Source organism: Coregonus clupeaformis, chromosome 16 (assembly GCF_020615455.1).
Source record: "Coregonus clupeaformis isolate EN_2021a chromosome 16, ASM2061545v1, whole genome shotgun sequence".
Lineage (NCBI taxonomy): Eukaryota > Metazoa > Chordata > Actinopteri > Salmoniformes > Salmonidae > Coregonus > Coregonus clupeaformis.
In genome coordinates, this window is record NC_059207.1 from 22,360,501 (window position 1) to 22,503,911 (window position 143,411).

At 46.9% G+C, this 143,411-nt stretch overlaps 2 protein-coding genes across 2 annotated transcripts; both read right to left on the minus strand.

The window, feature by feature from the left end:
- Positions 1-54,192: 54,192 nt before the first annotated feature.
- LOC121584486 (sorting nexin-18) lies at positions 54,193-98,119 on the minus strand. Its single transcript, XM_045225640.1, has 3 exons — positions 96,791-98,119; positions 81,940-82,409; positions 54,193-54,934 (listed from the first exon to the last, which is right to left on the minus strand). The coding sequence occupies exons 1-3, from the start codon at positions 97,846-97,848 to the stop codon at positions 54,681-54,683; spliced, it is 1,782 nt and encodes a 593-aa protein (XP_045081575.1). The 5' UTR covers positions 97,849-98,119; the 3' UTR covers positions 54,193-54,680.
- Positions 98,120-98,419: 300 nt separating this feature from the next.
- On the minus strand, positions 98,420-99,928 carry hspb3 (heat shock protein, alpha-crystallin-related, b3). Its single transcript, XM_041899883.1, is given in 3 exon segments — positions 98,420-99,503; positions 99,505-99,695; positions 99,894-99,928. Coding segments are annotated over 2 exon segments (492 nt in total). The 5' UTR covers positions 99,649-99,695; positions 99,894-99,928; the 3' UTR covers positions 98,420-99,155.
- Positions 99,929-143,411: the final 43,483 nt, after the last annotated feature.

A 143,411-nucleotide genomic window follows, 5' to 3' on the forward strand; every position in this document is an offset into this window, starting at 1 on the left:
GCAATACTAATTCATATGAAACTAGAGGTGGGGAAAAATTCAATCCATTTATAGTAACTGTCAACCATTACCAACACATCTTTCCTGTTTTATTGGCAGGCATGTGAACAAAATCAATTTGCTTATTTACCAAAGGGCCCCAGGGAACTGGTAATTCCTCCTTTGGACTTCATGACTCACATCGTGATTCATGCATCCCAAAAAAAACAAAAAACAACACTGCCTGTTAAATCAAAAATAAACAGAATAACAAATCAGATTAGAATGACCACTCTTGATAACTCCATAAGCAAATAATTGTATCCCATAAGGTAATGGTAAAATAGACTAGAGGCAGGGGCAGTGCTCTCTCTCTGTCCTTCTCGTGGTCCGAATCACACATGGGACTATTGTTAAATTAGAAACTTATTCTATTAATTAGTGTTTACATAGGCCATTTAAATCTCACCCGATGTCTCCAGTCGTTCTAGTGAGGGTGATCAGGCCTCACCAGGAAGTCAGAACAGAGGTCAGAGGTCAGTCAGCCCTATTAAGTGAGTGTTTGTTTTCCTGTACCTCAGACATTATTTAAAGATATTTCAACAATTTCAAACATTTTGTGTATCAGGTTTACATTTGGTTTTCCCAGTACATTTCTTCTAATCATGATAATTTACATGTGTGCAACCAAACCTCAGACAATAGAAACGTTCATTTGTGTACAGCATCCTTTCTAACCCTTGAAAAATCCACTAAAACCCAAAAATTAAAAGACTCCACACTTCTAAATCAAACAGAGTATTAACCACTAACAGATATTCATGAACAGGTGGGTTGTGTGTGTGTGTGTGCTGGCGTGTTTGTGTCAAAAATCGTAGGGTAAACACAAACAAAATGGCCTTGCTTAGATTGGGAGGTCCATTAACAGCTTTTGACTGCTCTCCTAAGGCACCTGCCTCGGGAAGCCTTTCAAAGGGAGAGATACAGAATCATTGATAAACATGTAAAAAAAACTTGGTAGTGGACATTCATCAGTCCTGGAAGAAAGAAAATAAACATAATTTAGTTTACTGCATCTTGTGTATACAGAATTATACTTTAGACACATTTATACTTCAGACACATCAGATGATACGGTGTCCCTTAAAACTGAATTAGGCACCTTCAAAAGTAAACAATCCTTGAGCCCCTCTTAAATCCCTGGTGCTACCCAAACTATAGAATTGAGAAATAAATTAAACACGAGAGCAGTGGACCAGGCCTGGAAGAGTGAGCGGCCTCTAATTTAAGTCGCAATGCTCAATCCCTCTGTCTTACTTCTTCAAATTACTAAGATATTGCATTATTGGATTGCTATCTGAAAGCCAATTACCATTCACTTTGTTACTTTCACTAGTCTCCATATCTGTTTCCCTCAACTTGGACGTCCTTCCATATAGGAAGACCTCAATCACTACTGCTTAAATACACGGATCACTCTCAAACAACATTCTGCTTTTCCCCCTATTTCATGGTTTAAAACAAAACCAAACAAACATGATAACTTTCTCCATATTGGAAGGCATTGTTTTCATTTTAGTATACCTTCAAAAAGTTACTCTATATTTGTATTACCAATCTCTGTTGGATATTCACTTTCTGCTTCTATATTTATCAAACGTCTATTATTTTAAGATTCATATGTAATGCTTTGGAGGGATCAATAAGTATTAATTGGGTTGCACTATCTATCAGTCCCCTGTAGATTGCATGCTCTGTCCATAATAAGTCTCTACCTAGCACGTTAAACGGTTGAGTAGGTGAATACAGAAAATCATTGGTTCTATTTAACAGGGTATGGGCTTATTTCAAAATGTATTACCATGGTGGAGGAAAACGCGTTTATAGTTTTATAGGTTAGGGGTCAAGTCCCATACAATGCTTTAACCTCACCTTTATCAAATGATCCATAAAGGGACCACGTCTGAATTTCTCAGATCTGTTTTCACCACTTACAGTGAGGGGGAAAAAAGTATTTGATCCCCTGCTGATTTTGTACGTTTGACCACTGACAAAGACATGATCAGTCTATAATTTTAATGGTAGGTTTATTTGAACAGTGAGAGACAGAATAACAACAAAAAAAATCCAGAAAAACCCATGTCAAAAATGTTGAAATTGATTTGAATTTTAATGAGGGAAATAAGTATTTGACCCCCTCTCAATCAGAAAGATTTCTGGCTCCCAGGTGTCTTTTATACAGGTAACGAGCTGAGATTAGGAGCACACTCTTAAAGGGAGTGCTCCTAATCTCAGCTTGTTACCTGTATAAAAGACACCTGTCCACAGAAGCAATCAATCAATCAGATTCCAAACTCTCCACCATGGCCAAGACCAAAGAGCTCTCCAAGGATGTCAGGGACAAGATTGTAGACCTACACAAGGCTGGAATGGGCTACAAGACCATCGCCAAGCAGCTTGGTGAGAAGGTGACAACAGTTGGTGCGATTATTCGCAAATGGAAGAAACACAAAAATAACTGTCAATCTCTCTCGGCCTGGGGCTCCATGCAAGATCTCACCTCGTGGAGTTGCAATGATCATGAGAACGGTGAGGAATCAGCCCAGAACTACATGGGAGGATCTTGTCAATTATCTCAAGGCAGCTGGGACCATAGTCACCAAGAAAACAATTGGTAACACACTATGCCATGAAGGACTGAAATCCTGCAGCGCCCGCAAGGTCCCCCTGCTCAAGAAAGCACATATTCAGGCCCGTCTGAAGTTTGCCAATGAACATCTGAATGATTCAGAGGAGAACTGGGTGAAAGTGTTGTGGTCAGATGAGACCAAAATGGAGCTCTTTGGCATCAACTCAACTCGCCGTGTTTGGAGGAGGAGGAATGCTGCCTATGACCCCAAGAACACCATCCCCACCGTCAAACATGGAGGTGGAAACATTATGCTTTGGGGGTGTTTTTCTGCTAAGGGGACAGGACAACTTCACTGCATCAAAGGGACGATGGACGGGGCCAAGTACCGTCAAATCTTGGGTGAGAACCTCCTTCCCTCAGCCAGGGCATTGAAAATGGGTCGTGGATGGGTATTCCAGCATGACAATGACCCAAAACACACGGCCAAGGCAACAAAGGAGTGGCTCAAGAAGAAGCACATTAAGGTCCTGGAGTGGCCTAGCCAGTCTCCAGACCTTAATCCCATAGAAAATCTGTGGAGGGAGCTGAAGGTTCGAGTTGCCAAACGTCAGCCTCGAAACCTTAATGACTTGGAGAAGATCTGCAAAGAGGAGTGGGACAAAATCCCTCCTGAGATGTGTGCAAACCTGGTGGCCAACTACAAGAAACGTCTGACCTCTGTGATTGCCAACAAGGGTTTTGCCACCAAGTACTAAGTCATGTTTTGCAGCGGGGTCAAATACTTATTTCCCTCATTAAAATGCAAATCAATTTATAACATTTTTGACATGCGTCTTTCTGGATTTTTGTTGTTGTTATTCTGTCTCTCACTGTTCAAATAAACCTACCATTAAAATTATAGACTGATCATGTCTTTGTCAGTGGGCAAACGTACAAAACCAGCAGGGGATCAAATACTTTTTTCCCCTCACTGTACGTACGTCTACGTGTAGGTGTGCAAGTTATATATTATTATAATTTTTCTGTTGTTACTTCCATCAGATCATCATAATAACCCATTATACAAATATTATGTTACTTTATCTCTAGTAACCCATTATACATTTGTGTTACATCACAGATTCCTCATCTACATACAGGGTTTACTTATTCCCTTGTGTTCTATTTAACGTGTATTTAACAGCATATTCGGAAATATTACTCTCTTCTTTCATATCTCCATACAGAATCCCTATATAACGTTATAAATCTTTTGGTTTTCACCTCCACACCCGCAGCAACAATCACAGCGCAGCAGCCCGAGAGGTACACATATCTTTCAATGGATTCTCCTGTCAGTGCTCACTACCTGTAGATCGACGGCCGGTGGTGGACAGAACCCCTAGATAACGTTATAGATCTAAAAACACAGCTCACAGAACTGGCTGGGGGGATCCAGTCTTTCACGCACTCAGTAATCCTCTTTCCCACTGGAGCTAGTCCCCTTGACAGCTCTCATTCACTCAGTATTTTATAGTTACATTTCTCAATCAATCTTAATATCATAAAATTCCAATCTTAATAGTAATAATTTCAATCCATTTATTCTCCAAATTTCAATCAGCCAAATCTCAATCTTAATAGTAATAATTTCCAAATTTCAATCATTCTTATTATCCAATCAGTTTAATATCCAAATTTCAATCAATCAGCTCTTGTTTATGCAAGAGAACGTGACAACAACAGTAATTAATGAGTATACATACTTTACACAGAGCAGGTGAGTGCAGGTAGGCCTAGACAGAGCAGGTGAGTGTGGGTAGGTCTAGACCAGGGGTGTCAAACGTCCGGCCCGCGGGCCGGATCAGGCCCGCAAACGGGTTTATTCCGGCCCGCGAGATGATTTTGAACAAAAAATAATAATAAAACAAACAAACAAACAAAAAAAAATTGTAAAGTATAAAAATGCGCTGCAATTTTTCAATAAAATAAACTGCTGTTCCAATTGCGTCCACTGGATGGCGCAATAGCAATTGTGTTAAGCAAGTAAACTGTTTATACCGGGGCAGAGCAAGTAGGTCAAGCACGTGCAGCCAATGAGCTACTTTGTTTTGCCCGCGATATTTATTACGGCTTCTACTTTTAACATTATGTGCTATGGCACCCTCATTGCCCCAATATGTCTCTGTCAAAAAAGAGAAAAGTGGACGCAGAGTGCAGAGTGTTCCAAGAAAAATGGTCATCCTATTTATTCACGGAATTGAATGGGAAAGCTGTATGTTTGGTGTGTTCAGAGCATGTTGCAGTGCTGAAAGAATATAACCTTCGTCGCCACTATGTGAGTCTTCATGCCGACAAATATGACAACTTTCAAGGACAGCGGAGATGAGAGAAGGTGAATGAACTGTTGGCGGGTCTGAAGAAACAGCAGTCTGTGTTTACTCACAGCCGAGACATCAGTGACGCTGCAGTGAAAGCTAGCTACCTCATTGCTAATGAAATCGCAGTGGCTTCAAAACCGATTAGTGAGGGTGAATTTGTAAAAACATGCATGATGAAGGCAGCAGAGATTGTGTGCCCTGAAAAGCGGCAGGCTTTTGCAAATATCAGGCTGACAAGAAACACAGTTGCAGACAGGATTTCCGATCTGGACAGCCAGTTGAAGCAAAAAGTAAAGTCATTTATTGCGTTTTCGGTTGCAATTGATGAAAGCACGGACATTACAGATGTTGCACAACTGGCCATTTTCATCCGCGGAGTTGATGACACATTGACCGTCACCGAGGAGTTCGTGGAGTTGGTGCCGATGACAGATACAACGACAGCAGCTGATATTTTTACCGCACTCGTCGGCGCGCTGGACAGGGTCGGAGTGGACTGGTCCCGCGCTGTCAGCCTGGCTACAGATGGTGCGCCCTCAATTATCGGGAAAAAAGCAGGCGTTGTGACAAAGTTCAGAGAGAAAGTGCAATCTGCAAATGGAGGACGTGATTTTTTGACTTTTCACTATATTTTGCACCAGGAGGCTTTGTGTTGCAAGTCATTAAAGATGGATAACGTCATGAAGGTGGTCATCCAAACTGTTAATTTCATCCGATCCAGAAGCCTGAATCACCGTCAGTTTGACAGCCTTCTCAGAGAGAAAGACCACATCTATGGCCTGCCATACCACACTGAGGTAAGATGGTTAAGCCGAGGTGCTGTGCTGAGGCGTTTCTTTGATTTACGAGAAGAAATTGAACAGTTCATGGAAGAAAAGGGCAAACCAGTGTTAGAATTTCATTCCGCAGAATGGATGCAGGACCTTGCATTTATGGTGGATGTTACAGAGCACCTGAATAACTTGAACAAACAGCTGCAAGGGCGCAACAAAGTTGTCACGCAGTATTATGACAGCATACGTTCTTTCAAGTTGAAGCTGTCATTGTGGGAGACGCAACTTGCCGGTGGTGATGCAGCTCACTTCCCCTGTCTGAAAAATGTGTGCGCGACCCAACATGTGGCAGACATGAAGCGGTTCAAATATAAAATAACGGGACTGTTACGGGAGTTTGAGCAACGCTTTCAGATTTATGTTTATATGTTTTTATGTTGATGTGCTATTGTTTTTAATTGTTTTTATTTTATTTGTATATTTAACCTATTCTTGACTCTGTGGTTCTTGCACTTGTTTGGGGAACAGGATTTCATTATTTTTATCTACATTTCTGTCTGAGAAATGACACCCTGATATAGTTATGTGATCTGTGAAACAGTTCTGTTAATCACTGAGGCATTGTGTGTTTGTGTGTTCTTTTTCTTTAGAATTTTCAAATAAACTTGACGTGTTTTATGATTAATAGTGATGTTGTGCTTGTACTATTTTGGACACACTGTCCTCAGGCTCCAGCTTTATGTTGTATGTTGATCGTATTAAAACAAAGAAAACAATCTGAAGTTGTTGTTTTTAAGTTATATATACCATGATTTTTCCGGTCCGGCCCACTTGGGAATAGATTTTCCTCCATGTGGCCCCTGAGCTAAAATGAGTTTGACACCCCTGGCCTAGACAGAGCAGGTGAGTGCAGGTAGGCCTAGACAGAGCAGGTGAGTGTAGGTAGGTCTAGATAGAGCAGGTGAGTGTAGGTAGGCCTAGACAGAGCAGGTGAGTGTAGGTAGACCTAGACAGAGCAGGTGAGTGTAGGTAGGTCTAGACAGAGCAGGTGAGTGTAGGTAGGTCTAGACAGAGCAGGTGAGTGTAGGTAGGTCTAGACAGAGCAGGTGAGTGTAGGTAGGTCTAGACAGAGCAAGTTTTTGGTGGTTGCAGCCCTGTTCCATCCTTTTTTTAAAACCTTTAAGAACTTTGATGACCGTTGCCAATGCCACTTCGTAATCTGCAATGGCCCTGTGCATGTATCATCTTCAGACAGCAGAATTAAAGGCTCTGCTAATCTACAGGCTCATCCCTCTTCTGTTTTTGTTCTGTTCAGCCCAACTCTCTGTCACATCACAACGCTGCAGACACAGATGGGAAGTTAAATTGTAATCGCCAGAGAGTTGAGAGCCGTGCTATTGACATGACATCACCTACGTTGTTCACATTATTGATTGGCCAATTTATAGCAGAAGGAAGATGTCAATATGGCCATCCACGGGGGGACCAGTCTGACTGCTCTGTCCATGTATATCTAAAACATCAACATACATCAATAGATTCATATCTGCTGTGTGTGATTGTGTGTGATTGTGTGTGATTGTGTGTGATTTTGTGTGTGTGTGTGATTGTGTGTGTGTGTGTAGTACATGACTGAAGAGCATTATTGTGTATTGATGCATGTCAGCTGACAGGAGAGCTGTCGACTGTGGGGTCAGTGTTGGACACTGAGGTCACTGGTCATCAGGCTGTGTGTGTGTGTGTGTGTGTGAGTGTGTGTTTGTGTGTGTTTGCCTGTGTGCGTGCGTGCATCTCTGTGTGTGTGTCATGGCAGAAAGCACTGAGGAAGCAGTTCTCTTCTGATAGGCTGAGCACATAGAGACCACACACACACACACACACACACACACACACACACACACACACACACACACACACACACACACACACACACACACACACACACACACACACAGAGACTACACACACTACACAGCCACTGGCTGACACTTTTGCACTTTGACAGAAGAGCACATACAATTCATATACTATATTGGCAAACCCTGTTCTTCTGTGGAAAGTAGTACTGTATTGATTTAAAGTAGTACTGTGTTGAGTTAAAGTAGTATTGTGTTGAGTTAAATAATTACTGTGTTGAGTTAAAGTAGTACTGTGTTGAGTTCAAGTAGTACTGTGTTCAGTTTAAGTAGTACTGTGTTGAGTTAAAGTAGTACTGTGTTGAGTTAAAGTTGTATTATGTTGAGTTAAAGTAGTACTGTGTTGAGTTAAAGTAGTACTGTGTTGAGTTAAAGTTGTATTATGTTGAGTTAAAGTAGTACTGTGTTGAGTTAAATTAGTATTATGTTGAGTTAAAGTAGTACTGTGTTGAGTTAAAGTAATACTGTGTTGAGTTAAAGTAGTACTGTGTTGAGTTAAAGTTGTATTATGTTGACTTAAAGTAGTACTGTGTTGAGTTAAAGTAGTACTGTGTTGAGTTAAAGTTGTATTATGTTGAGTTAAAGTAGTACTGTGTTGAGTTAAAGTTGTATTATGTTGAGTTAAAGTAGTACTGTGTTGAGTTAAAGTAGTATTGTGTTGAGTTAAAGTAGTACTGTGTTGAGTTAAAGTTGTATTATGTTGAGTTAAAGTAGCACTGTGTTGAGTTAAAGTAGTACTGTGTTGAGTTAAAGTTGTATTATGTTGAGTTAAAGTAGTACTGTGTTGAGTTAAAGTAGTATTGTGTTGAGTTAAAGTAGTACTGTGTTGAGTTAAAGTAGTACTGTGTTGAGTTAAAGTAGCACTGTGTTGAGTTAAAGTAGTACTGCGTTGAGTTAAAGTAGTACTGTGTTGAGTTAAAGTAGTATTGTGTTGAGTTAAAGTAGTACTGTGTTGAGTTAAAGTAAATTAATTTGCCTGCCTGTCAGAAGAAATACACTTTCAGTCAGCAAAAAGCAGAATTCAAACAACTTTACTTTATCGTAATCAGTCCTATGCAGTTTGAACCACAAACTACTCTTCTGCTTCTTGGAAACTGGTGATGAATAGATTCACAGTGAACTATGCGCAAACTGACTCTCAGCTAAACAGAGAGAGGGAAGATGTGTGTTCCCAAGTCACTTCTTGTTGTTTAATGTAAATTCAACTCTCTGAATGCTCAGGGGGGAGGGGGGAGAGTTTACACACACGACACAAAGACGAAAGAAGACGAGTGTGTGTGTGTGTGTGTGTGTGTGTGTGTGTGTGTGTGTGTGTGTGTGTGTGTGTGTGTGTGTGTGTGTGTGTGTGTGTGTGTGTGTGTGTGTGTGTGTCTCTTGGAGAGCAGCCAGCCAGCCAGAGGGAGAGGTTAGAGGGGTGAAGCAGTCAGCGTTTTTTCAGCAGGCAACATGAATGAGGCCCCACCACTGGACTATAAAAACCAAACCAAATGGTCAGGCTGAACTGAAGAACGCCTACTGCTCTGCCTCCCGCATTCCAGAACCTTCATTCTGCCAGGTACAGATGTTTGTTCAGCCCTCTGGATGCGTCCCAAATGGTAACCCTATTCTCTATAGTGCACTACTTTTGACTCAGAGTCCTATGGGCCCTGGTCAAAAGTAGTGCACTGTGTAGGGAATAGGGTGTCATTTGGGACGCATGTTTCCTCCTGCCATAGACTGGGATTGGGGCCTAAAGAAAGCAACAACCCCAGCTAGGCTACTGATGGTTTAATTTACACTGTATTATGACAAGTACAAAGTCCTCCTGGCTTAATAAAAAGTTGGATCAAATAAAATAAAAACATGAGAACATGTAGATGTCTCTATAAAGACAGCCACAAATAAATAGTTCATTTTAGGGATTTATACTGAACAAAAATATAAACGCAACATGCAACAATTTCAAAGTTTTTACAGTTCATATTAGGAAATCAGTCAATTGAAATAAATTCATTAGGTCCTAATCTAATTTTATGTATTTCACACAACTGGGAAGGAGCGCAGCCATGGGTGGGCTTGAGAAGGCATAGGCCCACCCACTTGGGAGCCAGGCCCACCCACTGGCGAGCCAGGCCCAGGCAATCAGAATTAGTTTTCCCCCACAAAAAGGCTTTATTACAGACATAAATACTCCTCAGATTCATCAGCTGTCTGGGTGGCTGGTCTCAGACGATCCCACAGGTGAGGAAGCCGGATGTGGAGGTCCTGGGCTGGCGTGGTTACACGTGGTCTGTGGTTGTGAGGCTGGTTGTACATACAGCCAAATTCTCTAAAATGAAGTTGGAGATGGCTTATGGTAGAGAAATGAACATTCAATTCTCTAGCAACAGCTCTGGTGGACATTCCTGCAGGCAGCATGTCAATTGCACGTTCCCTCAAAACTTGAGACATCTGTGGCATTGTGTTGTTTGACAAAACTGCACATTTTAGATTGGCCTTTAATTGTCCCCAGCACAAGGTGCACCTGTGTAATGATCATGCTGTTTAATCAGCTTCTTGATATGCCACACCTGTCAAATGGATGGATTATCTTGGCAAAGGAGAAATGCCCACTAACAGAGATTTAAACAAATATGTGCTCAACATTTGAGAGAAATAAGCTTTTTGTGTGTATGGAAAATGAATGGGATCTTTTATTTCAGCTCATAAAACATGGGACCAACACTTTACGTTGCGTTTATATTTTTGTTCAGGTGACTACCTCATGAAGCTGGTTGAGAGAATGCCAAGAGTGCGCAAAGCTGTCATCAAGGCAAAGGGTGGCTACTTTGAAGCATCTCAAATATAAAATATATTTTGATTTGTTTAACACTTTTTTGGTTACTACATGATTCCATATGTGTTATTTCATAGTTTTGATGTCTTCACTATTATTCTACAATGTAGAAAATAGTTTTAAAAAATAACAAAAATTGAAGAGTAGGTGTGTCCAAACTTATGACTGGTACTGTATATAAGCCCGTTGTGATCCTAATAATGGGTGTATGTTGATGTTTTTGGGCAGGGTTTGTTGGGCTTCTCTTGTTTGAACCCTGGGCTTTAGTGTTTAGGCTACACTCTTAAAAAAAAGTGTTCGAAAATGATTCTTCAGCTATCCCCATAGGAGAACCGCTTTTGGTCCTAGGTAGAAACCCTTTTCTGGGTTCCATTTAGAAACCAAAGGGTTCTACCTGCAACCAAAAGGGTTCTTCAAAGGGTTCTTCTATGGAGACAGCAGAAGCACCCTTTAAGGTCCTTGATATAACCTTTTTTTCTATGGGAGTAGTTCCATCAGTTTCACCAATAGAGCGTAGTTCCACCAGTTTCACCAATAGAGGGTAGTTCCACCAGTTTCACCAATAGAGGGTAGTTCCACCAGTTTCACCAATAGAGGGTAGTTCCACCAGTTTCACCAATAGAGGGTAGTTCCACCAGTTTCACCAATAGAGGGTAGTTCCTACCAGTTTCACCAATAGAGGGTAGTTCCACCAGTTTCACCAATAGAGGGTAGTTCCTACCAGTTTCACCAATAGAGCGTAGTTCCACCAGTTTCACCAATAGAGGGTAGTTCCTACCAGTTTCACCAATAGAGGGTAGTTCCACCAGTTTCACCAATAGAGGGTAGTGCCACCAGTTTCACCAATAGAGGGTAGTTCCTACCAGTTTCACCAATAGAGGGTAGTTCCTACCAGTTTCACCAATAGAGGGTAGTTCCACCAGTTTCACCAATAGAGGGTAGTTCCTACCAGTTTCACCAATAGAGGGTAGTTCCTACCAGTTTCACCAATAGAGGGTAGTTCCACCAGTTTCACCAATAGAGGGTAGTTCCTACCAGTTTCACCAATAGAGGGTAGTTCCACCAGTTTCACCAATAGAGGGTAGTTCCTACCAGTTTCACCAATAGAGGGTAGTTCCATCAGTTTCACCAATAGAGGGTAGTTCCTACCAGTTTCACCAATAGAGCGTAGTGCCACCAGTTTCACCAATAGAGGGTAGTTCCTACCAGTTTCACCAATAGAGCGTAGTGCCACCAGTTTCACCAATAGAGGGTAGTTCCTACCAGTTTCACCAATAGAGGGTAGTGCCACCAGTTTCACCAATAGAGGGTAGTTCCACCAGTTTCACCAATAGAGGGTAGTTCCTACCAGTTTCACCAATAGAGGGTAGTTCCTACCAGTTTCACCAATAGAGGGTAGTTCCTACCAGTTTCACCAATAGAGCGTAGTTCCACCAGTTTCACCAATAGAGGGTAGTTCCACCAGTTTCACCAATAGAGGGTAGTTCCTACCAGTTTCACCAATAGAGGGTAGTTCCTACCAGTTTCACCAATAGAGGGTAGTTCCACCAGTTTCACCAATAGAGGGTAGTTCCTACCAGTTTCACCAATAGAGGGTAGTTCCTACCAGTTTCACCAATAGAGGGTAGTTCCTACCAGTTTCACCAATAGAGGGTAGTTCCTACCAGTTTCACCAATAGAGGGTAGTTCCTACCAGTTTCACCAATAGAGGGTAGTTCCTACCAGTTTCACCAATAGAGGGTAGTTCCTACCAGTTTCACCAATAGAGGGTAGTTCCATCAGTTTCACCAATAGAGGGTAGTTCCTACCAGTTTCACCAATAGAGGGTAGTTCCTACCAGTTTCACCAATAGAGGGTAGTTCCTACCAGTTTCACCAATAGAGGGTAGTTCCTACCAGTTTCACCAATAGAGGGTAGTTCCTACCAGTTTCACCAATAGAGGGTAGTTCCACCAGTTTCACCAATAGAGGGTAGTGCCACCAGTTTCACCAATAGAGCGTAGTTCCACCAGTTTCACCAATAGAGGGTAGTTCCATCAGTTTCACCAATAGAGGGTAGTTCCATCAGTTTCACCAATAGAGGGTAGTTCCACCAGTTTCACCAATAGAGGGTAGTTCCATCAGTTTCACCAATAGAGGGTAGTTCCTACCAGTTTCACCAATAGAGGGTAGTTCCACCAGTTTCACCAATAGAGGGTAGTTCCACCAGTTTCACCAATAGAGGGTAGTTCCTACCAGTTTCACCAATAGAGGGTAGTTCCACCAGTTTCACCAATAGAGGGTAGTTCCTACCAGTTTCACCAATAGAGGGTAGTTCCACCAGTTTCACCAATAGAGGGTAGTGCCACCAGTTTCACCAATAGAGGGTAGTTCCATCAGTTTCACCAATAGAGGGGTAGTTCCACCAGTTTCACCAATAGAGGGTAGTTCCTACCAGTTTCACCAATAGAGGGTAGTTCCACCAGTTTCACCAATAGAGGGTAGTGCCACCAGTTTCACCAATAGAGGGTAGTTCCATCAGTTTCACCAATAGAGGGTAGTTCCATCAGTTTCACCAATAGAGGGTAGTTCCTACCAGTTTCACCAATAGAGGGTAGTTCCACCAGTTTCACCAATAGAGGGTAGTTCCACCAGTTTCACCAATAGAGGGTAGTTCCTACCAGTTTCACCAATAGAGTGTCACGATCGTCGGATATAGAGGACCAAGGCGCAGCGTGGAAGGTGAACATACTTATTTATTAAATGATACACAAACAAAACAACAAATCGATACGTAACGTCCACAGGTGCAAAACACAAACCAACACGGAACAAGATCCCACAAACACTGTGGGAAAAACCACCTGACTAAATATGGTTCCCAATCAGAGACAACCAGCAACAGCTGATACCCGTTGCCTCTGATTGAGAACCACTCTGGCCAACATAGATATACAAACACTAGACTAGACACAACGAGCACAAAACATAAACTCTACACACCCTGGCTCAACTTAAAAGAGTCCCTAGAGCCAGGGCGTGACAGTACCCCCTAAAGGCGCGGACTGCGACCGCGCCTAAACATCACCGAACAGGGGAGGGCTGGGTGGGCATTCCTCCTCGGAGGCGGTTCCGGCTCCGGGCTTGACCACCACCCTCTACTAACCCCCCGTAGTGCCCCTGGTCTGGTCTAGCCCCACTGGCTGGAGCTGGACTGGACTTCGGTGGAGCGGATTGCTCAGGCTCCGGTGTGGAGCAGCTGACCGGTACCTGACCAGGCACCGGTGAAACGGGCACGGGCTGGCGATGCGCACCACAGGTTTGGTGCGGGGAGCAGGAACAGGCCGGACCAGGCTGGCGACGCGCACCATTGGCTTGGTGCGGGGAGCAGGAACAGGCCGGGCCGGGCTGGCGACGCGCACCACTAGCTTGGTGCGGGGAGCAGGAACAGGCCGGGCTGGCGATGCGCACCACAGGTTTGGTGCGGGGAGCAGGAACGGGCCGGGCCGGGCTGGCGACGCGCACCATTGGCTTGGTGCGGGGAGCAGGAACAGGCCGGGCCGGGCTGGCGACGCGCACCATTGGCTTGGTGCGAGGGGCAGGAACAGGCCGGGCCGGGCTGGCGACGCGCACCATAGGCTTGGCGCGATGGACAGGAACAGGCCGGACCTTACTGGGAACACACACCACTGGCCTTACACGGGAATCAGGAATGGGCCGGACCGGACTGGCAACACACTTCAGTACCTCTCGCCGTGCCTCTACATTTTCCTTCCCTCTATACACCAATGGCTCCCGTAACCCGGTGGCCTTCTCTCCTCGTCCACCAACTCGCTCCTTATCTGCCTCCAGTGGCCCCGTCGTCCCTGCCATGTGCCCCCCCCCCCTAAAAATGTCTTGGGGGTGCCCCTCGCCTGTCCGACGACTTCCCGGTTGGCGCCGCTTCTCCTCTCCTGCCTGGGCACGCTGCTTGGTCCTGTATTGGTGGGATCTTCTGTCACGATCGTCGGATATAGAGGACCAAGGCGCAGCGTGGAAGGTGAACATACTTATTTATTAAATGATACACGAACAAAACAACAAATCGATACGTGACATCCACAGGTGCAAAACACAAACCAACACGGAACAAGATCCCACAAACACTGTGGAAAAACCACCTGACTAAATATGGTTCCCAATCAGAGACAACCAGCAACAGCTGATACTCATTGCCTCTGATTGAGAACCACTCTGGCCAACATAGATATACAAAAACTAGGCTAGACACAACGAGCACAAAACATAAACTCTACACACCCTGGCTCAACTTAAAAGAGTCCCTAGAGCCAGGGCGTGACATAGAGGGTAGTTCCATCAGTTTCACCAATAGAGGGTAGTTCCTACCAGTTTCACCAATAGAGGGTAGTTCCTACCAGTTTCACCAATAGAGGGTAGTTCCTACCAGTTTCACCAATAGAGGGTAGTTCCACCAGTTTCACCAATAGAGGGTAGTTCCTACCAGTTTCACCAATAGAGGGTAGTTCCTACCAGTTTCACCAATAGAGGGTAGTTCCACCAGTTTCACCAATAGAGGGTAGTTCCATCAGTTTCACCAATAGAGGGTAGTTCCATCAGTTTCACCAATAGAGGGTAGTTCCATCAGTTTCACCAATAGAGGGTAGTTCCACCAGTTTCACCAATAGAGGGTAGTTCCTACCAGTTTCACCAATAGAGGGTAGTTCCTACCAGTTTCACCAATAGAGGGTAGTTCCTACCAGTTTCACCAATAGAGGGTAGTTCCTACCAGTTTCACCAATAGAGGGTAGTTCCACCAGTTTCACCAATAGAGGGTAGTTCCATCAGTTTCACCAATAGAGGGTAGTTCCATCAGTTTCACCAATAGAGGGTAGTTCCTACCAGTTTCACCAATAGAGCGTAGTGCCATCAGTTTCACCAATAGAGGGTAGTGCCACCAGTTTCACCAATAGAGGGTAGTTCCTACCAGTTTCACCAATAGAGCGTAGTTCCATCAGTTTCACCAATAGAGGGTAGTTCCTACCAGTTTCACCAATAGAGGGTAGTTCCTACCAGTTTCACCAATAGAGCGTAGTTCCATCAGTTTCACCAATAGAGGGTAGTTCCTACCAGTTTCACCAATAGAGGGTAGTTCCTACCAGTTTCACCAATAGAGCGTAGTGCCACCAGTTTCACCAATAGAGGGTAGTTCCTACCAGTTTCACCAATAGAGCGTAGTTCCATCAGTTTCACCAATAGAGGGTAGTTCCTACCAGTTTCACCAATAGAGGGTAGTTCCACCAGTTTCACCAATAGAGGGTAGTTCCTACCAGTTTCACCAATAGAGCGTAGTTCCATCAGTTTCACCAATAGAGGGTAGTTCCTACCAGTTTCACCAATAGAGGGTAGTTCCTACCAGTTTCACCAATAGAGCGTAGTGCCACCAGTTTCACCAATAGAGGGTAGTTCCTACCAGTTTCACCAATAGAGGGTAGTTCCATCAGTTTCACCAATAGAGGGTAGTTCCATCAGTTTCACCAATAGAGGGTAGTTCCTACCAGTTTCACCAATAGAGGGTAGTTCCTACCAGTTTCACCAATAGAGCGTAGTTCCATCAGTTTCACCAATAGAGGGTAGTTCCTACCAGTTTCACCAATAGAGCGTAGTGCCACCAGTTTCACCAATAGAGGGTAGTTCCATCAGTTTCACCAATAGAGGGTAGTTCCATCAGTTTCACCAATAGAGGGTAGTTCCATCAGTTTCACCAATAGAGGGTAGTTCCTACCAGTTTCACCAATAGAGGGTAGTTCCACCAGTTTCACCAATAGAGGGTAGTTCCTACCAGTTTCACCAATAGAGCGTAGTTCCTACCAGTTTCACCAATAGAGGGTAGTTCCACCAGTTTCACCAATAGAGGGTAGTTCCACCAGTTTCACCAATAGAGGGTAGTTCCACCAGTTTCACCAATAGAGCGTAGTTCCACCAGTTTCACCAATAGAGGGTAGTTCCACCAGTTTCACCAATAGAGGGTAGTTCCACCAGTTTCACCAATAGAGGGTAGTTCCACCAGTTTCACCAATAGAGCGTAGTTCCACCAGTTTCACCAATAGAGGGTAGTTCCACCAGTTTCACCAATAGAGCGTAGTTCCACCAGTTTCACCAATAGAGGGTAGTTCCACCAGTTTCACCAATAGAGGGTAGTTCCTACCAGTTTCACCAATAGAGGGTAGTTCCACCAGTTTCACCAATAGAGCGTAGTTCCACCAGTTTCACCAATAGAGGGTAGTTCCACCAGTTTCACCAATAGAGGGTAGTTCCTACCAGTTTCACCAATAGAGCGTAGTTCCACCAGTTTCACCAATAGAGGGTAGTTCCACCCGTTTCACCAATAGAGGGTAGTTCCTACCAGTTTCACCAATAGAGGGTAGTTCCACCAGTTTCACCAATAGAGGGTAGTTCCACCAGTTTCACCAATAGAGGGTAGTTCCTACCAGTTTCACCAATAGAGCGTAGTGCCACCAGTTTCACCAATAGAGGGTAGTTCCTACCAGTTTCACCAATAGAGGGTAGTTCCTACCAGTTTCACCAATAGAGGGTAGTGCCTACCAGTTTCACCAATAGAGGGTAGTTCCACCAGTTTCACCAATAGAGGGTAGTTCCTACTAGTTTCACCAATAGAGGGTAGTTCCTACTAGTTTCACCAATAGAGGGTAGTTCCTACCAGTTTCACCAATAGAGGGTAGTTCCTACCAGTTTCACCAATAGAGGGTAGTTCCACCAGTTTCACCAATAGAGGGTAGTTCCTACCAGTTTCACCAATAGAGTGTAGTTCCTACCAGTTTCACCAATAGAGGGTAGTTCCACCAGTTTCACCAATAGAGGGTAGTTCCATCAGTTTCACCAATAGAGGGTAGTTCCTACCAGTTTCACCAATAGAGGGTAGTTCCATCAGTTTCACCAATAGAGGGTAGTTCCACCAGTTTCACCAATAGAGGGTAGTTCCTACCAGTTTCACCAATAGAGGGTAGTTCCTACCAGTTTCACCAATAGAGGGTAGTTCCTACCAGTTTCACCAATAGAGGGTAGTTCCTACCAGTTTCACCAATAGAGGGTAGTTCCTACCAGTTTCACCAATAGAGGGTAGTTCCTACCAGTTTCACCAATAGAGGGTAGTTCCATCAGTTTCACCAATAGAGGGTAGTTCCTACCAGTTTCACCAATAGAGGGTAGTTCCATCAGTTTCACCAATAGAGGGTAGTTCCTACCAGTTTCACCAATAGAGGGTAGTTCCTACCAGTTTCACCAATAGAGGGTAGTTCCATCAGTTTCACCAATAGAGGGTAGTTCCATCAGTTTCACCAATAGAGGGTAGTTCCTACCAGTTTCACCAATAGAGGGTAGTTCCTACCAGTTTCACCAATAGAGGGTAGTTCCACCAGTTTCACCAATAGAGGGTAGTTCCACCAGTTTCACCAATAGAGGGTAGTTCCTACCAGTTTCACCAATAGAGGGTAGTTCCTACCAGTTTCACCAATAGAGCGTAGTGCCACCAGTTTCACCAATAGAGCGTAGTGCCACCAATTCGGTGCATTTTAAGAAGTGCAACTTGGTAAAAAAATATGTTTAATTTTAACATTCTGTCATAAGAACACACGTTCAACTTCATAAAAAACAAGTTTTCCCGTCTCATAGGTTAAATAAAAAATGTACTAACGGGGCGGACTGGGACAACAATACGGCCCTGACATTTTATCCACACGTGCCGCCAGTTCAAGAAAATAAGTTTATTCATCTAACACGTCCAAGCAGGAATGCATGATTCAAGATATTTTGCAACCTAATCCAATGATTGTCATGAATTTTGGGTTGACAATTAGACTATAGTTTCTAGTTTACTGTCAAAACAGGACAACAAAATGTCCTGATTGTTTTTTTGTTCAATAGAGATGAATTACATACATCTTTATGTGCACTAGCTATTACACTATACAGTGCCTTCAGAAAGTATTCAGACCCCTTGACTTTTTCCACATTTTGTTACGTTACAGCCTTATTCTAAAATTGATTAAATTGTTTTTTTCCCTCATCAATCTACACACATTACCCCATAATGACAAAGCGAAAACAGGTTTTTGGAAAGGTTTGCAAATGTATAAAAAAAAAAATTGAGTTCAGTTACATCCTGTTTCCATTGACCATCCTTGAGATGTTTCTACAACTTGATTGGAGTCCATCTGTGGTAAACTCAATTGATTGGACATGATTTGGAAAGGCACACACCTGTCTATATAAGGTCCCACAGTTGACAGTGCATGTCAGAGCAAAAACCAAGCCATGAGGTCTAAGGAATTCTCTGTAGAGCTCCGAGACAGGATTGTGTCGAGGCACAGTGTCAGTAGCTGAGTGTAGATGTGGTGAGGAAATCAAGCGTAGGAAACACGGGCGTACGTCAACAGACTTTAGTGAACAAAAGGCAGCACCAAACAGGCGAACAGCCAACCCAACCGGGAGGCAAAATACAAAATACGCACAACACACACAGTGCGTAAAATGAAGATAGCGCACACAGTGCGGACTCTCGGAAAAACAACACACGAGAGTAAATACAACAAGAGCAACAGCTAGACAATAAACAATACCACATAACACCTGCCCCCACACACGAAAACTAAATAGGCAACCAAATCAAACACTAACAAGGGACAGGTGTACAAACAGACAAAACCAAACAAACATGAAACATCGAACGGTGGTAGCTAGTACTCCGGGGACGACGACCGCCGAAGCCTGCCCGAACAAGGAGGAGGAGCAGCCTCGGCCGAAACCGTGACACACAGATCTGGGGAAGGGTACCAAAACATTTCTGCTGCATTGAAGGTCCCCAAGAACTCAGTGGCCTCCATAATTTTTTAATGGAAGAAGTTTGGAACCACCAAGACTCTTCCTAGAGCTGGCCGCCCGGCCAAACTGAGCAATTCGGGGAGAAGGGCCTTGGTCAGGGAGGTGACCAAGAACCCGATGGTTACTCTGATAGAGCTCCAGAGTTCCTCTGTGGAGATGGGAGAACCTTCCAGAAGGACAACCATCTCTGCAGCGCTCCACCAATCAGGCCTTTATGGTAAAGTGGCCAGACGGAAGCCACTCCTCAGTAAAAGGCACATGACAGCCCGCTTGGAGTTTGTCAAAAGGCACCTAAAGACTCTCAGACCATGAGAAACAAGATTCTCTTATCTGATGAAACCAAGATTAAACTCTTTGGCCTGAATGCCAAGCGTCACGTCTGGAGGAAACCTGGCACCACCCCTACGGTGAAGCATGGTGGTGGCACCATCATGCTGCGGGGATGTTTTTCAGCAGCAGGGACTGGGGCAAAGTACAGAGATATCCTTGATGAAAACCTGCTCCAGAGCACTCAGGACCTCAGACTGGGGCGAAGATTCACCTTCCAACAGGACAACGACCCTAAGCACACAGCCAAGACAATGCAGGAGTGGCTTCGGGAGAAGTCTCTGAATGTCCTTGAGTGGCCCAGCCAGAGCCCAGACTTGAACCCGATCGAACATCTCTGGAGAGACCTGAAAATAGCTGTGCAGCAACGCTCCCCATCCAACCTGACAGAGCTTGAGAGGATCTGCAGAGAAGAATGGGAGAAACTCCCCAAATACAGGTGTGCCAAGCTTGTAGCGTCATACCCAGGAAGACTTGAGGCTGTAATCTCTGCCAAATGTGCTTCAACAAAGTATTGATTAAAGGGTCTGAATACTTATGTAAAATGTGATATTTCAGTTTTTTTATTTCTTATAAATTTGCAACAATTTCTAAAAACCTGTTTTTGCTGTGACATATTGGGGTATTGTGTGTAGATTGATGAGGGGAAAAAAACAATTTTATACATTTTAGAATAAGGCTGTAACGTAACAAAATGTGGGAAAAATCACGGGGTCTGAATACTTTCCGAATGCACTGTATATGCAAAAGTATGTGGACACCCCTTCAAAGAAGAGGATTTAGCTATTTCAGCTGACAGGTGTATAAAATCGAGTACACAGCCATGCGATCTCCATTGACAAACATTGGCAGTAGAATGGCCAGTACTGAAGAGCTCAGTGACTTTTAACTTGGCACTGTCATAGGATGTCACCTTTCCAACAAGTCAGTTCGATCCATGATCTCGGCTGTCTAACATGATCTCGGCTGTCTAACATGATCTTGGCTGTCTAACATGATCTTGGCTGTCTAACATGATCTTGGCTGTCTAACTGATGAGTTGGAGCAGGTCTCTTTTTGCTGATGATGCGTTTGACTTTCAATGTGAGTTTGCGTGACCTCAGCCCAGCCTGAGAAAACCAGGCCAGCCGTTGCCCACTGATCACCCGAAGATTAGTGTAACAACGAAATTGCACAAAAATCTTTTAAAACTATTTTGTAGGTGAATTAATGGAAAAGAACATGACGAAGATGATAAGGGTGGAAATGTTGTTCTAACGTTGTTCTGACGTTGTTCTGTGCTGCGTTTTCCTTTCTGTTTTCCAATCCGCCCGAGTGCCAAATAAAGTAACAGGATTGACCGTAACAGGATTGACGATTTCTTAAATCAGCCATAAATCTCCTTGTGACAGGGGGAAAGGAAGTTTGTTGTATGCAACAGAGAGGGGCAATTGAATACAAGCTTCACAATAAAAATAAATAAATAAAAACATTTCTAGTCTATCTATCTATAGGCAACAGGTTTGACCTGTTTTGCTCGACCCTCTCAGTTTTCCAACACAAAACACCAGAAAATATTAGATGTTCAGTGTTTCTTTTGAAACAAATATTTAAAAAGGAATAGTTTTCACCATGTTAAAACGAGAGTTCAGTTCAAGTAACAGGGTTGACCTTAAAATGAGGGACAGATGTAAATGAATCATTAATCACAGTAAATAAATCATCTTCAGAAATGACTTTGTCTAAGCAACAAAATAACTAGGGCTTTACAATGATGGTGAAACTTGGAGATTATTTTTTTATTATTTTTTTATATTTAAAATCTGATTTTTGGCACTTTAGCAAGCCTTTATTCATATACAGTTGAAGTATAATTAATGTATTATTATATATTATAATTTCATATAATTATCAGATGTATTGACTTCTCCATGTGGTCTTAATTAAAGGGGACTCCATTTAATATAACAGCCTTTTAAAATACTATATTGGTGCACAATTTCTACTGAATATATCAAAGGCACTCTTTTCGTGGAACGACCCTGTCGTTTTTTTGGGAAGGAGTGGGCAGTGCTGCTCCGTCGTTTGACCCGGTCGGTTAAGGTCTGCCAGGGTAAATGCATTACCTCATGGGTGCCAAAAAACCCTGGAATGTGTCCCTATTACGTTTACATTTTAGTCATTTAGCAGACGCTCTTATCCAGAGCGACTTACAGTTAATGAGTGCATACATTTTTCATACTGGCCCCCCCGTGGGAATCGAACCCACAACCCTGGCGTTGCAAGCGCCACGCTCTACCAACTGAGCTACAGGAGGTTCGATAATCAAAAGTACCACACATCATCATCCGTTCATTTATTCAGATGCACGGTATCCACCTCATCAAGGAGCCCTGTTCAGATGCACGGTAACCACCTCATCAAGGAGCCCTGTTCAGATGCACGGTAACCACCTCATCAAGGAGCCCTGTTCAGATGCACGGTAACCACCTCATCAAGGAGCCCTGTTCAGATGCACGGTAACCACCTCATCAAGGAGCCCTGTTCAGATGCATGGTAACCACCTCATCAAGGAGCCCTGTTCAGCTGCATGGTAACCACCTCATCAAGGAGCCCTGTTCAGCTGCACGATAACCACCTCATCAAGGAGCCCTGTTCAGCTGCACGATAACCACCTCATCAAGGAGCCCTGTTCAGCTGCACGATAACCACCTCATCAAGGAGCCCTGTTCAGCTGCATGGTAACCAACTCATCAAGGAGCCCTGTTCAGCTGCATGGTAACCACCTCATCAAGGAGCCCTGTTCAGCTGCACGATAACCACCTCATCAAGGAGCCCTGTTCAGCTGCATGGTAACCACCTCATCAAGGAGCCCTGTTCAGCTGCACGATAACCACCTCATCAAGGAGCCCTGTGGCTGCGTTGATCACAATGTGCTCGTGGGGCATTTAAGGCCTGAACGATGCCTGACAGGCAGCACTGTCTCCACTGTGGCTGTGGTCTTGGGGGGAGTGTTCGCCTGTCAGGCATCGTTCAGGCCTTAAATGCCCCACGAGGGCTTAGGTCAAGGTAAGGGATATTTAGCTTGCTTACATTCTAACTTATAAACTGACTATGAGCTCCAAACACAAATGAAAGCATGATGTTAGCATGTTAGCATGAAATGTACCATCCCTTAGTGTAGCAGTCAATAAAAACGTACGCGCTGATCCATCGTGGGCTCTGATGCCTCAGCCATACTGTGAATCTATCATCAATACGTCCACACTCCTATTTATAGAGTTTATCTCGTGATCTCGACAAAACAACTTTTGTTAGGTAGTGATCATGAGTAGACGTTACAATAAATCTCTGAGCAATTGTATTAGTATAAAAATATAGAATTTTCACACAAAGAATTACATAAAATATAGCTCAGTATTATTTCTTTATTTTATACAGTCTTTTTTTGCTCATGTTTATCAAGGCCAATAATTATGGACCTGACTGCAGGTACAATGTATGAACAAATACAAAAGGCATGTGTGTTGAGCTCCATATAGTTCATAATAGACGTGATACAGACCAAGTAGCCAATTAGCAAGCACATACATAGATAGATCCATGAAAAGCAAATCAAATGTTATTTGTCAAATGCGCCGAATACAGCAGACTTTACCGTGAAATGTTTACTTACGAGCCCTTTCCCAACAATGCAGAGGTAAAAAGTAAGAATCATTTGCTAAAAATAAAATAGTAACACAATAAAATAACAATAACGAGACTATATACAGGGAGTACCGGTACCAAGTCAATATGCAGGGGTACGGGTTAGTCAAGGTAATTGAGGTAATATGTACACTACCGGTCAAACATTTGGACACACCTACTCATTCAATAGTTTTTCTTTATTAACACATATGGAATCATGTAGTAACCAAAAAAGAGTTAAACAAATCAAAATATATTTTATATTTGAGATTCTTCAAATGGCCACCCTTTGCCTTGATGAAAGCTTTGCACACTCTTGGCATTCTCTCAACCAGCTTCATGAGGTAGTCACCTGGAATGCATTTCAATTAACAGGTGTGCCTGTTGTGGAATTTCTTTCCTTCTTAATGCGTTTGAGCCAATCAGTTGTGTTGTGACAAGGTAGGGGGGGTATACAGAAAATAGCCCTATTTGGTAAAATACCAAGTCCATATTATGGCAAGAACAGCTCAAATAAGCAAAGAGAAACTTTAATTAAAACATGCCTAATTAGCATAACTGGGACTAGATACAAAACAATGCCAGAACATTTAGTAAGACAGTGAAACTTGGTTCCACAAAACAAATGTTCTCTCTCGCTCGGCATGGGAAACATATGTTTACATTGCCAAAGCAAGTGAAATAGATAATAAACAAAAGTGAAATAATAAATCAAAAATGAACAGTAAACATTACACTCACAAGTTTCAAAGGAATAGACACATTTCAAATGTCATATTATGGCTATGTACAGTGTTATAATGATGTGCAAATAATGAAAGTAAAAAAAATAAAAATAAATATGCCATTTAGCAGACGCTTTTATCCAAAGCGACTTACAGTCATGTGCGCATACATTTTTACGTATGGGTGGTCCCGGGGATCGAACCCACTACCCTGGCGTTACAAGTGCCATGCTCTACCAATTTAGCTACAGAGGACCAAAAGTACAAAAGGGAAAATCTCTCTCTCTCTCTCTCTCTTTCGTTGCTGTAAGCACAGAGATAAATTAAACTATCCAGTGTGTTTCGGCAATGCCACAGGATACACAGTACCAGTCAAAAGTTTGGATACTTACTCATTCAAGGGTTTTTCTTTATTTTTGCTATTTTCTACATTGTGGAATAATAATGAAGACATCAAAACTATGAAATAACACATATGGAATCATGTAGTAACCAAAAAAAGTGTTAAACAAATCAAAATACACTGCTCAAAAAAAGAAAGGGAACACTTAAACAACACAATGTAACTCCAAGTCAATCACACTTCTGTGAAATCAAACTGTCCACTTAGGAAGCAACACTGATTGACAATACATTTCACATGCTGTTGTGCAAATGGAATAGACAACAGGTGGAAATTATAGGCAATTAGCAAGACACCCCCAATAAAGGACTGGTTTTGCAGGTTCCTCAGTTCCTATGCTTCCTGGCTGATGTTTTGGTCACTTTTGAATGCTGGCGGTGCTTTCACTCTAGTGGTAGCATGAGACGGAGTCTACAACCCACAAAAGTGGCTCAGGTAGTGCAGCTCATCCAGGATGGCACATCAATGCGAGCTGTGGCAAGAAGGTTTGCTGTGTCTGTCAGCGTAGTGTCCAGAGCATGGAGGCGCTACCAGGAGACAGGCCAGTACATCAGGAGACGGGGAGGAGGCCGTAGGAGGGCAACAACCCAGCAGCAGGACTGCTACCTCCGCCTTTGTGCAAGGAGGAGCAGGAGGAGCACTGCCAGTGCCCTGCAAAATGACCTCCAGCAGGCCACAAATGTGCATGTGTCTGCTCAAACAGTCAGAAACAGACTCCATGAGGGTGGTATGAGGGCCCGACGTCCACAGGTGGGGGTTGTGCTTACAGCCCAACACTGTGCAGGACATTTGGCATTTGCCAGAGAACACCAAGATTGGCAAATTCGCCACTGGCGCCATGTGCTCTTCACAGATGAAAGCAGGTTCACACTGAGCACATGTGACAGACGTGACAGAGTCTGGAGACGCCGTGGAGAACGTTCTGCTGCCTGCAACATCCTCCAGCATGACCGGTTTGGCGGCGGGTCAGTCATGGTGTGGGGTGGCATTTCTTTGGGGGGCCGCACAGCCCTCCATGTGCTCGCCAGAGGTAGCCTGACTGCCATTAGGTACCGAGATGAGATCCTCAGACCCCATTCACCAACGCCACGTTGCACCACAGACTGTCCAGGAGTTGGCGGATGCTTTAGTCCAGGTCTGGGAGGAGATCCCTCAGGAGACCATCCGCCACCTCATCAGGAGCATGCCCAGGCGTTGTAGGGAGGTCATACAGGCACGTGGAGGCCACACACACTACTGAGCCTCATTTTGACTTGTTTTAAGGACATTACATCAAAGTTGGATCAGCCTGTAGTGGTTTTCCACTTTAATTTTGAGGGTGACTCCAAATCCAGACCTCCATGGGTTGATACATTTGATTTCCATTGATAATTTTTGTGTGATTTTGTTGTCAGCACATTCAACTATGTAAAGAAAAAAGTATTTAATAAGATTATTTCATTCATTCAGATCTAGAATGTGTTATTTTAATGTTCACTTTATTTTTTTGAGCAGTGTATATTCTTCAAAGTAGCCACAGCTTCATTTAACTAGGCAAGTCAGTTAAGATCAAATTCTTGTTTACAATGATGGCCTACTTAGGCCAAACCCGGATGACGCTGGGCCAATTGTGTGCCACCCTATGGGACTCCCAATAACAGCTGGATTCAAACCAGGGTCTGTAGTGACACCTCTAGCACTGAGTTGCAGTGCCTTAGACCACTGCACCACTCGGGAGGACCACAGGAGGTAGTCACCTGGAATGCATTTCAATTAACAGGTGTGCCTTGTTTAAAAGTTAATTTGTGGAATTACTTTCCTTCTTAATGCGTTTGAGCCAATCAGTTGTGTTGTGACTGATGTGGATTTTTACATTAATATGGATCTTTATCTCTGTTGCGAGGCAAGAATTGAATTGATTCCTCTCACTGGGTTTGTGTGTGTGTGAAATGGGGATCTGACCTCGGGTCGAAGCTCCTCCCTAATCCAAGGGTGAAACCAGACTGTTGCCTTTTGCCTCTCTCCTCAGACAAAGTCCTGAAGATGGAGCCGGAGTTGAACAGAGTTCAGACTAAACATGGATTAATTACAGCATGGCGGGAGGGGAGAGAAGGGGTTGGGCTTGGGGTATGTTTGAGAGATTGATTGTGGACCTGTCATGTCCAACAATCAATCTCCAGGTCAAGCCAGGGTGAGCCGGGGTTGAACAGAGTTCAAACTGAACATGAGTATTTTTTTTGCATGACAAGGGCTTGATTGATTGTACCACCATTGTTTCCAAGCTGAATAAAGAGAGGAGAGGTCAGATTTCGCCACTATCATAGACTAAGGAAGTGGGCGGAGCGGTCAAGAGGTGAAAACAGGAGACAGTGGTGGTGGAACCCAAGAGGGAGGGGTTTTAAGCTAAAATGTATGTAAATAAAACTATATAAACTAAGAGCTGAGAGGTAGAAGGGAGATGTTTTGCAAACCACCTCGGCACTATTGCTAATGTAATAAAGTCTATCTTAATTCTACAAAAACTCTGAAATACTTTGGTTCTTTGATTAGTATAAGGACGAATTAGCCACAACATAATAAGATAGGGGTGGTATACAGAATATAGCCCTATTTGGTAAAAGACCAAGTCCATATTATGGCAAGAACAGCTCAAATAAGCAAAGAGAAACGACAGTCCATCATTACTTTAAGACATGAAGGTCAGTCAATACGGAACATTTCAAGAACTTTGAAAGTTTCTTCAAGTGTAATCGTAAAAACCATCAGGTGCTATGATGAAACTGGCTCTCATGAGGACCGCCACAGGAATGGAAGACCCAGAGTTCATTGGAGTTACCAGCCTCAGATTTCAGCCCAAATAAATGCTTCACAGAGTTCAAGTAACAGACACATCTCAACATCAACTGTTCAGAGTAGACTGCGTGAATCAGGCCTTCATGGTCGAATTGCTGCAAAGAAACCACTACTAAAGGACACCAATAAGAAGAAGAGATTTGATTGGGCCAAGAAACACGAGCAATGGACATTAGACCGGTGGAAATCTGTCCTTTGGTCTGATGAGTCCAAATTGGAGAATTTTGGTTCCAACCGCCGTGTCTTTGTGAGACGCAGAGTAGGTGAACGGATGATCTCCGCATGTGTGGTTCCCACCGTGAAGAATGGAGGAGGAGGTGTAATGGTGTGGGGGTGCTTTGCTGGTGACACTGTCAGTGATTAATTTAGAATTCAAGGCACACATTTAACCAGCATGGCTACCACAGCATTCTGCAGTGATACGCCATCCCATCTGGTTTGCGCTTAGTGGGACTATAATTGGTTTTTCAACAGGACAATGACTCAAATCACACCTCCAGGCTGTGTAAGGGCTATTTGACCAAGAAGAGTGATGGAGTGCTGCATCAGATGACCTGGCCTTCACAATCACCCGACCTCAACCCAATTGAGATGGTTTGGGATGAGTTGGACCGCAGAGTGAAGGAAAAGCAGCCAACAAGTGCTCAGCATATGTGGGAACTCCTTCAAGATTGTTGGAAAAGCATTCCAGGTGAAGCTGGTTGAGAGAATGCCAAGAGTGTGCAAAGCTGTCATCAAGGCAAAGGGTGGCTACTTTGAAGAATCTCAAATATAAAATATATTCGATTTTTTGGTTACTACATCATTCCATGTGTTAATTCATAGTTTTGATGTCTTCACTATTATTCTACAATGTAGAAAATAGTAAAAAAATAAAGAAAAACCCTTGAATGATTAGGTGTGTCCAAACTTTTGACTGGCACTGTAGGTGCTCCCATTTTGACATCGCTGCTTTGTTTTCTTGGATCTGTCGCCTCATCAGTGTAGTGGTGGCTAGAGAAGAGGGTATACTAGAATTTTGCCAAACATTTCCCAAACGCCCGGAGAAGGAAAGGTGCCCTGCGTTTAAAAATGCAATGAAAAACAGTGACATACACTCAGAATGACCTAAAATGATCAATCCCATGTTGATCTTTCGTAGTCAGGCCAACCCAAGCTGTACTGTACAAGTAGGCTATTACATTTACATTTACATTTTAGTCATTTAGCAGACGCTCTTATCCAGAGCGACTTACAGTTAGTGCATACATTATGTTTTATACCCCCCCAGTGGGAATCGAACCCACAACCTATTAGTAGGTCTACTATTGAAATACATAAATGAGGCTGTCAACTGAGTCAGAAATTCACTGTTTTAGTTTATTTATTTATTTTTTATCCGGTTTTCGCTCTTGAAGTCACACTTTTTAATAGCAAATATACATATATTATGTTCTAAGGCCACAACAATGCTTAAACCACATCAGGAGACCACTTTTGAGGTCTGGGAAAAAAAACCTTTAATTCAACTGCACAGGCACCTAGCAGTGTTTGGTTACCGGTGTTTCTATAACACACATGAGATGGAGTTTGCAAAACAAAAATTAATGATATCATTCTGCCAGGTAAGCATAGGCTACTTAGTAGCTAGTTAGCATTTAATTGAGAAGTTTTTTGGGCAAGCATTTTCATTTTCATCTAGTCTACCAGACATTAGCGTTGCTATATTTTTCCAGTCCTTACTTGTTTGAAACTTTGACTTTATACTTCATATTATGAGACATGTCTTACCTTCTTCAAAGTAGCCAAAATCCCACCATAGAAACGTGGAGGTAATTATTTTTATAAAGACTTCCTCATATTCTCTCTCCTGTTCTAATTGGTTTTCAAATTAACTTTATTTCGTTGTCTAGCAACCAATGACATATTGCATCTTTAGATCTTCCTCGTTCAACATTTCTAAAGGTTATTTCCATCTCTGTCCATGAAACCGGCTCGCATTTTATAACGGTGTTTCCCGCAAATCGCATTTTTGGAAACCTTTGCGTGTAGGCCTACTGCCGTCTGCACATTACTGCGCTTAAAACGTGAAGAAATAATAGTTTATCAACATTTTTAGCTAAACATTCTGATCTGTTCCATTCAGCCTTATTAATTGGCGTATACCTTCACCACACTAGCCTACTTTTATACACATCGTGGGGATTAAGAAATGAGTATACGCAATGCCTTCAAAAAAAAGTGGGCATATACCTGCGTACAGTGCATTCGGAAAGTATTCAGACCCCTTGACTTTTTCCACATTTTGTTACGTTACAGCCTTATTCTAAAATGAATTAACATGCCCCCCCATCAATCTACACACAATACCCCATAATGAAATAACAAAAACATGTTTTTAGAAATGTTAGCAAATGTATTAAAAAGAAAAAAACAGTATTCAGACAGTTACTCAGTACTTTGTTGAAGCACCTTTGGCAGCGATTACAGCTTCCAGTCTTCTTGGGTATGATGCTTTCTCCCATTATTCTCTGCAGATCCTCTCAAGCTCTGTCAGGTTGGATGGGGAGCGTCGCTGCACAGCTATTTTCAAGTCTCTCCAGAGATGTTCGATCGGGTTCAAGTCCGGGCTCTGGCTGGGCCACTCAAGGACATTCAGAGACTTGTCCCGAAGCCACTCCTGCGTGGTCATGGCTGTGTGCTCAGGGTCGTTATCCTGTTGGAAGGTCAACCTTCGCCCCACTCTCAGGTCCTGAGCGCTCTGGAGCAGGCATTTACCGCAGCATAACTCTCATAATGATCAGAGTCTCGAGATCCTTCCTTAGACTACTCTGAATTCCCCACTCTCCTATTCAGTGGTATTGCTGTGAGCCAGAGGAGAGGGGAAATAAGCTGAAAACAGGAGCTTAACTTTTCTCCTGGCTGTAACTTGGGTAACTGGCCTCTGTTTTTACTGAATTTAGACTATTGCATATGTCTGTATATCATCAGCACAGGAAATAACTAATAACAATGATGAACAGAAAAACAGAAATATTTAAATACTAAACTGACATAATAACTCTGATTAACCTGTTTTCATTTCCTAATAATTCAAATGATTGTTCAGAAAATCAGATGTTTTAATCGGTGTACGCTTACTACGATTATGACCTTATGCCGATTTAAGCTAAGTAGAGGAATGTGTTTACATGACTAATGCCATACTTGGCCAACTGCCATAATCAGTTTAATATCAAATTACCAGTGTGCATGTAAACATACTAATTCACTTATCACTCTCTCAGCCAGCCACCCAGGCCAATGACCTCCCTTCACTCTCCCTTCCTCATCAAATCAAATCAAGCTTTATTTATACAGCACATTTCAGACATGGAATGCAACGCTATGTGCTTCACAGGAAAAAACAAATAAAAATGTTTTATTTAAATACTCAACAAACATGAGGATAGAAAAACTAAAGAATAACAATAGAATCTGGATGATTAAAAAGCACCCTGAGGAAAAGCAACGCTAAGAAGGTTTGTTTTAAGATCTCATTTAAATATGTCCAGTTTCCCCACATCAGGGTCTCTGGTTATTTCAAAGGCTGGGGGCATAGTAACTAAAGGCTGGCTCTCCATGCCTCAGAGGCTGGGGGCATAGTAACTAAAGGCTGCCTCTCCATCCCCCAGAGGCTGGGGGCATAGTAACTAAAGGCTGCCTCTCCATGCCTCAGAGGCTGGGGGCATAGTAACTAAAGGCTGCCTCTCCATGTCTCAGAGGCTGGGGGCATAGTAACTAAAGGCTGCCTCTCCATGCCTCAGAGGCTGGGGGCATAGTAACTAAAGGCTGCCTCTCCATCCCCCAGAGGCTGGGGGCATAGTAACTAAAGGCTGGCCTCTCCATGCCTCAGAGGCTGGGGGCATAGTAACTAAAGGCTGCCTCTCCATGCCTCAGAGGCTGGGGGCATAGTAACTAAAGGCTGGCTCTCCATGCCTCTTGGTCCTAGACTTTGGGATAGTTAAAAGGCCAGTGCCAGAGGACCTGAGGGACCTACTGGGTACATAACTTAAAAGCATGTCTGACATGTATTGGGGTGCACAATCGTGGATTGATTTGAAAACCAATAGAAGAATCTTTAAATGAATTCTAAAACTCACAGGCAGCCGGTGCAGAGACCTTAAAACCGGTGTAATGTGTGCTCTCCATTAAAATTATAGACTGATCATGTATTTGTCAGTGGGCAAACGTACAAAATCAGCAGGGGATCAAATAATTTTTTCCCTCACTGTATATTGTAACATCCATCAATGTAATTGTCTGCATCACTTCCAATCCCCAAAGTTTTTATATATATACAGTGGGGGAAAAAAGTATTTAGTCAGCCACCAATTGTGCAAGTTCTCCCACTTAAAAAGATGAGAGAGGCCTGTCATTTTCATCATAGGTACATGTCAAAAAAAAAAAAAAAAAAAAATGCTTGTGTTCTTTTTACATTGCAAAACCTTTTGCTATGGTGTGCCCAAATGAATACAACCCTGGGTCTGCTAGCTCTGCGTCCTGGCAGGGTCCATCTCTGAGGCTGACGTTAGCTCCCAGACTGATCCCAGATCTGCTATCTCCATGATCGCATCAAAGGGCAGCAGAGCCAACAGTGCAGACTGTAATTGAAAACAGACCCAGAGCCTGGAATCTACTGAGTGCAGGCAAACTCCTCACATTCCTGCTGCATGAACTCCACAGAAAAAAAAAAATATATATATAAACTGCACTTGCAAGTCTAGGATGTCTTCTTTAATAAGGAGAGTGGTAAACTGTGATGTTTTTTGTGCTGATCTGGTAGTCATTGGCATTGTAAGATGTTATCAGTAAACAGAGGCCTGTATAGTCACACTGTACCGTATAACATGGTGTCCGTTTCCTGTGAAACACACAGTAAAAAGATCTGCACTACTACTCCTGAGATTGTTTTTGTGATTTTTTTTATTTTGCAATGGAAAATGAACACAAGCATTTGTTATTGGACAAGTTAAGGTAGTCAGTCCGTTTCCTTACGTCTGGTGCCTTAACATTACTGCTTACTTAGTCTTGCTATTGTTACATCAATGACATGTCCTCTCTGAGATGCTGTAGATATGGCCCCGGTCTGTCCTGAGTGCAGAAGACCTGGGTTTAAATAGTATTTGAAATCTTTCAAACACTGAGCGTTTAATGTAGCCTGCCTGATCGCGCCAGACGGGCGGGGTTTGCACTTTTTAGAGTATCCGATTTGGTTCCCATGTGCCAGGCAAGCTCAATCAAGAGCAGCTAAAGTATTTGAAATAAAAATCAATACTGTTTGAACCCAGGTCTGGAGTGCATAGGATGTAGGAGCATACCATTCTGCAGCTGTCTGCTGGCTCCGACACTGCAGTGACTCCCAAATAGCAACCTACGCACTACTTTTCACCATGACCTAAAGGGCTCTGGTCAACACTAGTGTACTATATAGGGTGCCATTTGGGACGCAGACTACAGCTCTACTCCACTCCAGCTGGTGGCCTATCATATGCTTGTACAGTAACACCTTCACTGACAATATACGCATGCTACACCACTTCAATAAAAACCACGGAGGACTTCCTTTACAATTTTAAAACCCCTGTGTTTTAGTTACACTGCTTCCTCCCTTTTCAATAAAGCAGGAAGAAATATGAGGGTGAGGATGGTGAAATCCTCTGTCGGCTTCCCAAAATGGGCCCCGGTTAAAAGTAGTTTAGTGTAGTAGTAGTTTAGTATAGTAGTAGTTTAGTATAGTAGTAGTTTAGTATAGTAGTAGTTTAGTATAGTAGTAGTTTAGTATAGTAGTAGTTTAGTGTAGTAGTAGTTTAGTGTAGTAGTAGTTTAGTGTAGTAGTAGTTTAGTGTAGTGGTAGTTTAGTGTAGTAGTAGTTTAGTATAGTAGTAGTTTAGTATAGTAGTAGTTTAGTATAGTAGTAGTTTAGTGTAGTAGTAGTTTAGTATAGTCGTAGTTTAGTGTAGTAGTAGTTTAGTGTAGTAGTAGTTTAGTATAGTAGTAGTTTAGTATAGTAGTAGTTTAGTGTAGTAGTAGTTTAGTATAGTAGTAGTTTAGTATAGTAGTAGTTTAGTATAGTAGTAGTTTAGTGTAGTAGTAGTTTAGTATAGTAGTAGTTTAGTATAGTAGTAGTTTAGTATAGTAGTAGTTTAGTATAGTAGTAGTTTAGTATAGTAGTAGTTTAGTATAGTAGTCGTTTAGGGAATTGGGACGCATCCTCTGTCTTCTTCGTCTTGCTACTTCCTTTCCTGACGCTAAGTTGAGTTTTGGGAGGCCTTCATCAAGTCCGGCAATAGCAGGGAAAAGGCTGTGCTGGCGATTTCTGAGGGCATTCACAGTGAGGGTGTATGGGCCAATTGTTTGAGAGCTGCAGAGACAGATGTTAAAGTATTTTCCTATGCAGGTGTTCTGGTGAGAAAAGTGAGTGTGAGAAAAAAAAATCTACCACAGGTGATGAGGAAAAATGGTTTTATGCAAAGAGACAAAATGGGCTTCTGTGATAACAGGAGTTTGCACACAAACACACAAACACACAAACACACACACACACACACACACACACAAACACACAAACACACACACACCAATGCTAAGCTTCAATCTAAGAGGTAATGTTTGTACACCCAATAGTTACTCCCAGGATTTCTGGTGTAGAGCACGGCGCTTGTAACGCCAGGGTAGTGGGTTCGATCCCCGGGACCACCCATACGTAAAAATTTATGCACGCATAACTGTAGGTCGCTTTGGATAAAAGCGTCTGCTAAATGGCATATTATTATTATTATTATTTCAGCTACACAGATAAATGATTAGACCATATTAGCGATTTAAATACTTAGATGGCTCATAACCGAGGTACTTATTGTAGAGAGAGAATCTGGCCGCACATTTTAATTCACGGGCAATAAAGATAAAACACCAGACAAAAAAATCGAATCACACATTAGGAATGTGATGACCAAAATAAACTACATGGTCGAACATCTAATTCCAAAATCATGGGCATTAATATGGAGTGTGTTCCCCCTTTGCTGCTATAACAGCCTCCACTCTTCTGGGAAGGCTTTCCACTAGATGTTGGAACATTGCTGCGGGGGCTTGCTTCCATTCAACCACAAGCATTAGTGAGGTCGGGCATTGATGTTGGGCGATTAGGCCTGGCTCTTAGTCGGTGTTCCAATTCATCCCAAACGTGTTTGATGGGGTTGAGGTTAGGGCTCTGTGCAGGCCAGTCAAGTTCTTCCACACCGATCTCGACAAACCATTTCTTTATGGACCTCGCTTTGTGCACGGGGGCATTGTCATCATGCTGAAACAGGAAAGGGACTTCCCCAAACTGTTGGCACAATTTTGGAAGCACAGAATCGTCTAGAATGTCATTGTATACTGTAGCGTTAAGATTTCCCTTCACTGGAACTAAGAGGCCTAGCCAGAACCATGAAAAACAACCCCAGACTATTATTCCTCCTCCATCAAACTTTACATTGGCACTATGCATAGTGGAGTAAAGTACTTAAGTAGTACTTTAAAGTATTTCTACTTAAGTAGTTTTTTGGTGTATCTGTACTTTACTTTACTATTTATATTTTTGACAACTTTTACTTTTACTTCACTACATTCCTAAAGAAAATAATGTACTTTTTACTCCCTACATTTTCCTTGACACCCAAAAGTACTCGTTACATTTTAAATGCTTAGCAGGACAAGAACATGGTCCAATTCACACACTTATCAAGAGAATACGTGGTCATCCCTACTGCCTCTGATCTGGTGGACTGTCACGTCCGTCTATGAAATAGGACCAAAGCGCAGCGTTGGGAGTGAACATGATGATTTTAATTAAATGCTCACAAAAACAATAAACAACGAAAGCGTGACGTCTAGTGTACAACACGCACACACACGAACAAAATCCCACAACCCGAAAGGAAAACAGATAGATTAAATATGGCTCCCAATCAGAGACAAACAGCCGACAGCTGACACTCGTTTGCCTCTGATTGGGAGTCACACCGGCAAACATAGAAAATAAACCACCTAGAACACCCACCAGAGAAACCGAAAACATAGAATGAACACACCCTGGTTCAACATAATGAGTCCCCGAACCAGGGTGTGACAGTACCCTCTAAAGGCGCGGACTGTGACCGCGCCTAAATACGAGCAAAACAGGGGAGGGCTGGGTGGGCATTCTTCCTCGGCGGCGGCTCCGGCTCCGGGCTTGATCCCCACTCCTCTCCAACCCCCAAAGTACTCCTGGTCCTGTCTAGCCCCGCTGGCCGGAGCCGGACTGACGACACGCGCCCCTGGCGGTGCGTGGAGCAGGAATGGACCGGAATGGGCTGGCGACGCACACCACTGACTTGGTGCGGAGAGCAGGGACGAGCCGGACAGGGCTGACGAGACGCACCACAGACTTGGTGCGGGAAGCTTGGATGGGCCGGACTGGGCTGGCGACGCGCACCGTATCCCTGGTGCGAGTGGCCGGAACAGGCCGGGTCGGGCTGGCGACGCGCACCGTATCCTTGGTGCGAGTGGCCGAACAGGCCGGGTCGGGCTGGCGACGCGCACCGTATCCCTGGTGCGAGTGGCCGGAACAGGCCGAGTCGGGCTGGCGACGCGCACCGTATCCCTGGTGCGAGTGGCCGGAACAGGCCGGGTCGGGCTGGCGACGCGCACCGTATCCCTGGTGCGAGTGGCCGGAACAGGCCGGGTCGGGCTGGCGACGCGCACCGTATCCCTGGTGCGAGTGGCCGGAACAGGCCGGACCGGGCTGGCGACGCGCACCACCGGCACGATGCGAGGAACAGGAACAGGCCGGCCCGTACTGGAGACACACACCACTGGCCCTACGCAGAGATCAGGAACGGGCCGGACCGGACTGGACACACACCCAGTACCTCTCGCCGTGCCTCCACACTATCCCTCTCCTCTGTGACCAGTGGCCCCCTTAACCTGGCGGCCTCCTCTTCACACCCGCTGCACCGCTCCATCGCGGCCTCCTGCTGCCCCGTCGTCCACGTCGTGAGCCCCCCCCTAAAAATTTTCTGGGGGTCTTCCCAGGCCTCCAACATTCTCTCCCATCTCTCGCTCCTCTGTCTCCAACCCTCTTCACTCAGCTCCTCCATGGGCTTGACCCAATCGAAGCTGCCACGGAGATTTATTCGCGATGGCTCTTCGACACGCTGCTTGGTCTGGTCTTGGTGGGATTTTCTGTCACGTCCGTCTATGAAATAGGACCAAAGCGCAGCGTTGGGAGTGAACATGATGATTTTAATTAAATGCTCACAAAAACAATAAACAACGAAAGCGTGACGTCTAGTGTACAACACGCACACACACGAACAAAATCCCACAACCCGAAAGGAAAACAGATAGATTAAATATGGCTCCCAATCAGAGACAAACAGCCGACAGCTGACACTCGTTTGCCTCTGATTGGGAGTCACACCGGCAAACATAGAAAATAAACCACCTAGAACACCCACCAGAGAAACCGAAAACATAGAATGAACACACCCTGGTTCAACATAATGAGTCCCCGAACCAGGGTGTGACATGGACTCACTAAACACAAATGCATCATTTGCAAATGATGTCTGAGTGTTGGAGCGTGCCCCTGGCTATCCGTAAATTAAATAAAAAAAAAAAATGGTGCCGTCTGGTTTGCTTAATATAAGGAATTTGAAATGATTTATACTTTTACTTTTGATACTTAAGTATATTTTATCAATTACATTTACTTTTGATACTTAAGTATATTTAGAGCCAAATACTTTTAGACTTTTATTCAAGTAGTATTTTACTCGGTAACTTTTACTTTTACTTGAGTAACTTTCTATTAAGGTATCTATACTTTTACTCAAGTATGACATTTGAGTACTTTTTCCACCACTGACTATGCATTGGGACAGGTATTGTTCTCCTGGCATCCGTCAAACCCAGATGTGTCCGTCGGACTGCCAGAAGGTGAAGCGTGATTCATCACTTCAGAGAACGCGTTTCCACTGCTCCAGAGTCCAATGGCGGCGAGCTTTACACCACGCCAGCCGACGATTGGCATTGTGCATGGTGATCTTATGGCTGCTCAGCCATTGGAAACCCATTTCATGAAGCTCCCAATGAACAATTATTGTGCTGACGTTGCTTCCAGAGGCAGTTTGGAACTCGATAGTGAGTGTTGCAACCGAGGACAGACGATTTTTACGCGCTACGCGCTTCAGCACTCGGCGGTCCCGTTCTGTGAGCTTGTGTGGCACTTCGCAGCTGAGCCGTTTAGACGTTTCCACTTCACAATAACGGCAGTTGGCCGGGGCATCTCTAGCAAGGCAGAAATTTGACAAACTGACTGGTTGGAAAGGTGGCCTCCTATGACGGTGCCATGTTGAAAGTCACTGAGCTCTTCAGTCCCCGCCAATCTACTGCCAATATTTGTCAATGTTGTGGCTGAAGTAGCTGAATCCATACATTTGAAGGGGTGTCCACATACTGGCCCCAAAGGGGAAAAAAGTATTTAGTCAGCCACCAATTGTGCAAGTTCTCCCACTTAAAAAGATGAGAGAGGCCTGTAATTTTCATCATAGGTACACGTCAACTATGACAGACAAAATGAGAGAAAAAAAATCCTGAAAATCACATTGTAGGATTTTTAATGAATTTATTTGCAAATTATGGTGGAAAATAAGTATTTGGTCAATAACAAAAGTTTCTCAATACTTTGTTATATACCCTTTGTTGGCAATGACACAGGTCAAACGTTTTCTGTAAGTCTTCACAAAGTTTTCACACACTGTTGCTGGTATTTTGGCCCATTCCTTCATGCAGATCTCCTCTAGAGCAGTGATGTTTGGGGCTGTCGCTGGGCAACACGGACTTTCAACTCCCTCCAAAGATTTTCTATGGGGTTGAGATCTGGAGACTGGCTAGGCCACTCCAGGACCTTGAAATGCTTCTTACGAAGCCACTCCTTCGTTGCCCGGGCAGTGTGTTTGGGATCATTGTCATGCTGAAAGACCCAGCCACGTTTCATCTTCAATGCCCTTGCTGATGGAAGGAGGTTTTCACTCAAAATCTCACGATACATGGCCCCATTCATTCTTTCCTTTACACGGATCAGTCGTCCTGGTCCCTTTGCAGAAAAACAGCCCCAAAGCATGATGTTTCCACCTCCATGCTTCACAGTAGGTATGGTGTTCTTTGGATTCAACTCAGCATTCTTTGTCCTCCAAACACGACGAGTTGAGTTTTTACCAAAAAATGCTATTTTGGTTTCATCTGACCATATGACATTCTCCCAATCCTCTTCTGGATCATCCAAATGCACTCTAGCAAACTTCAGACGGGCCTGGACATGTACTGGCTTAAGCAGGGGGACACGTCTGGCACTGCAGGATTTGAGTCCCTGGCGGCGTAGTGTGTTACTGATGGTGGGCTTTGTTACTTTGGTCCCAGCTCTCTGCAGGTCATTCACTAGGTCCCCCGTGTGGTTCTGGGATTTTTGCTCACCGTTCTTGTGATCATTTTGACCCTACGGGGTGAGATCTTGCGTGGAGCCCCAGATCGAGGGAGATTATCAGTGGTCTTGTATGTCTTCCATTTCCTAATAATTGCTCCCACAGTTGATTTCTTCAAACCAAGCTGCTTACCTATTGCAGATTCAGTCTTCCCAGCCTGGTGCAGGTCTACAATTTTGTTTCTGGTGTCCTTTGACAGCTCTTTGGTCTTGGCCATAGTGGAGTTTGGAGTGTGACTGTTTGAGGTTGTGGACAGGTGTATTTTATACTGATAACAAGTTCAAACAGGTGCCATTAATACAGGTAACGAGTGGAGGACAGGGGAGCCTCTTAAAGAAGAAGTTACAGGTCTGTGAGAGCCAGAAATCTTGTTTGTTTGTAGGTGACCAAATACTTATTTTCCACCATAATTTGCAAATAAATTCATTACAAATCCTACAATGTGATTTTCTGGATTTTTTCTCTCTCAATTTGTCTGTCATAGTTGACGTGTACCTATGATGAAAATTACAGGCCTCTCTCATCTTTTTAAGTGGGAGAACTTGCACAATTGGTGGCTGACTAAATACTTTTTTCCCCCACTGTAGTTTACCAATAAAATGGTCTGATGGTGATGTGGATATACTCGGAATACATATCCCAAAGGAAATAAATGATCTCACTTCAATACATTTTAATAGAAAGTTGGCAAAAATAGATAAGAACTTGCTACCATGGAAAGGTAAATACCTGTCAATTTGTGGAAAAATCACCCTGATTAACTCTTTAATATTATCCCAGTTTACCTACAGTGGGGAAAAAAAGTATTTAGTCAGCCACCAATTGTGCAAGTTCTCCCACTTAAAAAGATGAGAGAGGCCTGTAATTTTCATCAGTCCGTGTTGCCCAGCGACAGCCCCAAAACATCACTGCTCTAGAGGAGATCTGCATGGAGGAATGGGCCAAAATATCAGTAACAGTGTGTGAAAACCTTGTGAAGACTTACAGAAAACGTTTGACCTGTGTCATTGCCAACAAAGGGTATATAACAAAGTATTGAGAAACTTTTGTCATTGACCAAATACTTATTTTCCACCATAATTTGCAAATAAATTCATTAAAAATCCTACAATGTGATTTTCAGGTCATAGTTGACGTGTACCTATGATGAAAATTACAGGCCTCTCTCATCTTTTTAAGTGGGAGAACTTGCACAATTGGTGGCTGACTAAATACTTTTTTTCCCCACTGTACATGGTAATGTAAAAATTGTATTTTTTAGTGATCCAATGCGTAATATAGTACATTTGTCATAATTTGGTTGTAATCCAGAGAGGTTAGAAAATGTATCTAGATCCTCTATGAGGCTGTGGAGAGATTCTAGTTGTGGATTTAAAAGAAAACATTAATCATCAGCATACAATGACACCTTTGTTTTTAAGCCCTGGCTTTCTAATCCTCTGATATTATTATTGGATCTGATTTGAATAGCTAACATCTTGATGGCCACAATAAATAGATATGCCGATAGTGGACATCCTTGTTTCCCTCCTCTTGACAGTTTAAAACTTTCGGAGAAATAGCCATTATTTACTATTTTACAACTAGGGTTACAATACATGATTTTGATCCATTTTACAAGAGATCCTCTAAAATTGAAATGCTCCAGGCATTTATATATAAACCCCAGTCGTACTTTATCAAAAGCCTTTTCAAAGTCAGCTATGAATAGCAGGCCTGGTTTCCCAGATTTTCCATAGTGTTCTATTGTTTCCAATACTTGCCTTATATTATCTCCAATGTTTCTTCCATGTAAAAAACCTGTCTGATTAGAATGAATAATATCCGACAATACCTTTTTAATTCTATGCGCTATACATTTTGCTAGAATTTTTGTATCACAACACTGAAGTGTAAGGGGCCTCCAATTTTTTTAATGGACTGGATCTTTATATTTCCACTTGTATCCTGTTTCAGTAATAATGAGATCAGACCTTCTTCTTGAGTGTGAGATAATCTACCATTTACATAGGAGTGGTTAAAACATGCTAATAACGGTCCTCTTAGTATATCAAAAAAGGTTTGGTATACCTCGACTGGTATGCCATCCAACCCTGGAGTTTTCCCGGACTTAAAGTCTTTAATTGCATCCAGAAGTTCCTCCTCTTTAATTTCACCTTCACATGAGTCTTTCTGTATGGCTGTTAATTTTACATTATCAATAGAAAAGAAAATCTCTACAATTAGCTTCAGTTAGAGGAGATGGAGGCGACTGAAATGAAAACATATGCTTAAAGTACTTTGTTTCCTCCTTCAAAATATCATTTGGTGAATCAATTGTAACCAGTTTCATTAAAGAACACAGGCATTTCTTATTGGACAGGTTCAGGTAGTCAGTCCGTTTGGTGTGAATATGACCCTGCAGATCGGACTAGCCTCAGGCTGAATCCTCATTCTAAGGGCGAAAACCCAGGATGAGCCATTCCCTCAGACATTCATGTTACAATCCAAACGGTAGGCCACAGTATCGGTGCAGGCCCTTCTTTGACCCCATTCTGTATTATGGAAATTACATCCAAACAGACCTACAAGAGCTGAACAAATGGCCACTTTAGCTGTCAAGTCTTGACTGGCAGATAAACTTTACAGGATGTCAGTGAAGCTGCAGAGTTCAAAAACCACAAATCCACAGTCTGTTGTGACTTATCTGCAACTCGATGAATGTAAACATGTAATTAAGTGATAATGCCCGAGAAGCCGGTGTTTGGAGGATATATTGGCACCGGCTTCGAGGGCATTATCACTTTTATACAACGGGTTACCAACATATTCAAATAATGATACATATCTTCATTAAAAACGTTATTTTGATGAATTTATTCATACTATTTCATCCTTCCACAAGATATAGTCCCGACACAAATCTAGGGTTGCTACCCAAGCCGGCTGGTTGTTCGTTCTATCGGTTCGGTTGCCAGAGACGCGACCCAGTCGTTCAGTCTTTTTGTTCTATATCTATGGACGCGACCCAGTCGTTCGTTCTAAATGTCCCATTGCCATACTGGCTGGCAACGTTCTTATCCCTTGCTTGCTAGCTAGCCAACTACGGCTAACTTACAGTCACGAAAAACAGTGCAGCCAGAATAACTACAGTAGCTGCATTTGTTTAAGCTGTTTTCTAGTGACATTTGGACACATCCATAGCAATAAGCTAATGAGGTGTGATTTTGCCTGGCATAGAAAATGTGCTCTCTCGTCAGGACACTGTTGTTCAGAGGAGCTAGCCAACAACACAGCTAACACAATAACTTCAAACTGAAGCTGGAAAGACAGCAAACTAGCTGCATTTCGTTTCGTTTGACCTTTTTTCAATTGACATTTCTTTGCATACACTACCGGTCAAAAGTTTTAGAACACCTACTCATTCAAGGGTTTTTCTTTATTTTGACTATTTTCTACATTGTAGAATAATAGTGAAGACATCAAAACTATGAAATAAAACATATGGAATCCTGTCGTAACCAAAAAAGTGTTAAACAAATCCAAATATATTTTATATTTATGATTCTTCAAATAGCCACCCTTTGCCTTGATGACAGCTTTGTACACTCTTGGCATTCTCTCAACCAGCTTCATGAGGTAGTCACCTGGAATGCATTTCAAATTAACAGGTGTGCCTGTTGTGGAATTTCTTTTCCTTCTTAATGAGTTTGAGCCAATCAGTTGTGTTGTGACAAGGTCAGGGTGGTATACAGAAGATAGCTTTATTTGGTAAAAGACCAGGTCCATATTATGGCAAGAACAGCTCAAATAAGCAAAGAGAAACTTTAATTCAAATATGCCTAATTAGCATAACTGGGACTAGATACAAAAACAATGCCAGAACAGTTAGCAAGATCTGCAGAGAAGAATGGGAGAAACTCCCCAAATACAGGTGTGCCAAGCTTGTAGTGTCATACCCAAGAAGACTCGAGACTGTAATCGCTGCCAAAGGTGCTTCAACAAAGTACTGAGTAAAGGGTCTGAATACTAATGTAAATGTGATATTTCGGTACTTTATTTTTAATACATTTGCAAACATTTCTCAAAACCTGTGTTTACTTTGTCATTATGGGATGTTGTGTGTAGATTGATGAGGGGAAAAAACAATTTAATCCATTTTAGAATAAGGCTGTAATGTAACAAAACCTGGAAAAACTCAAGGGGTCTGAATACTTTCCGATAGCACTGTAAATGTAAACAGGGCATGAAAAAGTGACTGGTAGCACTAATATACAAATACTTATGGTAATATAGGAATGGTAGTAGATTGATGGGGGGGAATGGTAGTATATACACGTAAACAGGAGTAATAGTGACCAGTAGCAGGATATATAAATAGATACTAAATGGTAATAAAAATGTACAAATCAATGAACAGCAGCGTAATGGCAGTAATAAATCAAATCAATCAGCATTATAGCAGCAGCGTAGGTGTGAAGGGGTGCGGGCGGGTGGGTGGCATCGGTAATGTGTGAGTGAGAGTACCAGTGAGCCTGAGTGGGTAGAGACCTGTGGGCAGAGAGTCAGTGTGGAGAGGGAGAGTGTCACACCCTGGCTCTGGGACTCTATTTGTTGAGCCAGGGTGTGTTTATTCTATGTGTTTATTTCTATGTTGGGGGTTCTAGTTTGTCATTTTCTATGTTGGCCTGAGTGACTCCCAATCAGAGGCAACGAGTGTCAGCTGTTTGCTGGTTGTCTCTGATTGGGAGCCATATTTAAACTGTCGGTTTTCCTTTGTGTTTTGTGGGTTCTTGTTTCTAGTTGGTTGTGTTTAACCGTGTACTGTCACGTTACCGTCTTTTGTTGTTGTTTTCGCGTTTCGCTAAATAAATGAGTATGTTAGCCTGCAACGCTGCGCCTTGGTCTACTCCTTACCCTGACGTTCGTGACAGAGAGCAGTAGTTGTTAGCTATTTAACAGTCTGATGGCCAGGGGATAGAAGCTGTTTAGGAATCTGTTGGTTTGAGCGTTGATTGCGCCGGTACCGCCTGCCGGACGGAAGCTTGGAGAACAGTCCATGATCATACCAGAGGGTGATGCAACCAGTCAGGATGCTCTCGATGGTGCAGCTGTAAAAGTTCCTGAGGATCTGAGGGGCCATGCCAAATTGTTTCAGCCTCCTGAGGGAGAAGAGGCGTTGCCGTGCATACTGTTCTGGTGTGAGGAGACCATGTTAAGGTGTGGATGGGAGCGGATATATTCCCGGCACCACACTGCCAGGACTCTGACCTCCTCCCTATAGGCTGTCTAATAGCCGTCGGTGGTCAGGCCTACCACTGTACCAACTTCGTGTCGTCAGCAAACGTGATGATGGAGTCGGAGTCGTGCCTTGCCACGCAGTCGTGGGTGAACAGGGAGTACAGGAGGAGTATAAGCACACACCCCTGGTGGGCCCCCCGTGTTGAGGGCCAGCGTGGCGGAGGTGTTGTTGCCTGACTCTCACCACCTAGGGTCGCCCGTCAGGAAGTCCAGAATCCAATTGCAGAGGGAGGTGTTCAGTCCCAGGGTCCCGAGCTTGGTGAATAGCTTGGAGGGCACCATGGTGTTGAACGCTGAGCTGTAGTCAATGAACAGCATTCTCACCTGTCCAGGTGGGAAAGGGCAGTGTGCAGTGCTATTGAGATTGCATCATCTGTGGATCTGTTGGGGCGGTATGCGAATTGGAGTGGGTCTAGGATATCAGGGATGATGGAGTTGATGTGTGCCATGACCAGCCTTTCAATATTACAGATGTGAGTACTACAGGGGTGGTAGTCATTGTGGCAGGTAGCCTAAGAGTTCTTGGGAACTGGAATGACGGTCAGCTTGAGACATATGGGGATTTCAGACTGGGGACGAGGAGACGTTGAACATTATCACGAAGCCAGCTGGCCTGCCTATGCTCCGAGGAACGTGCCTTGGAATACCGTTCCGACCCCGTGGCCTTGCGAGTGTTGACCTGATTAAAAAGCATTACCCACGTCGGCCTTGGAGAGCGATATCGCCCAGTCCTCTGGGACGGCAGGGGCCCGTCATGCATGGGCTCAGTGTTGTTTATGTCGAAGCCTGCATAAAATGAGTTTGTCTGGTAGAGCGACATCGTTGGGCCGATTATGGTCTTCCTTTTGTAATCCTTAACGGGCTGTAGCCCCTGTCACTGGAGCCGGTGTAATATGATTCCACCTTGTTTCTGTATGATCCTTTTGGCTGTTTGATATCGCGGGACTTCTTGTACGCGTCTGTGTCCTCAGGCGTAGCCTCCCTGGTTGGCTGCGATAGCCCTGTGTGTGTGTGCGGTAGCTCTGTCCTTTAGCTTAGCGCGTACCTTAGTGTTAACAGAGGGCGTTTGATTGGGGAAGCAGCGAACCTTCACTGTGGGGACAACGTCGGGCGATGCATTTCCCGATGAAGCGCCCTGTGCTGGCTCTAGCTGCCGCCCAATCAGTTTGCTGCCTGCTCCTAGCGAACTGAAGGAGAGGATTGTGTTTGACCAAATACAATGCTATTTTTCAGAGAACACGTTAACTACTGACTTTCAGCAGACACATAAATAAGGGCACTCAACTTGTACTGCACTGACTCAGATGATGATTGGTTAAAAGAAAATGGATAATAAGATGATAGTTGGAGCTGTATTGTTAGATTTCAGTGCAGCCTTTTGACGTTATTGATCATAAATTGTTATTGAAGAAACTCACTTCCTATAGCTTCACATCAACCGCCATCACATGGTTGGGGAGTTATTTATCCAATAGAACACAGAGTCACATGGTTGGGGAGTTATTTATCCAATAGAACCCAGAGAGTCACATGGTTGGGGAGTTATTTATCCAATAGAACCCAGAGAGTCACATGGTTGGGGAGTTATTTATCCAATAGAACACAGAGAGTGTTCTTCAATGGAAGCTTCTCTGACATCAGATATGCCGTTACTCTTCTCTCATTTTACAAATGATTTGCCACTAGTCGTACACGAAGCTAGAATGACTACGTACGCAGATGATTCCACACTGTACATGTCAGCAGCCAAAGCCAGTGAGCTCACTGAAATTCTAACTAAGGAGTTACAGTCAGTATCAGAACGGGGTGGTTAATAATAAACGGGTCTTAAATACACCTAAAACTAAAAGCATTGAATTTGGTTCAAAACATTGTCCAAGACCTAAACCGCAACTGTAGTTGTGTATAATGGGTGTGAACATTGAGCAAAGTTGAGGAAGCTTAACTCCTAGGTATAACATTGGATGGTCAATTATCATGGTCAAGTCACACTGACAAAGTTGTTGTGAAGATGGGGGAGGGGTATGTCTGTTATAAAAAGATGTTCTGCGTTTTTGACACAAAGATCAACTGTACTAGTTGTTCAGGTTCTGATCTTGTCCCGTCATGATTCCTGTCCGGTGATATGGTCATGGTCAGGTGCAGCAAAGAAAGACCTAGGAAAGCCTATTTATTGCCTTACCTCCATAACTTGCTACATTTGCACACACTGTATATATATTTTCTGTTGTATTTTTGACTTAATGTTTTGTTTTACCCCATATGTAACTCTGTGTTGTTGTTTTTATCGCACTGCTTTGCTTTATCTTGGACAGGTCGCAGTTGTAAATGAGAACTTGTTCTCAACTGGCTTACCTGGTTAAATAAAGGTGAAATAAATAAATAAAAGCTGCAGCTGGCTCAAAACAGAGCAGCACGCCTTGCCCTTAACTGCTAACATCAAAAACATCTGCCCGGTACAGTTGAAACTGGGATTCATCCATGAAAAGCACACTTCTCCAGCGTGCCAGTGGCCATCGAAGGTGAGCATTTGACCACTGAAGTCGGTTACGAAGCCGATGTGGAGGTCCTGGGCAGGCGTGGTTACACGTGGTCTGCGGTTGTGAGGCCGGCTGGACGTACTGCCAAATTCTCTAAAACGACGTTGGAGGTGGCCTATGATAGAGAAATGAACATTACATTCTCTGGCAACAGCTCTGCAGTCAGCATGCCAATTGCACGCTCCCTCAAAACTTGAGGCATCTGTGGCATTGTGTTGTGTGACAAAACTGCACATGTTAGTGGCCTTTTATTGTCCCCAGCACAAGGTGCACCTGTGAAATGATCATGCTGTTTAATCAGCTTCTTGATATGCCACACCTGTCAGGTGGATGGATTATCTTGGCAATTTAGAAGTGCTCACTAACAGGGATGTAAACACATTTGTGCACAAAATTTGAGCGAAATGTTTTTGTGCTTATGGAACATTTCTGGGCTCTTTAATTTCAGCTCATGAAACATGAGACCAACACTTGACATGTTGCGTTTATAATTAATTTTGTTCAGTATATATCGTTGTATTTTAATAATAATAATAATAATAATAATATAATTTAACTTAGCTGAATAAAATAGAAAGGATATTTTTTCCCATTCCGGAGCGAGTGCGCATATGAAGTGGCTATGTTGTGCGTAAAAGTGATCATTTGAAACAGGTCCTATACGCTAGATTTAGAGTTATTTTGCAACTTTACTTGTGAATGATACAAACCTTGTAATATCTTAGAAATCAAAACATATTATGGGCTGCATGATGCGACTACAGGCTATTGATGATTTGAGAAAGGCGAAAGGAAAAAAAAAGCTTGCGCTCTGTTCCTTGCCTCAGGCTGTTTCTTCATCAAGTGGTCATATTTTCACCCATCAGGTAAATTCTCAATTTAATTATTATCTTTACTAATATGTAAAATTATTTCCGATTTAGAATGGCCCATTATCAAATGGGCAGGACCAGGGGGAGGGGAATAAAGACTTGTCATCCGTATGAACTAACATAACTAGGAGGTATCATCTGATGAGGAGGAGGAATCATACTGTGGAGGTATCATCTGATCCAGAACATCTGTCTGAGAGACACGAGGAACCTGGTTCAACGCACACGTACACACAGATTACGGTTATCAGATGCAGTCACACACACACCAAGGAATTCAGTGGCGAATGGAGGCTGCTTTCCCGCCGGGGTAGGCCACTCTAGTTATTTCACTCCACTCATCAACCACAGTTAGAGGAGCAGGCAGCATCTCGTTGCCCGATTGGTGATATTCCGCACAAACTCTGCACGCCATGGGCTCTCCAACCCTGTTCCTGCAGCTACCCAGTGCTCCATGTGGGAAACCAAGTGAAATCTGTTCGGGAACATCGATAGTAACATGTTTTCACAACGAAACATATTTAATTAAACTGTTGAAAGGCCCTCTCTCTGTGCGCTGGAGAAAGGAATGAAGGCGAGAGAGGAGATGGAAATGCAGGGTGGTGAGATATTCTGTACAGCTAAAAGGTCATGTGTCAGCCTATTAATTATGAAAATATATTTTTAAAAATGCCCTATTACTAGGCTATTCAAAATCCAATACAAATGCACTATAATTGTATGCTAACTGTAAGCCGGCGCTGCACAATCAATGAACCAACAGCGTCGCCGAGGCCTCTATGTTCTCTCCCGAGACTCACGGATAGAACGTTTGGAACGTAGCATGACGTAACCAGTCCATCCAATATGCATAAAAACAGTCCACACGGACAGGCGATTACTAGAATTTGTTTAATTTTGGAGTATAGGCTAGACGAATTATGTACAAAAGACATCTTAAATGGTTTTATTTTTTATTTTTATGTTTTTCTGCCGTGCATAATATGCAGTGTATTGTATAACGGCACAATCATTTTTTATTTATTTTTTCGAACTTGGGCTCATATATAGGCCTATGCATATTCATAAGCTCTAATCTGCATATAGGTGTTTTGAAATAATCACTGCCTTAGAAAGTGCTGTCCATTTAGTTGTGTTATGCTTTGTAACAACATCCACAAGGACCATGTTTTCCACTCAGTTCCAACCTGTTGTTGAACTTCTTTCTTCAAACTTGATCAATCACAGTGAGGTGAGTTTTAAAAGCGCAATACCTGTTTTGATCAATCAAATCAATTAAAATGTTATTGGTCCCATACACGTGTTTAGCGGATGTTATTGCGGGTGTAGTGAAATGCTTGTGTTTCTAGCTCCGACAGTGCAGTATATCTAACAAGTAATATCTAAAAATTTCACAACATATACCCAATACACACAAATCTAAGTAAAGCAATGGAATTAAGAATATATAAATAAATATATGGACGAGCAATGTCAGAGCGGCATGGACTAAGATACAGTAGAATATTATAGAATAGAATACAGTATATACATATGAGATGAGTAGTGCAAGATATGTAAACATTATTAAAGTGACTAGTGTTCCATTTCTTAAAGTGGCCAGTGATTTCTAATCTATGTATATAGGCAGCAGCCTCTAATGTGCTAGTGATGGCTATTTAACAGTATGATGGCCTTGAGATAGAAGCTGTTTTTCATTCTCTCGGTCCCAGCTTTGATGCACCTGTATTGACCTCGCCTTCTGGATGATAGCGGGGTGAACAGGCAGTGGCTTGGGTGGTTGACGTCCTTGATGATCTTTTTGGCCTTCCTGTGACATCGGTAATAAGGTCACGTGACCGTTTAGTCATGGTAATTAGGCTTCTCCAAGCTCTGATGCTGCTGATGGTCATTAGTAGCCTACCCAACTTGCTGACTGCCTGGTACTCAGCACTCTATTGCAATTCCGTGTTAAAAACAGGTATTTCATGGCCTCTCTTAAAAATAGGATCCCATCAGCTTTCTATACGCTGGGCCTACTATATTTATTTCTCAACTTTCCTAATATAAACCACATTTATTCGCTTTACAACAGGAGTATAAGCTACCTGGCTGGCATGAAAATAAACCATGGGAAAAGCATCTGTAGCTCAGCTGGTAGAGCACAGCGATTGTAACGCCAAGGTAGTGGGTTCGATCCCCGGGACCACCCGTACACAAAAAAATTTATGCACGCATGACTGTAAGTCGCTTTGGATAAAAGCGTCTGCTAAATGGCATATTATTATATATCTACATTCGCTATTTAAGTGCATAGATGACATGCAATTTTTCTCCTTGCACCTGTTCTGAGACAGGTGCACGATAATGGTCCATTCTAAATCAAAACTAATTTCACACATATTATTTAGAATATGTAAAGACAAGATTAAATAAAAAATAGTCTGATGGGTGACAATATTAGCCTTCCACTTGTGAATGATGCCCAACGTGTGCCGTAAGGCAAGAAACAGCGCGTGCCTTTTTTTTGTGACTTTTCCAAATCATAGTCTAGCCCATAGGCCTATATGTTGATAAGGTTTCTATCACAACTAAAACTAAAGTGGCCAAATAACTTCTGAAAATTAAGCACATTAATCCGCTTTACAACCGGTGTAGAGCCTAACTGGCATACATAGGTGGCGTGTGAGTTTCAAGTTTGGGGAAGATAATTGCGGTCACTTTTGAGAACGGTGTTTTCCGCTAACTGATTGCATTTAGGAACATTTGCGCTTATAGCCTACTGCCGTGTGCGCATTGCTGCGCTTATAGCCTACTGCCGTGTGCGCATTGCTGCGCTTATAGCCTACTGCCGTGTGCGCATTGCTGCGCTTATAGCCTACTGCCGTGTGCGCATTGCTGCGCTTATAGCCTACTGCCGTGTGCGCATTGCTGCGCTTATAGCCTACTGCCGTGTGCGCATTGCTGCGCTTATAGCCTACTACCGTGTGCGCATTGCTGCGCTTATAGCCTACTGCCGTGTGCGCATTGCTGCGCTTATAGCCTACTGCCGTGTGCGCATTGCTGCGCTTATAGCCTACTGCCGTGTGCGCATTGCTGCGCGTATAATGTGAAGAAATAGCCTATAGTTGATCAACATTTTAAGCTAAACGTTCTGGTCGGTTGCGTCAGCCTCATCGCTTTTAAACGTTTTTTTGATGCGAGTGGTTGTATGAATTTAGGATCTATCGCATCCCACAACTGTCCCAGACTATGTTTGGAATATTTATTTATCGCACAGAAGGACAAGTTGACCAATAGAATAGGTCAACTTTTGTATTATGGGGGATAGATAGTAGATTGATATAGGCTAGTGCTTTTGCAGTTCGTTAGGCCTCCTCATCTTGTTGACTAACGAAAAGTAAATGTGGACAGTTTTTAACATCTTCAATATGCGCCTTGGAATTCGATGTGTCGGGCTTCATTTGTAGCCTCCTTCGGAGCAAGGCGATTGGCAGCGGTGAGAAGGATCCGGTCACGTGACGGGCATTGGCTAATAACAATTGCGATATCGGCGAGAGCCATGTGAGTGAGAGGTGCTTCCGAGCAAGAGCAGAGCTCATGCCTTTCATGAGACTTTATTCAAATCATCATTAGAGTCGCATCATGCAGCCTTAGAATGTATTAAAAATAAAAACATATAGCCCAACGTTTGTATCACAACTAAAGTTGCATAAATAACTAAATTAAGCATATAGGAGGACCTATTTCTTTGTTAACGGCTCAACACAGAATAGCCGCATGTGCGCACTCCCTCGGATATCGTTTGGAGAAAATATCCTTTCTATTTTATTCAGCTTTGTTCAATGCCAAGGAATTCTAAGCAAATCTGATCTGCTAAATGAACTAGTGTAGCCCAAAGCCATATGGCATAGCCAGATCAGGGCCTAACATAGGGACAACTCAGAGTACGCTATTCTGTTGGTCTGAAATAGAACTACATTTGAACTACATTTTCTTCATATTATGTTTCTTTAGATCTGTCTAAAATAAATAATGGATTTATTGTGATGGTGTAGGCCATATTAAATGGATCACACTTTTTATATTGTAGATGTTCTAAAGGTCTGCATCAGTGGCTTGTAGGCTATGTGTGGAAGCCAGGAGATGCTAAATGTGTTTATGCTAATTAATGGTCAATTACTGTGAGACCGGCTTTTATTTTGACAATCACCGGCTGACAAAATTTCATGACCTCCACAGCCCTAGTTATAATTCACTTATAGTTATAACCAGTGGCGTAGGACACACCCCCGCAACTCCCTGTGCTCTGGAAGTCAGCCTTGACCCAGTCAGCCTTGACCCAGTCAGCCTTGACCCAGTCAGCCTTGACCCAGTCAGCCTTGACCCAGTCAGCCTTGACCCAGTCAGCCTTGACCCAGTCAGCCTTGACCCAGTCAGCCTTGACCCAGTCAGCCTTGACCCAGTCAGCCTTGACCCAGTCAGCCTTGACCCAGTCAGCCTTGTCCCAGTCAGAATGGCCCAGTCATGTGCTCTATATTGAGCCACAAACCAGGCTTCTGTATATGAATACTAGTCCTCGTCCGAAAGCATTTTGTGATTCCAGATAATCTTTTTATAACACTTGCAAAAAAAGAGCATCATAAAAACAAAATATGAGAATACTTTTAAATAATTATATAAACCTTTATAGAAGTTACCAAAAAATTGACATTCAGAGACATAATAAAAAGAGGCACAAGTCAAAACAGTGGTGACGGTTGGCTGTTCTACTAGGAGTCTGTCTGCTAGAGTCAAGACAGTGGTGACGGTTGGCTGCTCTACTAGGAGTCTGTCTGCTAGAGTCAAGACAGTGGTGACGGTTGGCTGCTCTACTAGGAGTCTGTCTGCTAGAGTCAAGACAGTGGTGATGGTTGGCTGTTCTACTAGGAGTCTGTCTGCTAGAGTCAAGACAGTGGTGACGGTTGGCTGCTCTACTAGGAGTCTGTCTGCTAGAGTCAAGACAGTGGTGACGGTTGGCTGCTCTACTAGGAGTCTGTCTGCTAGAGTCAAGACAGTGGTGACGGTTGGCTGTTCTACTAGGAGTCTGTCTGCTAGAGTCAAGACAGTGGTGACGGTTGGCTGTTCTACTAGGAGTCTGTCTGCTAGAGTCAAGAGAGTGGTGACGGTTGGCTGCTCTACTAGGAGTCTGTCTGCTAGAGTCAAGACATTGGTGACGGTTGGCTGCTCTACGAGGAGTCTGTCTGCTAGAGTCAAGACAGTGGTGACGGTTGGCTGCTCTACGAGGAGTCTGTCTGCTAGAGTCAAGACAGTGGTGACGGTTGGCTGCTCTACTAGGAGTCTGTCTGCTAGAGTCAAGACAGTGGTGACAGTTGGCTGCTCTACTAGGAGTCTGTCTGCTAGAGTCAAGACAGTGGTGACGGTTGGCTGCTCTACTAGGAGTCTGTCTGCTAGAGTCAAGACAGTGGTGACGGTTGGCTGTTCTACTAGGAGTCTGTCTGCTAGAGTCAAGACAGTGGTGATGGTTGGCTGCTCTACTAGGAGTCTGTCTGCTAGAGTCAAGACAGTGGTGATGGTTGGCTGCTCTACTAGGAGTCTGTCTGCTAGAGTCAAGACAGTGGTGACGGTTGGCTGCTCTACTAGGAGTCTGTCTGCTAGAGTCAAGACAGTGGTGACGGTTGGCTGCTCTACTAGGAGTCTGTCTGCTAGAGTCAAGACAGTGGTGACGGTTGGCTGCTCTACTAGGAGTCTGTCTGCTAGAGTCAAGACAGTGGTGACGGTTGGCTGCTCTACTAGGAGTCTGTCTGCTAGAGTCAAGACAGTGGTGACGGTTGGCTGCTCTACTAGGAGTCTGTCTGCTAGAGTCAAGACAGTGGTGACGGTTGGCTGCTCTACTAGGAGTCTGTCTGCTAGAGTCAAGACAGTGGTGACGGTTGGCTGCTCTACTAGGAGTCTGTCTGCTAGAGTCAAGACAGTGGTGACGGTTGGCTGCTCTACTAGGAGTCTGTCTGCTAGAGTCAAGACAGTGGTGACGGTTGGCTGCTCTACTAGGAGTCTGTCTGCTAGAGTCAAGACAGTGGTGACGGTTGGCTGCTCTACTAGGAGTCTGTCTGCTAGAGTCAAGACAGTGGTGACGGTTGGCTGCTCTACTAGGAGTCTGTCTGCTAGAGTCAAGACAGTGGTGACGGTTGGCTGCTCTACTAGGAGTCTGTCTGCTAGAGTCAAGACAGTGGTGACGGTTGGCTGTTCTACTAGGAGTCTGTCTGCTAGAGTCAAGACAGTGGTGACGGTTGGCTGCTCTACTAGGAGTCTGTCTGCTACGGCTTTGTCCCAAATGGCACCCTATCCCCAACTTAGTGCACTTCTTTTGAACAGGGTTTAAGGCTGTGGTGAAAAGTAGTGCATTAAATAAGGAGCCATTTGGGACACAGTCTACGAGGGGCTCAAGTGTTACCAGAAGTGATTGAACTGTTAAAGCCACTAAACAGTGCTGCTATACTTTGTAACTTTTATGTTGTTACTTTATGTAACTTTTACATTAAGTCACTGTATGACACCTTAAAATTAACTAGTCACTTTACGTTAAAACCCACTGGATTTAGGCTACACGGTATGATTTCTAAGGCTAAGAACACTCTACCTTCTAAATGTTTAAGTTGGTATAGTAAGCAGCAGTGGAGATACAACTTAGCCTACACGTCATACATCGTTTTCCCTCAGATTCTGATTATAGCACATCCTCCCACTCACTGGACTCCTATCCCTACCAGCCAACCCACAGTCTGTGGTTATCAATCAATACATGTAGAAGCCAAAGGCTTTATGACCTTTTGCTTTGTAACCTTTTAGCTTTCCTGGTAGGAAAGTCTCATTTCTGAGGCTCTGATCTACTATACCACACCCCCCATTAAAACCAAACTAAAATGTCAACTCAAGCCCCTTCAACAGTAGCCACCATTCATGGAATCAACATCCTGGCTTCAGGAGACTATCCAGGTTTGTCTGTCTCTTTCTCACAGTGGATTGTCTTGCTGTCTGGCGGTTGACTGTAATGTCCAGCTGGGGCTTCGGTGATTGGCTGACTGAGCGAGGTCAAGGGTCAGATCTGGACCAATCAGAAAGTGGCCGATCAGATCTAGGCCAATCAGGGGTGTCCCTCCGTCCCCCCCCTACTCTAAGCGTTGTCGTACTTCTGCAGGGCCTCTTCCAGCTTGCCGGTGACCTTCTGGAAGAAGCCAATCTGCTCTGTTAGATACTGCTGCATCTGGGCCTTGAAGTCCCTCACCCTGATCTGGTGGAAGTGCTGGATCTCTGCCAGCGTGGCAAAGGAGATGATGTTGCAGCGTTCGTTGACGCCTTCCGCCTGGGCAGCGTCCATCTTGCCTTCCTCAACGTGCTTCTGGGACTCCTTCACCTTGGTAAGTGCTCCTGGAGAATGAGGAGAGAGAGGAGAGGGTCAGTATTCATAGAGAGGGGAGAGGGTCAGTATTCATAGAGAGGGGAGAGGGTCAGTGTTCATAGAGAGGGGAGAGGGTCAGTATTCATAGAGAGGGGAGAGGGTCAGTATTCATAGAGAGAGGAGAGGGTCAGTATTCATAGAGAGGGGAGAGGGTCAGTATTCATAGAGAGAGGAGAGGGTCAGTATTCATAGAGAGAGGAGAGGGTCAGTATTCATAGAGAGGGGAGAGGGTCAGTATTCATAGAGAGAGGAGAGGGTCAGTGTTCATAGAGAGGGGAGAGGGTCAGTATTCATAGAGAGGGGAGAGGGTCAGTGTTCATAGAGAGAGGAGAGGGTCAGTGTTCATAGAGAGGGGAGAGGGTCAGTATTCATAGAGAGGGGAGAGGGTCAGTGTTCATAGAGAGAGGAGAGGGTCAGTATTCATAGAGAGAGGAGAGGGTCAGTATTCATAGAGAGGGGAGCGGGTCAGTATTCATAGAGAGAGGAGAGGGTCAGTATTCAGAGAGAGAGGAGAGGGTCAGTATTCATAGAGAGAGGAGAGGGTCAGTATTCAGAGAGAGAGGAGAGGGTCAGTATTCATAGAGAGGGGAGAGGGTCAGTATTCATAGAGAGGGGAGAGGGTCAGTATTCATAGAGAGGGGAGAGGGTCAGTATTCATAGAGAGAGGAGAGGGTCAGTATTCATAGAGAGGGGAGAGGGTCAGTATTCATAGAGAGAGGAGAGGGTCAGTATTCATAGAGAGAGGAGAGGGTCAGTATTCATAGAGAGAGGAGAGGGTCAGTATTCATAGAGAGGGGAGAGGGTCAGTATTCATAGAGAGAGGAGAGGGTCAGTATTCATAGAGAGGGGAGAGGGTCAGTATTCATAGAGAGAGGAGAGGGTCAGTATTCATAGAGAGGGGAGAGGGTCAGTATTCATAGAGAGGGGAGAGGGTCAGTATTCATAGAGAGGGGAGAGGGTCAGTATTCATAGAGAGAGGAGAGGGTCAGTATTCATAGAGAGAGGAGAGGGTCAGTATTCATAGAGAGAGGAGAGGGTCAGTATTCATAGAGAGAGGAGAGGGTCAGTATTCATAGAGAGAGGGAGAGGGTCAGTATTCATAGAGAGGGGAGAGGGTCAGTATTCATAGAGAGAGGAGAGGGTCAGTATTCATAGAGAGAGGAGAGGGTCAGTATTCATAGAGAGGGGAGAGGATCAGTATTCATAGAGAGAGGAGAGGTTCAGTATTCATAGAGAGGGGAGAGGGTCAGTATTCATAGAGAGGGGAGAGGGTCAGTATTCATAGAGAGGGGAGAGGGTCAGTATTCATAGAGAGGGGAGAGGGTCAGTATTCATTGAGAGGGGAGAGGGTCAGTATTCATAGAGAGGGGAGAGGGTCAGTATTCATAGAGAGAGGATCAGTGTTCATGGAGAGAGAGGAGAGGGTCAGTGATGTTTTACTGGAGTCAATGGAAGGACAGCACTTCTGGCAACAACAACTTGATACGTCAACATTATCATAACCATTATGTGACCACCAGGTAAGTCAGTTGAAAGCAAGTTCACATACAGTGAGTGTACAAAACCTTCCTAATATTGAGTTGCCCCCATTTACGCCCTCAGAACAGCCTCAATTCGTAGAGGCATGGACTCTACAAGGTGTCAAAAACGTTCCACAGGGATGCTGGCCCAGGTTGACTCCAATGCTTCCCACAGTTGTGTCAAATTGGCTTGATGTCCTTTGGGTGGTGGACCGTTCTTGATACACACAGGAAACTGTTGAGCGTGAAAAACCCAGCAGCGTTGCAGTTCTTGACACAAACCAGTGCGCCTGGCACCTACTACCATACCCCGTTCAAAGGCACTTAAATCTTTTGTCTTGCCCATTCACCCTCTGAATGGCACAACATACACAATCCATGTCTCAATTGTCTCAAGGCTTAAAAATCCTTCCTTAACCTGTCTCCTCCCCTTCATCTACACTGATTGAAGTGGATTTAAAAGGTGACATCAATAAGGGATGATAGCTTTCACCTGGATTCACCTGGATTTACCTGGCCAGTCATGGAAATGTTTTGTACACTCAGTGTATGTGCACAGTCCATGACAACAAGGAGGCTCAGCTTTCATAAAATGAGGCTGGGTTCCGAAGTAAACATTACATTGACGTAACATAATATTACACAGACATAGCACTAGGCCTGAATTAGGCTTCATTGCCATATAAGAAACTTCCATTAAACCTCTCATAACAGATTAGATCATTGTAGATCTAAAACTGTCTTGATGACTGAGGGCTCGACCAAAAAAATAGTCTCCAGATTCCTGACATGAACGACCTGTTCCCATCGGCCAGAGAACTCTGCCTGGGCCCGAGTCTACTCTGTAGGCATTGTTCAAGCCGATAAGAATGGGTCCGAACAGGGAACTACAGCTAAAAATACCAATGCATTACCGCACAGGCCTGGATAACCATTTTAGGGGTTTATAGCTGTAGAGTACAGTGCCTGCATGGCTCAATAAAAATCCTTTACAAACACTAAATATAGCCCTGAGTTTTTGGGCATTGGTTGTCTGTTCGCCACTTTAGGTGTGATATTGTTAACCGTGCATAAGCAATGCTTCTTGATAGTTTCACAAACAAACAAATAGACCTGAGGCTAAGCAAACACTACTGTGAATATTAGGTGATCAGTAGTACTGATGCTGTTCTAATGTTCTACTACTGATGCTGTTCTAATGTTCTACTACTGATGCTGCTCTAATGTTCTACTACTGATGCTGTTCTAATGTTCTACTACTGATGCTGTTCTAATGTTCTACTACTGATGCTGTTCTAATGTTCTACTACTGATGCTGTTCTAATGTTCTACTACTGATGCTGTTCTAAATGTTCTACTACTGATGCTGTTCTAATGTTCTACTACTGATGCTGTTCTAATGTTCTACTACTGATGCTGTTCTAATGTTCTACTACTGATGCTGTTCTAATGTTCTACTACTGATGCTGTTCTAATGTTCTACTACTGATGCTGTTCTAAATGTTCTACTACTGATGCTGTTCTAAATGTTCTACTACTGATGCTGTTCTAATGTTCTACTACTGATGCTGCTCTAATGTTCTACTACTGATGCTGCTCTAATGTTCTACTACTGATGCTGTTCTAATGTTCTACTACTGATGCTGTTCTAATGTTCTACTACTGATGCTGTTCTAATGTTCTACTACTGATGCTGTTCTAATGTTCTACTACTGATGCTGCTCTAATGTTCTACTACTGATGCTGTTCTAATGTTCTACTACTGATGCTGCTCTAATGTTCTACTACTGATGCTGTTCTAATGTTCTACTACTGATGCTGTTCTAATGTTCTACTACTGATGCTGTTCTAATGTTCTACTACTGATGCTGTTCTAATGTTCTACTACTGATGCTGCTCTAATGTTCTACTACTGATGCTGTTCTAATGTTCTACTACTGATGCTGTTCTAATGTTCTACTACTGATGCTGTTCTAATGTTCTACTACTGATGCTGTTCTAATGTTCTACTACTGATGCTGCTCTAATGTTCTACTACTGATGCTGTTCTAATGTTCTACTACTGATGCTGCTCTAATGTTCTACTACTGATGCTGTTCTAATGTTCTACTACTGATGCTGCTCTAATGTTCTACTACTGATGCTGTTCTAATGTTCTACTACTGATGCTGTTCTAAATGTTCTACTACTGATGCTGTTCTAATGTTCTACTACTGATGCTGTTCTAATGTTCTACTACTGATGCTGTTCTAATGTTCTACTACTGATGCTGCTCTAATGTTCTACTACTGATGCTGCTCTAATGTTCTACTACTGATGCTGTTCTAATGTTCTACTACTGATGCTGTTCTAATGTTCTACTACTGATGCTGTTCTAATGTTCTACTACTGATGCTGCTCTAATGTTCTACTACTGATGCTGTTCTAATGTTCTACTACTGATGCTGCTCTAATGTTCTACTACTGATGCTGCTCTAATGTTCTACTACTGATGCTGCTCTAATGTTCTACTACTGATGCTGTTCTAATGTTCTACTACTGATGCTGCTCTAATGTTCTACTACTGATGCTGCTCTAATGTTCTACTACTGATGCTGTTCTAATGTTCTACTACTGATGCTGTTCTAATGTTCTACTACTGATGCTGTTCTAATGTTCTACTACTGATGCTGCTCTAATGTTCTACTACTGATGCTGCTCTAATGTTCTACTACTGATGCTGCTCTAATGTTCTACTACTGATGCTGCTCTAATGTTCTACTACTGATGCTGTTCTAATGTTCTACTACTGATGCTGTTCTAATGTTCTACTACTGATGCTGCTCTAATGTTCTACTACTGATGCTGTTCTAATGTTCTACTACTGATGCTGTTCTAATGTTCTACTACTGATGCTGTTCTAATGTTCTACTACTGATGCTGCTCTAATGTTCTACTACTGATGCTGTTCTAATGTTCTACTACTGATGCTGTTCTAATGTTCTACTACTGATGCTGTTCTAAATGTTCTACTACTGATGCTGTTCTAATGTTCTACTACTGATGCTGCTCTAATGTTCTACTACTGATGCTGTTCTAATGTTCTACTACTGATGCTGTTCTAATGTTCTACTACTGATGCTGTTCTAATGTTCTACTACTGATGCTGTTCTAATGTTCTACTACTGATGCTGTTCTAATGTTCTACTACTGATGCTGTTCTAATGTTCTACTACTGATGCTGTTCTAATGTTCTACTACTGATGCTGTTCTAATGTTCTACTACTGATGCTGCTCTAATGTTCTACTACTGATGCTGTTCTAAATGTTCTACTACTGATGCTGTTCTAATGTTCTACTACTGATGCTGCTCTAATGTTCTACTACTGATGCTGTTCTAATGTTCTACTACTGATGCTGCTCTAATGTTCTACTACTGATGCTGCTCTAATGTTCTACTACTGATGCTGTTCTAAATGTTCTACTACTGATGCTGTTCTAAATGTTCTACTACTGATGCTGCTCTAATGTTCTACTACTGATGCTGTTCTAAATGTTCTACTACTGATGCTGTTCTAATGTTCTACTACTGATGCTGCTCTAATGTTCTACTACTGATGCTGCTCTAATGTTCTACTACTGATGCTGCTCTAATGTTCTACTACTGATGCTGCTCTAATGTTCTACTACTGATGCTGTTCTAAATGTTCTACTACTGATGCTGTTCTAATGTTCTACTACTGATGCTGTTCTAAATGTTCTACTACTGATGCTGCTCTAATGTTCTACTACTGATGCTGTTCTAAATGTTCTACTACTGATGCTGCTCTAATGTTCTACTACTGATGCTGTTCTAAATGTTCTACTACTGATGCTGTTCTAATGTTCTACTACTGATGCTGCTCTAATGTTCTACTACTGATGCTGCTCTAATGTTCTACTACTGATGCTGCTCTAATGTTCTACTACTGATGCTGTTCTAATGTTCTACTACTGATGCTGTTCTAATGTTCTACTACTGATGCTGCTCTAATGTTCTACTACTGATGCTGTTCTAAATGTTCTACTACTGATGCTGTTCTAATGTTCTACTACTGATGCTGTTCTAATGTTCTACTACTGATGCTGTTCTAATGTTCTACTACTGATGCTGTTCTAAATGTTCTACTACTGATGCTGCTCTAATGTTCTACTACTGATGCTGTTCTAATGTTCTACTACTGATGCTGCTCTAATGTTCTACTACTGATGCTGTTCTAATGTTCTACTACTGATGCTGCTCTAATGTTCTACTACTGATGCTGTTCTAATGTTCTACTACTGATGCTGTTCTAAATGTTCTACTACTGATGCTGTTCTAATGTTCTACTACTGATGCTGTTCTAAATGTTCTACTACTGATGCTGTTCTAATGTTCTACTACTGATGCTGTTCTAATGTTCTACTACTGATGCTGTTCTAATGTTCTACTACTGATGCTGCTCTAATGTTCTACTACTGATGCTGTTCTAATGTTCTACTACTGATGCTGCTCTAATGTTCTACTACTGATGCTGTTCTAATGTTCTACTACTGATGCTGTTCTAAATGTTCTACTACTGATGCTGCTCTAATGTTCTACTACTGATGCTGTTCTAAATGTTCTACTACTGATGCTGTTCTAATGTTCTACTACTGATGCTGTTCTAAATGTTCTACTACTGATGCTGCTCTAATGTTCTACTACTGATGCTGCTCTAATGTTCTACTACTGATGCTGTTCTAAATGTTCTACTACTGATGCTGCTCTAATGTTCTACTACTGATGCTGTTCTAATGTTCTACTACTGATGCTGTTCTAATGTTCTACTACTGATGCTGCTCTAATGTTCTACTACTGATGCTGCTCTAATGTTCTACTACTGATGCTGCTCTAATGTTCTACTACTGATGCTGTTCTAATGTTCTACTACTGATGCTGTTCTAATGTTCTACTACTGATGCTGCTCTAATGTTCTACTACTGATGCTGTTCTAATGTTCTACTACTGATGCTGCTCTAATGTTCTACTACTGATGCTGTTCTAATGTTCTACTACTGATGCTGCTCTAATGTTCTACTACTGATGCTGCTCTAATGTTCTACTACTGATGCTGTTCTAATGTTCTACTACTGATGCTGCTCTAATGTTCTACTACTGATGCTGCTCTAATGTTCTACTACTGATGCTGCTCTAATGTTCTACTACTGATGCTGTTCTAATGTTCTACTACTGATGCTGCTCTAATGTTCTACTACTGATGCTGCTCTAATGTTCTACTACTGATGCTGCTCTAATGTTCTACTACTGATGCTGTTCTAATGTTCTACTACTGATGCTGTTCTAATGTTCTACTACTGATGCTGTTCTAATGTTCTACTACTGATGCTGTTCTAATGTTCTACTACTGATGCTGTTCTAATGTTCTACTACTGATGCTGCTCTAATGTTCTACTACTGATGCTGTTCTAATGTTCTACTACTGATGCTGTTCTAATGTTCTACTACTGATGCTGTTCTAATGTTCTACTACTGATGCTGTGTTAATTATTTGGACACACTTTGGTCAAGCAGAATCCAAGTAATCGGATGCAGCTGTCCGGTTAGTTAGGGTCACAGATGGTTAGTTAGGGTCACAGATGGTTAGTTAGGGTCACAGATGGTTAGTTAGGGTCACAGATGGTTAGTTAGGGTCACAGATGGTTAGTTAGGGTCACAGTTGGTTTAGGCATAGAAGTCGGAAATGAGAGGGGTGGAATTGTTAGCCTAAATTATAGGAACTAAAGCTGCTTGGCATCGATTTAAATAGTCCTATTCTGAAAGAGATGACTTGTAATTAGCATCTTGTTTAGGCAGCCTTATTGGTTACATCACCTAATATTCACAGTAGTGTTTGCTTAGCCTCAGGTCTATTTGTTTGTTTGTGAAACTATCAAGAAGCATTGCTTATGCACGGTTAACAATATCACACCTAAAGTGGCAAACAGACAACCAATGCCCAAAAACTCAGGGCTATATTTAGTGTTTGTAAAGGATTTTTATTGAGCCATGCAGGCACTGTACTCTACAGCTATAAACCCCTAAAATGGGTATCCAGGCCTGTGCGGTAATGCATTGGTATTTTTAGCTGTAGTTCCCTGTTCGGACCCATTCTTATCGGCTTGAACAATGCCTACAGAGTAGACTCGGGCCCAGGCAGAGTTCTCTGGCCGATGGGAACAGGTCGTTCATGTCAGGAATCTGGAGACTATTTTTTGGTCGAGCCCTCAGTCATCAAGACAGTTTTAGATCTACAATGATCTAATCTGTTATGAGAGGTTTAATGGAAGTTTCTTATATGGCAATGAAGCCTAATTCAGTCTACACCACAACCAACACTGAGAGACCAGAACACGACACTGACGAAATACTTCCTGTCTGTTAGAAAAGCCAAAACGCTCCTTTCCCACGTCTTGCTCTGACACACACAGTACCCAACATCCCCTCACTCTTGACCAAGTACTATGATTACCCTACTCCCTCCCTAACCCTACTCTCTCCCTAACCCTACTCTCTCCCTAACCCTACTCTCTCCCTAACCCTACTCTCTCCCTAACCCTACTCTCTCCCTAACCCTACTCTCTCCCTAACCCTACTCTCTCCCACCAGACTGATGCAGTTCAGGTGCACTCTGAGAACTAAACTAGCTTACTCTCAGGCTGAGCAATCATTTCCATTGAAGACGTGTGTTCAACGCGCTGTGGTTGAGGGTGTCCTCATCTGAAATGACGTGTGGTCTGATGAGAGACAAGCCGAGGCAGGAAATGTCTGAAATTGCCTTTTGGTAGGATGTGTTTAACATTTTAGGCCTAGCTAGAGAGACGGTTTGAGAGGTAGATTTGATTTGACTTGCCGACCGTTAGCGAGAACATTCTAGTTCCCTGTTCTGTTTATTGGGCGGAAGCATTAGTTTAAACCTACATTAGCTCACATCAATAACTGGGAGTATTCAGCCCTATTGAAGGATACACATGGATGTCATTTTGTGTCATGTGGATCGTTGACACGGGGTCCAGGTTTGCACAATTTCAAAAACTTTAAAAAGACTGAATATAAAAAAAAGGACAACAAAACGTATTTACTTTAACCGTTTAAAGCGAGGAAGTAATGAAGCAACACGAGAGAGAGAGAGAGAGAGAGAGAGAGAGAGAGAGAGAGAGAGAGAGAGACAGAGAGACAGAGAGACAGAGAGACAGAGAGACAGAGAGACAGAGAGAGAGAGAGAGAGAGAGAGAGAGAGAGAGAGAGAGAGAGAGAGAGAGAGGAGGTAGGCTAATAACATTAGGGGAAACATTACGACAAATTAAAAATCTAAATTCGCTAGCCTATCCTTGGAACCTTGTAGGCCGCTGCAACAGAATCCCATGTTCTCTTCTGCTTTATCAGGATTTGAACTAGGTGCGTAATTCCAGTATAATACAATACAGTATTACAGTATAATACAGTAATACAGTATAATACAATACAGTACAGTAATACAGTATAATACAATACAGTACAGTAATACAGTATAATACAATACAGTACAGTATTACAGTATAATACAATACAGTACAGTAATACAGTATAATACAATACAGTACAGTAATACTGTATAATACAATACAGTACAGTAATACAGTATAATACAATACAGTACAGTAATACAGTATAATACAATACAGTACAGTATTACAGTATAATACAATACAGTACAGTATTACAGTATAATACAATACAGTACAGTAATACAGTATAATACAATACAGTACAGTAATACAATACAGTACAGTAATACAGTTCACACTCAAAAAGATTAGTCTACTGGAGCTAGTTACATTTATTTCACCCAAGAGAGCAGAGCTAAGCCTATATCTATGGGCCTATGTATTGGATAATGGCACAATTATTTGGGCTTTTTTTGGGGCTTGGGCTCATTAAATGTCTTTAATGCAGGGCTTATAAAATGTATATAAAAATCAGGCTCAGGTTGCGTCAGGCTTGAATTTTCGATCAAACCTTTAATCAAATCCAGACATAGGCCTATTTATATGCGTTATAATGCTTTTGAACGCCACTTCCGGCTTTGGTGGGAGATACCGGGTTACCCGGGAGAAAATGTGATTTATTATCGGGATGGAACATTTTGTAAAATACCAGGAAAATATTCAACAGTACACAGGACGGAGAAGACAGCGTCACATACAAAAGAGAGAGGGATTTTATTGGTCACATACGCATGTTTAGCAGATGTTACTGTGGGTGTAGCGAAATGCTTGTGTTCCTAGCTCCAACAGTGCAGCAATATCTAACAATACATACAAATCTAAAAGTAAAAAAAAAAAAAAAGTAGTCACTGGGGTGTTTCTGTACCTTCCTAAAGCCTCTGTTCACTTGTTTTTAAAGCCTGCTGTTAAATGGAGCGCACCTAGTGGTACTACTGTTACCATGGAGACTACTGTGGTCCTCTGTAGCTCAGCTGGTAGAGCGCGGCGCTTGTAACGCCAGGGTAGTGGGTTCGATCCCCGGGACCACCCATACATAAAAATTTATGCACACATGACTGTAAGTCGCTTTGGATAAAAGCGTCTGCTAAATGGCATATATATATATATATATATATATATATATATATATATATATATATATATATATATTATATACCTTTACCAGACACGGGCCAGGTAACAAAGGATTCAATAGTAGCGGAGGGAGTGTCACTTAAATCATTACATTTCTGTCAGGTGTCAAATGCTAAGCTAACAGCTAGCTAGATTATGAACGTCGTTGACACCCACAAAATGTAGTGTAGTGTAGACCTAAATCTTAAAAAATAATCAGCTGCTGTCAAAAATCTACTTGAATAAACCACAATACGACTTCACAAAGCAATCCCAAAAAAATTGAATAAACAGTCAAAAAACAAAAACAGGATGCAGTCTGGCCTGGCTAGCTGCAGATGCCCCCAGCTGTGCCCTGGACACCATATGTGAACTGATTGCCCCCCATCTATCCTCAGAGTTCGTACTGCTTGGTGACCTAAATTGGGATATGCTTAATACCCCAGCCATCCTACAATCCAAGCTAGATGCCCTCAACCTCACGCAAATTATCAACGAACCTACCAGGTACAACCCTAAATCCGTAAACATGGGTACCCTCATAGATATCATCCTGACTAACTTACCCTCTAAATACACCTCCGCTGTCTTCAACCAGGATCTCAGCGATCACTGCCTTATTGCCTGCGTCCGTAACGGGTCCGCGGTCAAACGACCACCCCTCATCACTGTCAAACGCTCCCAAAAACACTTCAGCGAGCAGGCCTTCCTAATTGACCTGGCCCAGGTATCCTGGATGGATATAGATCTCATTCCGTCAGTAGAGGATGCCTGGTTGTTCTTTAAAAGTAATTTCCTCTCAATCTTAAATAGACATGCCCCATTCAAAAATACAGAACTAAGAACAGATACAGCCCCTGGTTCTCCTCAGACTTGACTGCCCTTGACCAGCACAAAAACATCCTGTGGCGTACTGCATTAGCATCAAATAGCCCCCGTGATATGCAACTTTTCAGGGAAGTTAGGAACCAATATACACAAGCAGTTAGGAAAGCAAAGGCTAACTTTTTCAAACAGAAATTTGCATCCTGTAGCACTAACTCCAAAAAGTTTTGGGACACTGTAAAGTCCATGGAAAATAAGAGCACTTCCTCCCAGCTGCCCACTGCACTGAGGCTAGGAAACACTATCACCACCGATAAATCTACAATAATCGAGAATTTCAACAAGCATTTTGCTACGGCTGGCCATGCTTTCCACCTGGCTACCACTACCCCGGCCACCAGCTCTGCACCCTCCGCTGCAACTTGCCCATGCCCCCCCCGCTTCTCCTTCACACAAATCCAGACAGCTGATGTTCTAAAAGAGCTGCAAAATCTGGACCCCTACAAATCATCTGGACTAGACAATCTGGACCCTTTCTTTCTAAAACTAGCCGCCGAAATTGTCGCAACCCCCTATTACTAGCCTGTTCAACCTCTCTTTCGTAACGCCTGAGATCCCCAGAGATTGGAAAGCTGCCGCGGTCATCCCCCTCTTCAAAGGGGGTGACACTCTAGATCCAAACTGTTACAGACCCATATCCATCCTGCCCTGCCTTTCAAAAAGTTTTTGAAAGCCAAGTCAACAAACAGATCACCAACCATTTCGAATCCCACCGTACCTTCTCTGCTATGCAATCCGGTTTCGAGCTGGTCATGGGTGCACTTCAGCCACGCTCAAGGTCCTAAATGATATTATAACCGCGATCGATAATAGACAGTACTGTGCAGCCGTTTTCATTGACCTGGCCAAGGCTTTCGACTCTGTCAACCACCGCATTCTTATTGGCAGACTAAATAGCCTTGGTTTCTCTAATGACTGCCTCGCCTGGTTCACCAACTACTTCTCAGATAGAGTTCAATGTGTCAAATCGGAGGGCCTGTTGTCTGGACCTATGGCAGTCTCTATGGGGGGTGCCACAGGGTTCAATTCTTGGGCCAACTCTTTTCTCTGTGTATATCAATGACGTCGCTCTTGCTGCTGGTGACTCTCAGATCCACCTCTACGCAGACGACACCATTTTGTATACATCTGGCCCTTCATTGGACACTGTGTTAACAAACCTCCAAACGAGCTTCAATTCCATACAACACTCCTTCAGTAGCCTCCAACTGCTCTTAAACACTAGTAAAACAAAATGCATGCTCTTCAACCGAACGCTGCTTGCACCCGCCCACCCGACTAGAATCACTACTCTAGACGGGTCTGACCTAGAGTACGTGGACAACTACAAATATCTAGGTGTCTGGTTAGACTGTAAACTCTCCTTCCAGACTCACATTAAGAATCTCCAATCCAAAGTTAAATCTAGAATCGGTTTCCTATTTCGCAACAAAGCCTCCTTCACTCATGCTGCCAAACATGCCCTTGTAAAACTGACTATCCTACCGATCCTTGACTTCGGCGATGTCATTTACAAAATAGCCTCCAACACTCTACTCAGCAAATTGGATGTTGTCTATCACAGTGCCATCCGTTTTGTCTCCAAAGCCCCATATAATACCCACCACTGTGACCTGTACGCTCTTGTTGGCTGGTCCTCACTACATATTCGTCGCCAAACCCACTGGCTCCAGGCCATCTATAAATCACTGCTAGGCAAATCCCGCCTTATCTTAGCTCATTGGTCACCATAGCAACACCCACCCGTAGTCTGCGCTCCAGCGGGTATATCTCACTGGTCATCCCCAAAGCCAACACCTCCTTTGGCCGCAATTCCTTCCAGTTCTCTGCTGCCAATGACTGGAACAAACTGCAAAAATCTCTGAAGCTGGAGACGCTTATCTCCCTCACTAACTTTAGGCATCAGTTGTCAGAGCACCTTACCGATCACTGCACCTGTACACAGCCCATCTGAAATTAGCCCGCCCAACTACCTCATCCCTATATTGTTATTTATTTTGCTCATCTGTACCCCAGTATCTCTATTTGCACATCATCTCTTGCACATCATTCCAGTGTTAATACTAAATTGTAATTATTTTGCACTATAGCCTATTTTATTGCCTTACCTCCATAACTTGCTAAATTTGCACACTGTATATTAATTGTATTTCTGTTGTATTTTTTTGATTTTTGTTTTGTTTACTCCATATGTAACTCTGTGTTGTTGTTTTTATCGCACTGCTATGCTTTATCTTGGCCAGGTCGCAGTTGTAAATGAGAACTTGTTCTCAACTGGTTTACCTGGTTAAATAAAGGTGAAATAAAAAAAATAAATAAATAAAAAAAATGCTAGGGTATCGCTAGCAACAGTGCTGCCGCTTCACCACAGACGTGTGACATATGAGCCTGGACTGTTCTGGATGATGTTGTGTGTGATTGTTTAGCTTCGTGTCGTGTACTTTATCTTTGTTAATTCTCTTTGTCATTGTTTAGTAAACCTTGACCTTGTTAATTCCTGCGTCTGCGTCCTGCCTCTTCGTATACTCGGTACGCGTCACAAATATTGGTGCATTACGGTAATGATAAGCAAGTTTTGGAGATGAGAATGCGTGTTTCGGTAATGAGTGTTGCATAGTTTGCCATTGAAAAACTGTACTGAGCTCTTAGAGATTACATCATCAAACAGTCATTAGTTAATCTCAAATGACTTGCATAAAACTAAAATCACTGATCAGTGCAATTGACTAAAATACCCCTTATCTTAGCATTACTACGTGTAATTTCATGCATTTTCAAAAGTGGACTTAAGCATAAAACAACATGCTTTTAAAGTATCTAAATATGTGGGATATGGACCAAAAACATTATTAGGACATCAAACAACAGTATAGGTAAGTGCTAAAACAGGTACAGGTCAAAATGGGGGAAATACCCCTTTAAGTGGCGGTTGCTCTTTGCTGAAACACAAACTCCAGATTGTGGCTTTAAGTATATTAAAAATGGGGTTTAATAAACCCATATTTCTTGACAACCCCTACTTAATCAAATAGCTTATGTTTTACAAAACATCTATACATTAGGTGTAAGCAGTGGTCCTATTAAATAATTAAAGTTCCCAGCACAGCACAACCCATTGACTATACTAGAATGGGTTTATTATCATTACCGAAATTAAGGATCTTATTAGAGAAACAGACCTACAAATGATGTGGTAAATGAGAAACTTGTTTTTTGGTAATGAGAGGCCCTTAGCTCAATCAACAAGTAATAGGAGACCGCCGTTATGATTCTGCAAACAACTGACCAACCACATCACTAAAACCCCACTCATGCCTCCGTGTTGGTAAGGTAACGGTTCTCAAAAATGTCTCCCAATTTGAGCTTTTTTTTGTCATTTCGGTAATGAGAAGGTTAAGTGTGGTAAAGGGGGGTGTTTGAAGATTAGATCCTCATTCCGAAGGCATATAATAAGTGAAGAAATGAAATGAACTAAGGACTGCTCACTCTAGATCACGGTTGACCAACCCCAGGTGTTACTAACCTGATTCATCTTATCGACCTGCTAATTATTAGAATCAGGTGCGCTAGATTAGGGTTGGAGTGAAAACCTACAGGAGGGTATCTCTCCAGGAACAGGGTTGGAGTTAAAACCTACAGGAGGGTAGCTCTCCAGGAACAGGGTTGGGCAGTCCTGCTCTAGATGATATTTTTAAAGCAACTCTAAAAAATGTTACGTAATGACAAATATGTCCACAGACACTGTCTTAACATATTAATTATTATAGTTTAATGTAAACTTAAAGTAGTTTAAAAAATTTATGATTTACAGCAACATATTTCGTGTTTAATTCAAATAAGTTAGGTTTTTCTCAAGTAGAATTGTATAAAATGACCCGAGAATTTAATCCGGACGCATTTCGGTAATGAGAATTATGGGGGGAAAATGTACAATTTATTTAAAATAAGACACTGTGCCATAAATTAAGCATCTTAGTCTTCAGAATAATATATAACCATGATGCATCTGCAACAATCAACTAACTCAATTTGCTACTGCCATGGTTAAAACTAGTTTCATGAGAATCACCCGAATGTTGTTTTTTGCTGCCTAAACAAATTAGTGATTTCGGTAACAGAACTTTCCAGTCAGAGAAGCAACAAGTAAGAAATGAAAACAAAATGGCTGTAATTTGGAAGCAGCTTCAATACCACAGACAGCTGAGACAAGCTGCACCAGTCACACAGACACATGATGTCATTTCCTTTTTACAGCGTGGAAAGTCAGAGAAAAAAAGAAAAGGAGAACTCTAGTGTGAATGTATGTGGGTCACGGGTGACAGACAGACTGACTGGCTTTCCTGCCAAACTCTTTTTACGTTGTTTCCAGGCTTTATACATTGTGTAAAAGGTCCACAGTGATTGCGAACACACTCACACTACCAGTCGTGGAAAACCACACAACGCGTCAGTGAAAACCACATACTGCCTTCCCATGTGACTCAGCAGTCAAATTAAAATGTGTGTGTGTGACAGACTTGGTGTGTGTGATGGTCTGGGACTAACAGACTTGGTGTGTGTGATGGTCTGGGACTAACAGACTTGGTGTGATGGTCTGGGACTAACAGACTTGGTGTGTGTGATGGTCTGGGACTAACAGACTTGGTGTGTGTGGTGGTCTGGGACTAACAGACTTGGTGTGTGTGATGGTCTGGGACTAACAGACTTGGTGTGTGGGATGGTCTGGGACTAACAGACTTGGTGTGTGGGATGGTCTGGGACTAACAGACTTGGTGTGTGGGATGGTCTGGGACTAACAGACTTGGTGTGTGTGATGGTCTGGGACTAACAGACTTGGTGTGTGTGACGGTCTGGGACTAACAGACTTGGTGTGTGTGAATATCTGGGACTAACAGACTTGGTGTGTGTGAATATCTGGGACTAACAGACTTGGTGTGTGTGATGGTCTGGGACTAACAGACTTGGTGTGTGGGATGGTCTGGGACTAACAGACTTGGTGTGTGTGATGGTCTGGGACTAACAGACTTGGTGTGTGTGATGGTCTGGGACTAACAGACTTGGTGTGATGGTCTGGGACTAACAGACTTGGTGTGTGGGATGGTCTGGGACTAACAGACTTGGTGTGTGTGATGGTCTGGGACTAACAGACTTGGTGTGATGGTCTGGGACTAACAGACTTGGTGTGTGTGATGGTCTGGGACTAACAGACTTGGTGTGTGTGATGGTCTGGGACTAACAGACTTGGTGTGTGTGATGGTCTGGGACTAACAGACTTGGTGTGTGTGATGGTCTGGGACTAACAGACTTGGTGTGTGTGGTGGTCTGGGACTAACAGACTTGGTGTGTGGGATGGTCTGGGACTAACAGACTTGGTGTGTGGGATGGTCTGGGACTAACAGACTTGGTGTGTGTGATGGTCTGGGATTAACAGACTTGGTGTGTGTGATGGTCTGGGACTAACAGACTTGGTGTGTGTGATGGTCTGGGACTAACAGACTTGGTGTGTGTGATGGTCTGGGACTAACAGACTTGGTGTGTGTGATGGTCTGGGACTAACAGACTTGGTGTGTGTGATGGTCTGGGACTAACAGACTTGATGTGTGTGATGGTCTGGGACTAACAGACTTGGTGTGTGTGATGGTCTGGGACTAACAGACTTGGTGTGTGTGATGGTCTAGGACTAACAGACTTGGTGTGTGTGATGGTCTGGGACTAACAGACTTGGTGTGATGGTCTGGGACTAACAGACTTGGTGTGTGTGATGGTCTGGGACTAACAGACTTGTGGTGTGTGTGGTGGTCTGGGACTAACAGACTTGGTGTGTGTGATGGTCTGGGACTAACAGACTTGGTGTGTGTGATGGTCTGGGACTAACAGACTTGGTGTGTGTGGTGGTCTGGGACTAACAGACTTGGTGTGATGGTCTGGGACTAACAGACTTGGTGTGTGTGATGGTCTGGGACTAACAGACTTGGTGTGTGTGGTGGTCTGGGACTAACAGACTTGGTGTGTGTGATGGTCTGGGACTAACAGACTTGGTGTGTGTGATGGTCTGGGACTAACAGACTTGGTGTGTGTGATGGTCTGGGACTAACAGACTTGGTGTGTGTGATGGTCTGGGACTAACAGACTTGGTGTGTGGGATGGTCTGGGACTAACAGACTTGGTGTGTGTGGTGGTCTGGGACTAACAGACTTGGTGTGTGTGATGGTCTGGGACTAACAGACTTGGTGTGTGTGATGGTCTGGGACTAACAGACTTGGTGTGTGTGATGGTCTGGGACTAACAGACTTGGTGTGTGTGATGGTCTGGGACTAACAGACTTGGTGTGTGTGATGGTCTGGGACTAACAGACTTGTGTGTGTGATGGTCTGGGACTAACAGACTTGGTGTGTGTGATGGTCTGGGACTAACAGACTTGGTGTGTGTGATGGTCTGGGACTAACAGACTTGGTGTGTGTGATGGTCTGGGACTAACAGACTTGGTGTGTGTGATGGTCTGGGACTAACAGACTTGGTGTGTGTGATGGTCTGGGACTAACAGACTTGGTGTGTGTGGTGGTCTGGGACTAACAGACTTGGTGTGTGTGATGGTCTGGGACTAACAGACTTGGTGTGTGTGATGGTCTGGGACTAACAGACTTGGTGTGTGTGATGGTCTGGGACTAACAGACTTGGTGTGTGTGATGGTCTGGGACTAACAGACTTGGTGTGTGTGATGGTCTGGGACTAACAGACTTGGTGTGTGTGATGGTCTGGGACTAACAGACTTGGTGTGTGTGATGGTCTGGGACTAACAGACTTGGTGTGATGGTCTGGGACTAACATACTTGGTGTGTGTGACGGTCTGGGACTAACAGACTTGGTGTGATGGTCTGGGACTAACAGACTTGGTGTGTGTGATGGTCTGGGACTAACAGACTTGGTGTGTGTGACGGTCTGGGACTAACAGACTTGGTGTGATGGTCTGGGACTAACAGACTTGGTGTGTGTGATGGTCTGGGACTAACAGACTTGGTGTGTGTGATGGTCTGGGACTAACAGACTTGGTGTGTGTGATGGTCTGGGACTAACAGACTTGGTGTGTGTGATGGTCTGGGACTAACAGACTTGGTGTGTGTGATGGTCTGGGACTAACAGACTTGGTGTGTGTGATGGTCTGGGACTAACAGACTTGGTGTGTGTGATGGTCTGGGACTAACAGACTTGGTGTGATGGTCTGGGACTAACAGACTTGGTGTGTGGGATGGTCTGGGACTAACAGACTTGGTGTGTGTGATGGTCTGGGACTAACAGACTTGGTGTGTGTGATGGTCTGGGACTAACAGACTTGGTGTGTGTGATGGTCTGGGACTAACAGACTTGGTGTGTGTGATGGTCTGGGACTAACAGACTTGGTGTGTGTGATGGTCTGGGACTAACAGACTTGGTGTGTGTGATGGTCTGGGACTAACAGACTTGGTGTGTGTGATGGTCTGGGACTAACAGACTTGGTGTGTGTGATGGTCTTGGACTAACAGACTTGGTGTGTGTGATGGTCTGGGACTAACAGACTTGGTGTGTGTGATGGTCTGGGACTAACAGACTTGGTGTGTGTGATGGTCTGGGACTAACAGACTTGGTGTGTGTGATGGTCTGGGACTAACAGACTTGGTGTGTGTGATGGTCTGGGACTAACAGACTTGGTGTGTGTGATGGTCTGGGACTAACAGACTTGGTGTGTGTGATGGTCTGGGACTAACAGACTTGGTGTGTGTGATGGTCTGGGACTAACAGACTTGGTGTGTGGGATGGTCTGGGACTAACAGACTTGGTGTGTGTGATGGTCTGGGACTAACAGACTTGGTGTGTGTGACGGTCTGGGACTAACAGACTTGGTGTGTGTGATGGTCTGGGACTAACAGACTTGGTGTGTGTGACGGTCTGGGACTAACAGACTTGGTGTGTGTGACGGTCTGGGACTAACAGACTTGGTGTGTGTGATGGTCTGGGACTAACAGACTTGGTGTGATGGTCTGGGACTAACAGACTTGGTGTGTGTGATGGTCTGGGACTAACAGACTTGGTGTGATGGTCTGGGACTAACAGACTTGGTGTGTGTGATGGTCTGGGACTAACAGACTTGGTGTGTGTGATGGTCTGGGACTAACAGACTTGGTGTGTGTGATGGTCTGGGACTAACAGACTTGGTGTGTGGGATGGTCTGGGACTAACAGACTTGGTGTGATGGTCTGGAACTAACAGACTTGGTGTGTGTGATGGTCTGGGACTAACAGACTTGGTGTGATGGTCTGGGACTAACAGACTTGGTGTGTGTGATGGTCTGGGACTAACAGACTTGGTGTGATGGTCTGGGACTAACAGACTTGGTGTGTGTGATGGTCTGGGACTAACAGACTTGGTGTGTGGGATGGTCTGGGACTAACAGACTTGGTGTGATGGTCTGGGACTAACAGACTTGGTGTGTGTGATGGTCTGGGACTAACAGACTTGGTGTGTGGGATGGTCTGGGACTAACAGACTTGGTGTGATGGTCTGGGACTAACAGACTTGGTGTGTGTGATGGTCTGGGACTAACAGACTTGGTGTGTGTGATGGTCTGGGACTAACAGACTTGGTGTGTGTGACGGTCTGGGACTAACAGACTTGGTGTGTGTGATGGTCTGGGACTAACAGACTTGGTGTGTGTGATGGTCTGGGACTAACAGACTTGGTGTGTGTGATGGTCTGGGACTAACAGACTTGGTGGGATGGTCTGGGACTAACAGACTTGGTGTGTGTGATGGTCTGGGACTAACAGACTTGGTGTGTGTGATGGTCTGGGACTAACAGACTTGGTGTGTGTGATGGTCTGGGACTAACAGACTTGGTGTGTGGGATGGTCTGGGACTAACAGACTTGGTGTGTGTGATGGTCTGGGACTAACAGACTTGGTGTGATGGTCTGGGACTAACAGACTTGGTGTGTGTGATGGTCTGGGACTAACAGACTTGGTGTGTGTGATGGTCTGGGACTAACAGACTTGGTGTGTGGGATGGTCTGGGACTAACAGACTTGGTGTGTGTGATGGTCTGGGACTAACAGACTTGGTGTGTGTGATGGTCTGGGACTAACAGACTTGGAGTGTGGGATGGTCTGGGACTAACAGACTTGGTGTGTGTGATGGTCTGGGACTAACAGACTTGGTGTGTGTGATGGTCTGGGACTAACAGACTTGGTGTGTGTGATGGTCTGGGACTAACAGACTTGGTGTGTGTGGTGGTCTGGGACTAACAGACTTGGTGTGTGTGATGGTCTGGGACTAACAGACTTGGTGTGTGGGATGGTCTGGGACTAACAGACTTGGTGTGTGTGACGGTCTGGGACTAACAGACTTGGAGTGTGTGACGGTCTGGGACTAACAGACTTGGTGTGTGTGATGGTCTGGGACTAACAGACTTGGTGTGTGTGATGGTCTGGGACTAACAGACTTGGTGTGTGTGATGGTCTGGGACTAACAGACTTGGTGTGTGGGATGGTCTGGGACTAACAGACTTGGTGTGTGGGATGGTCTGGGACTAACAGACTTGGTGTGTGTGATGGTCTGGGACTAACAGACTTGGTGTGTGTGATGGTCTGGGACTAACAGACTTGGTGTGTGTGATGGTCTGGGACTAACAGACTTGGTGTGTGTGATGGTCTGGGACTAACAGACTTGGTGTGTGTGATGGTCTGGGACTAACAGACTTGGTGTGTGTGATGGTCTGGGACTAACAGACTTGGTGTGTGTGATGGTCTGGGACTAACAGACTTGGTGTGTGTGATGGTCTGGGACTAACAGACTTGGTGTGTGTGATGGTCTGGGACTAACAGACTTGGTGTGTGTGATGGTCTGGGACTAACAGACTTGGTGTGTGTGATGGTCTGGGACTAACAGACTTGGTGTGTGTGATGGTCTGGGACTAACAGACTTGGTGTGTGTGATGGTCTGGGACTAACAGACTTGGTGTGTGTGATGGTCTGGGACTAACAGACTTGGTGTGTGTGATGGTCTGGGACTAACAGACTTGGTGTGTGTGACGGTCTGGGACTAACAGACTTGGTGTGTGTGACGGTCTGGGACTAACAGACTTGGTGTGTGTGATGGTCTGGGACTAACAGACTTGGTGTGTGGGATGGTCTGGGACTAACAGACTTGGTGTGTGTGATGGTCTGGGATTAACAGACTTTGTGTGTGTGATGGTCTGGGACTAACAGACTTGGTGTGTGTGATGGTCTGGGACTAACAGACTTGGTGTGTGGGATGGTCTGGGACTAACAGACTTGGTGTGTGTGATGGTCTGGGACTAACAGACTTGGTGTGTGGGATGGTCTGGGACTAACAGACTTGGTGTGTGTGATGGTCTGGGATTAACAGACTTGGTGTGTGTGATGGTCTGGGACTAACAGACTTGGTGTGTGTGATGGTCTGGGACTAACAGACTTGGTGTGTGTGATGGTCTGGGACTAACAGACTTGGTGTGTGTGATGGTCTGGGACTAACAGACTTGGTGTGTGTGATGGTCTGGGACTAACAGACTTGGTGTGTGTGATGGTCTGGGACTAACAGACTTGGTGTGTGTGACGGTCTGGGACTAACAGACTTGGTGTGTGTGACGGTCTGGGACTAACAGACTTGGTGTGTGTGACGGTCTGGGACTAACAGACTTGGTGTGTGTGATGGTCTGGGACTAACAGACTTGGTGTGTGTGATGGTCTGGGACTAACAGACTTGGTGTGTGTGATGGTCTGGGACTAACAGACTTGGTGTGTGTGATGGTCTGGGACTAACAGACTTGGTGTGTGTGATGGTCTGGGACTAACAGACTTGGTGTGTGTGATGGTCTGGGACTAACAGACTTGGTGTGTGTGATGGTCTGGGACTAACAGACTTGGTGTGTGTGATGGTCTGGGACTAACAGACTTGGTGTGTGTGATGGTCTGGGACTAACAGACTTGGTGTGTGTGATGGTCTGGGACTAACAGACTTGGTGTGTGTGATGGTCTGGGACTAACAGACTTGGTGTGTGTGATGGTCTGGGACTAACAGACTTGGTGTGTGTGATGGTCTGGGACTAACAGACTTGGTGTGTGTGATGGTCTGGGACTAACAGACTTGGTGTGTGTGACGGTCTGGGACTAACATACTTGGTGTGTGTGACGGTCTGGGATTAACAGACTTGGTGTGTGTGATGGTCTGGGATTAACAGACTTGGTGTGTGTGATGGTCTGGGACTAACAGACTTGGTGTGTGTGATGGTCTGGGACTAACAGACTTGGTGTGTGTGATGGTCTGGGACTAACAGACTTGGTGTGTGTGATGGTCTGGGACTAACAGACTTGGTGTGTGTGATGGTCTGGGACTAACAGACTTGGTGTGTGATGGTCTGGGACTAACAGACTTGGTGTGTGTGATGGTCTGGGATTAACAGACTTGGTGTGTGTGATGGTCTGGGACTAACAGACTTGGTGTGTGTGATGGTCTGGGACTAACAGACTTGGTGTGTGTGATGGTCTGGGACTAACAGACTTGGTGTGTGTGATGGTCTGGGACTAACAGACTTGGTGTGTGTGATGGTCTGGGATTAACAGACTTGGTGTGTGATGGTCTGGGACTAACAGACTTGGTGTGTGTGATGGTCTGGGACTAACATACTTGGTGTGTGTGATGGTCTGGGATTAACAGACTTGGTGTGTGTGATGGTCTGGGACTAACAGACTTGGTGTGTGTGATGGTCTGGGACTAACAGACTTGGTGTGTGTGATGGTCTGGGACTAACAGACTTGGTGTGTGTGATGGTCTGGGACTAACAGACTTGGTGTGTGTGATGGTCTGGGACTAACAGACTTGGTGTGTGTGATGTCTGGGACTAACAGACTTGGTGTGTGTGATGTCTGGGACTAACAGACTTGCTGTGTGTGATGGTCTGGGACTAACAGACTTGGTGTGTGTGACGGTCTGGGACTAACAGACTTGGTGTGTGTGATGGTCTGGGACTAACAGACTTGGTGTGTGTGATGTCTGGGACTAACAGACTTGCTGTGTGTGATGGTCTGGGACTAACAGACTTGGTGTGTGTGACGGTCTGGGACTAACAGACTTGGTGTGTGTGATGGTCTGGGACTAACAGACTTGGTGTGTGTGAATATCTGGGACTAACAGACTTGGTGTGTGTGATGGTCTGGGACTAACAGACTTGGTGTGTGTGACGGTCTGGGACTAACAGACTTGGTGTGTGTGAATATCTGGGACTAACAGACTTGGTGTGTGTGAATATCTGGGACTAACAGACTTGGTGTGTGTGATGGTCTGGGATTAACAGACTTGGTGTGTGTGAATATCTGGGACTAACAGACTTGGTGTGTGTGATGGTCTGGGACTAACAGACTTGGTGTGTGTGATGGTCTGGGACTAACAGACTTGGTGTGTGTGAATATCTGGGACTAACAGACTTGGTGTGTGTGATGGTCTGGGACTAACAGACTTGGTGTGTGTGATGGTCTGGGACTAACAGACTTGGTGTGTGTGATGGTCTGGGACTAACAGACTTGGTGTGTGTGATGGTCTGGGACTAACAGACTTGGTGTGTGTGATGGTCTGGGACTAACAGACTTGGTGTGTGTGATGGTCTGGGACTAACAGACTTGGTGTGTGTGATGGTCTGGGACTAACAGACTTGGTGTGTGTGATGGTCTAGGACTAACAGACTTGTGTGTGTGACGGTCTGGGACTAACAGACTTGGTGTGTGTTATGTCTGGGACTAACAGACTTGGAGTGTGTGATGGTCTGGGACTAACAGACTTGGTGTATGTGATGGTCTGGGACTAACAGACTTGGTGTGATGGTCTGGGACTAACAGACTTGGTGTGTGTGATGTCTGGGACTAACAGACTTGGTGTGTGTGATGGTCTGGGACTAACAGACTTGATGTGTGTGATGGTCTGGGAATAACAGACTTGGTGTGTGTGATGGTCTGGGATTAACAGACTTGGTGTGTGTGATGTCTGGGACTAACAGACTTGGTGTGTGTGACGGTCTTGGACTAACAGACTTGATGTGTGTGATGGTCTGGGACTAACAGACTTGGTGTGTGTGATGGTCTGGGACTAACAGACTTGGTGTGTGTGATGGTCTGGGATTAACAGACTTGGTGTGTGTGACGGTCTTGGACTAACAGACTTGGTGTGTGTGACGGTCTGGGACTAACAGACTTGGTGTGTGTGACGGTCTGGGATTAACAGACTTGGTGTGTGTGACGGTCTTGGACTAACAGACTTGGTGTGTGTGATGGTCTGGGACTAACAGACTTGGTGTGTGTGATGGTCTGGGATTAACAGACTTGGTGTGTGTGATGGTCTGGGACTAACATACTTGGTGTGTGTGATGGTCTGGGACTAACAGACTTGGTGTGTGTGATGGTCTGGGACTAACAGACTTGATGTGTGTGATGGTCTGGGACTAACAGACTTGGTGTGTGTGATGGTCTGGGACTAACAGACTTGGTGTGTGTGATGGTCTGGGACTAACAGACTTGGTGTGTGGGATGGTCTGGGACTAACAGACTTGGTGTGTGGGATGGTCTGGGACTAACAGACTTGGTGTGTGGGATGGTCTGGGACTAACAGACTTGGTGTGTGGGATGGTCTGGGACTAACAGACTTGGTGTGTGGGATGGTCTGGGACTAACAGACTTGGTGTGTGGGATGGTCTGGGACTAACAGACTTGGTGTGTGGGATGGTCTGGGACTAACAGACTTGGTGTGTGGGATGGTCTGGGACTAACAGACTTGGTGTGTGTGATGGTCTGGGACTAACAGACTTGGTGTGTGTGATGGTCTGGGACTAACAGACTTGGTGTGTGTGGTGGTCTGGGACTAACAGACTTGGTGTGTGACGGTCTGGGACTAACAGACTTGGTGTGTGTGATGGTCTGGGACTAACAGACTTGGTGTGTGTGATGGTCTGGGACTAACAGACTTGGTGTGTGTGATGGTCTGGGACTAACAGACTTGGTGTGTGTGATGGTCTGGGATTAACAGACTTGGTGTGTGTGATGGTCTGGGACTAACAGACTTGCTGTGTGTGATGGTCTGGGACTAACAGACTTGGTGTGTGTGATGGTCTGGGATTAACAGACTTGGTGTGTGTGATGGTCTGGGACTAACAGACTTGGTGTGTGTGATGGTCTGGGACTAACAGACTTGGTGTGTGTGACGGTCTGGGACTAACAGACTTGGTGTGTGTGATGGTCTGGGACTAACAGACTTGGTGTGTGGGATGGTCTGGGACTAACAGACTTGGTGTGTGTGATGGTCTGGGACTAACAGACTTGGTGTGTGTGATGGTCTGGGACTAACAGACTTGGTGTGTGTGATGGTCTGGGACTAACAGACTTGGTGTGTGTGATGGTCTGGGACTAACAGACTTGGTGTGTGTGATGGTCTGGGACTAACAGACTTGGTGTGTGGGATGGTCTGGGATTAACAGACTTGGTGTGTGTGATGGTCTGGGACTAACATACTTGTGTGTGTGATGGTCTGGGACTAACAGACTTGGTGTGTGTGATGGTCTGGGACTAACAGACTTGGTGTGTGGGATGGTCTGGGACTAACAGACTTGGTGTGTGTGATGGTCTGGGATTAACAGACTTGGTGTGTGTGATGGTCTGGGACTAACAGACTTGATGTGTGTGACGGTCTGGGACTAACAGACTTGGTGTGTGTGATGGTCTGGGACTAACAGACTTGGTGTTTGGGATGGTCTGGGATTAACAGACTTGGTGTGTGTGATGGCAAAGTAGGCCTGAGCCTAGCAGTATGATAACGATATCACATTACCTTTCTGTACGTGGATGATATCAGGGTAGTATGATGACATTACCTTTCTGTATGTGGATGATATCAGGGTAGTATGATGACATTACCTTTCTGTATGTGGATGATATCAGGGTAGAATGATGACATTACCTTTCTGTACGTGGATGATATCAGGGTAGTATGATGACATTACCTTTCTGTACGTGGATGATATCAGGGTAGTATGATGACATTACCTTTCTGTACGTGGATGATATCAGGGTAGTATGATGACATTACCTTTCTGTACGTGGATGATATCAGGGTAGTATGATGACATTACCTTTCTGTACGTGGATGATATCAGGGTAGTATGATGACATTACCTTTCTGTACGTGGATGATATCAGGGTAGTATGATGACATTACCTTTCTGTACGTGGATGATATCAGGGTAGTATGATGACATTACCTTTCTGTACGTGGATGATATCAGGGTAGTATGACGACATTACCTTTCTGTACGTGGATGATATCAGGGTAGTATGACGACATTACCTTTCTGTACGTGGATGATATCAGGGTAGTATGACGACATTACCTTTCTGTACGTGGATGATATCAGGGTAGTATGATGACATTACCTTTCTGTACGTGGATGATATCAGGGTAGTATGATGACATTACCTTTCTGTACGTGGATGATATCAGGGTAGTATGATGACATTACCTTTCTGTACGTGGATGATATCAGGGTAGTATGATGACATTACCTTTCTGTACGTGGATGATATCAGGGTAGTATGATGACATTACCTTTCTGTACGTGGATGATATCAGGGTAGTATGATGACATTACCTTTCTGTACGTGGATGATATCAGGGTAGTATGATGACATTACCTTTCTGTACGTGGATGATATCAGGGTAGTATGACGACATTACCTTTCTGTACGTGGATGATATCAGGGTAGTATGACGACATTACCTTTCTGTACGTGGATGATATCAGGGTAGTATGATGACATTACCTTTCTGTACGTGGATGATATCAGGGTAGTATGATGACATTACCTTTATGTACGTGGATGATATCAGGGTAGTATGATGACATTACCTTTCTGTACGTGGATGATATCAGGGTAGTTGGCCAGATGTCCCTGGTACAGCTGCAACAAATCCATTAACGGGTCCACATCATGTCTCGGCTGCTCTGCAAAGTAGTCTCCGATAGCATCGTATGCCTCTCCGGTGTACGCTATCGCCTGGTTCAACCCCACAGAGTATGCCTGCTGGTCCAGCTCAAACGCCTGCCCCAGTACATTAAACGCCTGGCCCACTTTCTGGTACTCCTTCTTAAACCATGTGATCTGTTTACGGGCGAATTCGTTGGTGGTGGCGTTGACTTGGACCACGCTGTCGTCCATTTTCTTAGTGAAAGCTTTGAAGCCATCGATCTTGGACTCGACCTCTACCAGGTCCAGGGGGGGTCCCGAGGGCGAGGAGATAGTGAGGAAGAAGTTGGCCCCCACAATCTCATCCTTTTCTGCCTTCCTCTTCCCCTGCTTCCATGACTTCTGGTCCATGCTGTTGAATAGAACACAATAATAAACGGCAGAGTTAGAGTATATCCCCTATAGGACTACACGGTAGAGATAGATCCCCTATAGGACTACGCGGTAGAGATAGATCCCCTATAGGACTACGCGGTAGAGATAGATCCCCTATAGGACTACACGGTAGAGATAGATCCCCTATAGGACTACGCGGTAGAGATAGATCCCCTATAGGACTACGCGGTAGAGATAGATCCCCTATAGGACTACACGGTAGAGATAGATCCCCTATAGGACTACACGGTAGAGATAGATCCCCTATAGGACTACGCGGTAGAGATAGATCCCCTATAGGACTACGCGGTAGAGATAGATCCCCTATAGGACTACGCGGTAGAGATAGATCCCCTATAGGACTACGCGGTAGAGATAGATCCCCTATAGGACTACGCGGTAGAGATAGATCCCCTATAGGACTACGCGGTAGAGATAGATCCCCTATAGGACTACGCGGTAGAGATAGATCCCCTATAGGACTACGCGGTAGAGATAGATCCCCTATAGGACTACGCGGTAGAGATAGATCCCCTATGGGACTACGCGGTAGAGATAGATCCCCTATAGGACTATGCGGTAGAGATAGATCCCCATAGGACTACGCGGTAGAGATAGATCCCCTATAGGACTACACGGTAGAGATAGATCCCCTATAGGACTACGCGGTAGAGATAGATCCCCCATAGGACTACGCGGTAGAGATAGATCCCCTATAGGACTACGCGGTAGAGATAGATCCCCTATAGGACTACGCGGTAGAGATAGATCCCCTATGGGACTACGCGGTAGAGATAGATCCCCTATAGGACTACACGGTAGAGATAGATCCCCTATAGGACTACGCGGTAGAGATAGATCCCCTATAGGACTACGCGGTAGAGATAGATCCCCTATAGGACTATGCGGTAGAGATAGATCCCCTATAGGACTACGCGGTAGAGATAGATCCCCTATAGGACTACGCGGTAGAGATAGATCCCCTATAGGACTACACGGTAGAGATAGATCCCCTATAGGACTACGCGGTAGAGATAGATCCCCTATAGGACTACGCGGTAGAGATAGATCCCCTATAGGACTACACGGTAGAGATAGATCCCCTATGGGACTACGCGGTAGAGATAGATCCCCTATGGACTACGCGGTAGAGATAGATCCCCTATAGGACTACGCGGTAGAGATAGATCCCCTATAGGACTACACGGTAGAGATAGATCCCCTATAGGACTACACGGTAGAGATAGATCCCCTATAGGACTACGCGGTAGAGATAGATCCCCTATAGGACTACACGGTAGAGATAGATCCCCTATAGGACTACGCGGTAGAGATAGATCCCCTATAGGACTACGCGGTAGAGATAGATCCCCTATAGGACTACGCGGTAGAGATAGATCCCCTATAGGACTACACGGTAGAGATAGATCCCCTATAGGACTATGCGGTAGAGATAGATCCCCTATAGGACTACACGGTAGAGATAGATCCCCTATAGGACTACACGGTAGAGATAGATCCCCTATAGGACTACGCGGTAGAGATAGATCCCCTATAGGACTACACCAGGGGTGTCAAACGTCCGGCCCGCGGGCTGGATCAGGCCCGCAAACGGGTTTAATCCGGCCCGCGAGATGATTTTGAAAAAATAAAATTATAAATAATAATAATAATTTTGTAAAGTATAAAAATGCGCTGCAATTTTTCAATAAAATAAACTGCTGCTCCAATTGCGTCCACTGGATGGCGCAATAGCAATTGTGTTAAGCAAGCAAACTGTTTATACCGGGGCAGAGCAAGTAGGTCAAGCACGTGCAGCCAATGAGCTACTTTGTTTTGCCCGCGATATTTATTACGGCTTCTACTTTTAACATTAAGTGCTTTGGCACCCTCATTGCCCCAATATGTCTCTGTCAAAAAAGAGAAAAGTGGACGCAGAGTGCAGAGTGTTCCTATTTATTCACGGAATTGAATGGGAAAGCTGTATGTTTGGTGTGTTCAGAGCATGTTGCAGTGCTGAAAGAATATAACCTTCGTCGCCACTATGTGAGTCTTCATGCCGACAAATATGACAACTTTCAAGGACAGCGGAGATGAGAGAAGGTGAATGAACTGTTGGCGGGTCTGAAGAAACAGCAGTCTGTGTTTACTCACAGCCGAGACATCAGTGACGCTGCAGTGAAAGCTAGCTACCTCATTGCTAATGAAAATCGCAGTGGCTTCAAAACCATTTAGTGAGGGTGAATTTGTAAAAACATGCATGATGAAGGCAGCGGAGATTGTGTGCCCTGAAAAGCGGCAGGCTTTTTGCAAATATCAGCCTGACAAGAAACACAGTTGCAGACAGGATTTCCGATCTTTCAGTGGATTTGGACAGCCAGTTGAAGCAAAAGTAAAGTCATTTATTGCGTTTTCGGTTGCAATTGATGAAAGCACGGACATTACAGATGTTGCACAACTGGCCATTTTCATCCGCGGAGTTGATGACACATTGACCGTCACCGAGAAGTTCGTGGAGTTGGTGCCGATGACAGATACAACGACAGCAGCTGATATTTTTACCGCACTCGTCGGCGCGCTGGACAGGGTCGGAGTGGACTGGTCCCGCGCTGTCAGCCTGGCTACAGATGGTGCGCCCTCAATGATCGGGAAAAAAAAGCAGGCGTTGTGACAAAGTTCAGAGAGAAAGTGCAATCTGCAAATGGAGGACATGATTTTTTGACTTTTCACTGTATTTTGCACCAGGAGGCTTTGTGTTGCAAGTCATTTAAGATGGATAACGTCATGAAGGTGGTCATCCAAACTGTTAATTTCATCCGATCCAGAAGCCTGAATCACCGTCAGTTTGACAGCCTTCTCAGAGAGAAAGACCACATCTATGGCCTGCCATACCACACTGAGGTAAGATGGTTAAGCCGAGGTGATGTGCTGAGGCGTTTCTTTGATTTACGAGAAGAAATTGAACAGTTCATGGAAGAAAAGGGCAAACCAGTGTTAGAATTTCATTCCGCAGAATGGATGCAGGACCTTGCATTTATGGTGGATGTTACAGAGCACCTGAATAACTTGAACAAACAGCTGCAAGGGCGCAACAAAGTTGTCACGCAGTATTATGACAGCATACGTTCTTTCAAGTTGAAGCTGTCATTGTGGGAGACGCAACTTGCCGGTGGTGATGCAGCTCACTTCCCCTGTCTGAAAAATGTGTGCGCGACCCAACATGTGGCAGACATGAAGCGGTTCAAAGATAAAATAACGGGACTGTTACGGGAGTTTGAGCAACGCTTTCAGATTTATGTTTTTATGTTGATGTGCTATTGTTTTTAATTGATTTTATTTGTATATTTAACCTATTCTTGACTCTGTGGTTCTTGCACTTGTTTGGGGAACAGGATTTCATTATTTTTATCTACATTTCTGCCTGAGAAATTACACCCTGATATAGTTCTGTGATCTGTGAAACAGTTCTGTTAATCACTGAGGCATTGTGTGTTTGTGTGTTCTTTGTCCTCAGAACTTTCAAATAACTTGAGGTGTTTTATGATTAATAGTGATGTTGTTTGTGGCAACAGTTTGGGGAAGTCCCTTTCCTGTTTCAGCATGACAATGCCCCTGTGCACAAAGCGAAGTCCATACAGAGATGGCTTGTCAATCGATCAGTGTGGAAGAACTTGACTGGCCTTGCACAAAGCCCTGATCTCAACCCCACCGAACACCTTTGGGATGAATTGGAACACCGACTGCGAGCCAGGCATAATCGCCCAACATCAGTGCCCGACCTCACTAATGCTCTTGTGGCTGAATGGAAGCAAGTCCCCCCAGCAATGTTCCAACATCTAGTGGAAAGCCTTCCCAGAAGAGTGGAGGCTGTTATAGCAGCAAAGGGGGGGACCAACTCCATATTAATGCCCATGATTATGGAATGAGATGTTTGATGAGCAGGTGTCCACATACCTTTGGTCATGCAGTGTAGTTTACAAGGATAGACCATTACATTTTAAAATGTTAATAAAACAGTTTGACCGTTTTTATGAGTGCGCCACATAAAAAAAGACGTACCGATAGCCGGCTGTTATTGTCGGCCAATCACAGCGGCGCTACAGTCAGAAGCCCCATGTGTAGCAAGTGATTTCTAATCAATGCAAAATGGAATTACAGAATTAAGTTGGCTAAATGAGAAGGAGTAGGCTACAATGAAACAAACAGGTAGGCTGTTGTTTCATATGAATGGTTGTTGTAGACATTGGACAGAGAGCGCAGCAAAACAGCCTCAATTAACCTTGCTACTTTAGCTAACTAGCTGGCTAACTTAGCTGGCTACTGTAGCTAGCTAGCTTCTTTACAACGATTTGATGCAGTCAAGACAGGCACTACCAGATGGTATGATAGATAACCTATGGCAGCAACAAGTTTGTCTAACTAGTGTGAGTTGGTTTGGCTACTTTCTCTCTCCCTCCCTCTGTTACACACTCACACTGGCCCCTGCTTCTGCCTACTCCCTCCCTGGGGCGAATTCATTTTTATTTTTTATTTATTCCACCTTTATTTAACCAGGAAGCCAGTTGAGAACAAGTTCTCATTTCCAACTGCGACCTGGCCAAGATAAAGCAAAGCAGTGCGATAAAAACAACAACACAGAGTTACATATGGGGTAAAAAAACAAAGTAAAAAAATACAACAGAAAATATATATACAGTGTGTGCAAATGTAGCATGTTCTGGAGGTAAGGCAATAAATAGGCCATAGTGCGAAATAATTACAATTAGTATTAACACTGGAATGATAGATGTGCAAGAGATTATGTGCAAATAGAGATACTGGGATGCAAATGAGCAAAATAAATAACAATATGGTGATGAGGTAGTTGGGTGGGCTAATTTCAGATGGGCTGTGTACAGGTGCAGTGATCGGTAAGGTGCTCTGACAACTGATGCTTAAAGTTAGTGAGGGACGCTTATAAGAAATCCCACTATGCCCGCCGACGAACCATCAAACAGGCAAAGAGTCAATACAGGACTAAGATTGAATCGTACTACACTGGCTTTGACGCTCGTCGGATGTGGCAGGGCTTGAAAACTATTCCAGACTACGAAGGGAAGCACAGCCGCGAGCTGCCCAGTGACACAAGACTTCCAGACGAGCTGAAACACTTCTATGCTCGCTTCGAGGCAAGCAACACTGAAGCATGCATGAGAGCACCAGCTGTTCTGGATGACTACGTGATCACGCACTCCGTAGCCAATGTGAGTAAGACTTTTAAGCAGGTCAACATTCACAAGGCCGCAGGGCCAGACGGATTACCAGGACGTGTACTCCGAGCATGTGCTGACCAACTGGCAAGTGTCTTCACTGACATTTTCAACATGTCCCTGACTGAGTCTGTAATACCAACATGTTTCAAGCAGACCACGATAGTCCCCGTTCCCAACGACACTAAGATAACCTGTCTAAATGACTACCGACCCGTAGCACTGACGTCTGTAGCCATGAAGTGCTTTGAAAGGCTGGTCATGGCTCACATCAACAGCATTATCCCAGAAACCCTAGACCCACTCCAATTTGCATACCGCCCCAACAGATCCACAGATGATGCAATCTCTATTGCACTACACACTGCCCATTCCTACCTGGACAAGAGGAACACCTACGTGAGAATGCTATTCATTGACTACAATTCAGCATTCAACACCATAGTGCCCTCAAAGCTCATCACTAAGCTAAGGATCCTGGGACTAAACACCTCCCTCTGCAACTGGATCCTGGACTTCCTGACGGGCCGCCCCCAGGTATTAAGGGTAGGTAACAACACATCTGCCACGTTGATCTTCAACACGGGGGCCCCTCAGGGGTGCGTGCTCAGTCCCCTCCTGTACTCCCTGTTCACCCATGACTGCATGGCCAGGCATTTTTCCAACACAATCATTAAGTTTGCCGACAACACAACAGTGGTAGGCCTGATCACCGACAACGATGAGACAGCCTATAGGGAGGAGGTCAGAGACCTGGCCGTGTGGTGCCAGGATAACAACCTCTCCCTCGACGTGACCAAGACAAAGGAGATGATTGTGGACTACAGGAAAAAAAAAGAGGACCCATTCTCATCGATGGGGCTGTAGTGGAACAGGTTGAGAGCTTCAAGTTCCTTGGTGTCCACATCACCAACGAACTATCATGGTCCAAACACACAAAGACAGTCGTGAAGAGGGCACGACAAAGCCTATTCCCCCTCAGGAGACTGAAAAGATTTGGCATGGGTCCTCAGATCCTCAAAAAATTATACAGCTGCACCATCGAGAGCATCCTGACTGGTTGCATCACCGCCTGGTATGGCAACTGCTCGGCCTCCGACCGCAAGGCACTACAGAGGGTAGTGCGTACGGCCCAGTACATCACTGGGGCCAAGCTTCCTGCCATCCAGGACCTCTATACCAGGCGGTGTCAGAGGAAGGCCCTCAAAATTGTGAAAGACCCCAGCCACCCTAGTCATAGACTGTTCTCTCTGCTACCGCAAGGCAAGAGGTACCGGAGTGCCAAGTCTAGGTCCAAAATACTTCTCAACAGCTTCTACCCCCAAGCCATAAGACTCCTGAACAGCTAATCATGGCTACCCGGACTATTTGCACTGCCCCCCACCCCATCTTTTTACGCTGCTGCTACTCTGTTAATTATTTATGCATAGTCACTTTAACTCTACCCCCATGTACATATTACCTAAACTACCTCAACTAGCCGGTGCCCCCGCACATTGACTCTGCACCGGTACCCCCCTGTATATAGCCTCCCTAGTGTTCTTTTATTTTACTTCTGCTCTTTTTTTCCTCAACAATTTTTTGTTGTTGTTTTATTTTACTTTTTTATTAAAAAATAAATACATTGTTGGTTAAGGGCTGTAAGTAAGCGTTTCACTGTAATGTCTATACCTGTTGTATTCGGCGCATGTGGCCAATACAATTTTATTATTTGAGATAAGAGTCTCCAGCTTCAGAGATTTTTGCAGTTCGTTCCAGTCATTGGCAGCAGAGAACTGGAAGGAATGTCGGCCAAAGGATGTGTTGGCTTTGGGGATGACCAGTGAGATATACCTGCTGGAGCGCATACTACGGGTGGGTGTTGCTATGGTGACCAATGAGTTAAGATAAGGCAGGGATTTGCCTAGCAGTGATTTATAGATGGCCTGGAGCCAGTTGGTTTGGCAACGAATATGTAGTGAGGACCAGCCAACAAGAGCGTACAGGTCACAGTGGTGGGTAGTATATGGGGCTTTGGTGACAAAACGGATAGCACTGTGATAGACTACATCCAATTTGCTGAGTAGAGTGTTGGAGGCTATTTTGTAAATGACATCGCCGAAGTCAAGGATCGGTAGGATAGTCAGTTTTACGAGGGCATGTTTGGCAGCATGAGTGAAGGAGGCTTTGTTGCGAAATAGGAAGCCGATTCTAGATTTAACTTTGGATTGGAGATGCTTAATGTGAGTCTGGAAGGAGAGTTTACGGTCTAACCAGACACCTAGGTATTTGTACTCTAGGTCAGACCCGTCGAGAGTAGTGATTCTAGTCGGGTGCCAGCAGCGTTCGATTGAAGAGCATGCATTTAGTTTTACTTGTGTTTAAGAGGAGTTGGAGGCTACGGAAGGAGTGTTGTATGGCGTTGAAGCTCGTTTGGAGGTTTGTTAACACAGTGTCCAATGAAGGGCCAGATGTATACAAAATGGTGTCGTCTGCGTAGAGGTGGATCTGAGAATCACCAGCAGCAAGAGTGACATCATTGATATACATGGAGAAAAGAGTCGGCCCAAGAATTGAACCCTGTGGCACCCCCATAGAGACTGCCATAGGTCCAAACAGCAGGCCCTCCGATTTGACACATTGAACTCTATCTGAGAAGTAGTTGGTGAACCAGGCGAGGCAGTCATTTGAGAAACCAAGGCTATTTAGTCTGCCAATAAGAACGCGGTGGTTGACAGAGTCGAAAGCCTTGGCCAGGTCGATGAAGACGGCTGCACAGTACTGTCTATTATCGATCGTGGTTATAATATCGTTTAGGACCTTGAGCGTGGCTGAGGTGCACCCATGACCAGCTCGGAAACCGGATTGCATAGCGGAGAAGGTACGGTGTGATTTGAAATGGTCGGTGATCTGTTTGTTAACTTGGCTTTCAAAAACGTTCGAAAGGCAGGGCAGGATGGATATAGGTCTGTAACAGTTTGGATCTAGAGTGTCACCCCCTTTGAAGAGGGGAATGACCGCGGCAGCTTTCCAATCCCTGGGGATCTCAGACGTTACGAAAGAAAGATAGGTTGAACAGGCTAGTAATAGGGGTTGCGAAATCTTCGGCGGCTAATTTTAGAAAAAGCCCAGATGATTTGTAGGGGTCCAGATTTTGCAGCTCTTTCAGAACATCAGCTGTCTGAATTTGTGTGAAGGAGAAGCAGTGGGGGCATGGGCAAGTTGCAGCGGAGGGTGCAGAGCTGGTAACTGGGGTAGTGGTAGCCAGGTGGAAAGCATGGCCAGCCGTAGCAAAATGCTTGTTGAAATTCTCGATTATTGTAGATTTATCGGTGGTGATAGTGTTTCCTAGCCTCAGTGCAGTGGGCAGCTGGGAGGAGGTGCTCTTATTCTCCATGGACTTTACAGTGTCCCAAAACTTTTTGGAGTTAGTGCTACAGGATGCAAATTTCTGTTTGAAAAAGCTAGCCTTTGCTTTCCTAACTGCTTGTGTATATTGGTTCCTAACTTCCCTGAAAAGTTGCATATCGCGGGGGCTATTCGATGCTAATGCAGTACGCATTTTTGTGCTGGTCAAGGGCAGTCAAATCTGAGGAGAACCAGGGGCTATATCTGTTCTTAGTTCTGAATTTTTTGAATGGGGCATGCTTTTTTAAGATTGAGAGGAAAGCACTTTTAAAGAACAACCAGGCATCCTCTACTGACGGAATGAGATCGATATTCATCCAGGATACCTGGGCCAGGTCAATTAGGAAGGCCTGCTCGCTAAAGTGTTTTAGGGAGCGTTTGACAGTGATGAGGGGTGGTCGTTTGACCGCGGACCCGTTACTTATGCAGGCAATAAGGCAGTGATCGCTGAGATCCTGGTTGAAGACAGCAGAGGTGTATTTAGAGGGTAAGTTAGTCAGGATGATATCTATGAGGGTGCCCATGTTTACGGATTTAGGGTTGTACCTGGTAGGTTCCTTGATAATTTGTGTGAGATTGAGGGCATCTAGTTTGGATTGTAGGATGGCCGGGGTGTTAAGCATATCCCAGTTTAGGTCACCAAGCAGTACGAACTCTGAGGATAGATGGGGGGCAATCAATTCACATATGGTGTTCAGGGCACAGCTGGGGGCTGAGGGGGGTCTGTAGCAAGCGGCAACAGTGAGAGACTTATTTCTGGAAAGGTGGATTTTTAGAAGTAGAAGCTCAAACTGTTTGGGCACAGACCTGGATAGTATGATAGAGCTCTGCAGGCTATCTCTACAGTAGATTGCAACTCCACCCCCTTTGGCAGTTCTATCTAGACGGAAAATGTTGTAGTTGGGGATGGAAATGTCTGAATTTTTGGTGGCCTTCCTAAGCCAGGATTCAGACACTGGTAGGACATCAGGGTTGGTGGAGTGTGCTAACGCAGTGAATAACTCAAACTTAGGGAGGAGGCTTATGATGTTAACATGCAAAAAACCAATGCTTTTACGGTAACAGAAGTCAACAAATGATAGCTCCTGGGGAGTAGGAGTGATACTGGGGGCTGCAGGGCCTGGGTTAACCTCTACATCACCAGAGGAACAGAGGAGGACTAGAATAAGGATACGGCTAAAGGCTTTAAGAACTGGTCTTCTAGTGCGTTGGGTACAGAGAATAAAGCGGGCAGATTTCCGGGCGTTGTAGAATAGATTCAGGGCATCATGTACAGACAAGGATGTGGAAGGATATGAGTACAGTGGAGGTAAACCTAAGCGTTGGGTAACAATGAAAGAGATAGCATCACTGGAGGCACCGATTGAGCCCGTCTCCGCGTGTATGAGGGGGTGGAACAAAGGAACTATTTGAGGCAGTTTGAGAGGGACTTGGGGTTCTACAGTTAAGTTGTATAATAAGAACTAACTGGAACAGCAATAGGCAAGGCATATTGACATGGGAGAGAGGCATAAAGCAATCACAGGTGTTATTTGAGAGAGCTAAGACAACAACTGGCGATTAAAGTTTGGGCTGAGGCTAAACAGATAAACAGGATGGGGTACCGTATAAAGGAACAGTCCAGCAGGCATCAGCTGTGCAGCTGAGTAATCATAATGTCCAGTGAACAGCAATATGTGAGTCCGAGAGCAGTTCGAATTGGTGCTAAAGCACAGCGAGCAGGAAGCACGGCTGTTGTTTGCGTGTGCTAGCAGGCCGGGGCTAGCAGATGGATCTTCGTGGTCATCGCAACGGGAAGCCTATTGAAACCACAGACGATTTGGTTGCAGCTAGCTAGTTGCGATGATCCGGTGTTAAAGGTCCAGTGATTCCGGCAGAAAATCCGGTATGTTCTGAGTCGAAGATCCATCTGCTAGCCCCGGCCCGCTAGCACACGCAAACAACAGCCGTGCTTCCTGCTCGCTGTGCTTTAGCACCAATTCGAACTGCTCTCGGACTCACATATTGCTGTTCACTGGACCTTATGATTACTCAGCTGCACAGCTGATGCCTGCTGCACTGTCTGCACAGCGTGTGCTGTGCAGACAGTGCAGACTGGCCGATAATAGTCCAGGCTAGAGCTGGCTGGTAGGTAGTGCAGGCCACGGACAATGGTGAAAAACCGCTAACGGTGGCTAATAGCAAGTAGCTAGTTAGCTGGCTACTCCCGTCCGGTAGACAGAGAGGTAGATAGCCGGGATAAGGGCCTGGCTCGAGGCTAGCTCAAGGCTAACTGGTGCTTGCTTCGGGGGCGGTGGTGATTAGCCAACAGCAACATCCATTCGGTTGCGGCTAGCTAGTTGCGATCCGGTGTTAATGTCCAGTGATTCAGTTATTCTGGCAGAAAATCTGATGATCTGGGTGAAAACCGCTAACTGTGGCTAATAGCAAGTAACTAGTTAGCTGGCTACTAGTTTCAACTGGAGATTCTAGATAAAAGGTAAGTCAATAATAGAATCCGTTCCACATTGAGTGAGGCGGGTTGCAGGAAAGTATATTTAGTAGAAGGATGAAAAGTGTGATAGGGAAATATGTACGGAAAAAAAAACCAGGCTATTTACACGGACACACACAGAGTACACGACCGCACTGCTACACCAATAAATTGTGAGCTTTTGATTGCTGATAGATATGCCTAGTGCACGGTTCTGACTGTCTGCATGGTGGTCGACCTGCTCATACAGTGAGGGAAAAAAGTATTTGATCCCCTGCTGATTTTGTACGTTTGCCCACAGACAAAGAAATGATCAGTCTATAATTGTAACGGTAGGTTTATTTGAACAGTGAGAGACAGAATAACAAAAAAGAAAAAAGAAAAACGCATGTCAAAAATTTATTTGCATTTTAATGAGGGAAATAAGTATTTGACCCCCTCTCAATCAGAAAGATTTCTGGCTCCCAGGTGTCTTTTATACAGGTAACGAGCTGAGATTAGGAGCACACTCTTAAAGGGAGTGCTCCTAATCTCAGCTTGTTACCTGTATAAAAGACACCTGTCCACAGAAGCAATCAATCAATCAGATTCCAAACTCTCCACCATGGCCAAGACCAAAGAGCTCTCCAAGGATGTCAGGGACAAGATTGTAGACCTACACAAGGCTGGAATGGGCTACAAGATCATCGCCAAGCAGCTTGGTGAGAAGGTGACAACAGTTGGTGCGATTATTCGCAAATGGAAGAAACACAAAAGACCTGTCAATCTCCCTTGGCCTGGGGCTCCATGCAAGATCTCACCTTGTGGAGTTGCAATGATCATGAGAACGGTGAGGAATCAGCCCAGAACTACACGGGAGGATCTTGTCAATGATCTCAAGGCAGCTGGGACCATAGTCACCAAGAAAACAATTGGTAACACACTATGCCGTGAAGGACTGAAATCCTGCTGCGCCCGCAAGGTCCCCATGCTCAAGAAAGCACATATACAGGGCCGTATGAAGTTTGCCAATGAACATCTGAATGATTCAGAGGAGAACTGGGTGAAAGTGTTGTGGTCAGATGAGACCAAAATCGAGCTCTTTGGCATCAACTCAACTCGCCGTGTTTGGAGGCGGAGGAATGCTGCATATGACCCCAAGAACACCATCCCCACCGTCAAACATGGAGGTGGAAACATTATGCTTTGGGGGTGTTTTTCTGCTAAGGGGACAGGACAACTTCACCGCATCAAAGGGACGATGGACGGGGTCATGTACCGTCAAATCTTGGGTGAGAAACTCCTTCCCTCAGCCAGGGCATTGAAAATGGGTCGTGGATGGGTATTCCAGCATGACAATGACCCAAAACACACGGCCAAGGCAACAAAGGAGTGGCTCAAGAAGAAGCACATTAAGGTATTGGAGTGGCCTAGCCAGTCTCCAGACCTTAATCCCATAGAAGATCTGTGGAGGGAGCTGAAGGTTTGAGTTGCCAAACGTCAGCCTCGAAACCTTAATGACTTGGAGAAGATCTGCAAAGAGGAGTGGAACAAGATCCCTCCTGAGATGTGTGCAAACCTGGTGGCCAACTACAAGAAACGTCTGACCTCTGTGATTGCCAACAAGGGTTTTGCCACCAAGTACTAAGTCATGTTTTGCAGAGGGGTCAAATACTTATTTCCCTCATTAAAATGCAAATCAATTTATAACATTTTTCACATGCGTTTTTCTGGATTTTTTTGTTATTATTCTGTCTCTCACTGTTCAAATAAACCTACCATTAAAATTATAGACTGATCATGTCTTTGTCAGTGGGCAAACATACAAAATCAGCAGGGGATCAAATACTTTTCCCCTCACTGTACCTCCCCTCTCTCTCGGTCCCTCGCTAGCTCGCTATGAATGATGCGAGTGTTCTCGGAAGTACGGCAAGTAATCAGTCTCTTCCGTTCCAAAACTTTTGAATCTCAGGAGTCTATTCTCAGCGGAATCGAATCTTGACACTCTGAAATGGGAGTCGACATCGGGAGTCGACGTGCAAGGAGTCGAGGAATCAATTATTTTGGAGTCGACTCTCCACCACTACGTCATGGTCGACTCTCCACCACTACGTCATGGTCGACTCTCCACCACTACGTCATAGTCGACTCTCCACCACTACGTCATGGTCGACTCTCCACCACTACGTCATGGTCGACTCTCCACCACTACGTCATAGTCGACTCTCCACCACGACGTCATAGTCGACTCTCCACCACGACGTCATGGTCGACTCTCCACCACTACGTCATAGTCGACTCTCCACCACTACGTCATAGTCGACTCTCCACCACGACGTCATGGTCGACTCTCCACCACGACGTCATGGTCGACTCTCCACCACTACGTCATAGTCGACTCTCCACCACGACGTCATGGTCGACTCTCCACCACTACGTCATAGTCGTTAACAGTTGGAAAATGGCAGAGAAAGGCCAGCGACAGCAGCCAAGTCCTGTATGACAATACTTTGATAAGTTAAATGAGAAAGAAACGCAAACTTTGTGAGATGGATTGACGGTATTTTATGTTTTTTTTAGTAATAAAAGTTCTAAAATCGAATCAAATAATTTTTTATCTACATTTGCTTCATGAGTAGTGCGTGACCCTACGGTCGCAACACATACATTCTAACTGATTTCAAATGGGACTTCCCCCATTCTGATTCTTTTATACTGTTCAATTCAACCTAAACATTTTTGCAGCACTGTCAGCAATTTCCTGCACTCATTTGAGATCATTTCCACACTGTCACAAAGGGCTGCACGACATGGCCAAACAATCCAGGACTTATTTTTAACCAAATGTTGCAATTGCGATTTGACTTGCAATTTAGAGCAAAACACTTGGGTGAACTGTTGGAATCATGGAAATAGAATGATTATTCTAATTCTGTAGTTAGAATATAATAGTGGACACTTTTGAATACAGTGTTGTTTGACATGGCAACGAATTAAAATGCCAGGGAGGAGTTATGGTAACAGGGTAGGAACCAAAGTGTTGATGAGTGTTTCCTAGGGAACGCTATAATCTTCGGCTATATAGTCCCGTGTGGTTCACTTGGTAGAGCATGGCGCTTGCAACGCCAGGGTTGTGGGTTCGTTTCCCACGGGGGGCCAGTATGAAAACATGTATGCACTCGCTAACTGTAAGTCGCTCTGGATAAGAGCGTCTGTTAAATGACTAAAATGTAAACAGACTGGCGAGGAGAGGAGAGGAGAGAGACCTACCTGTTGCAGGTGAGGAAGTGCTGGAACACGTCACATTTGGACAGGACCGGGTGGCTGGTCATGTGAGTCATCCACCATATCAAGCCCTTCCTCCGTTTAGAGATGAAGTCCTCCTCAAACCGCCCCGCCGCCTGCTTCTCTGGGATGTGGGGCACCGAGATGACAGGGAACTTCTCCACCAGCCGGGCATAGAGCCAGTCAAAGTGTTTATACCTCCTGTTTACCTGCGTCTGTGTGTGGGTGGGCGTCAGCTTGTAGGCAATGTAACTCTTCATTCCTTTGAACTTGGTCTGCTTGGTGGGGTCGTCGATGGTACAGGCGAAGGGGTACGGGTTTTCCTGCCATTCTGGGCCGTACTGCCCCATTATAACACATATCTTATCCCCATCTTTTACAAACCCAGCTGCCTCACCTAACACAAACGCTTCCCCACCTGATTTCACAAATGTTGAAAACCTATTGAGGTTCCTACTGACCGTGGCAGAGCTCTTGGCTTGTTGAGCGTTGCCACCTCTGGACACAGAAGATGTTGACAGGCTGTATGTAGACGGTCCGTTGCCGTCAAAGTCCCCCTGGTTACCACCCCCAACAACGCCGGGCTCGTCCGCCACCGTCGAGCTGTCATCCCAGTCTTCATCCCAGTCGTCATCGCTGCCCTGGCTGGCTTGGTAACCGTGCTGCGACGGCTGTGCTGGGGCAGGCGGTGGTAACGCTGTAAACCCAGACGATGTTGCTGATGTTTTGGACAAGTTTTCAATTAGATTTTGGATTTTATAAGAGGTGTCCCCGAAACCTCCGGTTGAACTATTGGCGTATCGGGATCCCTGGTAAGTATCCTCTGATGTGCCGCTGTCGTTAAACGTGGACGCGGTATCGTTCTTCAGGATCTCGACGTAGGACGCGGGGAAGAGTCCTCTCTCGCCTTTGCCGTTGGACCCTTCTAGCCATCCTTCAATGTCCTGTTCGCTGTACAAACTCACTATTTCATTTTCCTTTACCGATATCTCCCCTGGGTTTTCGGAATTGAAGTTGTATAAAGCCCTCGCCTTGAGCGCCATAGTTCAACAAATTACTGGAGTACCTAGCGCCCAACAAAATATCCAGCGAACTCTAGCGGGCGGGCTAGCCTATACAAACTCCACTGTCTCTACTAAGTTGTGAAGGCACACTGCTTGAAAACTGGCTCCTTAAATGTCCCTTCTTCAAGCGACCTACCTCGCAATCCAGTTGTCTTTTGCTACTGTAAAAAAAAAAAAAATTGCGATAAAATCCCGTTATTTCGTCCAACTTTTACGCCATTTAAAATGTAAGCGGCTAGTTGTAGTGGTGGCTGCGTCCTCCTGCCTCTCTCTCACACAACACCCACACGTAACCAGTCTGAATAATCGAGGGTGGAGCTAGGGGGGGGGGGGATGAACAATCTAACAGGCAACACCAATCAAACACTGACCGCTTTAGTTGATGGGTGTGGAATTGGAAGTGGTGTGAGATTTGATTGATTCTTGAAAATATACATTTATAGATGGTATCAGAATCCTACTGTATTTATAATAGCTTGTACATATCCTTAAAAAAATAATAATCAAAACGTAACATGGATGTAAACAATGTAAACAATCTGTAACAATGTAACATTTGATAACAATATTTATTTTTCTAGCACATTTGTCCCTTCAGGTCTCTTCCTTCAACAGAACAATTTCTAAACAATCTCATAACCATTTGTACGGTAAAAACAACATCATCACTGATACTGAAAGCCTCATGCCTAACATTCCCATTCTAGTCATAGATATCATAATGCCAGGTGGCCCTCAATGAGACCTCAAAACAGTGGTTGTCTGTCCTGTTTGTTTATCTATTTCGGATAAGAGCTATGATTTCAGAGAGGGACTTGAAGTGGGCTAGTTGTGCTACGTGTGCCAGTTCTCAATGACTGGGGTGGAACTTCCTCTGTCCATTTACTAAATTAAATATACACTTAACCATCACACTTCATATTTGTTCAAATGAAACGCATATTATTTTAATTGAGGTGAGAGGAGCTGAAGTAACATTTAAAGCGAGGAGGAACACTTTAAAAAACCTATTTTAAGAAAATAGATTTTAAATATATAATTACTGCTGTTAAATAATTCAATAACGTCAGCACCAACAGCTTTTTATAGCAAATTAGTATCAGATAGAAATGTAACAATTACAGTGTTTAGAGAAATATTTGAAAATTAACTTCACACAAAAATAACAGACACAATTAATAAATCAATCACAATCAATCACTCATGTTAGTGGTACTGTAGCAGCTGATGTGTAATTTAACTCACATTCTTACCTAATCAATACAGTAATAATCAATAGTAAATAATCAATAGGGGTCCTCCTCCTCACTGGGTTGTATCCTAACAGGTGTTCTCTGTTTGGATTCCACCACCAGTATCCCATCATGACATAGGAGAGCCCTCAGATCCCCCGCCCGCTGCAGTTTCTCAGGCAGTGTGTGCTGGCGGGTGAAGCTGCGGGTAACAAACCCATGTTCATCCATTCTGGCTCCATGCTGAGCCTTGATCAAGAGCCAGCCCTCAAACACCTGAATCATGACATCCTCAGGTCTGAACTGGGACACGTCCAGAAGCACCTGGTAAACAGGCTCAGTCCGCTGGGGCTGGGTTGTGGTAGTACCGTCAGAGGCCCCTTCTAATTTCACTACCCCAGGGCCTCACCCCTGGGTCGGGGAAGGCAGGCCCGGGCAGGGCGAACAGGTCATGGTCCTCCACACAGTCGTCCAATTCCCTTCCTTGGAACAGGGCCTGGTGACGGACGGGGCTGTTCACCCAGTGGGTTATGGACACTCCCTCCATGGTTCTGCCTGCCTCTCAGTCCATGTCCCAGAAAGCCTCTTGTGTTGCTGTGTGGCAGAGGGGAGTGAGCTTCACAGTCGCTCAAATTAAATTTACATTTTACATTTTCGTCATTTAGCAGACGCTCTTATCCAGAGCGACTTACAGTTAGTGAATGCATACATATATATATATATATATTTTTTTTCATACTGGCCCCCAGTGGGAAACAAACCCACATCCCTGCCGGCCAAACCCTCCCCTACCTTGGACGACGCTGGACCAATTGTGCGCCGCCCCATGGGTCTCCCGGTCGCGGCCGGCTGCGACAGAGCCTGGACTCGAACCAGGATCTCTAGTGGCACAGCTAGCACTGCGATGCAGTGCCTTAGACCACTGCGCCACCCGGAAAGAAAAGAAAGTCGCTATGGAGCAAACTGAATATGAGAAGATATCCAGCAACTCTTGGTAGGACAGGGGAGGTTTGCTTCCAAAGTAAATCTTCTATTGTTAAAACCATCTGCATCCCAGTGCTAGTCAGTCTTCTATTGTTGCCATGGCAAAGCAGAGGATTGAGATTGGCGGTCTGTGATCGTGTCGTCTCTCAGCCTCTCAGTCCGAAAACCTCTTGTGTTGCTGTGGCAGAGTCACTGAGCTTGACAGTCGGTCAGATGACATCAAGGCAGGCAGGCCTATATTTAGGACGGCCTGTGATTGGCCCGTGGTTGCTCTACCTATGTTGCTGTGGCAGGGCAGAGGAGTGAGCTTGGCGGACAGTCAGTTGAAATCATTGCAAACTTATCTATATTAAGGACAGCCGGTGTTCCCGGTGCGGGGCGGGGGCCAGGAGGTGGGGGCCAGGAGGTGGGGGCATGGCGGTGGGGGCCTGGCGGTGGGGGCCTGGGGGTGGGGGCCAGGAGGTGGGGGCCTGGCGGTGGAGTTCTGGGGGTGGGTCTCAAGTCCTAATAGTGGTGGGAAGGGATCAGACCTGGGTTCAAATTGCTATTTAAAATGTTTCACTTTCATTTGCTTTAGCCTGCCTGGAGTATCAGATGGGTTTGCACTTTTGCAACAATTTTTTTTGGTTCCACTGACCAGGGAAGCTCAATCAAGCCCAGCTAAAGTATTTGCAATCATTTCAAATAGTATTTGAACTCAGGTCTGGACCTGGTGGTGATATGAGAGGGCTGTTTTTAGAGCTGGCAGATATGCAGCAGGAGATAAGATTGCATATGGACACAGGGCCGGGGAATCCCCATAGAGATACAATATGATGATCTCATTCTGTGGGAATCCCTCGGTCCGCTTGTCATGATGACACCTGCGTGCTCAGTCCCCTCCTGTACTCCCTGTTCACTCATGACTGCATGGCCAGGCACAATTCCAACACAATCATTAAGTTTGCCGATGACACAACATTGGTAGGCCTGATCACCGACAACGACGAGACAGCCTATAGGGAGGAGGTCAGAGACCTGGCCGTGTGGTGCCAGGATAACAACCTCTCCCTCAACGTGACCAAGACAAAGGAGATGATTGTGGACTACAGGAAAAAAAAGAGGTCTGAGCACGCCCCCATTCTCATCGACGGGGCTGTAGTGGAACAGGTTGAGAGCTTCAAGTTCCTTGGTGTCCACATCACCAACAAACTAACATGGTCCAAGCACACCAAGACAGTTGTGAAGAGGGCACGACAAAGCCTATTCCCCCTAAGGAGACTGAAAAGATTTGGCATGGGTCCTCAGATCCTCAAAAGGTTCTACAGCTGCACCATCGAGAGCATCCTGACTGGTTGCATCACCGCCTGGTATGGCAACTGCTTGGCCTCCGACCGTAAGGCACTACAGAGGGTAGTGCGTACGGCCCAGTACAACACTGGGGCCAAGCTTCCTGCCATCCAGGACCTCTATACCAGGCGGTGTCAGAGGAAGGCCCTAAAAATGGTTAAAGACTCCAGCCACCCTAGTCATAGACTGTTCTCTCTGCTACCGCACGGTAAGCAGTACCGGAGCGCCAAGTCTAGGTCCATGAGGCTTCTAAACAACTTCTACCCCCAAGCCATAAGACTCCTGAACATCTAATCAAATGGCTACCCAGACTATTTGCATTGCCCCCCCCCCCCCACACTGCTCCAGAGTCCAATGGCGGCGAGCTTTACACAACTCCAGCAGACGCTTGGCATTGCTCATGGTGATCTTAGGCTTGTATGTGGCTGCTCGGCCATGGAAACCCATTTCATGAAGCTCCAGAGTAACAGTTATTGTGCTGACGTTGCTTCCAGAGGCAGTTTGGAACTCGGTAGTGAGTGTTGCAACCGAGGACAGTCTTTACACGCTACGTGCTTCAGCATTCGGCGGTCCCGTTCTGTGATCTTCTGTGGCCTACCACTTCGCGGCTGAGCCGTTGTTGCTCCTAGACGTTTCCACTTCACAATAACAGCACTTACAGTTGACCGGGGCATCTCTAGCTGGGCAGAAATTTGACAAACTAACTTGTTGGAAAGGTGGCATCCTATGACGGTGCCATGTTGAAAGTCACTGAGCTCTTTAGTACAGGCCATTCTACTGCCAATGTTTGTCTATGGAGATTGCATGACTGTGTGCTCGATTTTATACACTTGTCAGCAACAGGCCGAATCCACTCATTTGAAAGGGTGTCCACATACTTTTATATAAATAGTTTATGTAACTTTAAAATACAGAAATATGGCCAGTATGATGCATTTTGCTTCAGTAGAAGCAGCAGCAGTAGCAGTAGTAGTAGTAGTAGTAGCAGTAGTAGTAGTAGTAGTAGTAGTAGGTAGTAGTAGTAGTAGTAGTAGTAGTAGTAGTAGTAGTAGTAGTAGCAGTAGCAGTAGTAGTAGTAGCAGTAGTAGTAGTGGTAGTAGTAGCAGTAGTAGTATTAGTAGTATTAGTAGCAGTAGTAGTAGTAGTATTAGTAGTATTAGTAGCAGTAGTAGTATTAGCAGTAGTAGAAGCAGTTGTAGTAATAGTAGTAGTAGTAATAGTATTAGCAGTAGATTTTTGCTCTAGCAGTAGTAGTAGTAGTAGTAGTAATAGTAGTAATAGTAACAGTAGTAGTAGCAACAGCAGTAGCAGAATAGTAGTAGTAGTGTTAGTAGCAGTATTAGTAGCAGTATTATTAGTAGTAGTGGTAGTAGCAGCAATTGTAGTAGTAGTAGTAGCAGTAGTAGTAGTAGTAGAAGCAGCAATAGTAGCAGTAGTAGTAGTAGTAGTAGTAGTAGTAGTAGTAGTAGTAGTAGTAGTAGTAGTAGTAGTAGTAGTAGTAGTAGTAGTAGTAGTAGTAGTAGTAGTAGCAGCAGTAGTAGTGGTTAGAGAAAAATTACGTATTTACCTGATTTGTTTGATATTAATAGTTATCAATTACATACTTAACAAAGAGAAATACATTTCTGTTCTACTAATGCTGTGTTTTGGTAAAGGGATGGTCTCCACAGTAGCTCCCTGCACCTAATCTGGGCGTACGGCCACTAGAGATAGCTTGAGCTAAACCCCTCATTGTTTCTAATCATTCTTGCATCTGGGAAACTAAGCCGGGCTGGGGGTTAAAACAACACAAGGTGGAGATAGCCATAGGATGAACCCAAGGTGGCTTATGATGCCACCTGATCTGCATGGGAGGGGTGGAACCAGCCGTGACTATGCATTTTAGATCTACTATATGAAGATCTCTGCAGTTTCTGTATGCGTGAGCGATCGGCCCAACACTCAAGACTGTTGGGTCGACCAGACTCACTTACTACCTAATTAATACGTTTTGAATGAAGTAATATCCTGACTGGTGATTGACCTTGTCTTTCCTCATTATTGATTAGAATTTCCACGACATAGTAATAGTAGCAATAGCAGTAGCAGTAGTTGTAGTAGCAGCAGCAGTAGTACTAGTAGTAGTACTAGTAGTAGTACTAGTAGTACTACTACTAGTAGTAGTAGTAGTAGTAGTAGTAGTGAAAATAGTAGCAGTAGTAATAGCAGTAGTAGCAGTAGTAGAGCTCAGTATAAAAGGGGCAGTAGTAGAGCTCAGTATAACAGGGTCAGTAGTAGAGCTCAGTATAACAGGGTCAGTAGTAGAGCTCAGTATAACAGGGTCAGTAGTAGAGCTCAGTATAACAGGGTCAGTAGTAGAGCTCAGTATAACAGGGTCAGTAGTAGAGCTCAGTATAACAGGGTCAGTTGTAGAGCTCAGTATAACAGGGTCAGTAGTAGAGCTCAGTATAACAGGGTCAGTAGTAGAGCTCAGTATAACAGGGTCAGTAGTAGAGCTCAGTATAACAGGGTCAGTATGAGGACTCAGTATAACAGGGTCAGTAGTAGAGCTCAGTATAACAGGGTCAGTAGTAGAGCTCAGTATAACAGGGTCAGTAGGGGGACTCAGTATAACAGGGTCAGTGGTAGAGCTCAGTATAACAGGGAAAGTGGTAGAGCTCAGTATAACAGGGTCAGTAGTAGTGCTCAGTATAACAGGGTCAGTAGTAGAGCTCAGTATAACAGGGTCAGTAGTAGAGCTCAGTATAACAGGGTCAGTGGTAGAGCTCAGTATAACAGGGTCAGTGTGGGGACTCAGTATAACAGGGTCAGTAGTAGAGCTCAGTATAACAGGGTCAGTAGTAGAGCTCAGTATAACAGGGTCAGTAGTAGAGCTCAGTATAACAGGGTCAGTAGTAGAGCTCAGTATAACAGGGTCAGTAGTAGAGCTCAGTATAACAGGGTCAGTATGGGGACTCAGTATAACAGGGTCAGTAGGAGAGCTCAGTATAACAGGGTCAGTAGTAGAGCTCAGTATAACAGGGTCAGTAGTAGAGCTCAGTATAACAGGGTCAGTAGTAGAGCTCAGTATAACAGGGTCAGTATGAGGACTCAGTATAACAGGGTCAGTAGTAGAGCTCAGTATAACAGGGTCAGTAGTAGAGCTCAGTATAACAGGGTCAGTAGGGGGACTCAGTATAACAGGGTCAGTGGTAGAGCTCAGTATAACAGGGAAAGTGGTAGAGCTCAGTATAACAGGGTCAGTAGTAGTGCTCAGTATAACAGGGTCAGTAGTAGAGCTCAGTATAACAGGGTCAGTAGTAGAGCTCAGTATAACAGGGTCAGTATGGGGACTCAGTATAACAGGGTCAGTAGGAGAGCTCAGTATAACAGGGTCAGTAGTAGAGCTCAGTATAAAAGGGTCAGTAGTAGAGCTCAGTATAACAGGGTCAGTAGTAGAGCTCAGTATAACAGGGTCAGTATGGGGACTTAGTATAACAGGGTCAGTAGTAGAGCTCAGTATAACAGGGTCAGTAGTAGAGCTCAGTATAACAGGGTCAGTAGTAGAGCTCAGTATAACAGGGTCAGTATGAGGACTCAGTATAACAGGGTCAGTAGTAGAGCTCAGTATAACAGGGTCAGTAGTAGAGCTCAGTATAACAGGGTCAGTAGGGGGACTCAGTATAACAGGGTCAGTGGTAGAGCTCAGTATAACAGGGAAAGTGGTAGAGCTCAGTATAACAGGGTCAGTAGTAGTGCTCAGTATAACAGGGTCAGTAGTAGAGCTCAGTATAACAGGGTCAGTAGTAGAGCTCAGTATAACAGGGTCAGTGGTAGAGCTCAGTATAACAGGGTCAGTGTGGGGACTCAGTATAACAGGGTCAGTAGTAGAGCTCAGTATAACAGGGTCAGTAGTAGAGCTCAGTATAACAGGGTCAGTAGTAGAGCTCAATATAACAGGGTCAGTAGTAGAGCTCAGTATAACAGGGTCAGTAGTAGAGCTCAGTATAACAGGGTCAGTATGGGGACTCAGTATAACAGGGTCAGTAGTAGAGCTCAGTATAACAGGGTCAGTAGTAGAGCTCAGTATAACAGGGTCAGTAGTAGAGCTCAGTATAACAGGGTCAGTAGTAGAGCTCAGTATATCAGGGTCAGTAGTAGAGCTCAGTATAACAGGGTCAGTAGTAGAGCTCAGTATAACGGGGTCAGTAATAGAGCTCAGTATAACAGGGTCAGTAGTAGAGCTCAGTATAACAGGGTCAGTAGTAGAGCTCAGTATAACAGGGTCAGTAGTAGAGCTCAGTATAACAGGGTCAGTATGGGGACTCAGTATAACAGGGTCAGTAGTAGAGCTCAGTATAACAGGGTCAGTAGTAGAGCTCAGTATAACAGGGTCAGTAGTAGAGCTCAGTATAACAAGGTCAGTATGGGGACTCAGTATAACAGGGTCAGTCGCTGTGTTGCCTAGTGGCTGTGTTGCCTAGTCGCTGTGTTGCCTAGTGGCTGTGTTGCCTAGTCGCTGTGCTGCCTAGTGGCTGTGTTGCCTAGTCGCTGTGTTGCCTAGTGGCTGTGTTGCCTAGTGGCTGTGTTGCCTAGTCGCTGTGTTGCCTAGTCGCTGTGTTGCCTAGTCGCTGTGTTGCCTAGTGGCTGTGTTGCCTAGTCGCTGTGTTGCCTAGTGGCTGTGTTGCCTAGTCGTTGTGTTGCCTAGTGGCTGTGTTGCCTAGTCGCTGTGTTGCCTAGTGGCTGTGTTGCCTAGTGGCTGTGTTGCCTAGTCGCTGTGTTGCCTAGTCGCTGTGTTGCCTAGTCGCTGTGTTGCCTAGTCGCTGTGATGCCTAGTCGCTGTGTTGCCTAGTGGCTGTGTTGCCTAGTCGCTGTGTTGCCTAGTGGCTGTGTTGCCTAGTCGCTGTGTTGCCTAGTGGCTGTGTTGCCTAGTGGCTGTGTTGCCTAGTCGCTGTGTTGCCTAGTGGCTGTGTTGCCTAGTGGCTGTGTTGCCTAGTCGCTGTGTTGCCTAGTCGCTGTGTTGCCTAGTGGCTGTGTTGCCTAGTGGCTGTGTTGCCTAGTCACTGTGTTGCCTAGTCGCTGTGTTGCCTAGTCACTGTGTTGCCTAGTGGCTGTGTTGCCTAGTGGCTGTGTTGCCTAGTGGCTGTGTTGCCTAGTCGCTGTGTTGCCTAGTGGCTGTGTTGCCTAGTGGCTGTGTTGCCTAGTGGCTGTGTTGCCTAGTCGCTGTGTTGCCTAGTCACTGTGTCGCATAGTCGCTGTGTTGCCTAGTGGCTGTGTTGCCTAGTCACTGTGTTGCATAGTGGCTGTGTTGCCTAGTGGCTGTGTTGCCTAGTCGCTGTGTTGCCTAGTGGCTGTGTTGCCTAGTGGCTGTGTTGCCTAGTGGCTGTGTTGCCTAGTCGCTGTGTTGCCTAGTGGCTGTGTTGCCTAGTCGCTGTGTTGCCTAGTCACTGTGTTGCCTAGTGGCTGTGTTGCCTAGTCGCTGTGTTGCCTAGTGGCTGTGTTGCCTAGTGGCTGTGTTGCCTAGTCGCTGTGTTGCCTAGTGGCTGTGTTGCCTAGTCGCTGTGTTGCCTAGTGGCTGTGTTGCCTAGTCGCTGTGTTGCCTAGTCGCTGTGTTGCCTAGTCGCTGTGTTGCCTAGTGGCTGTGTTGCCTAGTCGCTGTGTTGCCTAGTGGCTGTGTTGCCTAGTGGCTGTGTTGCCTAGTGGCTGTGTTGCCTAGTCGCTGTGTTGCCTAGTGGGTGTGTTGCCTAGTCGCTGTGTTGCCTAGTCGCTGTGTTGCCTAGTCGCTGTGTTGCCTAGTGGCTGTGTTGCCTAGTGGCTGTGTTGCCTAGTGGCTGTGTTGCCTAGTCGCTGTGTTGCCTAGTCGCTGTGTTGCCTAGTCGCTGTGTTGCCTAGTGGCTGTGTTGCCTAGTGACTGTGTTGCCTAGTCGCTGTGTTGCCTAGTGGCTGTGTTGCCTAGTGGCTGTGTTGCCTAGTCACTGTGTTGCCTAGTCGCTGTGTTGCCTAGTCGCTGTGTTGCCTAGTGGCTGTGTTGCCTAGTGGCTGTGTTGCCTAGTCGCTGTGTTGCCTAGTGGCTGTGTTGCCTAGTGGCTGTGTTGCCTAGTGGCTGTGTTGCCTAGTCGCTGTGTTGCCTAGTCGCTGTGTTGCATAGTCGCTGTGTTGCCTAGTGGCTGTGTTGCCTAGTCACTGTGTTGCATAGTGGCTGTGTTGCCTAGTGGCTGTGTTGCCTAGTCGCTGTGTTGCCTAGTGGCTGTGTTGCCTAGTGGCTGTGTTGCCTAGTCGCTGTGTTGCCTAGTGGCTGTGTTGCCTAGTCGCTGTGTTGCCTAGTGGCTGTGTTGCCTAGTCGCTGTGTTGCCTAGTCGCTGTGTTGCCTAGTCGCTGTGTTGCCTTGTGGCTGTTTGCCTAGTCGCTGTGTTGCCTAGTGGCTGTGTTGCCTAGTGGCTGTGTTGCCTAGTGGCTGTGTTGCCTAGTCGCTGTGTTGCCTAGTGGCTGTGTTGCCTAGTGGCTGTGTTGCCTAGTCGCTGTGTTGCCTAGTGGCTGTGTTGCCTAGTCGCTGTGTTGCCTAGTGGCTGTGTTGCCTAGTCACTGAGTTGCCTAGTCGCTGTGTTGCCTAGTCGCTGTGTTGCCTAGTCGCTGTGTTGCCTAGTGGCTGTGTTGCCTAGTCGCTGTGTTGCCTAGTCGCTGTGTTGCCTAGTGGCTGTGTTGCCTAGTCGCTGTGTTGCCTAGTCGCTGTGTTGCCTAGTCGCTGTGTTGCCTAGTGGCTGTGTTGCCTAGTGGCTGTGTTGCCTAGTGGCTGTGTTGCCTAGTCACTGAGTTGCCTAGTGGCTGTGTTGCCTAGTCGCTGTGTTGCCTAGTGGCTGTGTTGCCTAGTCGCTGAGTTGCCTAGTCGCTGTGTTGCCTAGTCGCTGTGTTGCCTAGTCGCTGTGTTGCCTAGTCGCTGTGTTGCCTAGTCGCTGTGTTGCCTAGTCGCTGTGTTGCCTAGTCGCTGTGTTGCCTAGTCGCTGTGTTGCCTAGTCGCTGTGTTGCCTAGTCGCTGTGTTGCCTAGTGGCTGTGTTGCCTAGTCACTGTGTTGCCTAGTCGCTGTGTTGCCTAGTCGCTGTGTTGCCTAGTCGCTGTGTTGCCTAGTCGCTGTGTTGCCTAGTGGCTGTGTTGCCTAGTCACTGTGTTGCCTAGTCGCTGTGTTGCCTAGTCGCTGTGTTGCCTAGTGGCTGTGTTGCCTAGTGGCTGTGTTGCCTAGTCGCTGTGTTGCCTAGTGGCTGTGTTGTCTAGTCGCTGTGTTGCCTAGTCGCTGTGTTGCCTAGTCGCTGTGTTGCCTAGTCGCTGTGTTGCCTAGTGGCTGTGTTGCCTAGTGGCTGTGTTGCCTAGTGGCTGTGTTGCCTAGTCACTGAGTTGCCTAGTGGCTGTGTTGCCTAGTCACTGTGTTGCCTAGTGGCTGTGTTGCCTAGTCACTGAGTTGCCTAGTCACTGTGTTGCCTAGTCGCTGTGTTGCCTAGTCGCTGTGTTGCCTAGTGGCTGTGTTGCCTAGTCACTGTGTTGCCTAGTCGCTGTGTTGCCTAGTCGCTGTGTTGCCTAGTCGCTGTGTTGCCTAGTCGCTGTGTTGCCTAGTCGCTGTGTTGCCTAGTGGCTGTGTTGCCTAGTGGCTGTGTTGCCTAGTCGCTGTGTTGCCTAGTGGCTGTGTTGCCTAGTCGCTGTGTTGCCTAGTGGCTGTGTTGCCTAGTCGCTGTGTTGCCTAGTGGCTGTGTTGCCTAGTCGCTGTGTTGCCTAGTGGCTGTGTTGCCTAGTCGCTGTGTTGCCTAGTGGCTGTGTTGCCTAGTCACTGTGTTGCCTAGTGGCTGTGTTGCCTAGTCGCTGTGTTGCCTAGTCGGTGTGTTGCCTAGTCGCTGTGTTGCCTAGTGGCTGTGTTGCCTAGTCGCTGTGTTGCCTAGTCGCTGTGTTGCCTAGTCGCTGTGTTGCCTAGTGGCTGTGTTGCCTAGTCGCTGTGTTGCCTAGTCACTGTGTTGCCTAGTGGCTGTGTTGCCTAGTGGCTGTGTTGCCTAGTGGCTGTGTTGCCTAGTCGCTGTGTTGCCTAGTGGCTGTGTTGCCTAGTGGCTGTGTTGCCTAGTGGCTGTGTTGCCTAGTCGCTGTGTTGCCTAGTGGCTGTGTTGCCTAGTCGCTGTGTTGCCTAGTGGCTGTGTTGCCTAGTCACTGAGTTGCCTAGTCACTGTGTTGCCTAGTCGCTGTGTTGCCTAGTCGCTGTGTTGCCTAGTCGCTGTGTTGCCTAGTCGCTGTGTTGCCTAGTCGCTGTGTTGCCTAGTCGCTGTGTTGCCTAGTGGCTGTGTTGCCTAGTCGCTGTGTTGCCTAGTCGCTGTGTTGCCTAGTCGCTGTGTTGCCTAGTCGCTGTGTTGCCTAGTCGCTGTGTTGCCTAGTGGCTGTGTTGCCTAGTCACTGAGTTGCCTAGTCGCTGTGTTGCCTAGTGGCTGTGTTGCCTAGTGGCTGTGTTGCCTAGTGGCTGTGTTGCCTAGTGGCTGTGTTGCCTAGTCACTGTGTTGCCTAGTGGCTGTGTTGCCTAGTGGCTGTGTTGCCTAGTCACTGAGTTGCCTAGTGGCTGTGTTGCCTAGTCGCTGTGTTGCCTAGTGGCTGTGTTGCCTAGTCACTGTGTTGCCTAGTGACTGTGTTGCCTAGTCGCTGTGTTGCCTAGTCGCTGTGTTGCCTAGTGGCTGTGTTGCCTAGTCACTGTGTTGCCTAGTCGCTGTGTTGCCTAGTCACTGTGTTGCCTAGTCACTGTGTTGCCTAGTGGCTGTGTTGCCTAGTGGCTGTGTTGCCTAGTCGCTGTATTGCCTAGTGGCTGTTTTGCCTAGTGGCTGTGTTGCCTAGTGGCTGTGTTGCCTAGTCGCTGTGTTGCCTAGTCACTGTGTTGCATAGTCGCTGTGTTGCCTAGTGGCTGTGTTGCCTAGTCACTGTGTTGCATAGTGGCTGTGTTGCCTAGTGGCTGTGTTGCCTAGTCGCTGTGTTGCCTAGTGGCTGTGTTGCCTAGTGGCTGTGTTGCCTAGTCGCTGTGTTGCCTAGTGGCTGTGTTGCCTAGTCGCTGTGTTGCCTAGTGGCTGTGTTGCCTAGTCGCTGTGTTGCCTAGTCGCTGTGTTGCCTAGTCGCTGTGTTGCCTAGTGGCTGTTTGCCTAGTCGCTGTGTTGCCTAGTGGCTGTGTTGCCTAGTGGCTGTTTGCCTAGTGGCTGTTTGCCTAGTCGCTGTGTTGCCTAGTGGCTGTGTTGCCTAGTGACTGTGTTGCCTAGTCGCTGTGTTGCCTAGTCGCTGTGTTGCCTAGTCGCTGTGTTGCCTAGTCGCTGTGTTGCCTAGTGGCTGTGTTGCCTAGTGGCTGTGTTGCCTAGTGGCTGTGTTGCCTAGTCGCTGAGTTGCCTAGTGGCTGTGTTGCCTAGTCGCTGTGTTGCCTAGTGGCTGTGTTGCCTAGTCACTGAGTTGCCTAGTCACTGTGTTGCCTAGTCGCTGTGTTGCCTAGTCGCTGTGTTGCCTAGTGGCTGTGTTGCCTAGTCACTGTGTTGCCTAGTGGCTGTGTTGCCTAGTGGCTGTGTTGCCTAGTGGCTGTGTTGCCTAGTCGCTGTGTTGCCTAGTGGCTGTGTTGCCTAGTCACTGTGTTGCCTAGTCGCTGTGTTGCCTAGTCGCTGTGTTGCCTAGTCGCTGTGTTGCCTAGTCGCTGTGTTGCCTAGTGGCTGTGTTGCCTAGTCACTGAGTTGCCTAGTCGCTGTGTTGCCTAGTGGCTGTGTTGCCTAGTGGCTGTGTTGCCTAGTGGCTGTGTTGCCTAGTGGCTGTGTTGCCTAGTCACTGTGTTGCCTAGTGGCTGTGTTGCCTAGTGGCTGTGTTGCCTAGTCACTGAGTTGCCTAGTGGCTGTGTTGCCTAGTCGCTGTGTTGCCTAGTGGCTGTGTTGCCTAGTCACTGAGTTGCCTAGTCACTGTGTTGCCTAGTCGCTGTGTTGCCTAGTCGCTGTGTTGCCTAGTGGCTGTGTTGCCTAGTCACTGTGTTGCCTAGTCGCTGTGTTGCCTAGTCGCTGTGTTGCCTAGTCGCTGTGTTGCCTAGTGGCTGTGTTGCCTAGTGACTGTGTTGCCTAGTCGCTGTGTTGCCTAGTCGCTGTGTTGCCTAGTGGCTGTGTTGCCTAGTCACTGTGTTGCCTAGTCGCTGTGTTGCCTAGTCGCTGTGTTGCCTAGTGGCTGTGTTGCCTAGTGGCTGTGTTGCCTAGTCACTGAGTTGCCTAGTCACTGTGTTGCCTAGTCGCTGTGTTGCCTAGTCGCTGTGTTGCCTAGTGGCTGTGTTGCCTAGTCACTGTGTTGCCTAGTCGCTGTGTTGCCTAGTGGCTGTGTTGCCTAGTCGCTGTGTTGCCTAGTCGCTGTGTTGCCTAGTGGCTGTGTTGCCTAGTGACTGTGTTGCCTAGTGGCTGTGTTGCCTAGTCGCTGTGTTGCCTAGTGGCTGTGTTGCCTAGTCGCTGTGTTGCCTAGTCGCTGTGTTGCCTAGTCGCTGTGTTGCCTAGTGGCTGTGTTGCCTAGTGGCTGTGTTGCCTAGTGGCTGTGTTGCCTAGTCGCTGTGTTGCCTAGTGGCTGTGTTGCCTAGTGGCTGTGTTGCCTAGTGGCTGTGTTGCCTAGTCGCTGTGTTGCCTAGTCGCTGTGTTGCATAGTCGCTGTGTTGCCTAGTGGCTGTGTTGCCTAGTCACTGTGTTGCATAGTGGCTGTGTTGCCTAGTGGCTGTGTTGCCTAGTCGCTGTGTTGCCTAGTGGCTGTGTTGCCTAGTGTCTGTGTTGCCTAGTCGCTGTGTTGCCTAGTGGCTGTGTTGCCTAGTCGCTGTGTTGCCTAGTGGCTGTGTTGCCTAGTCGCTGTGTTGCCTAGTCGCTGTGTTGCCTAGTCGCTGTGTTGCCTAGTGGCTGTGTTGCCTAGTCGCTGTGTTGCCTAGTGGCTGTGTTGCCTAGTGGCTGTTTGCCTAGTGGCTGTTTGCCTAGTCGCTGTGTTGCCTAGTGGCTGTGTTGCCTAGTGACTGTGTTGCCTAGTTGCTGTGTTCCCTAGTCGCTGTGTTGCCTAGTCGCTGTGTTGCCTAGTCGCTGTGTTGCCTAGTGGCTGTGTTGCCTAGTGGCTGTGTTGCCTAGTGGCTGTGTTGCCTAGTCACTGAGTTGCCTAGTGGCTGTGTTGCCTAGTCGCTGTGTTGCCTAGTGGCTGTGTTGCCTAGTGGCTGTGTTGCCTAGTCACTGTGTTGCCTAGTCGCTGTGTTGCCTAGTCGCTGTGTTGCCTAGTCGCTGTGTTGCCTAGTCGCTGTGTTGCCTAGTCGCTGTGTTGCCTAGTGGCTGTGTTGCCTAGTGGCTGTGTTGCCTAGTCGCTGTGTTGCCTAGTCGCTGTGTTGCCTAGTGGCTGTGTTGCCTAGTGGCTGTGTTGCCTAGTCGCTGTGTTGCCTAGTCGCTGTGTTGCCTAGTCGCTGTGTTGCCTAGTCGCTGTGTTGCCTAGTGGCTGTGTTGCCTAGTGGCTGTGTTGCCTAGTGGCTGTGTTGCCTAGTCACTGAGTTGCCTAGTGGCTGTGTTGCCTAGTCGCTGTGTTGCCTAGTGGCTGTGTTGCCTAGTGGCTGTGTTGCCTAGTCGCTGTGTTGCCTAGTCGCTGTGTTGCCTAGTCGCTGTGTTGCCTAGTCGCTGTGTTGCCTAGTGGCTGTGTTGCCTAGTCGCTGTGTTGCCTAGTGGCTGTGTTGCCTAGTGGCTGTGTTGCCTAGTCGCTGTGTTGCCTAGTGGCTGTGTTGCCTAGTCGCTGTGTTGCCTAGTGGCTGTGTTGCCTAGTCGCTGTGTTGCCTAGTCGCTGTGTTGCCTAGTCGCTGTGTTGCCTAGTCGCTGTGTTGCCTAGTCGCTGTGTTGCCTAGTGGCTGTGTTGCCTAGTGGCTGTGTTGCCTAGTGGCTGTGTTGCCTAGTGGCTGTGTTGCCTAGTCGCTGTGTTGCCTAGTGGCTGTGTTGCCTAGTCGCTGTGTTGCCTAGTCGCTGTGTTGCCTAGTCGCTGTGTTGCCTAGTGGCTGTTTGCCTAGTCGCTGTGTTGCCTAGTGGCTGTGTTGCCTAGTGGCTGTGTTGCCTAGTGGCTGTGTTGCCTAGTCGCTGTGTTGCCTAGTCGCTGTGTTGCCTAGTCGCTGTGTTGCCTAGTGGCTGTGTTGCCTAGTCGCTGTGTTGCCTAGTCGCTGTGTTGCCTAGTCGCTGTGTTGCCTAGTGGCTGTGTTGCCTAGTCACTGTGTTGCCTAGTGGCTGTGTTGCCTAGTGGCTGTGTTGCCTAGTGGCTGTGTTGCCTAGTCGCTGTGTTGCCTAGTGGCTGTGTTGCCTAGTGGCTGTGTTGCCTAGTGGCTGTGTTGCCTAGTGGCTGTGTTGCTTAGTCGCTGTGTTGCATAGTCGCTGTGTTGCCCTAGTGGCTGTGTTGCCTAGTCACTGTGTTGCCTAGTGGCTGTGTTGCCTAGTGGCTGTGTTGCCTAGTCGCTGTGTTGCCTAGTGGCTGTGTTGCCTAGTGGCTGTGTTGCCTAGTCGCTGTGTTGCCTAGTCGCTGTGTTGCCTAGTGGCTGTGTTGCCTAGTGGCTGTGTTGCCTAGTCGCTGTGTTGCCTAGTGGCTGTGTTGCCTAGTCGCTGTGTTGCCTAGTGGCTGTGTTGCCTAGTCGCTGTGTTGCCTAGTCGCTGTGTTGCCTAGTCGCTGTGTTGCCTAGTGGCTGTGTTGCCTAGTCGCTGTGTTGCCTAGTGGCTGTGTTGCCTAGTGGCTGTGTTGCCTAGTGGCTGTTTGCCTAGTCAGCTGTGTTGCCTAGTGGCTGTGTTGCCTAGTGACTGTGTTGCCTAGTGGCTGTGTTGCCTAGTCGCTGTGTTGCCTAGTCGCTGTGTTGCCTAGTCGCTGTGTTGCCTAGTGGCTGTGTTGCCTAGTGGCTGTGTTGCCTAGTGGCTGTGTTGCCTAGTCGCTGTGTTGCCTAGTCGCTGTGTTGCCTAGTGGCTGTGTTGCCTAGTCGCTGTGTTGCCTAGTGGCTGTGTTGCCTAGTCGCTGTGTTGCCTAGTGGCTGTGTTGCCTAGTGGCTGTGTTGCCTAGTGGCTGTGTTGCCTAGTCGCTGTGTTGCCTAGTGGCTGTGTTGCCTAGTCGCTGTGTTGCCTAGTGGCTGTGTTGCCTAGTCACTGTGTTGCCTAGTCGCTGTGTTGCCTAGTCGCTGTGTTGCCTAGTGGCTGTGTTGCCTAGTCGCTGTGTTGCCTAGTGGCTGTGTTGCCTAGTGGCTGTGTTGCCTAGTGGCTGTGTTGCCTAGTGGCTGTGTTGCCTAGTCGCTGTGTTGCCTAGTGGCTGTGTTGCCTAGTGGCTGTGTTGCCTAGTGGCTGTGTTGCCTAGTCGCTGTGTTGCCTAGTCGCTGTGTTGCCTAGTCGCTGTGTTGCCTAGTGGCTGTGTTGCCTAGTCGCTGTGTTGCCTAGTGGCTGTGTTGCCTAGTGGCTGTGTTGCCTAGTCGCTGTGTTGCCTAGTGGCTGTGTTGCCTAGTGGCTGTGTTGCCTAGTCGCTGTGTTGCCTAGTGGCTGTGTTGCCTAGTCGCTGTGTTGCCTAGTGGCTGTGTTGCCTAGTCGCTGTGTTGCCTAGTCGCTGTGTTGCCTAGTCGCTGTGTTGCCTAGTCGCTGTGTTGCCTAGTGGCTGTGTTGCCTAGTGGCTGTGTTGCCTAGTCGCTGTGTTGCCTAGTGGCTGTGTTGCCTAGTCGCTGTGTTGCCTAGTGGCTGTGTTGCCTAGTCGCTGTGTTGCCTAGTCGCTGTGTTGCCTAGTCGCTGTGTTGCCTAGTGGCTGTGTTGCCTAGTCGCTGTGTTGCCTAGTGGCTGTGTTGCCTAGTGACTGTGTTGCCTAGTGGCTGTGTTGCCTAGTCGCTGTGTTGCCTAGTCGGTGTGTTGCCTAGTCGCTGTGTTGCCTAGTGGCTGTGTTGCCTAGTCGCTGTGTTGCCTAGTCGCTGTGTTGCCTAGTCGCTGTGTTGCCTAGTGGCTGTGTTGCCTAGTCACTGTGTTGCCTAGTGGCTGTGTTGCCTAGTGGCTGTGTTGCCTAGTGGCTGTGTTGCCTAGTCGCTGTGTTGCCTAGTGGCTGTGTTGCCTAGTGGCTGTGTTGCCTAGTGGCTGTGTTGCCTAGTCGCTGTGTTGCCTAGTCGCTGTGTTGCCTAGTCGCTGTGTTGCCTAGTGGCTGTGTTGCCTAGTCACTGTGTTGCCTAGTGGCTGTGTTGCCTAGTGGCTGTGTTGCCTAGTCGCTGTGTTGCCTAGTGGCTGTGTTGCCTAGTGGCTGTGTTGCCTAGTCGCTGTGTTGCCTAGTCGCTGTGTTGCCTAGTGGCTGTGTTGCCTAGTGGCTGTGTTGCCTAGTCGCTGTGTTGCCTAGTGGCTGTGTTGCCTAGTCGCTGTGTTGCCTAGTCGCTGTGTTGCCTAGTGGCTGTGTTGCCTAGTCACTGTGTTGCCTAGTGGCTGTGTTGCCTAGTGGCTGTGTTGCCTAGTGGCTGTGTTGCCTAGTGGCTGTGTTGCCTAGTCGCTGTGTTGCCTAGTGGCTGTGTTGCCTAGTGGCTGTGTTGCCTAGTGGCTGTGTTGCCTAGTCGCTGTGTTGCCTAGTCACTGTGTTGCATAGTCGCTGTGTTGCCTAGTGGCTGTGTTGCCTAGTCACTGTGTTGCATAGTGGCTGTGTTGCCTAGTGGCTGTGTTGCCTAGTCGCTGTGTTGCCTAGTGGCTGTGTTGCCTAGTGGCTGTGTTGCCTAGTCGCTGTGTTGCCTAGTGGCTGTGTTGCCTAGTCGCTGTGTTGCCTAGTGGCTGTGTTGCCTAGTCACTGTGTTGCCTAGTCGCTGTGTTGCCTAGTCGCTGTGTTGCCTAGTGGCTGTGTTGCCTAGTCGCTGTGTTGCCTAGTGGCTGTGTTGCCTAGTGGCTGTGTTGCCTAGTGGCTGTGTTGCCTAGTCGCTGTGTTGCCTAGTGGCTGTGTTGCCTAGTGACTGTGTTGCCTAGTTGCTGTGTTGCCTAGTCGCTGTGTTGCCTAGTCGCTGTGTTGCCTAGTCGCTGTGTTGCCTAGTGGCTGTGTTGCCTAGTGGCTGTGTTGCCTAGTGGCTGTGTTGCCTAGTCACTGAGTTGCCTAGTGGCTGTGTTGCCTAGTCAGCTGTGTTGCCTAGTGGCTGTGTTGCCTAGTCGCTGTGTTGCCTAGTCGCTGTGTTGCCTAGTCGCTGTGTTGCCTAGTCGCTGTGTTGCCTAGTCGCTGTGTTGCCTAGTGGCTGTGTTGCCTAGTCGCTGTGTTGCCTAGTGGCTGTGTTGCCTAGTGGCTGTGTTGCCTAGTCGCTGTGTTGCCTAGTGGCTGTGTTGCCTAGTGGCTGTGTTGCCTAGTGGCTGTGTTGCCTAGTCGCTGTGTTGCCTAGTCGCTGTGTTGCCTAGTGGCTGTGTTGCCTAGTCGCTGTGTTGCCTAGTGGCTGTGTTGCCTAGTGGCTGTGTTGCCTAGTGGCTGTGTTGCCTAGTCGCTGTGTTGCCTAGTGGCTGTGTTGCCTAGTCGCTGTGTTGCCTAGTGGCTGTGTTGCCTAGTGGCTGTGTTGCCTAGTCGCTGTGTTGCCTAGTCGCTGTGTTGCCTAGTGGCTGTTTGCCTAGTCGCTGTGTTGCCTAGTGGCTGTGTTGCCTAGTGACTGTGTTGCCTAGTGGCTGTGTTGCCTAGTCGCTGTGTTGCCTAGTCGCTGTGTTGCCTAGTCGCTGTGTTGCCTAGTGGCTGTGTTGCCTAGTCGCTGTGTTGCCTAGTCGCTGTGTTGCCTAGTGGCTGTGTTGCCTAGTGGCTGTGTTGCCTAGTCGCTGTGTTGCCTAGTGGCTGTGTTGCCTAGTGGCTGTGTTGCCTAGTCGCTGTGTTGCCTAGTCGCTGTGTTGCCTAGTGGCTGTGTTGCCTAGTGGCTGTGTTGCCTAGTCGCTGTGTTGCCTAGTGGCTGTGTTGCCTAGTCGCTGTGTTGCCTAGTGGCTGTGTTGCCTAGTCGCTGTGTTGCCTAGTCGCTGTGTTGCCTAGTCGCTGTGTTGCCTAGTGGCTGTGTTGCCTAGTCGCTGTGTTGCCTAGTGGCTGTGTTGCCTAGTGGCTGTGTTGCCTAGTGGCTGTGTTGCCTAGTGGCTGTGTTGCCTAGTCGGTGTGTTGCCTAGTCGCTGTGTTGCCTAGTGGCTGTGTTGCCTAGTCGCTGTGTTGCCTAGTCGCTGTGTTGCCTAGTCGCTGTGTTGCCTAGTGGCTGTGTTGCCTAGTGGCTGTGTTGCCTAGTCGCTGTGTTGCCTAGTCGCTGTGTTGCCTAGTAGCTGTGTTGCCTAGTGGCTGTGTTGCCTAGTGACTGTGTTGCCTAGTCGCTGTGTTGCCTAGTCGCTGTGTTGCCTAGTGGCTGTGTTGCCTAGTCACTGTGTTGCCTAGTGGCTGTGTTGCCTAGTCACTGTGTTGCCTAGTGGCTGTGTTGCCTAGTGGCTGTGTTGCCTAGTGGCTGTGTTGCCTAGTGGCTGTGTTGCCTAGTGGCTGTGTTGCCTAGTGGCTGTGTTGCCTAGTCGCTGTGTTGCCTAGTCACTGTGTTGCATAGTCGCTGTGTTGCCTAGTGGCTGTGTTGCCTAGTCACTGTGTTGCATAGTGGCTGTGTTGCCTAGTGGCTGTGTTGCCTAGTCGCTGTGTTGCCTAGTGGCTGTGTTGCCTAGTGGCTGTGTTGCCTAGTCGCTGTGTTGCCTAGTGGCTGTGTTGCCTAGTCGCTGTGTTGCCTAGTGGCTGTGTTGCCTAGTCGCTGTGTTGCCTAGTCGCTGTGTTGCCTAGTCGCTGTGTTGCCTAGTGGCTGTTTGCCTAGTCGCTGTGTTGCCTAGTGGCTGTGTTGCCTAGTGGCTGTTTGCCTAGTGGCTGTTTGCCTAGTCGCTGTGTTGCCTAGTGGCTGTGTTGCCTAGTGGCTGTGTTGCCTAGTCGCTGTGTTGCCTAGTGGCTGTGTTGCCTAGTCGCTGTGTTGCCTAGTCGCTGTGTTGCCTAGTGGCTGTGTTGCCTAGTGGCTGTGTTGCCTAGTGGCTGTGTTGCCTAGTCGCTGAGTTGCCTAGTGGCTGTGTTGCCTAGTCGCTGTGTTGCCTAGTGGCTGTGTTGCCTAGTCGCTGAGTTGCCTAGTCACTGTGTTGCCTAGTCGCTGTGTTGCCTAGTCGCTGTGTTGCCTAGTGGCTGTGTTGCCTAGTCACTGTGTTGCCTAGTGGCTGTGTTGCCTAGTGGCTGTGTTGCCTAGTGGCTGTGTTGCCTAGTGGCCGTGTTGCCTAGTCGCTGTGTTGCCTAGTCGCTGTGTTGCCTAGTCGCTGTGTTGCCTAGTTGCCTAGTCGCTGTGTTGCCTAGTGGCTGTGTTGCCTAGTCGCTGTGTTGCCTAGTCGCTGTGTTGCCTAGTCGCTGTGTTGCCTAGTGGCTGTGTTGCCTAGTGGCTGTGTTGCCTAGTGGCTGTGTTGCCTAGTGGCTGTGTTGCCTAGTCACTGTGTTGCCTAGTGGCTGTGTTGCCTAGTCGCTGTGTTGCCTAGTGGCTGTGTTGCCTAGTCACTGAGTTGCCTAGTCACTGTGTTGCCTAGTCGCTGTGTTGCCTAGTCGCTGTGTTGCCTAGTGGCTGTGTTGCCTAGTCGCTGTGTTGCCTAGTGGCTGTGTTGCCTAGTCGCTGTGTTGCCTAGTCGCTGTGTTGCCTAGTCGCTGTGTTGCCTAGTGGCTGTGTTGCCTAGTCGCTGTGTTGCCTAGTCGCTGTGTTGCCTAGTCGCTGTGTTGCCTAGTCGCTGTGTTGCCTAGTCGCTGTGTTGCCTAGTGGCTGTGTTGCCTAGTCACTGTGTTGCCTAGTCGCTGTGTTGCCTAGTGGCTGTGTTGCCTAGTCGCTGTGTTGCCTAGTCGCTGTGTTGCCTAGTCGCTGTGTTGCCTAGTGGCTGTGTTGCCTAGTGGCTGTGTTGCCTAGTGGCTGTGTTGCCTAGTCGCTGTGTTGCCTAGTGGCTGTGTTGCCTAGTCGCTGTGTTGCCTAGTGGCTGTGTTGCCTAGTCGCTGTGTTGCCTAGTCGCTGTGTTGCCTAGTCGCTGTGTTGCCTAGTGGCTGTGTTGCCTAGTCGCTGTGTTGCCTAGTGGCTGTGTTGCCTAGTGGCTGTGTTGCCTAGTCGCTGTGTTGCCTAGTGGCTGTGTTGCCTAGTCGCTGTGTTGCCTAGTCGCTGTGTTGCCTAGTGGCTGTGTTGCCTAGTGGCTGTGTTGCCTAGTCGCTGTGTTGCCTAGTGGCTGTGTTGCCTAGTGACTGTGTTGCCTAGTGGCTGTGTTGCCTAGTCGCTGTGTTGCCTAGTCGCTGTGTTGCCTAGTGGCTGTGTTGCCTAGTGGCTGTGTTGCCTAGTCGCTGTGTTGCCTAGTCGCTGTGTTGCCTAGTGGCTGTGTTGCCTAGTGGCTGTGTTGCCTAGTGGCTGTGTTGCCTAGTCGCTGTGTTGCCTAGTGGCTGTGTTGCCTAGTCGCTGTGTTGCCTAGTGGCTGTGTTGCCTAGTGGCTGTGTTGCCTAGTCGGCTGTGTTGCCTAGTGGCTGTGTTGCCTAGTCGCTGTGTTGCCTAGTGGCTGTGTTGCCTAGTCACTGTGTTGCCTAGTGGCTGTGTTGCCTAGTGGCTGTGTTGCCTAGTGGCTGTGTTGCCTAGTGGCTGTGTTGCCTAGTCGCTGTGTTGCCTAGTCGCTGTGTTGCCTAGTCGCTGTGTTGCCTAGTCGCTGTGTTGCCTAGTCGACTGTGTTGCCTAGTGGCTGTGTTGCCTAGTGGCTGTGTTGCCTAGTGGCTGTGTTGCCTAGTCGCTGTGTTGCCTAGTCGCTGTGTTGCCTAGTGGCTGTGTTGCCTAGTGGCTGTGTTGCCTAGTCGCTGTGTTGCCTAGTGGCTGTGTTGCCTAGTGGCTGTGTTGCCTAGTGGCTGTGTTGCCTAGTCGCTGTGTTGCCTAGTCGGTGTGTTGCCTAGTCGCTGTGTTGCCTAGTGGCTGTGTTGCCTAGTCGCTGTGTTGCCTAGTCGCTGTGTTGCCTAGTGGCTGTGTTGCCTAGTGGCTGTGTTGCCTAGTCGCTGTGTTGCCTAGTGGCTGTGTTGCCTAGTGTGCTGTGTTGCCTAGTCGCTGTGTTGCCTAGTGGCTGTGTTGCCTAGTCGCTGTGTTGCCTAGTGGCTGTGTTGCCTAGTGACTGTGTTGCCTAGTCGCTGTGTTGCCTAGTGGCTGTGTTGCCTAGTGACTGTGTTGCCTAGTGGCTGTGTTGCCTAGTCGCTGTGTTGCCTAGTCGGTGTGTTGCCTAGTCGCTGTGTTGCCTAGTGGCTGTGTTGCCTAGTCACTGTGTTGCCTAGTCGCTGTGTTGCCTAGTCACTGTGTTGCCTAGTGGCTGTGTTGCCTAGTGGCTGTGTTGCCTAGTGGCTGTGTTGCCTAGTCGCTGTGTTGCCTAGTGGCTGTGTTGCCTAGTCGCTGTGTTGCCTAGTGGCTGTGTTGCCTAGTCGCTGTGTTGCCTAGTCGCTGTGTTGCCTAGTCGCTGTGTTGCCTAGTGGCTGTGTTGCCTAGTCGCTGTGTTGCCTAGTGGCTGTGTTGCCTAGTCACTGTGTTGCCTAGTCGCTGTGTTGCCTAGTCGCTGTGTTGCCTAGTGGCTGTGTTGCCTAGTCACTGTGTTGCCTAGTCGCTGTGTTGCCTAGTCACTGTGTTGCCTAGTGGCTGTGTTGCCTAGTGGCTGTGTTGCCTAGTGGCTGTGTTGCCTAGTGGCTGTGTTGCCTAGTGGCTGTGTTGCCTAGTGGCTGTGTTGCCTAGTCGCTGTGTTGCCTAGTCACTGTGTTGCATAGTCGCTGTGTTGCCTAGTGGCTGTGTTGCCTAGTCACTGTGTTGCATAGTGGCTGTGTTGCCTAGTGGCTGTGTTGCCTAGTCGCTGTGTTGCCTAGTGGCTGTGTTGCCTAGTGGCTGTGTTGCCTAGTCGCTGTGTTGCCTAGTGGCTGTGTTGCCCTAGTCGCTGTGTTGCCTAGTGGCTGTGTTGCCTAGTCGCTGTGTTGCCTAGTCGCTGTGTTGCCTAGTCGCTGTGTTGCCTAGTGGCTGTTTGCCTAGTCGCTGTGTTGCCTAGTGGCTGTGTTGCCTAGTGGCTGTTTGCCTAGTGGCTGTTTGCCTAGTCGCTGTGTTGCCTAGTGGCTGTGTTGCCTAGTGACTGTGTTGCCTAGTGGCTGTGTTGCCTAGTCGCTGTGTTGCCTAGTCGCTGTGTTGCCTAGTCGCTGTGTTGCCTAGTGGCTGTGTTGCCTAGTGGCTGTGTTGCCTAGTGGCTGTGTTGCCTAGTCACTGAGTTGCCTAGTGGCTGTGTTGCCTAGTGGCTGTGTTGCCTAGTGGCTGTGTTGCCTAGTCACTGAGTTGCCTAGTGGCTGTGTTTCCTAGTCGCTGTGTTGCCTAGTCACTGTGTTGCCTAGTCGCTGTGTTGCCTAGTCGCTGTGTTGCCTAGTGGCTGTGTTGCCTAGTGACTGTGTTGCCTCTGTGTTGCCTAGTGGCTGTGTTGCCTAGTGGCTGTGTTGCCTAGTGGCTGTGTTGCCTAGTCGCTGTGTTGCCTAGTGGCTGTGTTGCCTAGTCGCTGTGTTGCCTAGTCGGCTGTGTTGCCTAGTGGCTGTGTTGCCTAGTGGCTGTGTTGCCTAGTCGCTGTGTTGCCTAGTGGCTGTGTTGCCTAGTCGCTGTGTTGCCTAGTGGCTGTGTTGCCTAGTCGCTGTGTTGCCTAGTCGCTGTGTTGCCTAGTGGCTGTGTTGCCTAGTGGCTGTGTTGCCTAGTGGCTGTGTTGCCTAGTCACTGAGTTGCCTAGTGGCTGTGTTGCCTAGTCGCTGTGTTGCCTAGTGGCTGTGTTGCCTAGTCACTGAGTTGCCTAGTCACTGTGTTGCCTAGTCGCTGTGTTGCCTAGTCGCTGTGTTGCCTAGTCGCTGTGTTGCCTAGTCGCTGTGTTGCCTAGTGGCTGTGTTGCCTAGTCGCTGTGTTGCCTAGTCGCTGTGTTGCCTAGTCGCTGTGTTGCCTAGTGGCTGTGTTGCCTAGTCGCTGTGTTGCCTAGTCGCTGTGTTGCCTAGTCGCTGTGTTGCCAGTCGCTGTGTTGCCTAGTCGCTGTGTTGCCTAGTGGCTGTGTTGCCTAGTCGCTGTGTTGCCTAGTCGCTGTGTTGCCTAGTGGCTGTGTTGCCTAGTCGCTGTGTTGCCTAGTCGCTGTGTTGCCTAGTCGCTGTGTTGCCTAGTGGCTGTGTTGCCTAGTGGCTGTGTTGCCTAGTGGCTGTGTTGCCTAGTCGCTGTGTTGCCTAGTGGCTGTGTTGCCTAGTCGCTGTGTTGCCTAGTGGCTGTGTTGCCTAGTCGCTGTGTTGCCCTAGTCGCTGTGTTGCCTAGTCGCTGTGTTGCCTAGTCGCTGTGTTGCCTAGTCGCTGTGTTGCCTAGTGGCTGTGTTGCCTAGTGGCTGTGTTGCCTAGTCGCTGTGTTGCCTAGTGGCTGTGTTGCCTAGTCGCTGTGTTGCCTAGTCGCTGTGTTGCCTAGTGGCTGTGTTGCCTAGTGGCTGTTTGCCTAGTCGCTGTGTTGCCTAGTGGCTGTGTTGCCTAGTGGCTGTGTTGCCTAGTGGCTGTGTTGCCTAGTCGCTGTGTTGCCTAGTGGGTGTGTTGCCTAGTCGCTGTGTTGCCTAGTGGCTGTGTTGCCTAGTCGCTGTGTTGCCTAGTCGCTGTGTTGCCTAGTCGCTGTGTTGCCTAGTGGCTGTGTTTGCCTAGTGGCTGTGTTGCCTAGTCACTGTGTTGCCTAGTGGCTGTGTTGCCTAGTCGCTGTGTTGCCTAGTCGCTGTGTTGCCTAGTCGCTGTGTTGCCTAGTGGCTGTGTTGCCTAGTGGCTGTGTTGCCTAGTCGCTGTGTTGCCTAGTGGCTGTGTTGCCTAGTCGCTGTGTTGCCTAGTGGCTGTGTTGCCTAGTCGCTGTGTTGCCTAGTCGCTGTGTTGCCTAGTCGCTGTGTTGCCTAGTGGCTGTGTTGCCTAGTCGCTGTGTTGCCTAGTGGCTGTGTTGCCTAGTGACTGTGTTGCCTAGTGGCTGTGTTGCCTAGTCGCTGTGTTGCCTAGTCGGTGTGTTGCCTAGTCGCTGTGTTGCCTAGTGGCTGTGTTGCCTAGTCGCTGTGTTGCCTAGTCGCTGTGTTGCCTAGTGGCTGTGTTGCCTAGTGGCTGTGTTGCCTAGTCGCTGTGTTGCCTAGTGGCTGTGTTGCCTAGTGGCTGTGTTGCCTAGTCGCTGTGTTGCCTAGTGGCTGTGTTGCCTAGTCGCTGTGTTGCCTAGTGGCTGTGTTGCCTAGTGGCTGTGTTGCCTAGTGGCTGTGTTGCCTAGTCGCTGTGTTGCCTAGTGGCTGTGTTGCCTAGTCGCTGTGTTGCCTAGTCGCTGTGTTGCCTAGTCGCTGTGTTGCCTAGTCGCTGTGTTGCCTAGTGGCTGTGTTGCCTAGTGGCTGTGTTGCCTAGTGGCTGTGTTGCCTAGTCACTGTGTTGCCTAGTGGCTGTGTTGCCTAGTCGCTGTGTTGCCTAGTGGCTGTGTTGCCTAGTCGCTGTGTTGCCTAGTCACTGTGTTGCCTAGTCGCTGTGTTGCCTAGTCGCTGTGTTGCCTAGTGGCTGTGTTGCCTAGTCGCTGTGTTGCCTAGTGGCTGTGTTGCCTAGTCGCTGTGTTGCCTAGTCGCTGTGTTGCCTAGTCGCTGTGTTGCCTAGTGGCTGTGTTGCCTAGTCACTGTGTTGCCTAGTCGCTGTGTTGCCTAGTCGCTGTGTTGCCCTAGTGGCTGTGTTGCCTAGTCGCTGTGTTGCCTAGTGGCTGTGTTGCCTAGTCACTGTGTTGCCTAGTGGCTGTGTTGCCTAGTGGCTGTGTTGCCTAGTCGCTGTGTTGCCTAGTCGCTGTGTTGCCTAGTCGCTGTGTTGCCTAGTGGCTGTGTTGCCTAGTGGCTGTGTTGCCTAGTGGCTGTGTTGCCTAGTCGCTGTGTTGCCTAGTGGCTGTGTTGCCTAGTCGCTGTGTTGCCTAGTGGCTGTGTTGCCTAGTCGCTGTGTTGCCTAGTCGCTGTGTTGCCTAGTCGCTGTGTTGCCTAGTGGCTGTGTTGCCTAGTCGCTGTGTTGCCTAGTGGCTGTGTTGCCTAGTGGCTGTGTTGCCTAGTCACTGAGTTGCCTAGTGGCTGTGTTGCCTAGTCGCTGTGTTGCCTAGTGGCTGTGTTGCCTAGTGGCTGTGTTGCCTAGTGGCTGTTTGCCTAGTCGCTGTGTTGCCTAGTGGCTGTGTTGCCTAGTGACTGTGTTGCCTAGTTGCTGTGTTGCCTAGTCGCTGTGTTGCCTAGTCGCTGTGTTGCCTAGTCGCTGTGTTGCCTAGTGGCTGTGTTGCCTAGTCGCTGTGTTGCCTAGTGGCTGTGTTGCCTAGTCGCTGTGTTGCCTAGTGGCTGTGTTGCCTAGTGGCTGTGTTGCCTAGTCACTGTGTTGCCTAGTCGCTGTGTTGCCTAGTCGCTGTGTTGCCTAGTCGCTGTGTTGCCTAGTGGCTGTGTTGCCTAGTGGCTGTGTTGCCTAGTCGCTGTGTTGCCTAGTGGCTGTGTTGCCTAGTCGCTGTGTTGCCTAGTGGCTGTGTTGCCTAGTCGCTGTGTTGCCTAGTCGCTGTGTTGCCTAGTCGCTGTGTTGCCTAGTCGCTGTGTTGCCTAGTCGCTGTGTTGCCTAGTGGCTGTGTTGCCTAGTGGCTGTGTTGCCTAGTGGCTGTGTTGCCTAGTCGCTGTGTTGCCTAGTGGCTGTGTTGCCTAGTGGCTGTGTTGCCTAGTTGCTGTGTTGCCTAGTCGCTGTGTTGCCTAGTCGCTGTGTTGCCTAGTGGCTGTGTTGCCTAGTGGCTGTGTTGCCTAGTGACTGTGTTGCCTAGTCAGCTGTGTTGCCTAGTCGCTGTGTTGCCTAGTGGCTGTGTTGCCTAGTGGCTGTGTTGCCTAGTCGCTGTGTTGCCTAGTGGCTGTGTTGCCTAGTCGCTGTGTTGCCTAGTCGCTGTGTTGCCTAGTCGCTGTGTTGCCTAGTGGCTGTGTTGCCTAGTGGCTGTGTTGCCTAGTGGCTGTGTTGCCTAGTCGCTGTGTTGCCTAGTGGCTGTGTTGCCTAGTGGCTGTGTTGCCTAGTGGCTGTGTTGCCTAGTCGCTGTGTTGCCTAGTCGCTGTGTTGCATAGTCGCTGTGTTGCCTAGTGGCTGTGTTGCCTAGTCGCTGTGTTGCTAGTGGCTGTGTTGCCTAGTGGCTGTGTTGCCTAGTCGCTGTGTTGCCTAGTGGCTGTGTTGCCTAGTGGCTGTGTTGCCTAGTTGCTGTGTTGCCTAGTGGCTGTGTTGCCTAGTCGCTGTGTTGCCTAGTGGCTGTGTTGCCTAGTCGCTGTGTTGCCTAGTCGCTGTGTTGCCTAGTCGCTGTGTTGCCTAGTGGCTGTTTGCCTAGTCGCTGTGTTGCCTAGTGGCTGTGTTGCCTAGTGGCTGTTTGCCTAGTGGCTGTTTGCCTAGTCGCTGTGTTGCCTAGTGGCTGTGTTGCCTAGTGGCTGTGTTGCCTAGTGGCTGTGTTGCCTAGTCGCTGTGTTGCCTAGTCGCTGTGTTGCCTAGTCGCTGTGTTGCCTAGTGGCTGTGTTGCCTAGTGGCTGTGTTGCCTAGTGGCTGTGTTGCCTAGTCACTGAGTTGCCTAGTGGCTGTGTTGCCTAGTCGCTGTGTTGCCTAGTGGCTGTGTTGCCTAGTCACTGTGTTGCCTAGTTGCTGTGTTGCCTAGTCGCTGTGTTGCCTAGTCGCTGTGTTGCCTAGTCGCTGTGTTGCCTAGTGGCTGTGTTGCCTAGTGGCTGTGTTGCCTAGTGGCTGTGTTGCCTAGTCGCTGTGTTGCCTAGTGGCTGTGTTGCCTAGTCGCTGTGTTGCCTAGTGGCTGTGTTGCCTAGTGGCTGTGTTGCCTAGTGGCTGTGTTGCCTAGTGGCTGTGTTGCCTAGTGGCTGTGTTGCCTAGTGGCTGTGTTGCCTAGTCACTGAGTTGCCTAGTGGCTGTGTTGCCTAGTCGCTGTGTTGCCTAGTGGCTGTGTTGCCTAGTCGCTGTGTTGCCTAGTTCGCTGTGTTGCCTAGTCGCTGTGTTGCCTAGTCGCTGTGTTGCCTAGTCGCTGTGTTGCCTAGTGGCTGTGTTGCCTAGTGGCTGTGTTGCCTAGTGGCTGTGTTGCCTAGTCGCTGTGTTGCCTAGTGGCTGTGTTGCCTAGTCGCTGTGTTGCCTAGTGGCTGTGTTGCCTAGTGGCGGCTGTGTTGCCTAGTGGCTGTGTTGCCTAGTGGCTGTGTTGCCTAGTCGCTGTGTTGCCTAGTCGCTGTGTTGCCTAGTCGCTGTGTTGCCTAGTCGCTGTGTTGCCTAGTGGCTGTGTTGCCTAGTGGCTGTGTTGCCTAGTGGCTGTGTTGCCTAGTCACTGTGTTGCCTAGTCGCTGTGTTGCCTAGTCGCTGTGTTGCCTAGTGGCTGTGTTGCCTAGTGGCTGTGTTGCCTAGTGGCTGTGTTGCCTAGTCGCTGTGTTGCCTAGTGGCTGTGTTGCCTAGTCGCTGTGTTGCCTAGTGGCTGTGTTGCCTAGTGGCTGTGTTGCCTAGTCGCTGTGTTGCCTAGTCGCTGTGTTGCCTAGTCGCTGTGTTGCCTAGTCGCTGTGTTGCCTAGTGGCTGTGTTGCCTAGTGGCTGTGTTGCCTAGTCGCTGTGTTGCCTAGTGGCTGTGTTGCCTAGTCGCTGTGTTGCCTAGTCGCTGTGTTGCCTAGTCGCTGTGTTGCCTAGTCGCTGTGTTGCCTAGTGGCTGTGTTGCCTAGTGGCTGTGTTGCCTAGTGGCTGTGTTGCCTAGTCACTGAGTTGCCTAGTGGCTGTGTTGCCTAGTCGCTGTGTTGCCTAGTGGCTGTGTTGCTTAGTCACTGAGTTGCCTAGTCACTGTGTTGCCTAGTCGCTGTGTTGCCTAGTCGCTGTGTTGCCTAGTCGCTGTGTTGCCTAGTCGCTGTGTTGCCTAGTGGCTGTGTTGCCTAGTCGCTGTGTTGCCTAGTCGCTGTGTTGCCTAGTCGCTGTGTTGCCTAGTGGCTGTGTTGCCTAGTCACTGTGTTGCCTAGTCGCTGTGTTGCCTAGTCGCTGTGTTGCCCAGTCGCTGTGTTGCCTAGTCGCTGTGTTGCCTAGTGGCTGTGTTGCCTAGTCACTGAGTTGCCTAGTCGCTGTGTTGCCTAGTGGCTGTGTTGCCTAGTCGCTGTGTTGCCTAGTCGCTGTGTTGCCTAGTCGCTGTGTTGCCTAGTGGCTGTGTTGCCTAGTGGCTGTGTTGCCTAGTGGCTGTGTTGCCTAGTCGCTGTGTTGCCTAGTGGCTGTGTTGCCTAGTCGCTGTGTTGCCTAGTGGCTGTGTTGCCTAGTCGCTGTGTTGCCTAGTCGCTGTGTTGCCTAGTCGCTGTGTTGCCTAGTCGCTGTGTTGCCTAGTCGCTGTGTTGCCTAGTGGCTGTGTTGCCTAGTGGCTGTGTTGCCTAGTCGCTGTGTTGCCTAGTGGCTGTGTTGCCTAGTCGCTGTGTTGCCTAGTCGCTGTGTTGCCTAGTCGCTGTGTTGCCTAGTGGCTGTTTGCCTAGTCGCTGTGTTGCCTAGTGGCTGTGTTGCCTAGTGACTGTGTTGCCTAGTGGCTGTGTTGCCTAGTCGCTGTGTTGCCTAGTCGCTGTGTTGCCTAGTCGCTGTGTTGCCTAGTGGCTGTGTTGCCTAGTCGCTGTGTTGCCTAGTCGCTGTGTTGCCTAGTCGCTGTGTTGCCTAGTGGCTGTGTTGCCTAGTGGCTGTGTTGCCTAGTCACTGTGTTGCCTAGTGGCTGTGTTGCCTAGACGCTGTGTTGCCTAGTCGCTGTGTTGCCTAGTCGCTGTGTTGCCTAGTGGCTGTGTTGCCTAGTGGCTGTGTTGCCTAGTCGCTGTGTTGCCTAGTGGCTGTGTTGCCTAGTCGCTGTGTTGCCTAGTGGCTGTGTTGCCTAGTCGCTGTGTTGCCTAGTCGCTGTGTTGCCTAGTCGCTGTGTTGCCTAGTGGCTGTTTGCCTAGTCGCTGTGTTGCCTAGTGGCTGTGTTGCCTAGTGGCTGTGTTGCCTAGTGGCTGTGTTGCCTAGTCGCTGTGTTGCCTAGTCGGTGTGTTGCCTAGTGGCTGTGTTGCCTAGTGGCTGTGTTGCCTAGTCGCTGTGTTGCCTAGTCGCTGTGTTGCCTAGTGGCTGTGTTGCCTAGTGGCTGTGTTGCCTAGTCGCTGTGTTGCCTAGTGGCTGTGTTGCCTAGTCGCTGTGTTGCCTAGTGGCTGTGTTGCCTAGTCGCTGTGTTGCCTAGTCGCTGTGTTGCCTAGTGGCTGTGTTGCCTAGTGACTGTGTTGCCTAGTGGCTGTGTTGCCTAGTCGCTGTGTTGCCTAGTCGCTGTGTTGCCTAGTCACTGTGTTGCCTAGTCGCTGTGTTGCCTAGTCGCTGTGTTGCCTAGTCGCTGTGTTGCCTAGTGGCTGTGTTGCCTAGTGGCTGTGTTGCCTAGTGGCTGTGTTGCCTAGTCGCTGTGTTGCCTAGTGGCTGTGTTGCCTAGTCGCTGTGTTGCCTAGTCACTGTGTTGCCTAGTCGCTGTGTTGCCTAGTCGCTGTGTTGCCTAGTCGCTGTGTTGCCTAGTCGCTGTGTTGCCTAGTGGCTGTGTTGCCTAGTCGCTGTGTTGCCTAGTGGCTGTGTTGCCTAGTCGCTGTGTTGCCTAGTGGCTGTGTTGCCTAGTCACTGTGTTGCCTAGTGGCTGTGTTGCCTAGTCGCTGTGTTGCCTAGTCGCTGTGTTGCCTAGTCGCTGTGTTGCCTAGTGGCTGTGTTGCCTAGTCGCTGTGTTGCCTAGTCGCTGTGTTGCCTAGTGGCTGTGTTGCCTAGTCGCTGTGTTGCCTAGTCGCTGTGTTGCCTAGTCGCTGTGTTGCCTAGTGGCTGTGTTGCCTAGTGGCTGTGTTGCCTAGTCGCTGTGTTGCCTAGTGGCTGTGTTGCTTAGTCACTGAGTTGCCTAGTCACTGTGTTGCCTAGTCTCTGTGTTGCCTAGTGGCTGTGTTGCCTAGTCGCTGTGTTGCCTAGTCACTGTGTTGCCTAGTGGCTGTGTTGCCTAGTCGCTGTGTTGCCTAGTCGCTGTGTTGCCTAGTCGCTGTGTTGCCTAGTGGCTGTGTTGCCTAGTCGCTGTGTTGCCTAGTGGCTGTGTTGCCTAGTCGCTGTGTTGCCTAGTCGCTGTGTTGCCTAGTCGCTGTGTTGCCTAGTGGCTGTGTTGCCTAGTCACTGAGTTGCCTAGTCGCTGTGTTGCCTAGTGGCTGTGTTGCCTAGTCGCTGTGTTGCCTAGTCGCTGTGTTGCCTAGTCGCTGTGTTGCCTAGTGGCTGTGTTGCCTAGTGGCTGTGTTGCCTAGTGGCTGTGTTGCCTAGTCGCTGTGTTGCCTAGTGGCTGTGTTGCCTAGTCGCTGTGTTGCCTAGTGGCTGTGTTGCCTAGTCGCTGTGTTGCCTAGTCGCTGTGTTGCCTAGTCGCTGTGTTGCCTAGTCGCTGTGTTGCCTAGTCGCTGTGTTGCCTAGTGGCTGTGTTGCCTAGTGGCTGTGTTGCCTAGTCGCTGTGTTGCCTAGTGGCTGTGTTGCCTAGTCGCTGTGTTGCCTAGTCGCTGTGTTGCCTAGTCGCTGTGTTGCCTAGTGGCTGTTTGCCTAGTCGCTGTGTTGCCTAGTGGCTGTGTTGCCTAGTGACTGTGTTGCCTAGTGGCTGTGTTGCCTAGTCGCTGTGTTGCCTAGTCGGTGTGTTGCCTAGTCGCTGTGTTGCCTAGTGGCTGTGTTGCCTAGTCGCTGTGTTGCCTAGTCGCTGTGTTGCCTAGTGGCTGTGTTGCCTAGTGGCTGTGTTGCCTAGTGGCTGTGTTGCCTAGTCACTGTGTTGCCTAGTGGCTGTGTTGCCTAGTCGCTGTGTTGCCTAGTCGCTGTGTTGCCTAGTCGCTGTGTTGCCTAGTGGCTGTGTTGCCTAGTGGCTGTGTTGCCTAGTCGCTGTGTTGCCTAGTGGCTGTGTTGCCTAGTCGCTGTGTTGCCTAGTCGCTGTGTTGCCTAGTGGCTGTGTTGCCTAGTGGCTGTGTTGCCTAGTCACTGTGTTGCATAGTGGCTGTGTTGCCTAGTGGCTGTGTTGCCTAGTCGCTGTGTTGCCTAGTGGCTGTGTTGCCTAGTGGCTGTGTTGCCTAGTCGCTGTGTTGCCTAGTGGCTGTGTTGCCTAGTCAGCTGTGTTGCCTAGTGGCTGTGTTGCCTAGTCGCTGTGTTGCCTAGTCGCTGTGTTGCCTAGTCGCTGTGTTGCCTAGTGGCTGTGTTGCCTAGTCACTGAGTTGCCTAGTGGCTGTGTTGCCTAGTCGCTGTGTTGCCTAGTGGCTGTGTTGCCTAGTCGCTGTGTTGCCTAGTCGCTGTGTTGCCTAGTGGCTGTGTTGCCTAGTCGCTGTGTTGCCTAGTGGCTGTGTTGCCTAGTGGCTGTGTTGCCTAGTCGCTGTGTTGCCTAGTCGCTGTGTTGCCTAGTGGCTGTGTTGCCTAGTGGCTGTGTTGCCTAGTGGCTGTGTTGCCTAGTCGCTGTGTTGCCTAGTCGCTGTGTTGCCTAGTCGCTGTGTTGCCTAGTGGCTGTGTTGCCTAGTCGCTGTGTTGCCTAGTGGCTGTGTTGCCTAGTCACTGTGTTGCCTAGTGGCTGTGTTGCCTAGTCGCTGTGTTGCCTAGTGGCTGTGTTGCCTAGTCACTGTGTTGCCTAGTCGCTGTGTTGCCTAGTCGCTGTGTTGCCTAGTCGCTGTGTTGCCTAGTGGCTGTGTTGCCTAGTCGCTGTGTTGCCTAGTCGCTGTGTTGCCTAGTGGCTGTGTTGCCTAGTGGCTGTGTTGCCTAGTCGCTGTGTTGCCTAGTCGCTGTGTTGCCTAGTCGCTGTGTTGCCTAGTCGCTGTGTTGCCTAGTCGCTGTGTTGCCTAGTGGCTGTGTTGCCTAGTCGCTGTGTTGCCTAGTCGCTGTGTTGCCTAGTGGCTGTGTTGCCTAGTCGCTGTGTTGCCTAGTCGCTGTGTTGCCTAGTCGCTGTGTTGCCTAGTGGCTGTGTTGCCTAGTCGCTGTGTTGCCTAGTGGCTGTGTTGCCTAGTCGCTGTGTTGCCTAGTCGCTGTGTTGCCTAGTGGCTGTGTTGCCTAGTCGCTGTGTTGCCTAGTGGCTGTGTTGCCTAGTGTCGCTGTGTTGCCTAGTGGCTGTGTTGCCTAGTCGCTGTGTTGCCTAGTCGCTGTGTTGCCTAGTCGCTGTGTTGCCTAGTCGCTGTGTTGCCTAGTGGCTGTGTTGCCTAGTCGCTGTGTTGCCTAGTCGCTGTGTTGCCTAGTCGCTGTGTTGCCTAGTCGCTGTGTTGCCTAGTGGCTGTGTTGCCTAGTGGCTGTGTTGCCTAGTGGCTGTGTTGCCTAGTCGCTGTGTTGCCTAGTGGCTGTGTTGCCTAGTCGCTGTGTTGCCTAGTGGCTGTGTTGCCTAGTCGCTGTGTTGCCTAGTGGCTGTGTTGCCTAGTGGCTGTGTTGCCTAGTCGCTGTGTTGCCTAGTCGCTGTGTTGCCTAGTCGCTGTGTTGCCTAGTGGCTGTGTTGCCTAGTCGCTGTGTTGCCTAGTCGCTGTGTTGCCTAGTCGCTGTGTTGCCTAGTGGCTGTGTTGCCTAGTCGCTGTGTTGCCTAGTGGCTGTGTTGCCTAGTCACACACACATACACACGTTAGCAATGAGATCACCTGGAGAAAGTATATACTGCCACATACAGTTGCCATAAAGTAATGAACATCTCTCTCCTCTCTGGGCAACTGTCCTGTAGATGGCACCATATAGTCAGGAATGCGCTGACGCTGTTGAAGGGGATGGAGCAGACGTCAGTGTTCCATCGTGTTTGTTCCTCAGCATTGAATGTCTGGTTGTTTCATGTACTGTAGGTCAGCTGAGGTAAACTCACTCAGATCAGTAGGAAGAACATCTGTATTCTATGGCATTGCAATACATGGGAATTCATAGGCTACATATATAGGGTAAATTCCACAATTAAATAGAACAGTATGATGCTATATCTTTATGGGGTGGGGGGGAATCCTACTATATTCCTGCAGGTCATATAAGGTAAAAGGCTAACACATGGCTAACGTAACATCAAAGAACAGGGTAGATTAAAGGCATATGGTGGAGGATAGTGCTCCAGTTTCCCTCTCTCTCCTGGTGGAGGATAGTGATGATAGTGCTCCAGTTTCCCCTCTCTCCTGGTGGAGGATAGTGATGATAGTGCTCCAGTTTCCCTCTCTCTCCTGGTGGAGGAAGTGATAATAGTGCTCCAGTTTCCCTCTCTCTCCTGGTGGAGGATAGTGCCCCAGTTTCCCTCTCTCTCCTGGTGGAGGATAGTGCCCAGTTTCCCTCTCTCCTGGTGGAGGATAGTGATCCAGTTTCCCTCTCTCTCCTGGTGGAGGATAGTGCTCCAGTTTCCCTCTCTCTCCTGGTGGAGAATAGTGATCCAGTTTCCCTCTCTCTCCTGGTGGAGGATAGTGCTCCAGTTTCCCTCTCTCTCCTGGTGGAGGATAGTGATCCAGTTTCCCTCTCTCTCCTGGTGGAGGATAGTGATCCAGTTTCCCTCTCTCTCCTGGTGGAGGATAGTGCCCCAGTTTCCCTCTCTCTCCTGGTGGAGGATAGTGCTCCAGTTTCCCTCTCTCTCCTGGTGGAGGATAGTGCTCCAGTTTCCCTCTCTCTCCTGGTGGAGGATAGTGCTCCAGTTTCCCTCTCTCTCCTGGTGGAGGATAGTGCCCCAGTTTCCCTCTCTCTCCTGGTGGAGGATAGTGATCCAGTTTCCCTCTCTCTCCTGGTGGAGGATATTGATCCAGTTTCCCTCTCTCTCCTGGTGGAGGATAGTGCTCCAGTTTCCCTCTCTCTCCTGGTGGAGGATAGTGCTCCAGTTTCCCTCTCTCTCCTGGTGGAGAATAGTGATCCAGTTTCCCTCTCTCTCCTGGTGGAGGATAGTGCCCCAGTTTCCCTCTCTCTCCTGGTGGAGGATAGTGCCCCAGTTTCCCTCTCTCTCCTGGTGGAGGATAGTGCTCCAGTTTCCCTCTCTCTCCTGGTGGAGAATAGTGCTCCAGTTTCCCTCTCTCTCCTGGTGGAGAATAGTGCTCCAGTTTCCCTCTCTCTCCTGGTGGAGGATAGTGATCCAGTTTCCCTCTCTCCTGGTGGAGGATAGTGATCCAGTTTCCCTCTCTCTCCTGGTGGAGGATAGTGCTCCAGTTTCCCTCTCTCTCCTGGTGGAGGATAGTGCTCCAGTTTCCCTCTCTCTCCTGGTGGAGGATAGTGCCCCAGTTTCCCTCTCTCTCCTGGTGGAGGATAGTGCCCCAGTTTCCCTCTCTCTCCTGGTGGAGGATAGTGATCCAGTTTCCCTCTCTCTCCTGGTGGAGGATAGTGCTCCAGTTTCCCTCTCTCTCCTGGTGGAGGATAGTGCCCCAGTTTCCCTCTCTCTCCTGGTGGAGGATAGTGCCCCAGTTTCCCTCTCTCTCCTGGTGGAGGATAGTGATCCAGTTTACCTCTCTCTCCTGGTGGAGGATATTGATCCAGTTTCCCTCTCTCTCCTGGTGGAGGATAGTGATGATATTGATCCAGTTTCCCTCTCTCTCCTGGTGGAGGATAGTGCTCCAGTTTCCCTCTCTCTCCTGGTGGAGGATAGTGCCCCAGTTTCCCTCTCTCCTGGTGGAGGATAGTGCTCCAGTTTCCCTCTCTCTCCTGGTGGAGGATAGTGCCCAGTTTCCCTCTCTCTCCTGGTGGAGGATAGTGCTCCAGTTTCCCTCTCTCTCCTGGTGGAGGATAGTGCCCCAGTTTCCCTCTCTCTCCTGGTGGAGGATAGTGCTCCAGTTTCCCTCTCTCTCCTGGTGGAGGATAGTGCTCCAGTTTCCCTCTCTCTCCTGGTGGAGGATAGTGCTCCAGTTTCCTCTCTCTCCTGGTGGAGGATAGTGCCCCAGTTTCCCTCTCTCTCCTGGTGGAGGATAGTGCTCCAGTTTCCCTCTCTCTCCTGGTGGAGGATAGTGCTCCAGTTTCCCCCTCTCTCCTGGTGGAGGATAGTGCCCCAGTTTCCCTCTCTCTCCTGGTGGAGGATAGTGCTCCAGTTTCCCTCTCTCTCCTGGTGGAGGATAGTGCTCCAGTTTCCCTCTCTCTCCTGGTGGAGGATAGTGCTCCAGTTTCCCTCTCTCTCCTGGTGGAGGATAGTGCTCCAGTTTCCCTCTCTCCTGGTGGAGGATAGTGATCCAGTTTCCCTCTCTCTCCTGGTGGAGGATAGTGCTCCAGTTTCCCTCTCTCTCCTGGTGGAGGATAGTGCTCCAGTTTCCCTCTCTCTCCTGGTGGAGGATAGTGCCCCAGTTTCCCTCTCTCTCCTGGTGGAGGATAGTGCCCCAGTTTCCCCCTCTCTCCTGGTGGAGGATAGTGCTCCAGTTTCCCTCTCTCCTGGTGGAGGATAGTGCTCCAGTTTCCCTCTCTCTCCTGGTGGAGGATAGTGCTCCAGTTTCCCTCTCTCTCCTGGTGGAGGATAGTGCCCCAGTTTCCCCCTCTCTCCTGGTGGAGGATAGTGCCCCAGTTTCCCCCTCTCTCCTGGTGGAGGATAGTGCTCCAGTTTCCCTCTCTCCTGGTGGAGGATAGTGCTCCAGTTTCCCTCTCTCTGCTGGTGGAGGATAGTGATGATATTGATCCAGTTTCCCTCTCTCTCCTGGTGGAGGATAGTGCTCCAGTTTCCCTCTCTCTCCTGGTGGAGGATAGTGCTCCAGTTTCCCTCTCTCTCCTGGTGGAGGATAGTGATGATATTGATCCAGTTTCCCTCTCTCTCCTGGTGGAGGATAGTGCTCCAGTTTCCCTCTCTCTCCTGGTGGAGGATAGTGCTCCAGTTTCCCTCTCTCCTGGTGGAGGATAGTGCTCCAGTTTACCTCTCTCTCCTGGTGAAGGATAGTGCTCCAGTTTCCCTCTCTCTCCTGGTGGAGGATAGTGCCCCAGTTTCCCCCTCTCTCCTGGTGGAGGATAGTGCTCCAGTTTCCCTCTCTCTCCTGGTGGAGGATAGTGCCCCAGTTTCCCCCTCTCTCCTGGTGGAGGATAGTGCTCCAGTTTCCCTCTCTCTCCTGGTGGAGGATAGTGCTCCAGTTTCCCTCTCTCTCCTGGTGGAGGATAGTGCTCCAGTTTCCCTCTCTCTCCTGGTGGAGGATAGTGCTCCAGTTTCCCTCTCTCTCCTGGTGGAGGATAGTGATGATAGTGCTCCAGTTTCCCTCTCTCTCCTGGTGGAGGATAGTGCTCCAGTTTCCCTCTCTCTCCTGGTGGAGGATAGTGATGATAGTGCTCCAGTTTCCCTCTCTCTCCTGGTGGAGAATAGTGATCCAGTTTCCCTCTCTCTCCTGGTGGAGGATAGTGATCCAGTTTCCCTCTCTCTCCTGGTGGAGGATAGTGATCCAGTTTCCCTCTCTCTCCTGGTGGAGGATATTGATCCAGTTTCCCTCTCTCTCCTGGTGGAGGATAGTGCTCCAGTTTCCCTCTCTCTCCTGGTGGAGGATAGTGCTCCAGTTTCCCTCTCTCTTCTGGTGAAGGATAGTTCTCCAGTTTCCCTCTCTCTCCTGGTGGAGGATAGTGATCCAGTTTCCCTCTCTCTCCTGGTGGAGGATAGTGCTCCAGTTTCTCTCTCTCTCCTGGTGGAGGATAGTGATGATAGTGCTCCAGTTTCCCTCTCTCTCCTGGTGGAGGATAGTGCTCCAGTTTCCCTCTCTCTCCTGGTGGAGGATAGTGCTCCAGTTTCCCTCTCTCTCCTGGTGGAGGATAGTGCTCCAGTTTCCCTGTCACTCCTGGTGGAAGATAGTGCTCCAGTTTCCCTCTCTCTCCTGGTGGAGGATAGTGCTCCAGTTTCCCTCTCTCTCCTGGTGGAGGATAGTGCTCCAGTTTCCCTCTCTCCTGGTGGAGGATAGTGCTCCAGTTTCCCTCTCTCTCCTGGTGGAGAATAGTGCTCCAGTTTCCCTCTCTCTCCTGGTGGAGGATAGTGCTCCAGTTTCCCTCTCTCTCCTGGTGGAGAATAGTGATCCAGTTTCCCTCTCTCTCCTGGTGGAGGATAGTGCTCCAGTTTCCCTCTCTCTCCTGGTGGAGGATAGTGCTCCAGTTTCCCTCTCTCTTCTGGTGAAGGATAGTTCTCCAGTTTCCCTCTCTCCTGGTGGAGGATAGTGATCCAGTTTCCCTCTCTCTCCTGGTGGAGGATAGTGCTCCAGTTTCCCTCTCTCTCCTGGTGGAGGATAGTGCTCCAGTTTCCCTCTCTCTCCTGGTGAAGGATAGTGCTTCAGTTTCCCTCTCTCTCCTGGTGGAGGATAGTGCTCCAGTTTCCCTCTCTCTCTCCTGGTGGAGGATAGTGCTCCAGTTTCCCTCTCTCTCCTGGTGGAGGATAGTGCTCCAGTTTCCCTCTCTCTCCTGGTGGAGATAGTGGATAGTGCTCCAGTTTCCCTCTCTCTCCTGGTGGAGGATAGTGCTCCAGTTTCCCTCTCTCTCCTGGTGGAGGATAGTGCTCCAGTTTCCCTCTCTCTCCTGGTGGAGGATAGTGCTCCAGTTTCCCTGTCACTCCTGGTGGAAGATAGTGCTCCAGTTTCCCTCTCTCTCCTGGTGGAGGATAGTGCTCCAGTTTCCCTCTCTCCTGGTGGAGGATAGTGATGATATTGATCCAGTTTCCCTCTCTCTCCTGGTGGAGGATAGTGATCCAGTTTCCCTCTCTCTCCTGGTGGAGGATAGTGCTCCAGTTTCCCTCTCTCTCCTGGTGGAGGATAGTGCTCCAGTTTCCCTCTCTCTCCTGGTGGAGGATAGTGCTCCAGTTTCCCTCTCTCTCCTGGTGGAGGATAGTGCTCCAGTTTCCCTCTCTCTCCTGGTGGAGGATATTGATCCAGTTTCCCTCTCTCCTGGTGGAGGATAGTGATCCAGTTTCCCTCTCTCCTGGTGGAGGATAGTGATGATATTGATCCAGTTTCCCTCTCTCTCCTGGTGGAGGATAGTGATGATATTGATCCAGTTTCCCTCTCTCTCCTGGTGGAGGATAGTGCTCCAGTTTCCCTCTCTCTCCTGGTGGAGGATAGTGCTCCAGTTTCCCTCTCTCTCCTGGTGGAGGATAGTTCTCCAGTTTCCCCTCTCTCCTGGTGGAGGATAGTGCTCCAGTTTCCCTCTCTCCTGGTGGAGGATAGTGCTCCAGTTTCCCTCTCTCCTGGTGGAGGATAGTGCTCCAGTTTCCCTCTCTCTCCTGGTGGAGGATATTGATCCAGTTTCCCTCTCTCCTGGTGGAGGATAGTGATTATATTGATCCAGTTTCCCTCTCTCTCCTGGTGGAGGATAGTGCTCCAGTTTCCCTCTCTCTCCTGGTGGAGGATAGTGCTCCAGTTTCCCTCTCTCTCCTGGTGGAGGATAGTGATCCAGTTTCCCTCTCTCTCCTGGTGGAGGATAGTGCTCCAGTTTCCCTCTCTCTCCTGGTGGAGGATAGTGATCCAGTTTCCCTCTCTCTCCTGGTGGAGGATAGTGATGATATTGATCCAGTTTCCCTCTCTCTCCTGGTGGAGGATAGTGATGATAGTGATCCAGTTTCCCTCTCTCTCCTGGTGGAGGATAGTGATGATAGGGATATTCCTCTCTCCTGGTGGAGGATAGTGATGATATTGATCCAGTTTCCCTCTCTCTCCTGGTGGAGGATAGTGCTCCAGTTTCCCTCTCTCTGCTGGTGGAGGATAGTGATGATAGGGATCCAGTTTCCCTCTCTCTCCTGGTGGAGGATAGTGATGATAGGGATCCAGTTTCCCTCTCTCCTGGTGGAGGATAGTGATGATAGTGATCCAGTTTCCCTCTCTCTCCTGGTGGAGGATAGTGATGATAGGGATCCAGTTTCCCTCTCTCCTGGTGGAGGATAGTGATGATATTGATCCAGTTTCCCTCTCTCTCCTGGTGGAGGATAGTGCTCCAGTTTCCCTCTCTCTGCTGGTGGAGGATAGTGATGATATTGATCCAGTTTCCCTCTCTCTCCTGGTGGAGGATAGTGATGATAGTGATCCAGTTTCCCTCTCTCTCCTGGTGGAGGATAGTGATGATAGTGATCCAGTTTCCCTCTCTCTCCTGGTGGAGGATAGTGATCCAGTTTTCCCCTCTCTCCTGGTGGAGGATAGTTCCAGTTTCCCTCTCTCTCCTGGTGGAGGATAGTGCTCCAGTTTCCCTCTCTCTCCTGGTGGAGGATAGTGATCCAGTTTCCCTCTCTCTCTCCTGGTGGAGGATAGTGATCAGTTTCCTCTCTCTCCTGGTGGAGGATAGTGATCAGTTTCCCTCTCTCTCCTGGTGGAGAATAGTGCTCCAGTTTTCTCTCTCCTGGTGGAGGATAGTGCTCCAGTTTCCCTCTCTCTCCTGGTGGAGGATAGTGCTCCAGTTTCCCTCTCTCTCCTGGTGGAGGATAGTGCTCCAGTTTCCCTCTCTCTCCTGGTGGAGGATAGTGCTCCAGTTTCCCTCTCTCTCCTGGTGGAGGATAGTGCTCCAGTTTCCCTCTCTCTCCTGGTGGAGAATAGTGCTCCAGTTTCCCCTCTCTCTCCTGGTGGAGGATAGTGATCCAGTTTCCCTCTCTCTCCTGGTGGAGGGATAGTGCTCCAGTTTCCCTCTCTCTCCTGGTGGAAGATAGTGCTCCAGTTTCCCTCTCTCTCCTGGTGGAGAATAGTGCTCCAGTTTCCCTCTCTCTCCTGGTGGAGGATAGTGATGATAGTGATCCAGTTTCCCTCTCTCTCCTGGTGGAGGATAGTGATGATAGTGATCCAGTTTCCCTCTCTCTCATAGCCCTGTGTGTTCATCATGCACAGTCATTTTCACTCAGCAAAACCAGAAACGGCCAATCGAATGCCAAACAAAATGAAACATTTATAGAGTCTGACTGTGTGGTAAAGAACTACGTAGGGGAAACATGATAGAAATAGTGATTCTGGCCAATTAGATGTCTTGACACCTCTGTGAGCCAACATGTCATCACCACAGCCTGCTGTTTCTAGCCTGAGTTCCAGATCTGTTTGTGTAGCTTGCCAACTCAATTGCTGTCATTGACACGATTGGTGGAGTTGGCAAGACAGCACAAACAGATCTGACTCGAGCCACAAGGTTTCTCCTCTCCTGAAGTCTGCCATTACGTCTGTTTACCTTGTGTGACTGGAGACACTGTGACAGCTGATTATATGTGATATGGGACAGACTCCTCTTAGAAGTGGACGGAAGAAGTGTCTCTCCCGCCATAGAAACAAAACTGTGACCTTCATCAAGCGCTGGAGTCCAGAGACTGATGAGACTGACAGGTCTGAATGACACTGATTCCAACTCCTTGTGACTCTGAGGCAGTCCTAATATGGTGTTATGACCAATAGGATTACCTCAGTCCTATATGGAGACCGTACTGATGGTGTTGTGACCAATAGGATTACCTCAGTCCTATATGGAGACCGTACCGATGGTGTTGTGACCAATAGGATTACCTCAGTCCTGTATGGAGACCATACTGATGGTGTTGTGACCAATAGGATTACCTCAGTCCTATATTGAGACCATACCGATGGTGTTGTGACCAATAGGATTACCTCAGTCCTATATGGAGACCATACTGATGGTGTTGTGACCAATAGCATTACCTCAGTCCTATATGGAGACCATACTGATGGTGTTACGACCAATAGGATTACCTCAGTCCTATATGGACACCGTACTGATGGTGTTGTGACCAATAGGATTACCTCAGTCCTGTATGGAGACCATACTGATGGTGTTGTGACCAATAGGATTACCTCAGTCCTATATGGCACCGCACTGATGGTGTTGTGACCAAAGGATGCCTCAGTCCTATATGGAGAACCATACTGATGGTGTTGTGACCAATAGGATTACCTCAGTCCTATATGGAGACCATACTGATGGTGTTGTGACCAATAGGATTACCTCAGTCCTGTATGGAGACCGTACTGATGGTGTTGTGACCAATAGGATTACCTCAGTCCTGTATGGAGACCGTACCGATGGTGTTGTGACCAGTAGGATTACCTCAGTCCTATATGGAGACCATACTGATGGTGTTGTGACCAATAGGATTACCTCAGACCCTATATGGACACCACACTGATGGTGTTGTGACCAATAGGATTACCTCAGTCCTATATGGAGACCGTACTGATGGTGTTGTGACCAATAGGATTACCTCAGACCCTATATGGACACCACACTGATGGTGTTGTGACCAATAGGATTACCTCAGTCCTATATGGAGACCGTACCGATGGTGTTGTGACCAATAGGATTACCTCAGTCCTATTTGGAGACCGTACTGATGGTGTTGTGACCAATAGGATTACCTCAGTCCTATATGGAGACCGTACTGATGGTGTTGTGACCAATAGGATTACCTCAGTCCTATATGGACACCACACTGATGGTGTTGTGACCAATAGGCTTACCTCAGTCCTATATGGAGACCGTACTGATGGTGTTGTGACCAATAGGATTACTTCAGTCCTATATGGAGACCATACTGATGGTGTTGTGACCAATAGGATTACCTCAGTCCTGTATGGAGACCATACTGATGGTGTTGTGACCAATAGGATTACATCAGTCCTATATGGAGACCGTACTGATGGTGTTATGACCAATAGGATTACCTCAGTCATATATGGAGACCGTACTGATAGTGTTGTGACCAATAGGATTACCTCAGTCCTATATGGAGACCGTACTGATTGTGTTGTGACCAATAGGATTACCTCAGTCCTGTATGGAGACCATACTGATGGTGTTGTGACCAATAGGATTATCTCAGACCTATATGGAGACCGTACCGATGGTGTTGTGACCAATAGTATTACCTCAGTCCTGTATGGAGACCATACTGATGGTGTTATGACCAATAGGATTACCTCAGTCCTATATGGAGACCGTACTGAAAGTGTTGTGACCAATAGGATTACCTCAGTCCTATATGGAGACCGTACCGATGGTGTTGTGACCAATAGGATTACATCAGTCCTATATGGAGACCGTACCGATGGTGTTGTGACCAATAGGATTACATTAGTCCTATATGGGGACCGTACTGATGGTGTTACGACCAATAGGATTACCTCAGTCCTATATGGAGACCATACTGATGGTGTTATGACCAATAGGATTACCTCAGTCCTGTATGGAGACCATACTGATGGTGTTGTGACCAGTAGGATTACCTCAGTCCTATATGGAGACCGTACCGATGGTGTTGTGACCAGTAGGATTACATCAGTCCTATATGGAGACCGTACCGATGGTGTTGTGACCAATAGGATTACCTCAGTCCTATATGGAGACCGTACCGATGGTGTTGTGACCAGTAGGATTACATCAGTCCTATATGGAGACCGTACTGATGGTGTTACGACCAATAGGATTACCTCAGTCCTGTATGGAGACCGTACCGATGGTGTTGTGACCAATAGGATTACCTCCGTCCTGTATGGAGACCATACTGATGGTGTTGTGACCAATAGGATTACCTCAGTCCTATATGGAGACCATACTGATGGTGTTACGACCAATAAGATTACCTCAGTCCTATATGGAGACCATAGTGATGGTGTTGTGACCAATAGGATTACCTCAGTCCTGTATGGAGACCATACTGATGGTGTTGTGACCAATAGGATTACCTCAGTCCTATATGGACACAACACTGATGATGTTGTGACCAATAGGATTACCTCAGACCTATATGGAGACCGTACTTATGGTGTTATGACCAATAGGATTACCTCTGTCCTATATGGAGACCGTACTGATGGTGTTGTGACCAATATGATTACCTCAGTCCTATATGGACACCGTACTGATGGTGTTGTGACCAATAGGATTACCTCAGTCCTGTATGGAGACCATACTGATGGTGTTGTGACCAATAGGATTACATCAGTCCTGTATGGAGACCATACTGATGGTGTTATGACCAATAGGATTACCTCAGTCCTATATGGAGACCGTACCGATGGTGTTGTGACCAATAGGATTACATTAGTCCTATATGGAGACCGTACTGATGGTGTTACGACCAATAAGATTACCTCAGTCCTATATGGAGACCATACTGATGGTGTTATGACCAATAGGATTACCTCAGTCCTATATGTAGGCCATACTGATGGTGTTGTGACCAATAGGATTACCTCAGTCCTGTATGGAGACCATACTGATGGTGTTGTGACCAATAGGCTTACCTCAGTCCTATATGGAGACCGTACTGATGGTGTTGTGACCAATAGGATTACCTCAGTCCTATATGGAGACCGTACCGATGGTGTTGTGACCAATAGGATTACATCAGTCCTATATGGAGACCATACTGATGGTGTTACGACCAATAGGATTACCTCCGTCCTATATGGAGACCATACTGATGGTGTTATGACCAATAGGATTACCTCAGTCCTGTATGGAGACCATACTGATGGTGCTGTGACCAATAGGATTACCTCAGTCCTGTATGGAGACCATACTGATGGTGTTGTGACCAATAGGATTACCTCAGACCTATATGGAGACCGTATTTATGGTGTTATGACCAATAGAATTACCTCAGTCCTATATGGAGACCGTACTGATGGTGTTATGACCAATAGAATTACCTCAGTCCTATATGGAGACCGTACTGATGGTGTTGTGACCAATAGGATTACCTCAGTCCTGTATGGAGACCGTACCGATGGTGTTGTGACCAGTAGGATTACATCAGTCCTATATGGAGACCGTACTGATGGTGTTACGACCAATAGGATTACCTCAGTCCTATATGGAGACCATACTGATGGTGTTATGACCAATAGGATTACCTCAGTCCTGTATGGAGACCATACTGATGGTGCTGTGACCAATAGGATTACCTCAGTCCTGTATGGAGACCATACTGATGGTGTTGTGACCTATAGGATTACCTCAGACCTATATGGAGACCGTATTTATGGTGTTATGACCAATAGAATTACCTCAGTCCTATATGGAGACCGTACTGATGGTGTTGTGACCAATAGGATTACCTCAGTCCTATATGGAGACCGTACTGATGGTGTTGTGACCAATAGGATTACCTCAGTCCTGTATGGAGACCGTACCGATGGTGTTGTG

Coding starts and splice junctions, on each gene's coding strand:
- LOC121584486 (XM_045225640.1), bottom strand. CDS start 97,848: ATGGCGCTCAAGGCGAGGGCTTTATACAACTTCAATTCCGAAAACCCA. Junction 82,410..96,790: donor CACTTCCTCACCTGCAACAG/GTAGGTCTCTCT, acceptor TCTATTCAACAG/CATGGACCAGAAGTCATGGA. Junction 54,935..81,939: donor TATCATCCACGTACAGAAAG/GTAATGTCATCA, acceptor CTCATTCTCCAG/GAGCACTTACCAAGGTGAAG.